The 130,055-nt window shown below is 45.4% G+C and overlaps 3 protein-coding genes, 1 long non-coding RNA gene, 2 other non-coding genes and 2 pseudogenes across 15 annotated transcripts; 5 read left to right on the top strand and 3 right to left on the bottom strand.

The window, feature by feature from the left end:
* Nucleotides 1–17,306: 17,306 nt before the first annotated feature.
* On the bottom strand, nucleotides 17,307–20,320 carry LOC143273518 (HUWE1-associated protein modifying stress responses pseudogene; annotated as a pseudogene).
* A 19,524-nt stretch (nucleotides 20,321–39,844) lies between these two features.
* On the top strand, nucleotides 39,845–40,339 carry LOC102908040 (peptidyl-prolyl cis-trans isomerase A pseudogene; annotated as a pseudogene).
* Nucleotides 40,340–56,406: 16,067 nt separating this feature from the next.
* On the top strand, nucleotides 56,407–61,959 carry LOC121829472 (uncharacterized). Of its 5 annotated transcripts, XR_013051412.1 has the most exons (4): nucleotides 56,407–57,291; nucleotides 59,584–59,663; nucleotides 59,799–59,960; nucleotides 60,750–61,124. It is a non-coding gene; the product is annotated as an uncharacterized LOC121829472 (long non-coding RNA). The 5 variants fall into 5 exon arrangements; XR_013051414.1 differs by lacking the exons at nucleotides 56,407–57,291; nucleotides 60,750–61,124 and adding an exon at nucleotides 61,728–61,959 and having other exon boundaries at nucleotides 59,475–59,663; nucleotides 59,799–59,953; XR_013051413.1 differs by lacking the exons at nucleotides 56,407–57,291; nucleotides 60,750–61,124 and adding an exon at nucleotides 61,728–61,959 and having other exon boundaries at nucleotides 59,475–59,663.
* Nucleotides 61,960–63,927: 1,968 nt separating this feature from the next.
* Nucleotides 63,928–91,689, top strand: Rbm34 (RNA binding motif protein 34). Its single transcript, XM_006982499.4, has 11 exons — nucleotides 63,928–65,038; nucleotides 65,119–65,290; nucleotides 65,932–66,068; nucleotides 75,069–75,300; nucleotides 77,274–77,333; nucleotides 81,534–81,577; nucleotides 86,874–86,957; nucleotides 87,343–87,406; nucleotides 89,362–89,401; nucleotides 89,924–90,042; nucleotides 91,203–91,689. Exons 1-11 carry the CDS (start codon nucleotides 64,989–64,991, stop codon nucleotides 91,479–91,481), a joined length of 1,281 nt encoding a protein of 426 aa, XP_006982561.1. The 5' UTR covers nucleotides 63,928–64,988; the 3' UTR covers nucleotides 91,482–91,689.
* On the bottom strand, nucleotides 69,258–72,430 carry LOC143273356 (uncharacterized). 5 transcript variants are annotated; one of them, XR_013051409.1, is made up of 3 exons: nucleotides 72,013–72,185; nucleotides 70,755–71,196; nucleotides 69,258–70,464 (listed from the first exon to the last, which is right to left on the bottom strand). XR_013051409.1 is itself a non-coding variant. In XM_076572352.1 (2 exons), the coding sequence occupies exons 1-2, from the start codon at nucleotides 72,352–72,354 to the stop codon at nucleotides 70,362–70,364; spliced, it is 264 nt and encodes an 87-aa protein (XP_076428467.1). In that variant the 5' UTR covers nucleotides 72,355–72,430; the 3' UTR covers nucleotides 69,258–70,361. The 5 variants fall into 5 exon arrangements, 3 of the variants coding, with proteins under 3 accessions (XP_076428467.1, XP_076428466.1, XP_076428468.1); XR_013051410.1 differs by having other exon boundaries at nucleotides 70,810–71,196; XM_076572352.1 differs by lacking the exons at nucleotides 70,755–71,196; nucleotides 72,013–72,185 and adding an exon at nucleotides 72,194–72,430.
* On the bottom strand, nucleotides 80,206–80,312 carry LOC121829947 (U6 spliceosomal RNA). Its single transcript, XR_006072986.1, has one exon. It is a non-coding gene; the product is annotated as a U6 spliceosomal RNA (small nuclear RNA).
* Nucleotides 91,690–95,930: 4,241 nt separating the features above from the next.
* Nucleotides 95,931–110,996, top strand: Tomm20 (translocase of outer mitochondrial membrane 20). 2 transcript variants are annotated; one of them, XM_076572350.1, is made up of 5 exons: nucleotides 95,931–96,277; nucleotides 100,239–100,285; nucleotides 102,103–102,184; nucleotides 104,676–104,818; nucleotides 106,640–110,996. In XM_076572350.1, exons 1-5 carry the CDS (start codon nucleotides 96,157–96,159, stop codon nucleotides 106,682–106,684), a joined length of 438 nt encoding a protein of 145 aa, XP_076428465.1. In that variant the 5' UTR covers nucleotides 95,931–96,156; the 3' UTR covers nucleotides 106,685–110,996. The 2 variants fall into 2 exon arrangements, with proteins under 2 accessions (XP_076428465.1, XP_076428464.1); XM_076572349.1 differs by having other exon boundaries at nucleotides 96,002–96,277; nucleotides 104,655–104,818.
* On the top strand, nucleotides 96,946–97,078 carry LOC121829899 (small nucleolar RNA SNORA14). The gene has a single exon (XR_006072952.1). It is a non-coding gene; the product is annotated as a small nucleolar RNA SNORA14 (small nucleolar RNA).
* Nucleotides 110,997–130,055: the final 19,059 nt, after the last annotated feature.

The raw sequence follows: 130,055 nt of genomic DNA, 5'->3' as shown, positions 1-130,055 counted from the left end.
CTAACAAGACAGAATTTTACAAACTCACATATCTTATATTCGTCTCTCTACTTCTTACTCTTAATTATTATCACCATCTCTATCAGAAAAATTCTCTTAACTAGACAGGAAGTACGTACATCATTTCTCAAGTTTAGAGTTTATAGTCAGCTTTGTTATAAAGCACTGGGATTTAGTGAGTGTTATTATAGAGTTGTGATACTTGTTGTTAGGGGATTGTAACATTCTCGGGACGAAGCCACACTCTAAAGTTGCCATTTCTGTCAGCCGTTCCAGACCGGCAGAGATGCACTGTCAGCGGTAAACGGTTTTTTAACTAGAGGCTGTCCCTTCACCCAAATTCATAATGGCTCCCCTAAGAACTTCAACTCAAACGTTTCTATCACAGCAGTACTTTTGGTTTGCTCTACTGAAAAACTTTACGCTGAGGGTGAAATTACCATATTTAGCTGCTGTAAAGCTCTTCGCCAAAAACTGTACAGTTATTAGGTGGTATTTTAAGGATTTTAAAGTGACTCGTTTGCTCTTATAGGTAGCTTTTTTGTCATCCAATTACCGTAAAAACTTTACACAGCTATTAGGGTAAATAAGGCACTTTACCAACAGAGCCCCAAACCGCGAAGCACCTAGTTCCGTATCCTTCAATTTTTCATTGGAACTGACACTTAAACCCTTAGCCGACTTTTCCCCTTTTTCTTTTAAAAGCTGTATTTTAATTTTAGAGCTGACAAAAGTGTTTCAGGGCAATGTCGCCATCTTTAGCGGAAAAACTACCTTTCCCAGAATGCATTTCCCTTATATCAGTCCATAATAATATCAGTTCCATATCAGTCCCTTATATCAGTCATTTCCCATAGTTCTTTTTGGGTCTGAGAGTCAACGGGTTCTCTTTTACTAGACTTGCTTACAAATTCTTGCCCGGGAGTTTTGAACAAAGTTTTTGCTTTTGCAACCAGAGATTTGAACAAGCATTTTACATTTTCAATTATGGCACATTGGGAGGTTTCTATTCTCCTCAGCTGGCTTTAACAGGTGTCTCTCCTTCATCAGACACTGGCCCCGGATCAGAACCGCACCTGCCTCGTTAGCACGCATTGAGGCTGGCATTTCTGATAGCAACTTTCCTCGGGGCTTGTGTTTGTTTTAGCCTGTCAGTGAAAAACAAGATCATGTACAACAGCTTTTCCATAGCTCCTTCAGAGAGATTTTCTCCCACTGATCGATCTCATTTTGCTTGCTCCTTCCTTCCCCAGATGCAGAGCTTCAGCTATCTGCGGCTCTGTACCTCTGCTAGCTGCCTTTGGAGGTAGGGGCTTTTTTTCTCCCCCCGAATCTGCCTCAAACTCTAGCAGCTTTTTCAGGTCATATTTTTTCTGGGGAGGAATCTGTCCCCTCTGTTGCTTCAGAGTCTTTCTCCCAGACAGTTCCCAGTTTGGTCTCAGTTTATCCCCTCTACCCCAGAAACAGTTTCCAACACTACAGTGGCGGCTTTCCCTGCTACTGAAGGTAGGAGCTTTTTGTCCGTTTTTTTTCGGGGTCTGTGTGGTTTGCGTACAGACTGAAAATCTAACAAGGGAGGTTTTTGCCATTTCTAAACTCCCATTAGGTCAGGTGTTTTGCCTTATCAGGCCTTCACCTGGCCCAGTCCCCCAGTGGGTTGCATTTGCTTGTCTGGGTGCTCAAGGACAGAGCTTATGCCAGAGGCAATCACCCCTCAGGGCTACACTCCCTCATTCTCATAGGGAGTCAGTTGAAACAAAGCTTTTCTCAAAGAGGTGCTTTCTCTGACAGAAAAGAGAGCTTTACTCCTGGATAGTTCTGTTCTGCCCTGGCTGGGCTCTTTCCCCAGACAGCGTTCTGACTCGGATGCACGACTACTTCAGACCCAGTTCAGCTTTACTGTTTTCCCAGAAAGGTCCTTTCTCTGATAGGAAAGCTTTTTCTCAGATTTCTTTTTGCAGCTGTGGACCTATCAACCCGGGACTTGTAGGAAAGTGGAAAACTGTGCCTTTCCCACCGGCTTTAGCTTTGTTTGTTCATTAGCAATCTTCCCCTGGGTCCTGCACCTTCCTGCCTCAACTCTGTGCTCCAGGAAGTTTACAACTGCAGGAACCCTAGTATCCCCGAAATGCACTCCAACTCAGAGACGCTGGCCAGTCGCCTCTGGGTTTTTGCTCAGAAGCGAGGATACAATGCTAACAGTTTCAGGGAATCTTTGCATAGGACGATTAGGAGCACCTTTTCATTCTGAAATGCTCACTCAAAACCTTTGCTGCCTCAGCTCAGCTGTAACTGTGAAGCTTGACTATTTTGCTTTTCTCAGGTAAAGTTTCCTGCCCTTTTGGGCTCTCTGTAGCTCGTCACCCACACTCTCCCAAGCGTTTCCCTCAGGGTACTCTGACCCACTGTCTTTTACTAGCTTGAAGAGACAGAGCTTAGAAGATGTTTTTAGAAACTTGTTCCAGCCTCCTGCATTGCAGAGAGGATTGTTAAAGCTTGACAGAGAATTTAGAGAGGTTTTGCTGTCTTAAGTTTGTTGTTTTCCCTTAGAGCTAATCACAGGTGGTCCCCATACTAATATCTTCAGGTGATTCTACTCTCGTCTTTCTGAGAGAAGGTTAGAGGCTTTAGTTTTTAAGTTTCTTAAGAGAGAAAGATTAAGGCTTTTTAGAGAGATTTTCCCCCAAAATTTTCCAAGAAAAGCTTTAGAGTTTAAGAGAAAGATTTTTTTCCCCCAGGAGAAAGACCAACTTTTCCCAAAACTTCCCAACTTTAAACTTTGACTTCTTACACCCCCATTTTTGCCTCAGGGAGAAATTACTTTCTCCTGCCGATTGGACTTAGCATTCAGCTGTCCCCAGGTCAAAAGCGTCCATAGGAAACTTTTTCTTCCCCATAAGCTCAAAGAGCTTTTTTTACTACCCGTAAAGCCCAAAGAAAGATTTTTTTCCCCAGTTTGCTTTCAAAGCCCCCAAAGTTAGAAAATTGAAGAGTTTTTCTGTCTAGTTGCCTTACTTATTTTTTCCTACACAATCTTATACTTCTAAGTTTTTCCTAAACTATATTACTACCCTATATCTTATCACAGATAGAAATTGAGAAAGGGATAGAAGATAGAAAATTTTGACAGAAGAGAATTTCGCTGCAGCATCGGACATCCTTCCAGTCCGCTTTCCTTTTCTCTCGAGGATAAAACGCCTGCCTTCCCAAAAATATATATATAAAAATATATATATTCCATAACACCGGCATGCCTTTCCACTGGCAGGGCTGACTCAGCACTTTCACCAAAAACTCTGTAATAAAACTATTATTTTCCTTTATCTTTAGTCCCTATTACTTTGTCTTAAGTCCCTGTTCATTTGTCTTTAGTCCCCCCTTTTTTTGTCCCTTTTTTCTTTAGTCCCTTTTTTCCCCTTTCTTTAGTCCCCTTTTTCCCCTTTCTTTAGTCCCTTTTTTTCCCCTTTCTTTAGTCCCTTTTTTTCTTTAGTCCCTGTTCACGGCGCCATTCTGTGGGGCATTTACCCACCACCCCCACAGCTTCCCAGAGTTTTCTTGAGTGCGAGCAGCAGGAAATATTAGATAGAAGGATTTATAGCGGAGAATCTTGTGGAGATAAACAGATAGAAAATAAAGGATAGCCTCGAGAGGGCCTGGAACCTATTCCAACGGGCCCGGACTGTCTCTGGTCCAGGGTTTTTATAGAGACGCCAAGGGGTGGAGCAAAAGACCTCCTCCCCCAGCACAGCCAAGTGCAGACCATCTCAGACACCTGCACTCAGGCCCGTGGTCCTGATCATCCTCTATTCGGACCTGCTGGGTAAAGCCACGAGGAACCCCAGAACGGGCTCCCACAGAAGAAAAAGAAAGAGAACGAGAAGAAGGTTTTTCGTGGTGTAGGGAGAAGTCAGTATGCACTGTTTCTTTCAATCCTCAGAAAGACCCTATGGGATCAAGAGGTAAAGAACAGATTTTCAGAGAAGAATTTGTCCTGGGCCATCACCCAGCATCTTCCTCAAACTGCACCCAGCTGGACCACCTGCCAGCCAGCACCTCCTGGGTCAGAACATGCCCTCGCTGCTCCTTCTCTGTAAGACTGACTTCCTCAGAACAGCCTGAGCTGGTTTTCCCTCTTCCCTGCCCACCAGCACTACTCATGATCCTCATAGTCACTGTCCCCGGTACTTCTCCCACATGGAGCCACTTGGCTGAGCTATCTAGACAGGACTCCACAGAACACCTCCAGAAATTTCTCACAGCCTGTGGGGACTGGTATCACTCTCTGAGAGACAAGGACAGCCAGTCTCACCCAGCTAGCAAGAGACAAAGAGAGAGACTTAAGAGATGCATCAGGGGCTGGCTGTACGTTGGCTACACCAGACCTCTCTCCTCCAGCTGGCCTGTTTCCTTCTTTCTGTTTACAAATACTTACTGAGTAGCTTCCATTGTTCTAGGAAGGACTGAGACAGTAGAGAAGAAAATAGACAAGGCCTGGTCCTCAAGGGGCTTATGATCTAATAGAGGTAAATAAACAAATCCTCCCTTTGTGTGTATATTGGCATCTACACACGGTATAAAGATGCATGACACATGTATGCTAAGAAAATACAGGATAGAAGCATGATGGCTATTGGATGCTTGTTTATTTATTTGTTCAGTTGTGTTTATTTTTATAAGACTCTGTGTTGTCCTTAGCTGACTCCCAAACTTCTGAGGTCAAATGTTTCCCATGCCTCAGCCTCTTGAGTAGTTGAGACTGTAGATGTGTGCCACAATATTTGAACAAAGTACTTTTTTTTCCCTTTTGTGTCTTACCTACCCCCACCCCTTATTCTTTCCTTCCTTCCAAGTCACACGCCAGCCTGATCCTGTTTGGACAGGGTGGCTAGAAAAGTTTACCGCCATGGCGATGTGTAAGCATGATCAATACTATTGAATGGAGGTAAGAGGACTCGGGTGGGGTGGGGGGTTTAGGGTCACCTAGCAACATGTCAAAGTCAAGAACAGCCTAGACTACTAAGACTCTGTCTCAAAAAGAAAAAGTAAAAAGAGATAAAGTGTAGGCAAAAGTTTGTGCAGTATGAACAGCTGAAGATCAATCAGAGACATCATAGCAGGGCTCCTACCTTGACTAGGAAGAAGGTGACCAAGGGTCCCTGTTTGCCTGGGACTTTCAATGATACAATGTACTAAGTGCCAGCAAACATAACCAAATGAGGAATCCTCATTGCAAGGTTGGATGAAAAGTTTGATCCAAATCTGGGACAAAGTCAGTGCCCAGTGAAAGAATGAATACTTCATATTCTATGATTTTAGGAACTTTATTTACATCTAGTAATGAGTGATTTTTTTTCTTTCTGAGAAAAGTTTATCTAAATGATGCTTTAGCTGATGTAATACAACAACTGATTCAAGCATGTAATGCAAACTAATTCAAGTTCAAGTGTACATCATGGAAAGGTCACATATCAACAGTCCAGCATGTGTGAGACTGAGAGAGGAAGATGAAGTTTAAGACCAGGCTGGGCTACTGTTGGAGACACAACTTCAAAGTGAATAAACAGAAATACAAAGGAAAGAATAAGCACGGCAATAGACTTTCACAAATCAAAAGCAGGAAGATGAGTTGGGCCGTAGTAGGCTGGAATGAGGAAGTGGGTAGATTTTGGAAATAATGTGAAAAATCAGGCTCTTTCTCTTCTACTTTATACCTCCCCTGCTCCCTGATCTGTTTCTCTTCCTTCCATCCTTTTTCTTTTCTCTGTGCACTTGTTCAGCTCTATCATGACTTCATCCTATCTACAGGGTTCCTCCACACAGGTCATGAGGGCCACACTCCAACTGTCTGAGGCCTAAAATTAATCTGACCTGTCTGTCAGCTGTACTCATCACAGCAACCTAGCCCAAGCACTCAATTCTCAGTCCCAGGAGGAACCTGATACTTTAGTCATGGAGGTGCTAATCGTGGTAACTTGAGGGGAATTGGCAAGACGAGGCACGTGATTCCTCTCCAGCATTGTGCACATCTGTATAGATAAGAAGATGGTTACCGGTGGTGGGAAGAAAATTGAGGAAGCGGCTCATGAGTAGCTCCGATTACTTGATTTCTGTTTTATTCTTAAACTTTATGGTGAGTTTCCTCATGTTTTTATATCACTTTCTTATACTATTTTGATGTCTGAGATTTCTCCAAAACTTCAAAATGAAAAGAAGGAGCTCTTTTCTAAATTGAAAAAAAAAAAAAAGTCTATGTATTTGCATGGATATAGACATGTACTCCTCCACCTACTGTAATGAGATGTTGACAGAATTAGTAGATCAGTCAATGTTAACCTCCTTGAACTCTTGTACACTGATACTTTTATATAGGAGTTGCTGACCCAGTCATCTATCCAATTAATATTTATTAAATAACACCCTCCATCAGCTCGTCAAACTGGAAAGCCCTAGCTTTACAGAGACTCAAACCAGGTAGGAAGATTGTAGCTGCTAAATACTACATAGACGGAAATAATTCTCTAAGTCTGAAGTGAGCTTCTGTGGAAATATTTTCTTGTAGTTAATGTTTTAAAGATTTCATTTATTATTATTTTAATTTCACGTGTTTGGAGGAGCGCCTGCAACTATGTATGTGCACCAAGTGCGTGCTTGGTGTCGGAGGAGGCCGGAAGAGGTTGTTGGATGCCCTGGAACTAGAGCTATCGGCAATTGTAAGCCTTCCAATGTGGGTGCTGGAAACTAAACCTGAGTCCTCTCTAAAAGCAGTGTGTGCTCTTCACCACTGAGCCATCTCTTTAGCCCCGTTCTTACAGTTTATAGCAAAGAAAGGCCTCAGTTATGTGGGGGCAATTGTAATTTTCTTCCAATTAAAAAGAACTTGTGGTGGGCTTGGTGGCACAGACCTTTAAACTCAGCACTTGGTAGTCAGAGGCAGGTAGGTCTCTGAGTTCAAGGCCAGCCTGGTCTGCAGAGTGAGGTCCAGGACAGCCAGGGCTACACAGAGAAACCAAAAATAAAATAGGGAAAAGAAAGAACTGCTAAACCACACACATGAATGTATGGATGTGTCTTTCTCTCCTTGCTGACCAGGTTGTTGTTCCACCCAAGAAGAACTAGGGACTTCACACTGAGCTCTGGAGCAACCCAAGGCCATGGGCAGGGGACCATGACCCATCTCCACGTACAGTGCCTATAACAACACAGGGCACGGGAGCAGTTTAAAAAACAGAGTGAAGATTGGATGTGGCCTGTGTTTGATCTCACTTTTGTCAAAAATATCAAGATGATGAGATGCCATCATGGGCTACATAGAGAGCTGGAGACCAGACTGGGCTCTAAGAGACCCTGTCTCAAACCAAACCAACAACAGACAGAGGACAGCTCCTCCCAGCTGAGTTAATGCCTCCAAGTACTTTGGCTCTTAGATAGGAGGAAGAGAGCCCAGGACAAGAAAGGAGGCCCCTAGAAACCTGGCAAGTGGAAACTGGAGCCAGTTCTGACTTGAAGGGTAAAGCATTCTGAATCAATCTTCACTCCAAACTGGTGAAGCAGGTCCTACCAGTTATACACAGAAATCAGAGGGTAGTTTCAAATTGCATAAAGGCTAAGGTTGTAAATCTCATGTTTCACTGAGAGAATAATAGGGAGATTTGTGTGGATTTGGGAGGGGTGGGAAGGGGAAGGGAATAAATGGTGCAAACCTGTCAGGCTGGAGTTAGGTTTGGAACTGTGGTTACCATCAATTTTAAGGGTAGGGTGAGGATCCTGGCTTAGCAAGTGTTATTGTAATTGCCTGGGCTGGGGTTAGGGATAGTGCTAGGGTTAGGGTCAGAGTTCCAGTTAGGTTTAGGGGTTAGGTCTGGGGCTAGGATTAGGGATAGAGCTAAAATTAAGGTTAAATTTATGGGTAGGGCTAGAGTTCGGTATGTGTCTATGGTTTCAGTTTGGGTTCATCTTGCGGCTACAGATGGGTTTAGAGTCAGGCTAGGGTTAATCGTAAGTTTTAAGGTAGGGCTTGGACTAGCATTAGGCTACAGTTAGGTTTAAATTCAAGGCCTGCGTTAATTAGTGCAAGACTTAGGGTCAGGGTTAGGATTAGGTTTAGGTTTAGAGTTAAGGTTAGGAATAATGCTAGGCTTAGGGTCAGGAATAGTTTTAGAGCTAGGGATGGTATCAGGATAGGGCTATAGTTCATGTTTGGACTTGGTCAAAGATTAGGATTATGATATGGTCTAGGTTTAGCTTTAGGGCTAAATTTTGTTTAGTGTTATGCTTAGGTACAGTATTAGAGTTGGCCATATATTAACCTTTAGGTCAACAGTAATATTTAGGGATAGAGGTAAGGATATGGTTGTTTTAAGGTTTGTGCTATGGTTAGGGTTTAGGCTAACATGAGGGTTATGGTAATGGGTAGGTATAGAATTATGTTGAAAATTAGGGCTAGAATTAGTTTAAGGCTTGTGTTGGGTTAGTGTTATCTTGGGCCTTTTATTAGATTAGGGCTTAAGTTAATGTTAAGGATGTAACTAGGATTAGAGACTGGAGTTAGGCTATGGGTGGGTTTAGGCCCCTAAAGGTGGGGTTAGGGTTAGAGTTAGTGCTAACGTCAGGGTTAGAGCAAGGGTTTGGGGTCATTCTAAGGCTACACTTAGAGTTAGGGCTAGTTTTAGGGTTAGGGCTCATGTTAGGATTAGGACAAGTTAGGTTTAAGGTTTGGCCTAAGGCTGGGGCTAGTGGTGGGGTTAAGTAAAATCACAGCTTATAGTCAGTGCTGGGGGCTCAGTTCAGACTTAGTGCTAGATCTATTGTTTATTGGCACTAGGGTTGGGGTGGGATTAAGGCTAGTACTAAGTCTTTATTTAGGGTTAGACTCAGGGTTAGGGTTAGAGCTAGAGTTATGGTTAAGGCTGGGTGTTCAGATATGGGTAGGGTTAGGAACAAAATAATGTTAGGGCTAGGGTTAGGACTAAGGCTCGTCACAGATAGGCTTAGTGTTAAGGTTAGGGTTAGGGCTAGATTTACTGTTTGTTTTAGGGATAGAAAAGGGTTAGGTGTAGGGCTTTTGTTAGGGTTAAGGCAGGAGTTAGTTTTAGGGTTAGAGATAGGGCTATGGCTTGGTTAGGTCTTGGGCTAATATTTGGTTTGGTTAAGTTTTGGTGTTAGAGCTATGTTTGGGCTTCAGCTGGACCTAATGTTAAATATCAGGACTAGCTGTAGGTTATGGTTATAATTACAGATACGGCTAAGGTTATGTTTATGGCTAGGGCTAGTGTTTTGGTCAGGGATTAGAATTGGCTGGTTGTAGGGTATGATTAGTATCTCTTGTAGGGTTATGTACTAGGTAGGGTTATGGTGAAGACTATGTATGGTATGGTTTAGGGTTATGGTTGGAGCTTATATAACCCTTAAGTGTAGGACTGGTGTAATGGTCTAAGGATAATGTTAGAGTTATAGTTGTAGTTTGACTTAACTTTAGGGTTCGTCCTTTGTTAGTGCTAAGAGCAGTATTTACATATTGTCTGAAGCTAGGAATGTGTCAGGACTAGGCCTAGGTGTGTGTTAGAGGAAAACTAATTATGGTTAGGGATAGCATTATGTTTAAAACATTTTATTCATTCTTTAATTTGTTTTGTTTTGTTGAGACAGGGTTTCTCTGTGTAGTCTTGGATGTTCTGGAACTTACTCTGTAGACGAGGCTGCCTTTGAACTCAGAGATTCACCTGCCTCTGCCTCCCAAATGCTGAGATTAAAGGCATGCACCACCACTGCCCAGTTTAAGGTTAGAATTTTGACTAGCTGGAGGGTTAAGGCTACTGGTAGTACTAGGTATAGGAATATGGCTAGGCTTCAGTTAATATTAGAGACCATGGGACTATATGGCACTAAGTAGTTTTGGAGTTATGGTTCGTCTAGTGTACATTTAAAATTAGGTTTAGGTTTAATGTTAGTGCTAGTTTGATTAGGGTTAAGGCTAGGATTTTCATGTCTAGTGCTAGGAAATGGATAAGGGATAGTGTTTGGGCTAAATTTAGGGTTAGGTCTGTTGCTACAGTAATCTTAGGGTTAATACTAGGTTAAGGGTTAAAGTCAGTGTGTTGGCTAGTGTGGGTCAACTTGACAGAAGCTAATCATCTGAGAGGAGGGAACTTGAGTTGAGAAAAGGCCTCCACAAATATGGCTGTTGGCAGGCCTGTAGGACATTTTTTTAATTAGTGATTGACAGGGGAAGGCCCAGCCTATTGTGGGTGGGGCCACCCCTGGGCTTTGGTTGTAAAAGTAGGCTGAGCCAGGTATAAATAAGCCAATAAGCAGTACCGCCTCCACGGCCTCTGTATCAACTTCTGCCTTCAGGTTCCTGCCCTGACTTCCTTCAGTGATCAACAATGTTATAGAAATGTAAGCCAAATAAACCCTGTCCTCCCTAAATTGCTTTTGGTCATAGTGTTTCATCACAGCAATAGTTACCCTCACCAGGACAGCCAGAGTTAATACTATGACAGAGCCAAGGTTAATGTTATGATTGGGATTCGGTTTAGCATCTGGGTTAGGGTCAGGGTTAGATTTAATGATAGCTTTAGAGTTAGGCCTGGAGCAATGCTGAGATTAGGGCTAGGTTTAGGGTCGGCGCTAGGCAAATGATTACTGGTGGAGTTTCATGTTGGGTTTGGCATAGGGGAGCTTATAAGGGTAGGTTTAGAGCTAGGGTTTTGTCTAGGGTTCTGGTTAGGGCAAAGTTTAAAGCTTGATTAGGCTGTGGCTTATGGCATGGACTGTGACTAGAGTTATGGGAAGGGTTACATTTAGGTTTAATTTTATGGTTACTGTTACATAGGATAACCCTACTCTTAGAGTCATGGTTAGTATTGGGTGTAGGTTTTAGGAGTAGGGCTAGGTTGGGTCTAAGCCTAGCATTAGGTTGGGGCTAGATTTAAAGGTAGGGTTATTAGAATGGCATGGTAGGTTTAGATTCAGAATTAGGGAGAGGGTTAAGATTGTCCTACAGCTGGTATTAGTATAAGAGTTATGACTAGGATTTTGGTACAACTAGGGGTAGGTTTAGAACTGGGCTTAGGGTTAAAGGTAGGTATATGGCTAATGTTAGTGTTCGTGTTTGGGTCAGGTCTTGCACAGGATTAAGTCTTGTTCCAGGGTTAGAGTTGGTTTTAGAATTAGGTTTAGGATTATATGTAGGGTTAGGAATAGGGTTAGAGTTAAGTTATGGCACACGATAGGGTTAGGAATAATGTTATGGTTAGGATTAGGGTTAAAGCTATTGTTAGTGTTAGAATTAGGTTTAGGAGTAGGGTTAGGGTTAGAGTTTCATCTTCTGTAAGAGTCAGGGTTAGTTTTCTAATTAGCTTTATGGATATGGGAAGGGTTAGTGTTTGATTATGGTTAAGGTGAGGGTTTGGTTTAGGTTTATAAGGTTTGCCTTTGGTCCGGGTTCAGTTAGGACTAGGGGTTACGGTTAGGTCTTGGTGTAAAATTAGGTCTCAGTGTTAGGAATAGGGTTAGCATTATGACTAGGTTAAACATTCAGTTTTGACTAGATGTAGGTTTAATTTGGGGGTATAGGATATGGATTAAGACTATTGGTAGAGTAAGGGTTGGGGTAATTTTAGGGTTAAATTTAATACTTGGGTAGGGTTACAGTTGGCGTAGTGGTAGGCATAGGTTTAGGGTTTAGATGCATTAGTAATAAGTTCTGCGTCATTGATAATGCTTAGGTGTCACATTGATGATTACTGAAATCAAAGCACTTCCCCTTGGTGTTTATTTCACCTGGAGTGAGTCCAGATTTGAATTCTCTACCTCACTCTCATGTCTTCTGCTGTCCCTGTCTGTTGTATGAGTCCGAATCTCTGTCTGCCTGCAGGCCATCTGATGACTTGCTTCCTGTGTCTGTCCATATGAATCCATACCAAAGAGCTTTACTCCCTCTTTATTAAACAGCACAGAAAGCAACATGGGGAAAGAATGAGAAATATTTTACAGAAATGTTTAACCGAGTTTTACAAGGAGTTACGTCACTGACTGAGTCATATTAACAGGAATCCAGGCATGGACTTGTCTAAGAATTAGCTCCAACTTTACCCCAATTGACCCAGTAACAGTATTACAAATGTTATTGTTTATCAGACAATATCAACACTTATGGATATTTGCTTTGTAATATTGCTTTCAGCCTATTTGCTGTTCCAGAAAATGGTTATCATCACACATGTACAAACACACACGCACAACTCGGGGTATGGAAAAGTACATAACTTAAGATTACAGCTAAGCAATAGTTTCAGCTGTAAATGTTGATTATGTGGGAAATCCAAGCAAGCAAAGTCGGTTGTTACAATTTCCTCTCATAAGCAGGTTAGACAAACAGGCTGAGTACAATAGGATAAGAGTGCTCAGTGTTAAGTCATCTCGGGGTGTATTAACTCTGGCTGTGAGGTCCAGCAAAAGTCCCAGTCTGTTAAAATGTAAGAGATGGTTTTTATCATAACACTTTGTCACAGTTCCTCCTTCCTTGTTTAATTAAAGAGGAAACATGTCACTGGATGTGGTCACTGGCAAACAAATGGTGTGCTGTAGGGACAGCCAGAATCTGCACCACTTTGTTCGAGTTGCTCCTTTTGAAAAGCTGACAAAGAGCCAGGTGTAGTGGAGCATGCCCTTGATCCCAGCACTTGAGAGGCAGAGGCAGGCAGGTCTTTGTGATGTCGAGGCCAGCCTGGGCATGATAGGACTGCATAGAAGAGACAGGCAAACAGAATGGCTATTCCTGTGAACAACCACATGTTAAGATTTAATCCTGAAAACTAATGAGAAAGGGTGAGCTAGCTAATTATCAAACACTGTTTGTCTCAGTTAGAGTTGCTATTGCCATGAAGAGACACATGACCACAGCCACTCTTACAAAGGAAAAACATTTAATTGGGGTGGATTACATTTTCAGAGGTTTAGTCCATTATCATCATGGTGAGACATGATGGCATACAGATAGATATGGTGCAGGAGAAGGAGCTGAGGGTCCCACATCTTGACCCATAAGCAACAAGAAGTGGTCTGAGACATTGAGCATACCTTGAGCATAGGAGACCTCAAAGCCTACCTCCACAGTAACACACTTCCTCCAACAAGGCCATACCTACTCCAACAAAGCCATAACTCCTAATAGTGACACTCCCTATGAATTTATGGGGACCCATTATTTTCAAACTACCACATTCCTGATCCCTATAAGCTTGTAACAATATCACAAGGCAAAATACATTTAATCCAACTTCAAAAGTCCCATAGTCTATCACAGTCTCAACAATGTTTTAAAACCCAAAGTTCAAAGTCTCTCCTGAGATTCATGCAATCTTATAACTGTAATCCCCTATAAAATAAAAAAAAAAAGCAGATCATATACTTCCAACATATAATGGAACAGGATATATATTACCATTCCAAAACATAGAGAAGGGAGCAGAGTGAGGAGATACTGGACCAAAGCAAGACTGAAAACCAGCTGGGCAAATTTCAAACTCTGCATCTCCAAGATGTCTGATGTCAAAATGCCCTTTAGATATCCACCTCCTTTTAGCTTTGTTGACTGCAACACACTTCTTTCTTTGGGGCTGGTTCCACTTCCTATTAGCAGCTTTCCTTGGCAGGGATTATCAATCCCACTGATTGAGAATAAGACCACTACCACAGTTTAAAGCCAGATTTGAAGCAAGGTTTTTTTTTGTTTGTTTTTTTTTTTTGTTGTTGTTGTTGTTGTTGTTGTTTGGTTTTGGTTTTGGTTTTTCAAGACAGGGTTTCTCCATGTAGTTTTGGTGCCTGTCCTGAATCTTGCTCTGTAGACCAGGCTGGCCTTGAACTCACAGAGATCTCCAGAGTGCTGGGATTAAGGGCATGTGCCACCAAAACAGCTTGATGTAAGCTTTAATTAAATACTGCCCAGGTGGATGGACTCTGGCCAGGTCCATACCCAGGTTCCTGGTAAATGGGCCAGAATCACAGTTTGCATGAGCTTAAGAAGGAAAACCCATAATTCGTTGTATTTCCCATCAGGTCCAATCAGGCACAAGCAGACATCCTGATGTCCCTCCAGCCTGTGACCCTCTACTCACATGTGATCAAGCACATCCGGTACAGAAGGGTCAAACAAACTTGTTTAGGGGAATGAAAACATGTGGCTTGTCATCTCCCATAAACAATAGCTTCCAGCATTTCAGGAACTATCTGTCCTTAGGCAAGGGGCTTGCAGATCAGAGGCATTTTTGTTTCATGGATCTCTTAGGCATAGTAATTAAAACTTATGTAACTTTGTCTCTCACAGTATCCCACAACTCTGGCATCTCTAACATCTTGGGGTCTCCAAAGTAATCCAGGCTTCTCCTTCACAGTTTCACACTCTCTGGCCTCTCTGGGCCTCCATTCATGGACACTCCTGACACATGCCTGGCCTCAGCAGCTTTCCTTAGTTGTTCCTTGACTCTAAAGCCAGAACCACATGGTCAAGGCTGCCAAGTTCTGCTATTTGCTCAGGCTGGAACATAGTTCCCTCCGCCAATTACATCTTCACTAGCTTTCTGTTTTCCATGGTTTTCTTCACTGCCTAAACTTGGTTGTCCTGAAACTGGATCTGTAGACCAGGCTGGCCTCAAACTCAGAGGTCTGCCTGCCTTTGCCTCTGGAATGCTAGAATTAAAGGCGTGCGCTACCACACTCAGCTGTAAGCTTTTCTTTAATTACTTTTCATAAGTTGGAAACTTAGCTGGTTGGGAATCTTGTCCTGAGATCATCACTCCCTTTCTTTTTTTTCTTTCTTTCTTTCTTTCTTTCTTTCTTTCTTTCTTTCTTTCTTTCTTTCTTTCTTTCTTTTTCTTTTTTTTTCAAGACAGGGTTTCTCTGTGTAGTTTTGGTGCCTGTCATGGATCTCACTCTATAGACCAGGCTGGCCTCAAACTCACAGAGATCCACCTGGCTCTGCCTCCAGAGTGCTGGGATTAAACGCATGCACCACCTCTGCTTGGCCCTTATTCCATTTCTTAATCTGTTTATCTCCCTGAACACAGGACTTAGCTCCATTTTACTTCCTGGTGCTCCTTTTCTCTTCAAATTGTTCATTCTATATTTTTCCTTGTTCAGCTTGCTCCTTTTCATTATAAATCTTTATTAGAGTTAGCACTATAACCACATGACAGAGTCTATACTAGACTGTTTTGAGGTTTCCTCTGCCAATAGAATTAATACAAAACTCTTTACTTCAGCCTTGGGGAGATTTTTCAGACAAGGACAAAAAGCAGCCACATTCTTTGCCAAAATATCACAAGAATGATCTCTAGGCAACATACTAAAATTCTTCTCCTCTGAAACCTCTTTAGCCAGGCCCCCACAGTCCATCAAATCACACTCAGCACCACTGTCTTCCATGATCCTGCTACTATGGACCATTAAGCAGTGCTTAAAGTATTCCACTGCTTTCCTAACCCAAAGTACCAAAGTCCAAATTCCTCCAAACAAAAGCATAGTCAGGCCTATCACAACAATACCTCACTCCTGGTAGCAACTTCTATCTTAGCTAGGATTTCTGTTGCTGTGAAGAGACACCATGACCACAGCAACTCTTATAATGGAAAAAAAAAAACACATTTAATTGGGGTGGGTTACATTTTCAGAGGTTTAATCCATTATCATCATAATGAAACATGGTATCATGCAGGTAGATATAGTGCTGGAGAAGGAGCTGAGAGTCCTACATCTTGACCTGCAGGCAACAGGAAGTGGTCTGAGACACTGGGTGTCTCAGAGCATAGGAGACCTCAAAGCCCGCCCCCACAGTGACACACTTCCTCCAACAAGGCCACACCTACTCCAAAAAGGCCATATATCATTTTTTTTTTTTTTTCGGTTTTTCAAGACAGGGTTTCTCTGTGTAGCTTTGTGCCTTTCCTGGAACTCACTCTGTAGACCAGGCTGGCCTTGATCTCACAGAGATCCACCTGGCTCTGCCTCCTGAGTGCTGGGATTAAAGGCCTTCGCCGCCGCTGCAGCCGGCTAAGGCCATATACGTTAATAGTACCACTCCCCATTAGCTTATGGGAGCCAATTAGATTCAAACTACCAAACCATTTAAAAGTGTTTATTTTGAAAATAGGAATTTATAGTTGCTGTAGTATAGGAGGCACAGAGGTTCTTGCGTTCACAGATAAGCACTCGGGAACCTGGAATGTTAACCCACAGGGTTGTCCTTCAAAGGAAGGGATGCGTAACCTGTTATCCACCCAGAAGGCTTGGAGCAAATGTGGTTAATAAACTGGTGAACTTTGTACCAGTCTATTATGTGAGGCAGAGACCACACTGGATCCTCCCCGAGGCCTTTATTGTAAGCTTGTTTTTCTAGGTTAGTCTATAGAACCCATCTTTATGGAAGGTGTCATATGTACTTTACAAAGAGTTTTGATGTAGTCACATCTGATCTTTATTTGGCTTATTTTGTGCTTTGTTGTGCACATGGGATTGAGTTGATGATGACCAGGAAAGTTTTGACCAAATTGTGCTGTACTTAAATATGCCTGAAATAAACTACTCAGGGTCAGACTCCCTGTGTTTGAACCAACACTGACTCCTTAGAGAATCATTACTCTGCTGGCCGTGGGGGTTGCATAGACGCCTCACACACGGTAATTTGAAGAGATGGAGTTAAGCTACGGCTGCATGGCAGTGATGACTGTGGCAGCCATGATAGCCACAATAGTGATTCCAATGCATTTTTGTGCACATATTCAAGAGCACAGTTGAGCTGTTTTTAAAGCATACCCTCCATGCCACTGCTGAATCATATTAACAGGAAGCCAGGCATGGACTTCTTGTCTGCGAACTAAAGCAGGAGATAGAATTACAGTAATTAGAGGAAGAATTACTGTAGTGAGGGAATGCGCCAACTGGGGTGAGAATACAAAATGACATGGGGCTGAAATTCAGAAAAAAAATCCTCTTTTGTTACCACGTTGTTTCTATGATGCCGAGTCATCATAGTACAGCTTTATCAGCCCTGTTGGAATCTGGGGGAAGCCTGTTGCTGGAAGCTCAGATGTGGAGCCTAGGCTCCAAGTTATGAGGGAACTAGACCCAGACATTGGGTAGACCCTTGAGGAGGATTAGACAAAACCATAAGTTTTTGCTAAAACTTCTTGCTCCTTCTGATACTTTTCTTTTTATAAGTTGCCAAAAGAGAAAATTTAAAGAAACATTTTTTTTTAAAGTTTTAAAGTAAAAGTTGCCTAGGCAAATTGCTCCTAAACAGTCTTGGTCCCTTTTTTTTTTTTTAAAGTTTTTAAAAAGTTTAATGGAGCCAATAATCGGCATATAAATTGTGTTCTGGCAGACATTAGACCTGCTTTCTCTTACCAAAGAAAATGGCACGTTTTATCAAAATTTGACAACTGAGAATAAAGGGCACTGAGATTCAGCTTCAGAGCACCAACTTAAACCAAACAACCAAGAACATCGTTATTCAACTTGGACAGAGGAAACAGAACCAAGGCAGGAAGAGATGAAACGTGTTCCTCGGTCTCAAGTCCCTTAGGAACAGGAGTTCTGGCTTCTTGTCAGCAGCCATCACACCATCAAACCCCAATTGCAGAATCTATATTCACAACCACAGAAAAGCAAAAGTGAACTCCGTGTCTTGGTTTATCCCAAGGGAAGCCTGGAAGTACGTGTGATGCACAGGCTTGTCCATTTAAGGTAAAACGCCAGATTGCTGTAATTCTTCCTGCTTTTTAAACGAACAAAAGAAAGTTCCACTTTTGCAAAAATTGAGAAATACCTTACTTTCATTCCTAGTTTGAATATGGATTTCAGTTTTAAATAAGGGCTATATCTATAATGAATACAGAACTTCAATTCACACAACATTCCTAACATTCCACTCACATCCCACTCAGTCAGTAATGGTTAACTTAGCAAGGTCTCTTCACAGAAAGGTATTATTAAATGGCTGACAAAATTGCAAACTTTTAACAAAGTGCTGTAATTATCAGAAAACCCCTTACACTGATTTGCAATGGTTATTAAGGATAAAAATAGAAGTAAATGAACTGGACTACAAGTTTGCACGGAAACATTTTCACTGTCCTACTTGATATATAATATAACAGGATAGAATGGATCACAGTGCCTGGCAGGCTGACATCAGTCTTCTAAATAGACTACCATTCAGTTCAGGTAGTAAAAATGCAGATGAAACATGCTCTAAAATGTTGTAGCTACAAGAGGTCTTATATTTACCCAAAGAGGACTCCAAGAACTTTTCTTTGGGTCTACCTAACGTCTAGAGAATCTCCATGCGATCTCATCTTTTCCAGAATGAAATTCCAAACTGCACTTCTGAGAGGAATGGAGGGACAGGAAAAGTTGGGTTTTGCTATTTAAATTACGTTCACATTAGTAGCAGATAAAACATATTTATCATCTTCCACCCACTATGACAACTACACACAGTAGGGCATCCATAAAAATGCAAAAGATAAGAAAAAAAAACCACTAAAAGATAAATACCTACTCCCACCATCCATTTCCTCTCACTACTACCAAACCAAAAAGGAAGCCCACTCTCCAAGATCATGACCTGTTTTTCAGGTCACTTTTGAATGCAGTTTGTGTTTAACCATAAGTAAAGTACCCGGCATAGGAAGTAGTACTTGTTTTAAAACTGAGTATCTGAAGCCTACAGGGTTATTCTGGGGACAGGTTAATAATATTGCTATTTTCAGAGCACTAACACACACAAAGTGAATCCAATAAAGTTCTGTGTATTGATTCAGTATTAAGTATTACTTGCATGACCATCATAGCACCTCTTTACATCTCACAATCACCAGAGTTAGAACTGTTTTGAAAACTGAAAACTGGGCATAATCTGATAATCAGAAATTGCACACTATCACTAAGGAAACCAGGTGCATGGTTCAATGTGGCTGCAAAAATGGAAGCCTGCAGATCTAGCTTACAAGCCAGATCAAGACAATTGTAGGAACCTGGCAATACTGTTTAAGCAAAAATACTCAACACAGCAGGAAATGGACCAAAAAATAAAAATAAGAAAGCATTCTATAACCAAATAAACATCTGATATTTCCTTTCCCTTTGAGAATAAATACAGTTAAGGTCACTTTTAGCCTTGGAACGGATATATGTTTGCCTATGATGATCTTGCTAATGACTACACAATTATCTCATGTCCTCTGCTAGGATTATAGTTTGAGAAAGCCATAATTACAGGAGGCATCTACTGTAAATACCTAAAACTTCCTTTTATGGCAACCAATAGAGAATTCACTTGTCTTAAACAGTGAACAAGGGAAGATGGCCTCATGTTTCCTTTGCAATAATAGTATATGTTGAGGATCGAGTGGCTTTCAAGCAGCATGGTGGGTGTGAAAATGTCTGCAGTTTAGAGCATTCTGTTGCGTTTATGAGTTGGTGAGTCTGTAATGACATCGCCACACTGGGCTGAGGTACGCTTTCTAGTTCCACCATTGTCCAAGTGGAGTGCCATTTCTTCTGTTATGAAAGTGTTCAAATCGACATCATGGAGTCCATTTCTCCTTCGACTAGCATTCGGTCCACTGCTTACATGTGTAGGAGAGCCTGGGGTACTCGAACGCACGCTTATACTAGCCATTGCACCACTAAGACCATGCAGAGCTATGGCTTCCCGGAAGGGTTGCAAATCAGTCTCTACAGATGAGCTAGTTTCCGTTGAAGTAGCTCGGTTAGGGGACACTACAGTCAGTCTTGGGGGAGCTCTAGAGTTTCGTGGTGGAGGAACCTTTCCACACAGGAAGCTGATCAAATCTTCTCTACGAATAGTTCTTCTGCGCTTTTTAACCCAGGCTAGCACATCCTTATTGCGTCGCTGATAGCCAATCTGAATTCCAATATCAAAACTTCGCTGATGGGTATCCACGCTTTCTTTGTAGAGGTTGGTGACGGCGGTGGCTGCGTTTTGGAAGGGGACCCAGAGAGAAAGTCCTGGCTGCTGACACACTCGGTCCCCTCGATCCGGCCGGGGACACCGGGCCGGTCCGTGGGGACCCCCCAGGGGTGCTCCAAGTCGGGGGTCTCCCCGTCCTCCACCGCAGCTCCCCCTCCCAGCGCCGCTCCTCCGTCGGCGTCGTGCGAGGCGGGTGACAGGGGGGTCCGCGGTGCGGCCGTCCCCTCCCCGCCGCCGAGCCGCCCCCGCCGGGCGCGGGGAGCGACCGGACCCCGGGGAGCGAGCCGGGCGCCGGGCGGAAGGGCCGCTCCGGAGGCCGGGGCGGCCCATGGTCCCTTTTTTATATGTTTAACTGTTTTGCTTGCTTGTTCATTTATTTGTTTGTTTGTTTTTTGAGACAGTGTTTCTCTGTGTATCCCTGACTGTCTTGGAACTCACTTTGCAGACCAGGCTGGCTTCAAACCCACAGAGATCTACCGCCTGCCTCTGCCTCCCAAGTGCTAGGATTAAAGGCGTGGGCCACAACACCCAGCTATGTGTTTGACTTACATGTGTTTGAGTAATAAATGAACTTGCTCAATGTAATAGTGAGCTTGAGTAATAATGTCAAGTAATAAATGACTTGCTCTTGGGGGTTATGGGCAATGCCATGAGAGACATGAATTTCCTAAAGTTGACAAAAAAGAAAAAGATAAAAGTTTTAGTTTCATTAGCAAGACACTTGTCTGTTTTATGAAAAGTTATCAATACAGCATTAACAAATTTAAAATGTCCAAAGGAGACATTTATTTTTAAAATATTAATATTTTCTATACTAATATTAACTTGTTTTTGTAATGCTTTAGTAGCCATCACTTATAACTGTTACCAAGAGTCAACTAACAACTTATTATAAGTATATTGAATTGTCACTGTATAGGGGCGTTGTGATTGGGTTTTCTCTGCCAGTTAAAGAATTAAAAGGCAGGAAAAAAATCTTGAATGCAAGAGGTAGCAGCAGAGGGTAACCTCTGCTTAGCAAACAGCAGCAGATAGAATCAATCGGTAAAGTGAGGCTTTTATTAGAGATGAGGAAATACACACAACGAGGCACAGAGAGAAAGATCCTCTGCAAAGTTGATGAGGGACCCAGGAAGCTAAGGCCCAGTCTCTCTTTGAGAACTGGGGGTCTGCAGAATCTTTGAGGGGGGTCATCCTCCCCTAATTTAGGATTGGTCAGTTTGAACACAGACAGGAAGGCTGACAGGTCCACAAGTTTGTGATAAACACAAGGTGTAGCCTTGAACTTGTCAAACAGGTCCAGAGGCAGGGAGCCTCCTGGTGGGAGAAAAAGCCCACAAGGCTTGTTTGAAGCTGCCGCGCTTTTGTCTCAGGTCAGGAGGGTGAAGAAGAAGCCAGCCATCTTGGAATTTCACCACCTTTATTATGTAGTCACGGCTCCTGTTCTTACTGTCTGCCTATCAGGGAATCCAACTCTTAGTTCCACACTGCCTCCTCTCAGAGGTCAACCTAACTGTTGGTCGGGGCTTGTGAATATAGCCCCTGCTAATTTCTTCCAAGCTAACAAAAGGGATGATGTTGAAGGTGCTATTTATTAAGCGGCGCAATGTTATTCATTAAGTGGTGCTGTTTTCTGTTCGAGAAAAGCTACAAGGTACAACAAAATCCTCTATAAGAGTTTATTAAGGGGAGGGAATAGGAAAGATGTGCATAGGCCTATGGAATGACTGTGCAGGAAGAGAGCGGAGGAATACATGGAATAGGATCCCCTGCACATGTGCATATGGGTTTACATAGCTATGCCACACATGAGCATAGATTATGTGATCATGCAGCGCCTGGATTACATAGGACATAAGGCCCTGGGATAACTAAGCATCTTGCCAGCACACGCATGGCCATGTAGCTGAGGGAGTGTCTAGGAATTCTAATAGAAGGAGCAGCCATTAGAGCTCCTCAGAAGAGGGTTGATGTGTTCGGGATTGTGCTGTGAAACCCGAGACTGTGTTAATAAAATCAGCCTTGAATCAGGGAGTGGAGCCAGAAACTAGTTGGCAGGAACTAGCCATATAGAGTATGGAGGAGCCAGGAAGATGGATAGAGAGATTCACAGGAAGGAGGAGGGAGGGATTTGGAGATTTGAGGTCTTTTTGGTTTGGGATAGCTGGAGAGACACTCTCTTGCTGAGTCTCTGGCCAAAAAGAAAAGTCAGCTGGTTGCTTCTCGGCCACTCGGAGCTAGCAGGTTTTCACCCCAACATCTGACTCCTGAGTCTTCATTGGTAAATAGAACGATAGAGACTTAGTGAAAAATTACTTTTGTCGGCAGCAGCAGAACCACTGCAGCTGAACCCGAAGTCCAGCCTGGTGGCAGAGTGGGCTGGGAGCAGAGGGTGGGGGGTGGGGGTGGGGGACAGGGACAGACAGACTGATTGGGGAGCTGCAGGGCTTCAGACAGTAATTACAATATCAGTAGATTCAGGTGCAGCCCATAAGCTGACAGAAAAACAACAGGTTGATGTAATAGACCACAATAAAACTTAACAGATGGTAAAGATCCAGAATATAAAACATTCATCTGAAGCCGGGCAGTGATGGCACACACCTCTAATCCCAGCACTCGGGAAGCAGAGGCAGGTGGATCTCTGAGAGTTCCAGGCCAGCCTGGGCTACAGAATGAGTTCCAGGAAAGGCTCCAAAGCTACACAGAGAAACCCTGTGTCAAAAAAACAAACAAACAAAACAAAACAAAAACCCAAAAGACAAAAACAAAAACAAACAAAAAAAACATTCATTTGATGATAATGTGCATCTTTGGAACATGCTATGCAAGTGGGGTAGCATCTGTAACATCATGTAACATAAAATATAACTTATCCTCATGTAGATGGACTAACTGGTAAAAGAAGGACTAGAGGATCCCGAGGTCCCTCTGAAGCCCAAGTGACCTCAGAGGACTGGATCCTCAAATGGCCTTAGCAGTTCAAAATCAAAAATTAATTTTGACTGCCTACATGGTCTTAAACATCCATTAGAAAAGTATAGCCAGGATTAAAATGATCAGTAAGTTTCTTCAACAATCCAAGGTGTCCTGTCGACTTTCATGTCAATTTGACACAAGCTAGAGGCATCAGAGAGGAGGAAGCCTCAACTGAGAAAATGCCTCCATAAGACTGGGTTGTAGGCAAGCCTGTAGGGCATTTTCTTAATTAGTGATTGCTGTGAGAGGGCTCATCCCATTGTGGGTGGGGCCATCCCTGGGCTGGTGGCCCTGGCTTCTATAAGATAGCAGACTGAGCAAGCCACAATGAATAAGCTCTGCATCAGCTCCTGTCTCCAGCTCCCTGCTCTGAGTTCCTGTCCTGACTTCCTTCGTGACCATCAGTAATATGGACATGTAAGCCAGATAAACTCTTCTCTCCCCAACCTGCTCTTTTGGTCAGGGTGTTTTGTCACAGCAATAGAAACCCTAACTGAGACAGATGGTGTCATCTATCACACTGAACACTTGGGCATTTGGGGAACCTGGATTCATTTATCTAGTATTGCTTCCAGCATTCAGAAGAAACAGCATGCAAGTGTGCTGACGCTCTGCCACACTGACCCATTAACACGGAGATCTTACACCGGGCTCTTGGCTCATGTCTGTCATCAAAGCACTCCAAAGGCTGAAGCAGAAGGGTTGCCACACATTTGGGACCAGCCTGACCTGTCCAATGTGATTCCAGCAAAAGCTACAGAGCAAGACACTGTCTAAGAAACAAACAAACAAAACAACAACAAAAAGAAACAAGAAACTATCTTTACAACTCTGTTCAGCCCAGGAAACTTCTAGAGTCAAGCTATGGGGCAGGTCACATCAGGCAAGAAGGTGTGGCTCACACCATTTCTTTTATTTGACAGTTGTATTTAGTTATGTGTGGCAAGCAGGCATGTGCAACTTTTTGACATAGTGACATGACACTAATAACCACATATTCAAGTTTAAAAAAAAAAAAAAGCTCAAGTTACTCTCACCCCAAAAGTGGGTAAGAGAATTTATTCTGAAACCAAATATGAGTGACTGTGGCCTGGGAACACAGACATAGACTACCCTAAATTCCATATTCCAATAAGCTTTGATGAAGTTTATACATTAACACAACGAAGAAAGTCATAAATCAAGGCACCTTTCAAATACGTTGGTGGAAACATTAAGTAGGTAGGTTAAAGCAAAAATGGAATCTTTGATAATCCTGAGATGTTGACAACGCTCTTAGCTTTTTGGTTGGTTGCAAAAACAGTGCATTCCAAATTACTTCCACCATGGTCACAAAGCTGTAAGGACGGGAACAGAAGAGGACACGAAATGGCTATTAAAAGATCTAAAGATGGCACTGAATAATCTGTCATTAGACTCTGGACCTGCAACATTCTAACCTCTCCACAAACATTGAAATTCCAATCAGTTATTCAGTCTTGCAGCATTATCAGCTGATGGTGCAAGTTCTTCCTGGGAAATTTTGTTCACAGGTTGCCCTCACAGCTATCCTGGACCATATGTCACTGCAGGGTAGACACGATAACGCTACCCGGTTCTTCATCGTAATCTGTTTAAAATATCTAAGGGCAATTTCAGTTCTAAGCCTGGGGCTTGATGGGTCCGCTCTTCTTAATTAAATGCCTTTTCATTGCCTCCTGTGAAAGCACCTGGCAGCTCTTGCTTATTCATTGCCCCCTTGGTGAGGTGGACTTGCTTACTGATTGGTTCTTGAGACACATTGGTTGCCCGCTCACTGATTGGTGCTCCATTGAGGTGGGCGGTTCCAGGAGATGCCCATTTTGGAGGCAACAAGTTACGGAAGTAGGACTCCCTGGCTAGTTGCGGCATCTGTACTTAGGTCACAGCTTCGGCTTCTGAAAATCCAGCAAGCCAGGAGAAGCCGGTTGCCAGGGCGATCCCGCAGGCCACTTGGGACTGCCAGGAGAGGTGATCGGAGAGCGCGCCAAGACCAAGAGCTCTGGGGACCGGCAGCTGGTGCTGTGGCTCAGCAGCGTTAGCCCAGCTCTGTTCTGCTTTGGGGACACCTGCCTGGGTGAACTGCAGAACATGGGAATGGCCTCTGGTCCTGCAAAACCCAAACGAAGAGGTGCTGTGCGTCGAGCTGTTGCTGTTCCGCCGCTGCAGACCATGGCTTCCGCGTGCCTCGGAGCCACAAAGAGCTGCAGGAGGCGAGTCCGTCCGCTGGCCTCCTGGGGACACAGAAGTGGTGCTGGGGAAGAACAAGATTCCCCAACAAAGTTAGCTCCCTGTCATGACTGTGGGCGGGCCTTGGCACATGGGCACAGTAATCCTCAGCTGAGGATATTTTTCTTGCTAATTCTTGTAGTGTATTTGTCTCCTTCAATACATTTGCTCTCTTATCATCAACTTATCTAATGACAGATAAACCTGTGGCATTTAGCTGCTTGAAAGAAAGTTGATCTTGCAGCTGAATTAATTTTCATTTCACTTGAGTTTATTTTGTCTGAGATATCCTTGTTATTTTTAACTTTTGACCCAAATACTATATACTTATGAACTACATCACTTCTAAAAAAACATTTTTAATTTTTATTAATCACTATTTATTACTAGTATTATGATATTAATATTAATCACTAGTAGTATGATTTCAGCTGAATTCTCTGCAAATATAAGTACTTAGAAGAAGCGCTGATAATCATGTAAAATGGCCTGGATCATTTTGGTATAAATAATTGCCCTGTCTCGAGTTTAGAACAGTCTCGGTTAGTGATTCTCAACCTGTGGGTAGTGACCTCCTATGACCCTTTCACGAGGTTTGCCCAAGACTATTGGAAAACACAGATATTACATTACGATTCATAATAGTAGCAAAATTACAGTTGTGATGTAGCAATGAAAATAATTTTATGGTGGGGTTCACCACAACATGAGGAACTGTATTAAAGGGTCGCAGCTGTATTAAAGGAAGGTTGAGAACCACTGGTCTAGGTTATTATATTCTTGGAGGTGTGCCTCAGTACATGGCCTATCCTGACCTTTGGTATGTGTTTTAATCTATTGACTGCCTTTTCTGTGTTTTAGAATAACAGTTTGATCTTTTCCATGGCTGTCTTCACGCACTGTGGCAGCTTCCATGCATACGGCACCCACCGCCAATCAGTAGCAATAATTGGCATGTGTAGCTAGCCTTTATGTGGAGCCCACCATTGCATGGTGGCATGATCCAGACAGCAACATAAAAGGTGGCCAGAAATACTTCACACTGTTTCTTTCCTCCAGGGGAAATCATTCACAGTCTAGTTTCTGACACAGGTTGGGTAAATGGCATGGCCAAATAATTAAAGGCCCAGACTACCAAGCAGATAGCCTGATCGAATCCTGTCCCTTGCCTGTAGACTGACAGAAGCTGTTTGTCTTCTGTACCTCAGTTAACTCAGATCATAAATGGTGCATCTGGGTTGGGGATTTAGCTCAGTGGTAGAGCGCTTGCCTAGCAAGCACAAGGTCCTGGGTTCGGTCCTCAGCTCCCCCCCACCAAAAAAAAAATAAAAGTGTTGAACCTTGTTCTTAGGAGGCTTGCATGATCATTTATGAAGTGTTAGATATAAAACAGTTATTAGACAGAGTGGTCATTTTCAGAAGTAATGCAAGTGGAGATGGTGTTCCCAGGACATGTGGCTCCTCCTGTATCACTCATGCCACTGGCCCTCAACATCGGTTCTCAAAACTGTGGGCCTGCTCCCTCTAGAGCTGTGGTGTAATGCTACATGTCTTCTGCAATGAAGGAAGAGGCGTATTGTTTCTCCTCCTCTGTATTCCCTACCCTTTCTAGCTCATGCATGGTTTCTGGAATTTCGTACACACAGCCTGCATTATTTGCTGTTTGCCACCCTTCAGGGGGTAGGTAGTTTTATGGGCTCCTACTTTTCTCTCCCCTCTTAATAGTGTTTACCATTTATACCCCCAGTCAGAACTCCCCGATAGTAGTCTGCAGGGAGTGTCCTAGTAGAGCATTCACCCCCCAAGAATGCTCTCCCACAGGGGCAAGATGCACACATTCTGGTCCCGAGGAGCATAATTACCTAGCCACAGAGTAAGTTTTCTCCCCATACCTGTCCACCACTACCCATTGGCCTGATGCTTTGGGGAAGGGGTACCATAACTCAATAGACATTCCACTCCATTATCCACTAGGGTCCAAGTATTTGCCTGCTGGTGACCAACCAGTAAGTCCTCACTCGTGGGCCACCTTGGCCAACCCAACAAAGGAAAGGCTGGGAATGCTCTCATCCTGAGATACTTTCCTCTGGATCAGAAGGAGTGGTGGGAATCTCCTGTACCTCCTGATCATTGATTCTGCTTACTCCAGGGGTGAATGGGCTGGCCTTAAGACCCTCCATAGGCTCACCCACCAGCATTGGGCTGCCCGTCCATTTTGTCTGTAGACACTTCTTTGCAGTGTCCAGCCACATCTGTGTTCAGTAGCAGGCCTCCTGCCTGCCTCTCTCCTCTCTCACTTGTTCCTTTCTGCTTTAACATATGTAACCCTGGTTTACCTGCCAGTCTAAGTCATTTAGGTAGACCTCCCCAGCTCCATGCAGGTAACACCCTCCCATGGGCTCAGCACTCTGTACCAGTCTCATGATCCTTGCTGAATCAATTTCTTTCTTAGTTCTGTAAACATGGTCCAGTCTGGGTCTAGGAACTGGACATCAAACACTGCTTCCCGCATCCTCAGTTCCCTTGGTAGGGCCTACCATGCTTTCCAGCCCCTAATATTCACAGGGACCGCAGCTGCTAATAACCAGGTGTCCCTAATGGTTCCTATGAGCCAAACCATCAAGGACTGATTCTGCTCATACTGCCTTCAGTTGTGAAGCCTTGGTCTGGAGGAGGGATGGGCGCTGTACTGCTCAGCCTCTCTGCTTCTATAGCATTCAGAGTCATCCACCTGTCCCAGCTTCACAGGCTCATGGGGGGCAAGGCTCCTTCATTGCTTGTTTGAGACTTCCCCAGATCCAACAGCACCGACATTCAGTATTCTTCAGCTATCAAAGTCCTCTGCACCAGACCATGGTTAAGACCTCTATCAGCAGGCTGGATAGCTGACTTTTCTTTTTTTTCTGTATCACAGGTCTAACCCAAGGGGTGTCTGAGGTCCCTTCTAGGTCACTTCCTTCCTCATCTCTACCAGATTCCTTTCAGGAGTTTCAGGCTTGGGGGTCCCATTCTTGGACCCATGGTCTAATCTGGGCCCTCTTCTTTGGGCCCTTAGCAAAAAAAAAAAAAAGAAAGGAAGGAAAAAAAGAAGAAAAATGGCAGACCAACACCTCAATTTCCCCTTTTATTTTATCCAATTTACTCCCTCAGTCGGAGGCCATTGCTGAAGCTCCCAACCTCATATCCTTTCTTGCTGCAATTCTCCCATTATCCCTGCAGTTTCCCTCAGGACTGCACCCTTGACCTCAGATTGCTTGTTACCCGTAGTGGTTGCTAGGTTGCCTCTGCAGTTACTCACTAAAAACTCCACCCCGATGTGCTACTCAGGGCTTATAATGTCTCCCCTCTAGACACCTGGCAATTCTCAAAACATGTCCAGACTTCCAGAGAAATCCCACTTGTGTAGGTTGGATATGGATAAGAATACCCCCCCATAGGCACATATATTTGAATGCTTGTTCAACAGTTGGAGGTACTGTTTGGGAAGAATTAGGAGGTGTGAACTTGTTGGGAGTGGTCAACTGGGGGTGGTCTTTGAGGTTTCAAAAGTCCACATCATTCCCAGTTCGTTCTCTCTCTCTCTCTCTCTCTCTCTCTCTCTCTCTCTCTCTCTCTCTCTCTCTCTCTCTCTCTCTCTCTTTCCCCTTCTGTTTTTGGATCAGGATGTAAGCACTTAGCCTCTGTTTCAGCACCATGCCTGCCTACCTGGTGCCATGCTTCTTACCACAATGGCCACGGACTCTACTACCCTCTGGAATAGTGAGACCCAAATTAAATGTTTTCCTTTATAAGTTGCCTTGGTCATGGTGTCTCTTCACAGCAACAGACAAATAATTAAGACACTACTCATCAAGTAGGTGTGCCACTCCATATCATCAGGAAGAAGACAGATATCCTGGGATTACCAACAGTTCCTGGTGAAAGGACAAAGGGAACATTAGTTCTGTGTCATTTCCCAAGGACAGACTTGGCAAGGTCTGGGGTGGGGCTGGTCCAGGTCTTTGAAGGAGTCAAGGTTGTAGTTTCTGGGAACCTGACTCTTCCCCCTAGACTGTGGTTATCAATCCTAAGGCAGTGTCTGGGATATCCTGCGTTTGCTTTACTAACATTGCTTAATTAGCTTTCTGCTGACTCTGTCCCATTTTTCCCCCTATAAGACCTATACTTCTTCCTTTTTTTTCCCCAGAGCTAAGGACTGAACCCAGGACCAAGCGCTTGCTAGGCAAGAGCTCTACCACTGAGCTAAATCCCCAGCCCTAACACTGTACTTCTTAATAAACTTGCTTGGCATAAGCCATCAGCTTATGCAAGATCTCCTGGTCCCAGCTTTTCTGTCCTCTTTTCTCATCCCCATCCTCTCCCTCTGGAATCTATCACTGAAGAATGACCTGCTGGTCCAGTTCATCAAGTGTTGCTAAAATTCTTCATGTAGGGACATGGAAGCATTGTTTACCCCTTCTCCTAAGTCCCAATCACAAACCAAGGCTCCATTCCACCCAAGTACACTCGGGAGGATCAATGAGTTTATTGGGCTGCCTTACAGAACATAGGTGGGAGGTTACTCACAGGGCTGTGGGTGTTCTTCCCCCAACATTTGAAAAGCCTTTACCTGTAAGGATGGGGGCTTCCCCTCAGCCTCATGGATGGAGAGTCCTCTCTTAGTGCTCCTGTGCCTGTATATTCTAGCCCTTCCCAAAGGCCACTTGCAAGGAAGGCAGAGTTACATACAACTGGTGGTAGACAGCTGGATAGTCTGGCAAGGAGCTTTAGACCCTTCCCACCTCTCCACGAGGACAAGTAAACAGTGAAAGAACCCAGCTGGAATAATCCTTTTGCAAGCATGTGCAGCTGAACTCCCCCAAACTCAGGTTGCTTGGCTCAGAGGACATCAACAATACCACCCTTACCCTGTAGTCATACATATCATATGATGCTAAGGCTTGCCCATCCTCACAATGGGGGCTGAGTTGGTGTGAGGGTCTTATTCTCTCCCAGTGCCTCCTCTACATCCCCAGAAAGACAGCGCAAGGACAAGCCCCTGGCACCCACCTGCAGCTCTCAGCATTGGGGAGAGCATCTGAAGTTTGGTCCACTGCTAACAGCAGCAACAACTCCACCCACAGCTCCTCCTAGTACGGGTTGAGTGAAGGCCAGAGAGAGGCCCCTCCCTCCACGCACCCGTGGAGCTTCTGAAAGCAGAGGAACCCAGCACCATAGAAATGCCTAAGTGACCAGCAGGGGACTTTGGGGCCACCGGATCGAAAGTGTGCACACAGCCTGCTCTCCTTGGGACTCTAGGGGTCATGCCACACTGGCCACAGCCCCTTGCTCCTAGCTGCCTCCCAATTATCTTAAGACAGGATTAGGACTAGTCAAGCCATCCTTGCTTCGCTCCTTATTTCTTGCCTCTACCAATGGGCATCTACCAAACTACCCAATCTCAACAGAACTTATCAGTGAACAAGAGACCACCCATACCCCAAAAGGGCCAAAGAGTGATCAAGAGTCCTCTGCCAATGAAATATCAGTGCCCTGTTTAAGAGTTGGTGCCATATGATGTAAGGGGAAGCCCCTAACTACAGCCAAACCAGCAAACTCGTGGTTCACAACTGAAATTGCTTAGAGAAATTTTAAACAGGTTATCTGTGATGTACACCTTTAATCTCGGCATTCTAGAGGCAGATGTGTGAAGATCTCTATGAGTTCAAGGACAGCCTGGTCCACATAGGGAGCTCCAGGACAACCAGGACTACATAGATAGACCCTGTCTCAAACAAACAAACAAAAACAGGTTCTGATGAAGGGAAGGGCAGCATCACTGTGTTCAAGGTGGGACTGCATGCCTACATATCCCCACCGCCTGTTGGATGCAACTCTGCCTTAATTGCATGTGACATCTGGGAGAGGCCAGAGGATATAGGCTGGAGTAGGAGGTCCATTTAGCTGGTACTGGGAACTCCTCATGCCTGATGGGTAAAGCCTTTCCAGGTGAGGCCTTTTGGGGAGGAGCACCCACACCCGCTAAGTAGCCCCATGCCTATGCTCTCTGTAAGGAAGCCCAATAGACTCATTGGCTCCTCAAACTGAACTTTGGTTCAGTTTGGTGAAATGGTGTCTTCGTTTATCACTGGGACCTTAGATGTTATTTATATCTCCGCCTGGGAAGGAATTTTAGCAACTCGGGTAAGAGATTGAAATGTGATTAACAATTTGAATTCCACCTCATGAATGGCTAAGCCAAAACCACTCACCTAAAGGGTTCCTAGACTGAAGGTGCTCAGAATGTGAAGTGAAACGCCTTGGTTGTTTTGAGGCATTAAGTTTAGTATGATTTGCTAGATGTCAGTGGATAACTAAGTACTGTACATATTACCTGTGATCAGAGGAATTATTTTGCAAAAATGCACTCATGGCCATAAAATTTACTGCTCTTCTAATGAATGAGAAGCAGCCATGATAAAAATAATGGCCCGTTGAGGGCTGTAATAAAGACAGAGCTGACAGTTTGCAGATTTGAGGTACTACCCTATAGCATAATTAACTCCTTACAGCAGTGCTTCTCAACCTCCCCAATCCTTTAATACAGTTCCTCATGTTGTGGTGACCCCTGCACCATAAAATTTTTCCATTGCTATTTTATAACTGTAATTTTGCTAGTGTTATGAATTACAATATGAATATTTGATATGCAGGATATCTGATATGTGACCCAGTGAAAGGGTCGTTGGACCCCCAGATGGGTCGTGACCTATAGGTTGAAAACCACTGTCCTAAAGCAAGCATTTCTTCCAAAACCAGAATCCATAGTTGCAAGAATAAGCAGAAGAGAGATAAAAGTGCCCAGTTTGGGTATTATGGAGGCTATCTTATTTCAGAAGTGAAATTTGGTGTATTTTAGACTTCTCCAAAAGCAATAAGACTGCTTCAAACAAAATAGTCCTTCTGGTACTTGAATTTATATAAAATACTTTAAAAATTAAAATCTAGTAGTTAACACATTTACTGTTTATTTTTAATAAGGTATAATTTATTATAGTTAAACGCTTTAAATATGTCCCCAGGATACCTAGTTTGTCATTTGTTTGTGGCTTCCACATTCAATTTTTTATAGAGGCATGTAGAATACTGTGTTCCTGTACTCTGAAAATGTAATTTTTGAAGAAAAAAATCTAGGTATGGTTTATTAAGACCAAAGAACTTTCTACTTATTTTATTTTTTTAAAGATTTCATTTATTTATTATGTATACAGTTCTCTGTCTGCATGTATGCCTGCAGGCGAGAAGAGGGCACCAGATCTCATTACAGATGGTTGTGAGCCACCATGTGGTTGCTGGGAATTGAACTCAGGACCTCTGGAAGAACAACCAGTGCTCTTAACCCCTGAGCCATCTGTCCAGCCCCCTCCACTTATTTTAAATATCAAAATAACACAAAGAACAAGTTCAGTATGCCAGACACCTCCTATTCTTCACAAATAATTGAATTTTTATATAAAAATATTTATACTTAAGAAACATAAATCAAATATCTCTTAAACTCAAGATATTTTCTATACAATAGACAATAATAGATTTTGAAATTTTAGATTTTCTTTTGTAATTGCTTTTACAACTGTCCTTAATTAAAAACAAAAATTCTCCTTTGAGACAGAAAACAAATCAAAACACATTTCTATTTTAATGTATGCCATCATTCTTAAACAGAACAGTTTGGGTACAATATTTAACAGCTAAATTTCCTGCTTGTGTCATGTTTTGGCAGTCATACACATCTTCTATAACACTGTCTTGCTTTTGGGGAGAGAAATTTAAGTGTCAGGAGAAATCAGGTTTTATAATTGCACTTCAGTACATTGTCCCACTTTATGCAGCAGGAATATCAGACAGAGGCACTGTGACAATGAGATGTGTACATTCACTTATGAGACTGAAATGACTTTTCTTTACCTAAGGATCGGAGAAAATTTTAAAAAAGATCTTCATCTTTGAGTAACATCTAGAGCAAAATCTCTAAATTCTCTTTAAGCAAATGGATTTGGAGACTAAGTGGTTTGGGCATGAGGCGGTAAAAGAAAGCTTTTATTGGGAGTATGGAAACACACACAGCAAGGAGAGAAAAGACTCTCCTCAGAGCCCAGCTTCTCCTTGAGAACTGGGGGTTTTAGGATCTTTGTCAGGGGTCTTCCTCCCCCAATTTAGGATTGGTCAGTTTGAACAAAGACAGGAAGGCTGACCGCTTCACAAAGTTTGGGATAAACACATCCTGGTGTGGCCTTGAACTTGTCATTCAGGCCCAAAGGCAGGGGAGCCTGCTGGTGGGAGAAAAAGCTTACAAGGCCTGTTTGAAGCTGCCAAGCTTTAGTCTCAAGTCAGGAGGGTGAAGAAGCAGCCATTTTGGCAGTTCACTGTCTCTATTACCCAACCCTGTGCTCTCTCCTTATCTGTCGAACCCCTAGTCCCTCACTGGGTCAGAAGGAACCTTACTGGGAAGACATATCTGAGGGGTTGATCACCCAGTGTCTTGGGCACCCTCACATTTCTGTAAACATGCAGAATAACCCTGAGAGCCAGTGGGAGATGATGTGAAAATTGAGAAAGTCCATTCCCAAAGCAGCGTGTAGACCCAACTCCAAACATATGCACACATAGGCAAGGTTTCAGGAAATGAGGGGAAAGTTTTCCAAGACGGAGGAAGTGTCTGGAGATAGGCTGCCAGCTGTTACTCCAGCCTGCTTTGTGGGTGACATTTCTGACTCTCTATTGCAAGTATTTGGGGAAACAAGGAGATCCAACTAAAATCAACCCTGCTTTAGCATTCCTTCAACTGGGAACATTTGCTGTCTCCACACAGGTGCATCCTTTGTGCTTAACAAAGCCCTAGGCAATACAATGTTTAAAGAAAAAAAAGTCAATTGTGAGTAGGCAGCCTGCTTTAATAAATGTAAAATGATCTTTTAAAAAAACTGATAAAGGCCGGGCGGTGGTGGCGCACGCCTTTAATTCCAGCACTCGGGAGGCAGAGCCAGGCAAATCTTTGTGAGTTCGAGTCCAGCCTGGTCTACAGAGTGAGCTCCAGGACAGGCACCAAAACTACACAGAGAAACCCTGTCTCAAAACAACAACAACAACAAAAAACCTGATAAAATTGGTAATTCATAATAATAAAATAAAAAACACATGTGAGTTAAAATGAGATGAAATAAGTAATTTAAAAGTTTTTAGTTTCTATCAAAACTGAAGATAGATGTTAAAATACATTCTTTCATCTTTTTCTGACCTTGCTTCTTTATTCTCATCTTATAGTTTTTCTTGGGACATCCCCCACACACACACTTTTTCACTATTCCGCTTACATTAAAATGTCTTTATTTATTTATTATACAAGCTAGTCCTGAAATTTCTTGGCCTTAAAGCCCCAAATCTCAGTTTGGCCTGAGTCAATACCCCTAAAGCGTAGGGGAATTCCTCAGGCTGTTACAGATGACCAAGTGAGGCTGGCTGCGTCCCCTTGCCAGCTCCCCTAGGAATTTTTTTTTTTTTTTGTTTGTTTGTTTTTCGAGACAGGGTTTCTCTGTGTAGCTTTGCGCCTTTCCTGGAACTCACTTGGTAGCCCAGGCTGGCCTCGAACTCACAGAGATCTGCCTGGCTCTGCCTCCGAGTGCTGGGATTAAAGGCGTGCGCCGCCGCCGCCGCCGCCGCCGCCGCCGCCGCCGCCGCCGCCGCCGCCGCCGCCGCCACCCGGCCCGCTGAGACTCATCTTCAAGCGTTGTTGGTGAGTTTCCCTGCCTGTCATTGGGTTGATCCATCTTGTTAAACATGGCTTCTGTGTTCCTTTGCTTCCCTTTTTCTCACCGTCAACTCACCAAATGTTTGAGTGCCACTGACACCAGAAACAGACCCTTCCTAGACCTGTCCACTCTCAATTCCTGGGTCATAATGTCATAGCACATGGTTTTCCCAGAAAATAGCATCATAAAACCCAATTCCTCACATACCCTAGGCCAGTCTTTTTCCCTTCTAGAAAGCAGCCTGAGACCCAGTGGGAAAGAACTACTTCTTCCTCAGCTGTTTAGTCAGAGAGAGTGGGGAGGCAGAGACATGACACACGGTGTCTGTTGTCAGATTTCACCCTGGGATCTTTCCCTCTAAGCCTTGCTCACATTTTAAAGAGATGCAGATACACAAACTCTCTCCCTCTTTTTTTCTGAACTGGGTATAGTTGATGTCATATAGTTGTGTCAGGTGTGTCTATGATAATTGCTCGTATATGTTTCGGCTGTTTTCACATGTTGCTTATGTCAAAACATCTTTTTAACCAACTGTGGCCACATGATTTCTCTCATTTTTAAAACCCATTACTGTTATGTGCTGAAAGTTTTTTGTCATACCCAGTTAAAATGCATGTGATTTATAAATTTAAATTTTGTGATCACACATTAAGAGGACTGATAGATACACACTACCATATAAATTTGAGTAGTTTAAACATCTTAAAACCTACTAAAAGGGTATATTTGAGTCTGTTAAATATTTCATAAAACCTAAAATGCTAATTGTTTACATAAAGCAACATTCATTAGAATCATAAGATTTTATTAAGCTTTAAAATTTAATGTAACATATATAAAGATTTTGGTAAGGATTTCCTTCCAAAGAAGATTCTGAATATAAATATTTATTATAATTGTTATGCCTTTTATATAATCGGTAACATAAAAGTCATATTTTTTCAAAAATTCTTAATATAAAACTATTAAATATAAGGTTTTTAAAATTAAGGCTGAACTATGTACAAATTAATAGATACATATAGTTACTAAAAATCTCTATGTTGTTTCCTGTTTGCAATGAGAGTTATAGGAAATATCTCAACAAACAATAATATTCAAAATCTTGGCTTATAAAAATATATCTTATGAATGATTATGCATGTAAAAACTGCCTACGTGTGCCAAATTGACTTATAAGTAAGTGTTCATATAAATTGAAGCTATTAACTTGGCCCAGCTTCCTTTCGGCTCATAATAAAACTAAAATTTTAAGGAACAAAACAATAACAAAATACAAAAAGAGTGTATTTAACCAATGTGACCAAATAGATAAACCAAATAGAGATAGCTAATGATCCTAAGTCTCTCTTTGGGACAATGAACATGAGTTTTTTATTTTAAAAAATTAAATCTGGGGCTGGAGAGATGGCTCAGAGGTTAAGAGCACCGACTGCTCTTCCAGAGGTCCTGAGTTCAATTCCCAGCAACCACATGGTGGCTCACAACCATCTGTAATGAGATCTGGTGCCCTCCTCTGTATACATAATAAATAAATAAATCTTAAAAAAAAAATTAAATCTATTTTTAAGCACAAGAATTCTGTTCCAGATGTTATTTCTTTGGTCCTCATCACAATTCTAGCTCTACAACATGGTCCCTATTGCTTTAAGAAATGAATACTCCTACTCCATGATCCATTTTTTTCCTATTGGCTAGACGCCATCCCTTGAGATACCAAAGTCTTTATTCCCAAAGATTAGCAGATGACTTATGTCTCAGAATAGCCGAGATCAACAAAAACAACCAACAACAAATGCCAGCAGAAATGTGGAGAAGAGAGAACCCTCATTCACTGTTAGTGGAACTGGTTCAGCTACTCTGGAAATCTAGGCAGAGAATTCTGAGAAAGCTAAAAAGAAGTGTACCTTATGACCCCGCTATTCCACTTTTCAGCCTGTGCCAGAGAACTCCACAACCTACTTCACAGATACTTGCTCAGCTATGTTCATCCCGGCTCTAGACACAACAGCTAGGAAATGGAAACAACCTTCATTTCTACAGAGACAGAAGAACATTAGGAGTGCTGGGCTGGTGGACTTGGGGTTTTTCCTGGTGTCCATAGAGGGGCATACAGAAAGGACAGTGGAAAGTGTATGCCTTCTGAGTCAGCAAGAGGGCAGGCTCAGCAGGTGTATAAGCAGCTGCATCGAGGGAGGGACCCCTGGGGTATATAAGTGCATCTCTCTTGAAGGGGATCATTTTCCCTGCTATTCCATCTTCAGGTATATCAAGTTTCCTTTAACTTTATGGCTCCCAGCTGTTCTCTTCAAGTTGCTACAGAGAATTTTTTTTCCTATCGCAAGAGGTCTTTGACCTTGCCTGGGCAAGTGAAGCTCCTGCTGTCTTCATCTAAAGAGAGTCAGAGGAGGTCACTGTATTTTTATTCCTGCCTCAGTGGGTCTACAGACTCTGGGTGCCCCCACAATCTGTATCAGAAAAGAACTTACTGGCCATGGACCATGCCATGTGTGCCAAAGGATGCTGACACTCATGTCCCACTGGTATCTGGGCAGGAGACTAATGTCCCTTTGTATTCCCTTTCTGCTCCTCATCTAGCATTACCCATTTCTGTGTTATGAAATTTTCATATAAGATGTCACTCATTAAAAATATCAGAACAGGTGATGGAGGGGAGGAGCGAATTGTCCAGACAGCCCATAACTATCACTCCTCCCCAGAACCGTTTTGAGCTCAGGTGCTCAAAACATATTTCAGGTTTTCAAGTCTATCATTTCCCAGGGCTTAACCTAGGTTTCTCATTTTCTTTATGGCCAGTTGTCATGGCCCCCCCCCACACACACACACACACACACATACACCATGCTCTGAGCCATGTCATTATTGAGCTGTCACATGTGAGAATTTCTGGGTCGAGCCAGTAAAAGAATGAAAAGACAGGAGAAAATCTGACTGTGACAGTTAGCATGCAGAAGACATCAAACACAGCAAACAGAATTAGACAGTGAAAAAAGGGTTTTATTAGAGGTAAGAACACACACACACACACACACACACACACACACACACACACAGCAGGACACAAAGACGGAAAGACCCTCCACAAAATGGAGTGAAGGTTTGGGGGCCCCAAGATCCAGACTCTTCTCTAGGGTTGGGTGTTGTTGTTGTTGTTTGTTTGTTTGTTTTTAAGTCTTTGAAGGATCGTCTCTCAAATTAGGGTTTGGACAAAGACAGTGGCTGATTGGCTTACACTGTGAGTCGTGTAAACATGCCCTGATTCTGTCCTGAACACCTCTGGTTAGCCCATGAGTCGGTGGGCCTTATGGTGGGAGAAAAGCCTGCCAGACCTTTTGTTTTCAAGTGCCAGGCTCCTGCTCAGGAGGAAGCAGCCAGCCATTGGAAGCTTTCCATCTTTACTACCTAGTCATGCCCCTCTCCCTATCTGTCTGCCTATCAGGGATTTGTCTAGCCCTGTTCCCTCACCACTCTCTAGCTGGAGAGCAGCCAAAGTCATCGGGGCGATGCTGGAGGCTGGAGTGTCCTTGGTGACAACGTGTGCTTCCCCAGGACTTGAGTATTGTCTTTTAACAGTAGGACTCTTTGAGTTAGGGTCACGATTGCTGTGATGAAACACCATGACCAAAAACAACTTGGGGAGGAAAGGGTTTATTTCACTCACAAAGTCGTGTAACAGTTCATCATCAAAAGGAAAGAGGGCGGGAACTCAAGCAGAGCAGGGACCTGGAGGCAGGAGCTGATGCAGAGGCAGTGGAGGGGTGCTGATTACTGACTTGCTCCCCATGGCTTGCTCAGCCCGCTTTCGTATAGAACCCAGGACTGCCAGACCAGGGGTAGCACCACCCACCATGAGCTGGGTCCTCACACGTCAACCACTAGTTGAGAAAATATCCTACAGGTTTGTCTACAGCCTAATCTCACAGAGGCATTTTCTCAGTTGAGGCTCCCTCTACTCCCTGATGACTCTAGCTTGTGTCAAGTTGATATGAAAGTAGCCAGTGTAAGAACTGTGCTCAGTGAGAAATTTCCTAAGGATATGCCTAGCATGAAGTGCACACTCTGTCCCTGACCCACATTGCTCCTCTTTAAAAGGTACTAACAGTCGTGTGGTGGATAGTACCATATGTCCTGGCAGGCAGGATTGAGGAGTAGAAGCTCCAAGGCAGGGGTAGCAGGGAAGAGGCAAGAACACTGCCTAGAGTTCTGGTCCCTGGCTGTCATATTGGACTCCCCAGGACCTTGAGGTTTACTGATGCTGCCCAACCTGCCTGAGACCCACACCACAAACCTCAGTCTGCCTCCATTTTCCTTCTGTTCTTGCATGTGTATCTGTCTTCTCCAAAGAAATTTTTTCCTGGCAGTATATCAGGTTTTCTTTCCCCTTGTGGGTTTTAAAAACATTGTACTCCAACAGCCTGTTAGAAAATAAAATATCTAGGAATAAACCTAACCCACCAGGTGAAAGACCTTTACGATAGAAAGGGATGAAAAAGACACTAGAAAATGAAAAGACATCCTATGAATTGGTAGAACTAATATTGTAAAACTGACTAGTCCACCAAAAGTCATTTACAGACTCAGTGCAATTCCCATCAAAATCCCCATCTCATCCTTCACAGAAATAGAAAAAAAAAACTTCCCTAAAATTCATATGGACCCAGAAAAGACCACAGATAGCCAAAAACAATCCTGAGCAAAAAGAACAATGCTGGAAGAATTATTATTCCAGACCTCAAAATATATTACAGAGCCATAGTAATTAAAACAGCATGGTGTGCTTTGCAGACACCGCTGTCCCCTGTCGCCGCTTGCTGCAGCCATGGTCAACCCCACTGTGTTTTTTGACATCACGGCTGATGGCGAGCCCTTGGGCCGCGTCTCCTTCAAGTTATTTGCAGACAAAGTTCCGAAGACAGCAGAAAACTTCCGCGCCCTGAGCACTGGAGAGAAAGGATTTGGATATAAGGGTTCCTGCTTTCACAGGATTATTCCAGGATTCATGTGCCAGGGCAGTGACTTCACATACCATAATGGCACTGGCGGCAGATCCATCTACGGAGAGAAATTTGAGGATGAGAACTTCGTCCCGAAGCATACAGGTCCTGGCATCTTGTCCATGGCAAATGCTGGACCAAACACAAATGGTTCTCAGTTTTTCATCTGCACCGCCAAGACTGAGTTGCTGGATGGCAAACATGAGGTCTTCGGGAAGGTGAAAGAAGGCATTAACATAGTGGAAGCCATGGAGCGCTTTGGGTCCAGGAATGGCAAGATCAGCAAGAAGATCCCCATTTCTGACTCTGGACAACTCTAATTCTTTCGACTTTCTGGCTTCTTATCCACCAGACTATTCCTTCTGCAGCTCAGGAGAGCACCCCCACCCCATCTGCTCACAGTACCCTGTAATCTCTGCTCTCACTGAAGTTCTCTGGGTTCCGTATCCTCCTCATTCCCCTCCCAAGTCTAGCTGGATTGCGGAGTTAAGTTTATGATTATGAATAAAAACTAAGTAAGAACTGTTTAAAAAAAAACAGCATGGTACTGGCACTAACATAGACATGTAGACCAATGGAACAAAATTGAGGAACCAAACACGTATAAATGTAACTACAACTATCTGATATTTGACAAAGATGCCAAAAACATGCACTGGAAAAGAGACACCATCTTTAACAAATGGTGCTAGGGAAACAGGACGCCCACACATGGCAGGATAAAATTAGACCTTCATCGACCGCCTCACACAAAACCTAACTCCAATTAGACCAAAGACTTCAATGCCAAACCTAAAACACTGAAACTGCTTTGAAGAAGCCCATAGAACAGGAGAGAATCTTTGCCAGCTACACATCTGATGGAGAATTAATCTCCAGAATATATAAAGAACTAAAAAACAAAGAGTTAGACAAACAAATAAAAATGACCCATTCAAAAAAATGGGCTTGAGGTCTAAATAGAGTTCTCAAAAGAAGATATAAAAAATGGCTAAGAAATATCTCAAAACTGCTCATTGTTACTAGCAACTAGGGAAATGGTAATAGAAACAACTCTGGGGTTTCATCTTCCCCTGGTCAGAATGGCCGATATCACAAAACAATGGCTACACAAGCTGTAGAGGATATGCAGAGAGCCCAACCCTCATTCGCTGTTGGCGGGATTGCCAAATGGTCCAGCCGCTCTGGAAATCAGTGTGGACAACCCTCAAAAGGCTTAAGGTAAGTCCACCATGTGACCCAGCCATACCATCTCTCAGCCTGTGCCCAAAGCATCCACATCCTTCTCCACAGATACTTGCTTGGCTGTGTCCATTCCCACTCTAGTCCCAATAGCTAAGACATGGAAACAACCTAAATGTCCTTCAACTGACAGATAGTGAAAATGTGGCACATATGTACTACATAATGTACTATATACTACATAATATACACACTACATCCTACATAATATTATTGGGCTGTAAAGAAAAATGAAATCGTGGGCTTTACAAGTAAAGGGATAGAATAGGAAAGACCTATTGAGTGAAGTAACCCTGACTCAGAAAGACAAACACGGCATGCTCTCTCTCTCATCTGAGGCTCCTAGCTCTAAGTCTTCAGATGTGAGTGTACAATCTAGAGTGACTTCAGGAACCAGGAAAGTAAAGGGGGGCCACGGTAGGGAGCAGTGGGGGTGGGGGTGGGGAAGAGGGTACATGTGATTTGAAGAGAGAAATGGGAAATGTGGACCTCTGATGAAGGAGAGAAAGGGAGATAAGTATAGACGGGATATACAAGCAAAGGAGCAGTAATACAAAAAGTGCCCAAACAAAACAATGTGAGACAAGAAGTCTCCAAAACACCACTGAGTCCGTTTGTGTTGCTCGTCTACTGCTAGGCATCGGGGATGCCCTTACGTGTGGATTGTATAACCAAGGGGACTCCATTGGTAAAAACTACTTTTTCCTTTTTTTTTTTTTTTTTTTTGTTTTGTTTTTCGAGACAGGGTTTTTCTGCGGTAGCTTTGCGCCTTTCCTGGAGCTCACTTGGTAGTCCAGGCTGGCCTCGAACTCACAGAGATCCGCCTGGCTCTGCCTCCCGAGTGCTGGGACTAAAGGCGTGCACCACCACCGCCCGGCCTACTTTTTCCTTTTTGAGCAGCTATGTATTGGAGATTGCATCTTACTTAGGGATGGGGGCTCATGTCCACTTCCCCCTCTCAGGGCTGGCACCCATCTGGCTTGGACCTGTGCAGGCTCTGCACATGCTGTCACAGTCTCTGTGAGCTCACATGTGCGTCAGTCCTGCTTTGTCTGGAGGACACTGCTCCCTTGGTGTCTTCCATCCCCTCTGGCTCTTACGATCTTTCTATCTCCTCTTCCACATAGCTCTCTGAGCCCCGGGAGGATGATTTGATGAAGACATCCCATTTAGGAATGACTGTTCCAAATCTCTTGCTCCCTGCAGGTTGTCCAGCTGTGAGTCTCCGTGTTAGTTCCCGTCTGCCGCAAGAGGAAGCTGCTCGGATGATGACTAAGCAAGACACAGATCTATGAGGATAGCGGAATGTGGTTTCGAGTCATTTCCTTGCTGCAGACCTTTAGCAGATCAGTAGTGTCTGGCTTTTCCCTGCGTCCATGGCCTGTCTAGTGTCAACTTCTTGGTCACCTGAGCAGTGTCGGCCATGGGTTCGATCCCACGGTGTAGGTTTTAAACTATATATAACTATATATAGTTTAAAGGCATGGAACATATACAATATATATATAGTTTAAACTCTATAACTAACCTGTGTGGTTATATGGAGTGTAGCATGCTTATAGAAAACTTAACAGTGTATGTCTTTGAGGTCTGGGATCCTCGTTCAGGATGATTCTTTTCTAGTTTCATCCATTTACCTGTAGACTTAATGGTAACTTTTTAAACAGCTGAGCAATATTCCATTGTGTAAATGTACCACATGTTCATTATCCATTTCTCCATTGATGCTTCCCATTTCTGGCTATTAAGAATAGCAGCAATTAGCCGGGCGTTGGTGGCACACGCCTTTAATCCCAGCACTCGGGAGGCAGAGGCTGGCGGATCTCTATGAGTTCAAGGCCAGCCTGGGCTACCAAGTGAGCTCCAGGAAAGGTGCAAAGCTACACAGAGAAACCCTGTCTCGAAAAACCAAAAAAAAAAAAAAAAAACCCCAAAAAAAAGAATAGCAGCAATGAATATGGATGGCCAAGTATCTCTGTAGGAGGATATAGAGTCCTTTAGGTATCTGCCCAAGACTGGTATGGCCGGATCTTGTAGTAGATCTATTCCCAGCTTCCCAGGGAGTTGCCACACTGGTTTCTACAGTAGCTATAATAGTTTTCACTCCCACTAGCAATGGACACTCTTATTTCTTTATCTCCATACAACCCCTGCTTCAAATCAAGGCTCTCAGGCATGGAACCAAGAGCTGTTCCTAGCTCAATGAAAACCCACTCTGGGGCACAGGACAGGGTAGTGTGGCATGCTAGTGTCAGGATGAAACCCCCATGTCTGGTGTCATCGGGCTAAGAAGCACGCTGGACAGAAACAGACTCACTGGACCTGGAAGAGTGTCTTCCTCTAAAAGCGATCCTCCTCTGCCCTCTCATGGCAAAGACCCACATCACACCCACTGTCAAAGCAGAGGCAGGTAAGGAGGGCTGTTCTGAGACAGTATCAGTGACCAAGCAAGGAGCCTGGCAGTGACCATAGGGTGCTGTCATTTGTGCAGAGAAGCTGGAATGCAGGCCATTGCATCTCTGCTTGGGTTTCTGTAATAACGGCAGGAGGTCCTAGGAAGAAACTGAGTGATCCACAGACCAGGGAAAGGTGCAAGGGGAAAGTATGGTGAGGGAAGGAGAATTTCCAAAGCATATATTTTCTGTGGTTTAAAAATTAGAATTGGGGAGTTGGGGAGATGGCTGGGTAGCTGAGAGCACTTGTTGCTCTTGCAGAGGACCTGGGTTCAGTTCCCAGCACCCACATGGTGGTTCACAGCCATCTGAACCTCCAATTCCAGGGGACCCAACACTTTCTTCTGACTTTCACAGGCACATCGTACACACAGTGCGCATATACACATGCAGGAAAACACTCATACACACAAGAGAAAGTGAATAATTTTTAAAATAGATTTAGAATTAGACACACACAAAACAAAAACAAAAAAACCCTGTGTCATCTGTAACACTGTCAACTTGAAGCAACTTCTCCTCATGGAAGTCAAATGGTTCATTGTACACTCCATATCAGAGCTACTGGGGACGCTGCCTGGGAAGGACAGAGTTCTGTGTGCAGTTATGTTTTGAGTCCCGGACCATGTGGCACTTGTGTGCACATGCACCTATGGGGAGGGGGGAGGGAGAATTAAATAAAATTTAAAAATAAAGCTATATACAGTCTTTTGTTTGATATTCATTAGGATATGTTTCTGCTTTTTTAAATTGTTAATTCATATATACTAATTAACGGTTACCTAGCTTGTAACTTTTCCTAAATGTTGATAGTGTTTTTTTCATTGATGACCTTGTGTTTTTCAGAAATGTTATCATACCATAAACAGATAAAAATGATTTGCCTTTCTATTTGTATTCCTCTCTATCAGCGAGAACTAGCTAAAACCTCCAATATAACTGCGTGGTAGACTAGGGCCACATGCCAAATTCTAATTCATGTAGAGTCACAGGGCTTAAAATATTACCTGCCTCCATCCCAACTACAGTTCTGGGCTGTGTATAAAGAGGGTCCCCGTCAACAGGTGAAGAAACGAAGGATGGGGTTTCTGCGACCTCTTCTGGTGAACGGTCTTCATGTGTTTGTCCTGAGGGAATGAGATGTGCCTTGCAGGCGTGGCGCGCCACCTTGTGGAAGTAAGGACTTACTGCACCTCAGCTGTGTCTTCTGCCATAGTTGCCTTGGTCATTCCAAAGCCTGCAGCCGGGCTGGACGTGGGTCACTGTCAGCACAAACACAGTTCCTCTCTACTCCACAGTGGAAGGCATCTGGGGAATCAGAAATCCAGAGTTGGTCAAGAAGGAAAGGCACACTCGGTTCTCCAGCGAGAGCTATGCTCACCCCTCCCTTTGGCAAAAGTTCAAAGGTCTTTTGGTCCCATGACATGGCTACAGAACCCCAGGGCACTGATGTCATTGGAAAACTCCGGCCAGTGTCTTCTGTCCAATCTGTCTTAGTTAGGGTTCCTGTTGCTGTGAAGAAACATCATAACGAGAGCGAGTTGGGGAGGAAAGCCTTCATTTGGCTTACATCTGCGTCACTGTTCATCATTGAAGGCAGTCAGGACAGGAACTCAAGCAGGGCAGGAACCTGGAGGGCGGAGCTGATGCAGAGGCCATGGAGGGGTGCTGCTTGCTGCTTTGTTCATCATGGCTTGCTCAGCCTGCTTTCTTACAGAACCCAGGACCACCAGCCCAGGGGTAGCACCACCCACGATGGGCTGGGCCTTCCCTGATCGATTACTAATTAAAGAAATTATCTGCAGGCTTGTCTGTTGGTAGCCTGGTCTTCTGGAGGTCTTTTCCCAGTTGAGTCTCCCTCTTCTCAGATGACTGTAGCTTAAGTCAAGTTGACAATAACCAGCCAGCAGCCGGGCGTTGGTGGCGCACGCCTTTAATCCCAGCACTCGGGAGGCAGAGGCAGGCGGATCTTTGTGAGTTCGAGGCCAGCCTGGGCTACCAAGTGAGTTCCAGGAAAGGCGCAAAGCTACACAGAGAAACCCTGTCTCGAAAAACCAAAAAAAAAAAAAAAAAAGAACCAGCCAGCACATAGTCCAATGGGACATTGGCCTCCAAATGCCCAGCTCAGAGTTCTCTCATTGGATGTCATGATGAATTCAATCATTGTCCTGATTCCCATAAAGGAATGGCATGTGTTGTGATCAGCTAGTAGGAACTTGCTCCTTTGTGGTTGGGAGACACTAAGCAACACTCTACCCGGTATGGTAGGGCACATCTTTAGTCTCAGCACTTGAGGAGGAGGGCAGAGGCAAGCAGATCTTTGGTTTACACAGAGTTCCCGGCTAGCCATCATAAGACCCTGTCTTCAAAACAGGAACACCAACAGAAACGAACTCCCTCTGTTCCGGAGTCTTCCTCAGTGAGTGGCACCACAGATGAATCTGTCGTTGCAGACATTATAAAGAGCACTGGGTGCAGGGTGTGAGGTCGAGCTTCCTCATGCCAAGAGAACGTTCATGACAAATTCAGGAACCTAGCAACCAGTGTGCTGCAGACAGAACCAGGAAATACCCCAGAAGTCAGTTATATCTACTTTAATGGGAAGTGAATAAAGCATTAATATAAAAATGTAAAGCCCGCCGGGCGGTGGTGGCACACACCTTTAATCCCAACACTTGGGAGGCAGAGGCAGGTGGATCTCTGTGAGCTCAAGGCCAGCCTGGTCTACAGAGTGAGTTCTAGGATGAGCTTCAAAGCTACACAGAGAAACCCTGTCTTGGAGAAAAAAAAAGTAAAGCCCACAAAACTAATAGTTTTAGATGCAACATTTTGTGAGCCACATTAGTAGGATTTATAATAATGTAACATTTATTTTTATAAGTATATATATTTATAATAATACAACATAATATTTATCCTTATTGGATAAATAAACAAATTAGAGAATTGTCCCATTTTGCTTAGAAACATAACTGCATACATACACCCCAATATTTTTCTACATGAAGACACTAACATGTTCTGATTATTGAAGGCACTGCCACATTTATTTTAAGACACCAGAAGTATAAGGGATCACTACATCATGGATTAGTCAGGCCTCAGACACCAGCCTACTGGTGTACTTTCATCATAATCAAGGATGACACCACCACAGGAGGAGGAAGGACGGACTTCAGTCTGGCTGGTTTCATGGTTATCTATCAGGAAGCGTCAGTCCTCTTAGGTCAGGGTGAATGACTACAAACCATTTCCCAAAAAGCAGTCCTTATTATGTAAATGAGGGCATTTCTGTGGTGTTGGGTTGTAAGTCATTCTTATTGGCTGCATGATTCTGCCATTCTGCGGCTCTAGTTGGGTAAACTCAGAGTTTTCTGTCGAAGGAATGCTTTTTGATTCTTGTTGGTACTGGGATCTGTATGTACCTTCTCTCTTTCGTGTGTGTGTGTGTGTGTGTGTGTGTGTGTGTGTGTGTGTTTCTCTCTTGATTTTATTTTATTATGTCATCTATGGGCATTCTGTTAGCATGTATGTCAGTACACCATGTGTGTACCAGGTGCCTGCAGAGACCAGAGGAAGGCGTTGGACCTCCGGAAACTGGAGTTATAGGTGGCCATTGGCCACCATGTGAGCACTGGGAACCAAACCAGGTCCTCTGGAAGAGCACCACACACATTAGCCACTGAGCCATCTCTCCAGCCTCCACCCAGACCCCAGTCCTGCCGCCTTGATCACAGCCCTTCCTCCACGCTTTGGTCTTTCCATAGCCTTTTTGACTCCACCTGCCTTTTTACAGCTGCTCTCCCCTGTGCAGAAGAATACAAGCAATGTTTGTGAAAACTAGAGCCCAACAAAGCGATTCCCAGGTTACACCATCTATATAAAAAATGGAATATCCCTGTAACCACAGACTCCCTGTGAATACAGCCGTACCCTTTCTTCATGGTCTTCTCACTCCAACTGGAGGGTGGCATGTGGACACAATGGGGTTTCTCAGGTTAGTAGACAGCTAGGAATCATTGGAGGGTTCTCTGTCTCTCTGTGTCTCTGTGTGTCTGCCCCCCCCCCCACCAAGCAACTAATGACATTTGATGAAAAGGACAGACAGTAGGTGGTATGCCAGCCTGCTATGTGTCTCCTCATTTCCTCAGGACACATGCAGGGAAGGCTCCTGCAGAGACATGCAGGGGAGGCTCCTGCAGAGACATGCAGGGAAGGTTCCTGCAGAGACATGCAGGGAAGACTTTGGAAACTTCCAAACTTCCATGCATGTAGCCTGAATTGGGGTGTTTTAAAAAATAATAACACTTTTTTTTTTTTTTTTTTTTTTTTGGTGTCATACAAAAGTCCTCAGGGACAGCCATGAAGCTCTGATCCTCAGATGAGCCTTGGAGAGCAGCAGGTGTTCACGGGGCACTGGCCGGGTCCCGCTGGGCTGCTTCTGGTTTTCTCAGGTTAGACGGTTGTTGTCCTTAGCTTTCTCTTCTGTAGCTTTCACTGTGCAGACTTACGTTCTCTCCAGTCCTGCTCTCTCGGGGACTTTTGTCACAAAGGCATGTTGCACTTCATCAAAGACTCTCTACGTCTATTAATTTCAGCTTTTATTTTTATTATTTCTTGCCATCCAGTGGTTTTGTGTTTGCTTTGTTCTTGTTTTTCCTTGAATTGTGTTGTGGGTCTCTTTAACCCACAGTGGCCTATAAACTACACTGATACAGGTATATTGATAAATGAGTTGTGTGGCATGTAATTCTAGTGTCTCAGACTGGGATGAGAGAAAATGGGATGTGAAACTGAGAGGTAGATGCAGAAGGATTAGAAATTCAAGGCCATTGTTTATTCAAAGCACCCTGACCCTGTGTCAGAGACTGGAGAGGAGAAACAATGTGGGTGGACCATACCATTACTGAGTACTTAGATACTGTCTTCTAGTTAAACTACCTTCTTGTTGGGAGGAGGGGAAGAGAGGCCTCCATTCATATTTCCAAACTCATTCTCTGTTTTTTGAGGAAACTCCATGCTCATGTATATTTTAGCTTATTTGATTTTATTTCACATTTTAATTTGATTTAATTTATCTCGTATCCAGCAGCCCTTTTGATTATCCTGCCTCCTTTACCCTCAGGGCTTGGGTTACATTGTATCACTGCCTGATGATGCCATGAAAGAAGTAAGGCGCTCAAAATTATGTTGAGTGTATGACTTAGTACTAATAATCAAGTAGTGTTATCTCTTTAACTGTCACCTTCCTATCAGGAGGTGGGGTGTGGGGGAAGGGGGGGCTGACAGATTCTCTTTGGCTCTCTCTCCTATGTAGCTGCATTGAATAAATCTCTTTATTCTGCTTTTTGCCAAACTTACAGCACCTTTTCTCCTTTTAAAACCCTGTATGCAATGTTCCTTTCAGCTTTTTATTTAATTGTTTATTAGGCATTTGTTTATTTAAGAGTAGCCATAAATTAAATTAATTTAATTTAGTTTTTATTTTGAGATAGAGTCTCACTGTGCAGATCAGGCTGACATTGAACTCACAAGATCCACCTGCTTCTGCTTCCCAAGTGCTGGGATTACAGCTGCACAGTAGTAAACCCAGTGGTTTTTGGTTTTCGTTTTTTAAATGAGAGTCCTTTAATTAAAAAACTAAAACACATGCACAGAATCACCCTTAGACACAGAGAGACAGGCAGACAGACAGGCATGTGTGCTCATGTGCGCGCGCGCGCGCGCACACACACACACACACACACACACACACACACACGCACACACACACACACACCTGTACATTCTATACATTTTAAGTTATAGGGAATAAAGTTTATTTTGGTAGGTAGTGTTGAAGAAAATTAAGTTACATACATTTGTAACAGAACTCAACATTCTTAATTTGGTGTAAGTCTGACAGACTTTCTTGCTTTCCTGTGCTCTGCTAAACGACTTTTAAAAAACTGATACGTTCAAGTTTAACTTTACTGTTTCACTAAGACTCTGATTTCAGGAGCTTCTTCCATCTAAGGATCCATCTCCTCGTCATCAACATGTAAATATGGATAACCAGATCCTTATAAATCTGTGTTCCATTTTCTTCAGAATCTGGGGTGTCGGGGGAGGAGTCCTGTCTTTAGAGTAACTATTTTTGTTGCTATTACCTGTTGCCCATCCCATTTGCCTCATTCAAGTGAACTCTATTAAAAAAAAAAAAAGGTTCCACTTATTCATGAATTTTTTATTGTTTTCCACTGAATTAAATTTGTATCCCTGGATGGCCCCAGAATTTGCTATGTACCTACATATAATATTTGCTTCCCCTTCTGGTTTGAACAATTTCTGGTGTTCATAGAATCTCAAGCTCACACATGGATGAGTGGCCCCACACTTCTCTTATCAAAACATTCCACTACACACAACACAAGACTGAGACTTGGTCTCTAAGTTCTGGGTCTCTGAATTTTTTTTAAGATTAATTATATATGATAGCATGTGTATGTACTTGCATGCATTAAGTGTTTGCATACTTAAATGTGTGTATGCGTGTGTGTGTGTGTGTGTGTGTGTGTGTGTGTGTGTGTGTGTGTGTGAGAGAGAGAGAGAGAGAGAGAGAGAGAGAGAGAGAGAGAGAGAGAGAGAGAGATTGGTGGCCAGAAGAAACTGTTGGATCCTCTGGAACTGGGATTGCAGTTGGCAGCTGCCTGTTGTGGGTGTGGAGAATTGAACTCAGAACCTCTGGAAGAGAAGCAAGGCACTTAACTGCTGCTCTGGATCTCCAGCCATTACTTTTTAGATCTCTGGAATTTTAGTTTATAAGATATATTTATTATTTCTGTGACCAAAGTGCCAGAACAAATAACTATGTATTCCAGAAAATAAACAACAGATGGGAATTTTAACCATTAGATTGCTGATTCTAGTTTATTCTAACTCTGTATTTAGTCTAAGAAACACAACACAAAACTGGTGAAGTGTTATGAAAACAAGAACTGAATGGTATTAAGCGTGGGAGAGTTCTATTACTAGAAACGTGACTAACATCCATTTAATGATGACTAGCCCTGTGACACAGAGCATAGGAACACAAGTCATTAGCTGTGACCCCTGCCCCACAGAATGTCAGAAGAAAGCAGAGTCCTGCCAGGCTCGGAATCCTTTGATCCCCAACCTAAATCTTGGAAGCAAAGACTGTGTGCTGTCATACAAGTTTGCACAAACTGTAATAACTCAATGCCTAAGTTTCCTTGTTCAGCGTTTGATAAACACTAGAACATCAATAGGAATCCATTCCTTGAGTATTTTTAACAGCTATCTTGGCAAGAACTGACTACACACAAAGTCCCTTTCAGTTTGGTCTACAAATTCACTTAAAGGTTGGAAGTTCAAAATGTGCAGCACAAGGAAGTACAAACCCCAAACCCTAACGCTTTGTGATGATGGAAGGAGTATACAAGCATTCTTTTTAAAAAAAATTGTTCACAGAAGCCATAGGCAATAAAAGGGATAGTTTTGTTGTCGCTGTTGTTTTTAATAAAAGCAAAGAACTAGCTGATGCTCTTCTTTGTTTTGTGAGCCCCATAATAACCAAGATGAAGTTAAAGCCGAGCTCACTGTGCGCTGTGGCCTACAATGTGTCTGGATCACAGCCAAGCCAACTCTCTCTCTTCCTCCCTCTCTATTTTTGCTTCCCTGTTCTTGCTGCTTTTCCTCTATATCTATCTCTCATACATAAACTTAATGAAATTAAATTAAATATACAAAAAACTACAAACAAAAAGAAACCCACATTGGATTAAAAATATAAAAAGAAAAGGAGAAAGAACCAGAGGAGGCAAGGGAAGAAGAAAAGCTGCTGCAACTGTTCAATAAAAAATTTCAAAGCCACGTGTGATGACACACACCTTGGATTCCAGCACTTGAGAGGAAGAGGCAGGTGGATCTCTGGGAGTTTGAGGCCAGCCTGAATTACAGAGTGAATTCCAGGCCAGTGAGGACTACACAGAGAGACCCTGTCTTTTTTTTTTTTTTTTTTTTTTTTTGGTTTTTTCGAGACAGGGTTTCTCTGTGTAGCTTTGTGCCTTTCCTGGAACTCACTCGGTAGCCCAGGCTGGCCTCGAACTCACAGAGATCCGCCTGGCTCTGCCTCCCGAGTGCTGGGATTAAAGGCGTGCGCCACCACCGCCCGGCTGAGACCCTGTCTTAAAAAACCGAAGGGGGAATTATTTCAGGGATCTGTGAGGTAGCTCATGGGTAAAGGCACTTGCCAGCCAGCCTGACGACCTGAGTCCTAAACCCGGAACCCGCATGGCGGAAGGAGAAAACTGACTCCCACAGGCTGTCTTCTGACCTTCACATGCTCACTCTGAGAGCATGCCCCCAGAGAAGGAAATAAATCAAGGGCTTTGCGTGCATGGCTCCCATCTCCGGGCACACACAGCGAGTTTTACAAAACTATTGCTGGCTTTGTGAAAGAAGGGAGGGGGAGTCATCGTGAGAACCTGAGAAGAGAAACTAGGGTGACAGGGTCAGTTTCACAGAGACAGAGTTAAATCTGCATCGCTCCAAACCCCTAATATTCCACAGACTGTATGTAGTACTGGCATAACTGTCTAGACAGACTGATGACATTTCCAACAGAAACATAAAGAAGTGTGCTTTGTTTTTATGGGGAGACAGGGTCTACGTAACCATGGCTGGCCTAGAACTTAATATATGGGCCAGGCTGGCCTTGAATTCATAGATCTGTCAGTATCTGTCTCCTGAATGCTGAGGTTAAAGGCATACTCCAATACACCCAGCTTGATATGACTTTCAATTTCAGAGTGTCTTTATCTCTATATGAAGAGATTTAACATTTGGGCAGGGATGCACACCTTTAATCCCCACACTTGGGAAGCAGAGGCAGGTAGATCTCTGTGAGTTCAAGGCCAGCCTGGTCTACAGAGTGAATTCCAGGACAGCCAGGACATTACACAGAGAAACTCTGTTTCAAAAAAACAGAAACAAACAAAGAAAAAAACAACCAAACAAAAAACCCCAAACCAACAGATTTAACATTTTTATTGTAGAGGCCCTTCAATTCCTTTCTTAGATTTATTCCTAGATGGTTTTTTCAAAGCTATTGTGACTAGCAATGTGTCCACGGTCTCTTTCTCTTTACGTTTGTTATTGCTACATAGAAAGACTATTGCTTTTTTGCAAGTTGCTTCTGTATCCTGCCACCTTGCCGACATTGTTGATTGGCCCTTGAAGTTTGGGGGCAGAATTTTTGGGATCTTCCATATAGATGATATTATCTGCAAATGGGGAATGTTCGATTTCTTCCTTTCCTATTTGTATAACTTTATTTTCCATGCCTTATTACTTCAGCTAGTCACTAGCTGCTAGTGCTTTGAACACAATCTGGAAATGGAGTGAGGACAGTGACTATTTATCTTTAAACTGGGAGAAATTTAAATATCAGTTCTATAAATCGTAGTAGCCATGTTTCAAGGGCTCAACAGACATGCTTGCCCAGTGGCCATGAAGGTGTGGACTGTATTCATCATTGCAGGTAATTCTGTCAGGCTGCATTGTTGGAGCTGGTTGAGAATTATTTTTAAAAATGTAAAGCCTGGAAGCTACAAGTTCCAGGATCACTACCTTGATAGGTGGCCAGGGCTGCTGCTTCTGCTGCAGTGGACAACAACCCTGGGCATGCTCCCTTTCCGCAGCAGTTGGCACCCAGGCTTTCCTGTACAAACAAAGTGAGCGACTGTGACACACTCACAACTTGGACTTAAGAAGTGGAACGTGGGGCTGGAGAGATGGCTCAGCAGTTAAGAGCACTGGCTGCTCTTCCAGAGGTCCTGAGTTCAATTCCCAGCAACCACATGGTGGCTCACAGCCATCCATAGTGGGATTTGATGCCCTCTTCTGGCATAAAGTCATACATTCAGACAGAACACTCATATACATTAAGAGGAGGAGGAGGAGAAGGAGGAGGAGGAAAGTTGTTGAATGTGGACTACAGAAGCAAGTACTTCTTTAAGCAGCTTTCTTCCAGTGCGCATCAACTCCACAACAGTAAATACAAGCTACCTTGCCATTTTTATTATTACTGCCATCATTATCTGATCGTATCAGACAAAAATCTCAAATGCTCTGTAATAAATACATTAATTATTTTATGGCTTTTGGTACGGACTCAAGTTGTTGGGCGAGTCTAATAATACCCAGATTGTATCTTGCCATTTTTTCTTTACAGAACATCTCAACGAGCTAGAGCCGTGCCGGGCGTTTCCTAACGGCGAACAGAGGACAGACAGTTGTGACGGTCTCTGAGCTTTCAGGAGGATTGCACATGCGAGTCTTCCATGTTTGTGCTGCAGTCGTTCGGCTGTCGGTGTCAGATTGTATGTCAGTGAATGCAGACCGGCTGAAGCCAGCCGATACACTGGTCACTAACTTTGAATGCCTGTCATCCTGACAGTCAGGAAGGTGTAGCAGATCTCAGAGCTCTGAGGTCAGAGAGGCGTCTGGTGTTAAGCTCTGATGCTTACTCGATTACTTGAGTGATTAACTTGGTCTTTTGGAACTTTTGTTTCTTCGTCTCTGAGTTAGAGATGGCAGCAGAACCTATATTAACTCTTTAAAATAATAACTATGAAGGGAACTCCTGCAGATCCAAGCATTGGAAACATGGTGCCGGCCAAGTCTGGCCCTTTCCTCTTCCCTAGGTTCCCTTGCTAAACCGTTAGATTCCATTCCTAAAGCTGGTCCCCAAAGTCTATTCCCTTATTAGCCCACTTCCTTATACCTAGCTAAAACTCCAAGGTCCAACTATCAAAACACCAAGGTCCAGCAATTAAAATTCACTATTTGGCTACAGTGACTATCATATCCAATCGGGATTTACCAGCTCATTCTAACACAGATTCCCTATTCTAACACAGATATCTATCTCTCATACACAAATAATGAAATTAAACTAAATATACAGATGCAGAGCTATCTGCTACTGTCTTTGATCAGTCCAGAGGCAGCATGGCACCGCCCCCCCCCCAAGATAATAAAATCCCCTTCGTGCTGAGAATTTGGTGTCTGGGGTGTGTTCGGTGCCAACTCTGATGCCCCCTCAGTGTACATTTTCTTCTCTGGGTATCCCATCTTGAAAATACTGCCTTGATTGAACTTCTGAAAATCCACTGCTAAGCTGCAAGTCATGAGCTGTTCAAGAGATCGTTATTTCTTAATTAGAAATTAATTTACCAAGGCAGGTGAAAAGAATCAAAAGTGCAGTTGTGTTTTGAGGATGGGGTTGGATAGCTCAGGGACAGGAAAGAAAGGCTTCATTTTTACTAAATTTCCATTTGCCTTCTTTAAACTTTATGCTATATGCATTTAATGCCCATTCAAAGCTCTCTGGAAAATTTGAAAGCTCCACAGAATGCTCATATTATAGCATTTCTGTGCTAAATGCAGTCAGGGAGTCTGAATGCTTTCTTTTCAGGGTTTCCCACTCGTATACAAACCACACTGACAAGGAACTAGTGGGGTTTTTGTTGTTGTTCATCATTTGGTAGATAGGACAATTCACAGCAGTGTTTTGTGTGTGTGTGTGTGTGTGTGTGTGTGTGTGTGTGTGTGTGTGTGTGTGTGTGTGTTCTCACTATGCAATCCAGGTTGTCTTTGAACTTGCACTGATCCTCCTGAGTACTGGGATTACAGGAGTATGCCACCATGCACGAGAGAGCATTTAGTACTTTTTTTTTTTTTTACATTTGTGTAAATTGAGTGAATTCTATGGAAAGGGGGAGACTTTTTTTCTCTTGTACAGCTTGTCTTTTCATGAAGCACCACTAGGTGGCAGCCATGCCTTCCTGGGCAATATGAGGCTTGGGAATTAGACATTTGGAAAACAAACCATTAGCTCAAAGAACTTGAGATCAAAATGGTTAAGCTAACCGGTTGAGAGCAGTAAAGTGTGAATTGTCAAATCAGCTGACATATAAGGTATATATGGATCATTTGCTTCTGTTGGCTTCTGCCACCTACAAAATTTAAGTCCAAAGTCTAGAGTCTGATTCCTCAGCTGCTCTTTCCCTCTACCTGCTTCTTAACTATTTGTCCATCATCTAAATGTCTCTCCGGGCTCTGGTGGGCTGTGCCCTCCATGTGGGTGGGCACCTATGTGTTTCTCCAGTTCCTGCAGCCTGCTACGCCTCTGACCTGCTAGACCCATGTGGACACTTCATTCCTGCTCTTTCTCCTCTGCTTCTCTGGCTACCTGCTCTATCTCTTTTTGTGCCTTTCTGGGCCCGTGAGTTTCTCCCCCTAGGAGCTGCCTGCTAAGTCCCCCAGCTTCCTTAAGTCCTTCTGACCTCTGCGACCCTGCCCCTCCTGTCTCTCAGCTCCCTCCCGGAAGTCAGGGCTTTATGTTATTGGGACCCTCCCTCGGTGGAGTTCCAGCGCGTTGTTCCTTGTCCGTTAACCACTCCTCTCCTATGTCTCTCTGGCTCCTGGGAGTCTGCTATGCCCTCAGGGCACCCACCACTTGGGCAACTTTCTACTTGCATTTTTCGGCTCTGACCTGCGGCACTCATCTGGGTCTCTCTACTAAAGACACTTACCAGTGTCGTCGTCGTCGTCGTCGTCGTCGTCGTCCCCCCCCCCCCCCCCCCCCCCCCCCGTCTCCTAGCTTTTCCTCACCTGTCCCTAGGAACTCAAGTCCCACTACACTAGCTCTCAGCTCCCCCCTGCTGTCCCTCCGTGTCTAGTCGCTCAGCTCCCTCTCAGAGCTTATAGAAATTCCCTCCAGCAGAATTTCGCTTTCCCACCCTCTCTCCTTGACTCAAACAGCTTGGCCTCGGTACAGATCAATGGCTAAAACTTGGCACACTTTATTTCCAGGTTCTCACAAATCCTAACAGCTGTGTGATTATCTTGTTTTGACCATCTGTTATGTTCTGTCCCGTAACCCTGCCTATTTTCCCCCGTTTGGGGAGCTGCCCACCCCTGAGCTATAAGTCTTGTCTCCCTCACATCCAATGCTGACCTCTCGAAACCTGCCCTAGGGGGTGGCAGCCTGTGTACTGAAGGAAAAAGCTTGCTTTAATGAATTTGGCCATGAGGATTTGGGCTGTGGTCTTTCTCCTCCCATCGTTGAGATTAACGTTTGGAGTTCCCCAGCAAGATCAAGACCCCCAACCCAAATTCAGAAATTCAGAAGCAGGAAGCCCTCCAGGACTGAGGAGCTGCTCTCTAGGGCATGCATACTTTAGAGATATTCCAGGGCCCTGAGACGTGACTTCCGTTTTTCAGACTGCCTGAGTGAATAGCTGCATCAAAAAAAGAAAAAAGAAAGAGAAAAACAGCTGGTTTAATGCCAGCACTTGGGAGGCAGAGGCAGGCAGATCTCCAGGTTCGAGGCCAGCCTGGTCTATAACGTAAGTTCCAGAACAGGCAGGAATCACAGAGAAACTCTGTTTTGAAAAACCAAAATCCAAAAAGAAAGAAAGAAAGAAAAAGAAAAAGAGAAGGATAGAAAGAGAAACAACAAGCACGCACGCACGCACCCTTTTTTTTCTTTTTCACAGAGGCCTCCTCTGGTAAGTCATAGAAGCTTGCTTGCATTTGTTTGTTTGTTTGTTTGTTTATGACATCTGGTTTCTGGTTTTCTGATTCTGTGGGATCCTGATCTGGGGATGGAAGGGGGGGGGGTGTTGGGGAGGGTCCTGAGAAGGCCAGGCATTCCCCTGTCCAGCTGCAGTAGCCACCAAGACAGCAGAACTGGGCTTTCTCCTGCATTCCCTTTGTCCAGAGACTCTGAACAGGTGGGGTTGGGAGAAAGGGAGAGAGGAATGGGGCTGCCCAGACTGCAGGAGCGAGCCAGAGGCTCCAGCTGGACACTCTGGGTGAACACAGGTGTGTTGTCACTTTGCTCTGTATCTTGTCTCGTGTGCTGCTCGCCTTTGTGCGTTCTAAACGGGGTGGTGAGTTCTATGTGTTGACTTTGTTTGTCCTCTCTCCATCTCTTGTGTGTCTCTCTTTCTTTCCTTCCTTCCTTCCTTCCTTCCTTCCTTCCTTCCTTCCTTCCTTCCTTCTTTCTTTCTTTCTTTCTTTCTTTCTTTCTTTCTTTCTTTCTTTCTTTCTTTCTTTTTGAGACAGGGTTTCCCTTTGTAGCCTTGGAACCTGTCTTGGAACTCGCTCTGAGCACCAGGCTGGCCTTGAACTCACAGAGATTGCCTGCCTCTGCCTCCCAACTGTTGGGGTTAAAGGTGTGAGCCACCACTGCCCAGTTTTGTGTGTATTTCTATGTCAGTTACAGGTAGACTTTGGAGCTGGACCAAGCTTTAACCACCACCGCTCCCACGCCCCTAGGCTGGGACAATTCAGGCACCGAGCCCAGAATGCTACCCCGTGTGCACCCTTTGTGCACTCTCCAGCCCAGCATGCCACCCCGTGTGCACCCTTTGTGCACCCCCCACCCCAGCATGCCACCCCGTGTGCACCCTTTGTGCACTCCCCAGCCCAGGCCCACATCCACCACTGCCGCTTGCCATAGCTGCTTTGAAAGCCAAGGCTCTGAATCCCTCATCTCGGAGCTTTCTGGTTACTGGATTAAGTTCAGCAGGGATTCAAATGTCTTTTGGGTATGGGCAGTGATGATGACTATTGTTTTAATTGCCTAAAATTTTTACTAAGATATAAACCTTATCTCTGTTATATGAGTCTTTCTGTGCCTCGGGATTTGTAAGTTTATTGGATGTAGTTAAAAATTTATAGAATCTGTAACAAAAGTTGATTTAAAACTTATAACACAAGGTTAATATTTAGAAGGCTACATCGGTAATCTTAAAACAAAGACCTAGTCCATGAATGTTGATAGTGCTGGCCTAATATTCAAATGTGCTAACCTTGTTTTTAAAACCCTGTAGCTCTGCTTCTGATGGTTTTTGTTAACTGAAATATGCCAACCCCAAACATGGTTTTTTAAGCTTAAAGGCCCACCCTGAGAAAGAGTCAAGGTTACACTAGAATCCCAAACACCCAGCATAGTCACCAGCCAACTAAATTTAGGGGCACAACTACTAAACACCAGACACTGGGATATCCCTATCTTATGATGCAGCAAGACAATGATCTAAGCAGTCTGGAAAAAAGAAACGTATAAAATGTCTCACCAGGTGGTGGCGGTGCACGCCTTTAATCCCAGCACTCGGGAGGCAGTGGCAGGCGGATCTCTGTGAGTTCGAGGCCAGCCTGGTCTCCAAAGTGAGTTCCAGGAAAGGCACAAAGCTACACAGAGAAACCCTGTCTCAAAAAAGCCAAAAACAAAAAAGTCTCTCCCCTACCTAAGGTCTCTTCAGGCTGACAGAGACTGATTTAAGAATGTGTATCCAGCCCTCGTGTCTTTGCTAACCTTGCTAAGCTTAGGTATTTTGATAAACGTGTCACACACAATATTCTGCAATGGTGTACTAAGAAAGGACCAGGAAAGTAAAGTTGTCAGTCTCCCTATGGACTGTAGTTAAGATTTAAAGTTTTATTTTGATACTAAAGAAGTTTCAGTTCAAGAATTATAATTTTTAAGGCTAAACTTAACATGGATAAAACTGTAGAATACTAATCTTATGAAAACTACTAACTTGTTGTAAACTGTTAAAGATAATTAAGACATGCAGATTAATAGTCACCTTATAAATGATCAAATTCTTTACAAATGTAATTCATTTGCAGGGGCAAGCGTTATTTAGCTTCCTATATATGTAGCACAAGTAACTAAAAACAAGTAAGGTTTATTTAAAATTAGGTATACTTAATAAACAGCTCTCAAACTTTTCAGAGATCCGCTGAATATGGCACTTGAGATGTCTAATGTCAAAAACTTACTGTGACAGACAAAGATTCCAGCTCCTGGAAGCAACCCTGAGGTATCCAAAGAAGATAACGGGGACACAACAACTCCACCTGGATTGTGGTAAGGCTAACCATTGGGGAAAACTGCCCCATGCCTCCCCTGCTGCCAGGGCTCTGCTCACACCACGAACACTGTTGGTTTGTTTTCCTGTGTCTGGTCAACATAAGGTCAGTCCCCCAGCTTCTTCCTTTACAGGAAAATCTCTCAGACCTGGGTCTGGCAGCCAAAAGCCAATGCTGTCCTGTATCATAGCTGAAGATTTAATGCCGTCCTGTATGACAGTCTAAGACCTACAACCATTGCCCTTAGTGAAGCCATCAAGGCCAGCAGAGCCCAAGGCAACCATCCAGGTAATGGGTAAGTCTCTGTCACTTTAATTGCTATGCAGGCTATTCAGATTAAACTTTCTGCTGTAACTTATCCTTCTCAGATCTCTGGTTGTGTTGATAGCTAACTATAACTTCATCAATTTAGCAGCAGCTGCTTGGTTAATGCATTTCACATATAAAAACCAGGCCTTCCTTTCAAGAGCTTTTAGGTCACTTGATTAAAAAAGGCAAACTCACAGGCAGCTTTGCCTTACTAACAGGCTCCATATTGAAGGATAAACAGGTTTCAGATGAAACTTTTATTATTTAAAGAACTTGCTTTGCAAATAATATTACAAACAATGGTATTGAAGCAGGGGATGGTGGCGCACACCTTTAATCTCAGCACTCCTGAAGCAGAGGCAGGTGAATCTCTGTGAGTTTGAGGCCAGCCTGGCCTACAAAGTGAGTTCCAGGACTCTGTTACACAGTGAAACCCTGTTTCAGAAAAAAAGAAAAAGAAAAAAAAAACAAAAAACAAAAAACAAACAAACAAACAAAAAAAAAACCACCTACCCCTCTGCACAAAACGAAAACAAAAAACCAAAAAAACAAAACAATGGTATTGTAAGCTTCAGGGAGTAAAAAAAAAAAAAAATAAAATCATAAGACTTAGATCCACCTCTCAGGTCAAATGGATGCCAGATAAGTACCCCTGTCAATCAACAGCCTAAGCTCCCTGCCGATTGCCTATTCCTCTGTGTGTGTGTGTGTGTGGGGGGGGGTTCCAAATATAAAAGTTTACTTTAAGTTCTTTTACTTTAACTTCTGTCCCTAGTGTGTATCTGTCTTGTCAGAGTTCCACTCAGCTGGTAAACCCCATCCAGAAATCAGCTGTGGTCTACAAACTGCTCCAAAGGTTATCTACACACTCAGGTAGTCCTATTAAACTGAAGCCCTGGACTTGCTGAAAGCTGATGTAAACCAGTCTAGTCAATGTGATTGCTCCCTGTCTCTTCAGCTGCCTCAGTAAACCAGATGCTTCTGATGAATACCCCATTGCCCAAATCCCGTCCTGTCTTTGTAGACGAATTTCTAATTAAATATCACCACATGTCTTGGCTGATATTCTAGCCTTCCTGTGTCCTGAAAACAGCATCCTAACTTCAGCAGGAGTTACAAAGGAGAATACATCACCCCTTGTCCTCAACAAAGGTCTAAGGAAATTCCCTGGCAAAGGGGACAAAATGGCTATGATTATATGGCTTAAAAATATTTGTTCTAGCTACGCCAACCAAACAGGTATAATTTATAAATGAGCAATGCATCTTTTGATGCATTACAAATTTTGTTTCCCCCAGATAAAGAATGCTAAGACCTTATCAAGGGTTTACCTGGGACACACATGACAAGGGGGAATGAAGAACCAGCCTGCTTCCATCTTAGGTTTAAGAGCCATCTTACAGTAAGGACAAACTAAGTTTATTCCTGTTTATATTAAGCCTCTGTTTCTCAAAGATTGGGTGATGTGCCCATCTGAACTTTTTTTTCTTCTAGTTTCTCACAACAGAAAAACTTTCTCTGTGTAATCGATATGGCTGTCCTGGAACTCGCTCATGTAGACCAGGCTGTCCTCAAACTCATTGAGATCTGCCTGTCTCTGCCTCCCAAGAACTGGGATTAAAGTCGTCTGCCCGGTCCCATCTGTAACGTAACTGCCAATGGTTCTGTACCGCCTGTTCCAGGAATAGCAATCATATCTTTCTTTCAAAAAGTTGTTTATAACCATGTTGTACCCCCATCTTTGCTTCAAAAGGTTGTATGACCACCTATGATGACCTTGTTATGATTGCCTGTTGTGATGATCTTTCTTGGACCACCTGCTTTGTTCTGATCCTGTAACACTGCCTATTTCCTCCCATTTGAAAACCCCCACCTCTGAGCTGTAAAAGCCTTGTCTCCCTCACGTCCAATGCTGATCTCCGGAACCCTGCCTTAGGGGGAGGCAGCCTGTGTACATGAATAAAAACGCTTGCTTTAATTAATGACATGCTGTAGTTAATTTGGCCATGATGATTTGGGTCAGTGGCCTTTCTCCTCCCATCTTTGGGATTAACACTTCCTCTTCATCTCTCACTACCTCCCCTCTCCCTCTCCCCTAATGGTCAAGTCTAGTCTGCTGGATATCTTCAATCTATTACTTTCTCTGCTCTGGACTCTTCCAGATACATCTGGATGTTTTCATTCTCATGTCTATAATAGAAAACCTTCTGCTTTAACTTGGAGCAGTTACACCATCAATTTATACAGTCTTAGTGCTGGAGATGGAGCCCAGGTCCCTGTACAAGCACCGTGCCACCGAACTATGTTTGGTGGTGGGGAACAACAGGTGTGCAAACAGGTGAAACCAGGCTTGACCGTGGCAATGCTGGGACACTGCATGTTTGTAAACAGGCAAGCCCAGGCCACCACATGGTGGTGCTGAGACATGGCATGAATGCAAAACAGGCACATCCAGGCCACCAGGTGGTGGTGCAGGAACGCAGAAAGCAAATGAACAGGCATGCTCTCAGAGCCACGTGGCAGCAGTGCTGGGACAATGTGTGAGTGTAAACAGGTGTGCCCAGGCCACCATCTGGTGTCATTGGGTTACAACAGACATGAGAAAATGCATGCCTATGTCGCCACTTGGCACAAATGAGCTGCTGCTGGGACCTGAGCCCAGGGGTGTTCAGATCGCCAGAGCTTACCCTATTCGTCTTAAACTGGTAAGAAACAAGGACCTACAAAGGGGAGTCTCATCTGGGTGCTGCATGGCCCTTGTTCTCCCTCTCTAGTACTCATTTTCCCAACTGCACAGAATGCTGGTGGCTGACAGAGCAGAGCTGGGTCCCTCACCAGGAATGTCCCTTGCCTGAAGACAGCCGGGGAAATCAGGACAGGAAACATGCAACTGATCAAGCCTGTTTGCACTCAACTGAGCCCCATACTTGACACCTCTTGAGCATCATCACATCTATCACATGAACTTGAGACCTGTGAAGATCACTTGGAACAGGCAAGGGGTAATGTACATACACCCCGGTGCACAGTATAGTGATTGGTATGTATATGTGTCAGCTTGCCCACAGCCTACTCACAAGGAGATGGCCAAGGGTTTGTGTGACTTCACCAGGGCAGGTAGCTGAACGTTGACTATAAAAAGCAGCAGTCTGGCCGGCCGGTGGTGGCACACGCCTTTAATCCCCCCACTTGGGAGACAGAGCCAGGTGGATCTCTGTGAGTTCAAGGCCAAGCCTGATCTACAGCCACAGAGCAAGATCTAGCACAGGCACCAAAACTACACAGAGAAACCCTGTCTCAAAAAACAAAAACAAACAAACAAAAAAAAAAAAAAAACAAAACAAAGCAGCAGTCTGCTTAGCATACTACTAAGACATAGTATGATCATTATAAAGATGGTTAGGACTTTCTGATTTTTCCTTTGTACTGCAAGAAGTTATCTTGTGATTTACTGACCTACAATTTCATACATGTATAAAAGATGTTTTGATCATATTCACCCATTACCCTCTCTCATTCCCCATCAGTCCCCCTCCTGTCATGTCTTCTTAAAAACTTTTTGCTTTGTTTGTTTTTGGAGATGTAACAGCCCTGGCTGTCCTGGAACTCACTTTGTAGACCAGGCTGGCCTTGAACTCACAGAGATCTGCCTGCCTATGTCTCCCAAGTGCTGGGATTAAAAGTGTATGCCACCACTGCCCGTCAAAATTAGAATTTTATTTTTCCCTTATAACTACAATAAAAACCTTCTCTATACTTTAGGAGCGGTCATATCCTCCTTTATTTCATTTTTTTCAGTGAGCAGCTGGAACTTGGGTCCTTTGGAAAAGCAGCAAGTACTTTTAACCATTGAGCCACACCTCCAGCCCCACAATGTCTTTTTGTTTTCTAATGACCCACTACGTTTAATTAGGGTTACTTGCACGAGCACCTTCCCAGTGGCTATAGTACTGAAGAACAATAATTTCCCCTCCCCTAGCAGTCATTGACTGCCCACAGCTCCCAAGTGACAATGTCTGTAAGTCAGAACGTGGGCTTGAAGGAGGGATACCTATTCTGAAGTGGAAAGAAGGAAGTCAGGGAGCAGGAGCCCTGAAGGGAAGGCTGATGATGGAGGTCGGAATGGGTGTGAACAGTTTGAGACTGAGGCTCACTGCAGTCCAGAGAGGCTTGGACTGTGTAGCCCAGACTGGCCTCAAACTCATGGCCATCCTCTGGCCCAAGTCGTGGAACACAGGGATTACAAGTATGAGCCATCATAAAAGATCTTAAGTACCAGATATTTACTGAGAGAATGGCAGGGCAGCTTTGAAACCGGAACAGTACATGGATGTGACAGGTTAGAGCTGGGCCCCAACTGCTTCCTTCTGCTTACTTTGAAATGTCAAACTTCGGAAAAGGTGTAAAGATCCTTCTACCTCTCAGAGACTTTTTTTACCCTGCACACCAACTTCCAGACGGCCAACACACACACCGTAGCCTCCTTTCTTTAAAATCATCTTCCTCAATGAACTGTGGAACAAACAACAAACACCCCACCCTAACCCGGGTGTTTTTTGTTTTGTTTGAGACAAGGTCTCACTCTGTAGCCAAAGCTATCCTAGAGCTGTTCAGTTTAGGCTGGCCTGGAACTCGTGGCAATCCAGCTGCCTCGGCCCCCAAATTCTGGGATTAAAAACATGAGCCGTCATGCCTGGCTCTGGCTGACCCTCATTCGCACTTGAGGCCTCAGCTACTCCTTAGAGCACCCCTAAGCCTTGGTTTCCACGACAACCTGAGTTAACAGGACCAGCTCGGTCCTAAACCCTCAGTTCCACAGAGCCTTAGTATTAAGCCCAGTGGGGCTCCTGCGCAGCCGCGGACTGTCTGGAGAGGAAGGGGCGTGGTCCTGAGCGGAAGAGCAAAGTCCCCAAATGGAAGTAGTCGGAACCCGGAACCAGTGAGAACGCAGGACTAGCCGGAGCCCGGAAGTGCGGACTAGCATTGCGGCTTTTCCGGAAGCTCAGGTTTAAGCATGGTTTTGGGAGGCAAGGAACCCAAGAGAAAGAAGGGCCGGGAGCGGAGGTGAGTGGCGCGCGGCGTTGGTGTGGGTAGGGGGTGGTGAGTGACGCGCGGCGTGGCTGAGAGTGTGCCTGTGTTTGCAGACAGAGCTCTGAAGATGGCGTGGGGAATGCGGCCGCCGACTACCTGGTGGGACAGGTCGCCGACAGCCTGCGGGGCGGCCAGCGCCCTCCTGGAGGCGGGACTGGACGGCTGGCCGCTCTCTTCAGCACCGCGGAGCCGCGGGCTCCACCTGTGTTTGTGCCTGTGCCCCAGGTGAGTCGCCGGGGCTGCGTCTTGAGTGTCCCTTTAGAACTAGGTCGAGGGGGTAACTCGCCTGACAGCCGTAGCTGTCGGGGCCCATGAGCTGGGCAAGCACTTCACCCTCAGCCCTATTTATTGATTGACAGGGTCTCTTGTAACTATTTAGGACTCAACTTCTATAATGTACCCAAGGATGATCTTAAACTCCCGATCCTCCACCAGCTTCTTGAGTGCTGAGATTACAGGGCTGCTCCATCATATCTGACTTTTTTATTTTAAGACAGGGTCTCACTAGTTGCCCAGGCTGATCTTTAGCACAAGCTGTGTACTCCTGCCCCAGCTTTCCACTGAATGGCTGGTATTACAGGCATGTGGACCAAGCCCACCAACTATGGTTTCATGACTAATGTCAAGAATTCTCGGCTTCTCTCTATAACAAATGAGGAAGAAGTATCAATTGAGAAAGACACCACAGTATTGCTCAGGGGTTTGGAGCCAGGGACTTTGCTATGTAGCCCTGGTTGGCCTGTCACAGCTCCTCCTGCCTCCACATCCTGAAAGCTGGAATCACAGGCAGAGGCCACGACACACAGCCTTGGGGTCAGAATTTTTAAGAGTTTGACATATTAAGTATGACTTGACACTTTTGAAAGGAAACCTCTAAAAAGAGAAAACCTGATGATGATGAAGAAGAAAGTACATCCCAGATGACAAAGCCAGCTTTGCAAAAACCTGCAAAAAAAGCGAAAGTGAAGAAACTCTCTGATGCAGACAAGAGGCTGGCAAACAGGTTGGTGAAATTCTCCCTTTGGTTGTGTTTAAATGCATCAGGCAGTTTTTAAAAATGAATGTTATCTTAATTTTTTCTCATTGCATATTTCTAAAATTAAAAAATACATTATATAAAATCTCATAGTAGACAGAGTTAAAAATGTAAGAAACCCATTTATCCAAAGTGATGAGTTACTGCTAGATCAGCCTTTCAGATCTTTAACTTTACTTCTGTCCCTGCCTGTTATTTCTGGGCCATCCTTGTTCCCTGCAGGTTGGAAGTAACCCTGTGGTTTATGTCAGTGTTTCAATATGTCTGTCAAACATGAGTTTGGTTTTTCATTTGGGAACCAAGTTTCCCTCATTAACTTAAATTCTTTCACAGAATAGAGTCAGTATCCAAATAGCTACACCATTATTACTTTTCCAGTTATTGTTCTGCACTGTCTTTTGGGAGATGAGGTAGGGCAGGAGTTTCTTATATCCCAGGTGGGCCTTGAACTCACTGTGTAACCTGAGCTGTACTTTAGCTTCTGACCCTCCCACCTCTATTTCCCAATTCTGGATTGTAGCCATGTGACACAAAGTCTTGGCTTTTAATTCCTTTCCACTCCTTCAAACCTATTTTCTTGGGCTGAAGAGATGGCTCCGTGGTTAAGAGCGCTGGCTGCTCTTCCGGAGAACCTGAGTTCAATTCCCAGCCACCACATGGTGGCTCATCACCGTCTATAATGAGATCTGATTGCCCTCCTCTGGTATACAGAGATATGTGCAGACAGAACACTCACATATATTTTATTATGTTTATTGTATGTGTGTGTGTTGGTGCGCCCATGCCATGGTGGCATGTGGAAGTCAGAGAACAACTCATAGGAGTCCATTTTCTGATTCTGCTATCTGGGTCACAGGGATCAGATTGGGCTCACCCAGCTTGGTGACAAATGCCATTACCTGCTGAGTGAGCCTTTGTGCTACCCCCACCTCCCATCACTCATGTTCTGAGGACTGGTTGTTGCTAACACTTGCTAACTGGTAGATTCTGTGAGTGATATTTCTGTTCTCTCTTGCTTCTGTTTTCTCTCCAAATTAAATTAAAGTGAACACCTTTTCTTCAGATTCCTCTTAGGAAACTATGTCTCCTCAGAGTTCATGTTAGTCGTCTTCTCATAATTGTTCTATGTAGGCACTGCCATGGATGTCTGTCTTGATCTCTCAACCTTTCCAGTCTTGACTGGCAGCATCTGCACCTGTGTGTTCCTTGTTCACCTTAAGATAATGCTTCATGAGGCTAGGGATGTAGCTCAGTTGGTAGAGTGTTTGCCTAACACACAAGGCCCTAGGTTCAGTCCCTAGCTCTTGCCTAAACCGTGTGTGGTAACACATACTTGCAGTCCCAGCATTTGAGAACTGGAAGCACTAGGATCAGAAATTCAGGGCTATCCTGGACTATACAGTGAGTCTGAGGCCAGCCTGGGCTGCAGAAAGTCCTTTCTTAAAACAAAAACCAAAAGCAAAATAATGCTTCAAACTGAAATCCTCCTACGTTAATGGCACTTCACATCTAGTTAGTTGTCTAAGTCAATGCTCTCCCAATTCCACGTAGAATTCCTAGTTGTTAAGCCCTGAAGCTGTTGTTGTTGTTGTTGTTGTCGTCGTCGTCGTCGTCGTCGTCATCTTCTTCTTCTTCTTTTTTTTTTTTTTTTTTTTGGTTTTTCGAGACTAGGTTTCTCTGTGTAGCTTTGGAGCCTGTCCTGGAACTCACTCTGTAGCCCAAGTTGGCCTCAAACTCACAGAGGTCCGCCTGCCTCTGACTCCTGAGTACTGGGATTAAAGGTGTGTGCCACCACCGCCCCAGTATCTTTTCTTTTTTTTTTTTTTTTAAATAAAAAGAATAGTCTAACTACTATGTTTTTGTAAGCCAGTCTGTTATTCCTGAGCTGAATATCCTCCTGCCGTAGCTTCGAGTCATTGAAATAGTACTGTTCTTTAATTCTCTTTAGTTTGTCCTCCTTCCTTCTCCATCCTTGCTCTGGCTGGCCTGCTTTTTCTTGTGCGTTCGTGACTGTATCTTTCCTGTTCACTCTTAAACACCTTGTTCCCTTTCCATCTTCTGTGTGCCTGCCTTCCTGCCTGCCCTCCCACCCTCTTTCCTTCCTTCCTTCCTTCCTTCCTTCCTTCCTTCCTTCCTTCCTTCCTTCCTTCCTTCCTTTCTTCCTTCCTTCCTTCCTTCCTTCTTCCCTCCTTTCCTTTCTGTAGTGCAAAGCTAGGGGGTGGGGGGTGGTAGCAGCTCATGCCTTTAATCCCAGCACTTGGCACTTGGGAGGTAGAGACAGGTGGATCTCTGTGAGTTCAAGGCCAGCCTGGTCTACAAAGTGAGTTCCAGGACAGACTCCAAAAGCTACACAGAGAAACCCTGTCTCAAAAAACCAAGAAAACACACATGCGCGCGCAAAAAAAAAAAAAAAAAAAAAAAAACACACACAAAAAAACCAAAAAAACAAAAACCTTTCTGTAGTGCAGGACATTGAACAAACCAAAATACAAGTTGGGCAAAGTGCTTCGCTGAGCTGTGTCCCTGGACTCAAGTGCAGCCCTACTGTGTAGTCCAAGCTGGCTTCCAGAGCCAGGTATGTGTCACTCTACCCAGTGATCTCTTCAGGTAGTTAGTCATGGGTAGTTTACAGTCAAGTGCTTTTGCATAGCATGTTATTCTCAGCTGAACCCCATCATACCTTTTTTCTTGCCAGATGCACTAGACATGAAGTGAGCATAACACTTCTTAATGGAGCTTTTGATCTGATGGAGGAGTAATAGTAGTTGTATTTATTAAAGACCAGAAGTGGCACAAACTGCTTTCTTCTTTGAGAAGCCTTTCTTGGTCTTCGTGCTTCTCTATGGTTTCTGTACCATGTGTTCTAGCTATTGCCTGCCATGTGATCATTGCCTGCCCCATTAGTGCACTGCTGAAAAGCTGTGAGGAGCTCACTGGGAAGCCAGCGTGCGATTGATTGCATGGCTCCTGCTGCCCACTCTGACAAGAGTCAGTGTAACATCAGACCTCAGTGTCCACGTGCACTGGTGCCGTCTGTTATGTTACCATCTCAGCTCACTGTAGTGGGCAGCCCTTCAACTAGACACTGAAAGACCCCCGGCTGAGATCTTTCTCCGGGAGAGACCCCAAACCCAAGGAACACACCGAAACCACAGATCAGATGCAAAAGCAAGAGGGTTTATTTAGACCAGGTACCTGGGGCGAAGTCTCTTGGAGGACTTGCGCCCTTTCCTAGGGCAAGGGGGACTTTTTATGGGATCCCAGGGGCAGAGGCGCGGTTACAGAAGCGAGAAGCATAGTTACAGGGTCCCTATTGGTTGTTTCAAAGAAGGCCAGGGTGAACTTGGGGTCATATGTGTGTGGCTGATTTGGCCTTGTCCAGGCCAGCTGCTTATTCCTCAAGGCCAGGGGCCCGCCATAAAATATCAACTGTCTTACTCCCAAGGCTGCTGACCACAGTTATCTCTCTCAAGGCTGGCCATAGCTATCTCTGTCAAGGCCGGGTAGCTGGCTATGGCTGTGAACTCCTGTTTTTCTGATTCCTGCAGAATGGCGTTTCTAAGGCCAAGTTATTGGGGGGGCATAACATCGGCCCAACGCCCCATATCCTCATAATGGAGCGGGGGTCTTTCATTCCCCCATTTTCTTTTGTACCAAATGAAATCTTTCATTTTAGGATGGAGAATAAGGGGTTAGCTCTATCTCTGACTGTCTGAGCCTCTGATATTGTTTGGTTAGGATCAAAGCCTGGGCAACAGAAACCTTATCCTTGATGAATTGCACCAATCTGTTGAGGATGTATGACCCAAACAATAAAATGAGCAGGAGGACGATTAGGGGGCCCATAATGGTGGAGACAAGGGTCATAAACCACGGTGACCTTTGGAACTATCTTTTAAATCATTTTTGTTGAGCATGGCTACTTGGAGCTGTCTGAATTGGCCGGTCTCCATAAGGGCTGCAGTCCCTGTATCTACCCCAGCAGCTATTTTGTTTATGGTAATTTTTTCCAGTAACAGGGCCAGCGTCAGGGAAACAGGCTCTCTGGTGATGTCCCTCCTTATGTCAGGAGGACTATTAGGGGGATCAAGGGGACCCCCGGGTGAGTCTTATCTTTAGTGGGTTTGGAGAGCGTTGAACTAGATGTCTCGGTGCCCTCAGCTTCGTCGGGTTCCTTGGCAGTCTTTACATGTGACGTGTGGACCCAAGCCGCTGTCCCGTCAACCTCGGCTCTAGGTTCCTGGATTGATGGCGTCGGACCTAGACAGAGTCCCCAATCTTGAATGGGTGAGGCATCACCGGGCGGTTCAGTTGCTCCCGGCAGGCAGGGGTTTTTGCACCGTCTTTTGCATCAATTGGAGGGCTAGTGGCAAAAGAGGAGATATCAGAGTAAAGGAAATTTACAATTGGTGGGGGAGCCCCATACATGATCTCGAACGGGGTTAGGCCATGAGGCCCAGGAGTGTTCCGGGCTCGGTAAAGGGCTAGGGGGAGTAGGAGCACCCAATCTCTAGTGCCAGTTGCAAGCGTTAATTTGGTTAAAGTCTCCTTAATGGTTTTATTTGCACGTTCTACCTGTCCTGAGCTCTGGGGGCTGTATGCACAATGAAGTTTCCAATCGATCCCCCGTAGCCTGGCCACCTCCTGACTTACCTGGGAGACGAAGGCGGGCCCATTGTCTGACCCCAATATCTGGGGTATTCCATACCTGGGAAAGATGTCATCTAGGAGTTTTTTGGTTACCACGTTAGCGGTCTTTTTTTCTTGGTAGGCAAGGCCTCTGTCCATCTATGATGTAAGCGTGTCGCTCGGGGCTTTATTTCGCCCCCATTTTCTTTGTTAGTTCCTGGTCCTCCGGGCTTCCGCCATCCGGAGGGCCTGGGTCAGCGCGATCAGCTCTGCCTTTTGGGCCGATGTTCCAGGTGGCAGTGGTGAGGTCCAAACTATCTCCGATTCGGTGGTGACGGCTGCTCCAGTCCTCCGTTCTCTTTCTTGGAGGAAGCTGTTCCCATCCATGAACCAGGCAGCAGGGTTGCGGGGTTGAGGGAGACAACTGGTCTGCACACCATTCGATCTGAGGGCTGCTGGACCAGAGCTTTTACCGCATGGGAGGATAACACAGTTAATGGCTGTCCCAAAGTCAGTTTCCCTGCATCCTTGAGCAAAACAGCAATGGCTACCACATGTAGACAGGGGGGCGGGCCATCCTGCAGCTACCGGGCTTTCATGGCCCCAGTCTCTGTATCAACATTTCTTTTGCAAAGCCTGAGTTCTCGTCCACGAACAGTTTAAAGGGCTAGGACTTGTAGGGGGCTCCCTTTGGGTCCTGTCCAGATGTCAGCTGAACCTTTTTTTTTTTCTCGGTGGTCCTTTGATACCTCCTGTTACCTGTGGCCCCCTGGACCAAAGCTGTGCGGTCATTGAGAGAGCCTCCGGTATGGGTCAGGACTGAATGTTGAGCCCCGGTGTCCACTAGGAAGGTCACTGGCTGCCCCCTAATCTTGAGAGTTATCCTAGGTCGGGGGGAGGGGGTCTCCTGGCCTTGACCTCCCCAATCTTCCAGATTGAGGACCCTTGGCTTAGGTCTCCGAGACCCTTGAGGCTTTTTTTGATCAGTCACGAGCCCAATGTCCTCTCTGTTTACAGTAAGCACTTTGTCTTTGTCAAGCAGTGTTCTTTTTTTTGATCTCCCGTCCTAACTTCCTAACTCCCTCTCTGACCTGTCCCTGAGACATTACAGTGGCCAGGACTTTTTTGTTTGTTTTTCCTCTCCCTCCGTGTCTCTCTAAGTTCTTTTTTTAAAAACGCGCTGCCGGCGTCTCTTTCTGGTAACCTGAGCCCAATCGGTAGGGGGTTAGAGCCCCTGGAGACCCGCTAAGAGCAACTGGCCAGAGATGTAGGTGTTCCCTACCTTCGCTGCTTTGTCCCGCCTTCCTCGTAGGCGACCGGCAATTGGGGAGGAAGCAGGAACTCATCCTCCGCTGTTTGGGGGCCGCTGCAGGAGCCGCCGGTCCCTCCGGCGCTGTCGGGGGGGTTGTAACACTCGGGGCGGGGTGACTCGGCGTCCATGGGTGACGCCACCCCCTAGTCACCTTCCCCATATTGGGCCGGAGCCGGTCGTGGCACATCGCTGTGGGTCGCCGGCCAGGGGGCGGTCCCTCGCCGACCCCATCCCCGGCCCCGCCTGCGTGTCCCTGCCACATCCCGTGTCCGCCTGCGCCGCCGCTGCCGACTGTGCCGCTCGGCCGCCCATCGCGCTATCCACCGCCCCTCCGAGCGAGCGGCTGTGGGGCGTTGCCGGGACCGAGGCCGCCTGCGCCGCCGCTGGCCTCCGCCGCCCGGGTCCGGCTGGTCGCCGGCCCCGCCCCTGGCCCCGCCTGTGTCGCCGCGGGCCTCCGCCGCCCGGGTCCGGCTGGTCGCCGGCCCCGCCCCTGGCCCCGCCTGTGCCGCCGCGGGCCTCCGCCGCCCGGGTCCGGCTGGTCGCCGGCCCCGCCCCTGGCCCCGCCTGTGCCGCCGCGGGCCTCCGCCGCCCGGGTCCCGGCCAGCCGCGCCGGGGGCCGCCGCGCGCGCGCGCGCGCCGCCGGAGGGCAGGTCCGAGCCCGAGTAGGCGCGGGTGCGGCCGTTGGCGGCGGGGCCACTCTGCTTGGTGCCCATGTCCGCGCCGCCCCGGGCCTCCGCGATCAGATTCCCCTGGTCTGCACCAGCTCCAAGTCCGCTGTTAGGCGCCACGCGGAAAACCACGGCCCGGCGGGGCGGACTCCTCCGCCCGCACGGGAGACATGGACAGCCGGGGAGAGCGGGGAGTGAGGGGAGCCCCCCCCAGCGCCGTCCCGGACCCCCGCGACCGCGCCGCGGCCGCGCGGACGGGAGGAGGCGCGGGGAGCTCCGGCACCCGCCGCCGCCACCGCCATCACCGCTGACGGCCTGCGGGGACTGGGCAGGGGGCGTCCCGGCGCCCTAGCTTCCCGGCAGCCCCGCCTGCGCGTTTCCTTTTCCCGCACCCGCCTGCAAGCCTGCCCGCGCGCCCGCCTGCGCCGGAGCAGCGGCCCGCGGGGAGAGGAAAAGACTTGCTGGTGTGGGGTTAGGGAGGAACAGGGAGTGGGAGGGATCCGCCGATCTGGCTTCCTCGGCTCCGGGATTCGGCGAGCGCTGCTGCCGCCGGGGGGCTGAGGGGAAGAGAAACGGCTTAACCCATGGGGGAGGTTCTGTTGTCAGGAGTCTCCACATGGCAATGTATGGGACCTGGTCCGGGTGGCCATGGGGACTGGAAGCAAAAACTTTTTTTTTCCACCTGTGAAATAAGACTGAGGTTAAAGGTTTCCTGACGAGGCCATCCTACATCCATTTTAACCCAATCGGCCTCGCAAAGAGTGATCTATTTTTTTTTTTCTTGATTACGACTCCTTTGTTGTTGGCTCGTGTCTTTCTTTACGTCTGACCAGTGTTTAAGCATGAGGCTCAAGGGGGTGATGACAGTCTGTCCTATGGCTGTTTTTAAGAGGAGAACGGTTAAACAGAAAACAAAAAAAAAACGACAGACCAATATAAATAAGACTAAAACTCGCTGCGCGGCTTCGGTTCCAAACCGAAAGCAAAACCAGAAAAACCGTGCCCCCAGAGGGGTCTTCAGACCGTGCCACAGAGGGCACTTCAGATGAACCGTGGAACGTCTTCCAGGTTCCCAGATTCCCCTAGGACGTCTCCCAGGGTTCAGTGGCGAAGTCCAGACCCGTCGGTCCCCCCTTTCAGATCCACTGACACAGACAGATTATCAGACGCAGGCGCGGAGACAAACAAACAACATTTAACACTCAGACAAACAGACAACCCTCAGACTGGACAGGGATGACATAAATCAAGGCCGGCCGGCTTACCTCCTGATGGTGGGTCGGTGGTCCCAGGGAGGGGTCTCAATCCCCGTACGGGCCACCAAATGAAAGACCCCCGGCTGAGATCTTTCTCCGGGAGAGACCCCAAACCCAAGGAACACACCGAAACCACAGATCAGATGCAAAAGCAAGAGGGTTTATTTAGACCAGGTACCTGGGGCGAAGTCTCTTGGAGGACTTGCGCCCTTTCCTAGGGCAAGGGGGACTTTTTATGGGATCCCAGGGGCAGAGGCGCGGTTACAGAAGCGAGAAGCATAGTTACAGGGTCCCTATTGGTTGTTTCAAAGAAGGCCAGGGTGAACTTGGGGTCATATGTGTGTGGCTGATTTGGCCTTGTCCAGGCCAGCTGCTTATTCCTCAAGGCCAGGGGCCCGCCATAAAATATCAACTGTCTTACTCCCAAGGCTGCTGACCACAGTTATCTCTCTCAAGGCTGGCCATAGCTATCTCTGTCAAGGCCGGGTAGCTGGCTATGGCTGTGAACTCCTGTTTTTCTGATTCCTGCAGAATGGCGTTTCTAAGGCCAAGTTATTGGGGGGGCATAACATCGGCCCAACGCCCCATATCCTCATAATGGAGCGGGGGTCTTTCAACACAACTCTTAGAAGGAGGGACTCTGGTTCGCTCAGTGGACCAGATCCTCTTCAGAGTGTTGGGTGGGCATCTCAGCCTTTTTAGATTCTTAGAGAACGTTGCAGTGTCTAGGTCCTAGGGCAGAGAATGATAATACATTAGTGTCAGTGGAATGTAAACTAAACCTTGAAGAGCTTTAAGTGGATGGCTTTTCTTTAGAATGTTTGTGCTGCTGCTGCTGTTGCATGGTTTTTTAGTATATCTTCAAATACTAGACTTTACTTAAATTCTTGAAATCTAGAATTTGTTTTCTAAGGTATCAGTCACCTTTTTAAAGAGAATGCTGCTTTGACAGTTCTGATAAATTTCTGAGTGCTAAGCTTTATTTTGGGAAGCAGAAGCCAGGGGAAGGTTTTTGTACTGAGGAGGCAGGACTGGCTTTTCTTGTGCTGTTTTTTTGTTTGTTTTGTTTTTGACTCTTCTTTGATTGCTCCTTAAAAACTAGGGAAAGTGCTCTAGCAAGTGCTGATCTAGAAGAAGAGATTCATCAGGAGCAGGGGCAAGAAAGGAGAAAGTCTCAGTCTCGTGGTAAAGCAGCAGGTGGAGAAGCGCTTGGTGTTGCCCTCAGCCTCGATGGGGACCAAAGAACGAAAATCCCACTCAACCCAGAAGAAGAGCGGTTGAAAAACGAGAGGACCGTGTTTGTTGGCAATTTGCCTGTCACATGTAAGAAGAAGGTGAGTGGGAGGGATAGTATAAACCCAGGGAAGTTATCGACTAAGATTGCTTTTTTATTGAGCCAGTAGTTAACTCATTGCTATAGCTTCCTTGTGCTTCCTAATCACCACACCATAGATGTGTTCTGGTGCCGACACTTCCTTGATTCTGTAGTCACAGGCTTAATCTGGGCTGTGTGTTTGTGTATGTGTGTGATGTGTGCGTGTGGTGCTGGGGCTTGGCTCCCAGCCCTAATTCCGGCTTCTCAATGTCATGTTTATAATGGCAGTGGCTTTTTCTGGCTTTTTTTCTCTTCAGATTCCTTCCTGTTAATGCCACTATAATGTAAATTAGATTTCTCTCTCTTCACTGTTCTGTCCAAAATACATGGGAGGGTGCCTGACACACAGCACGGGATCAATGAATGTTGCCTGTGTGTGAGAAAGCACTTAGGTGCCTTTCTTCTGCTGGTTCACTAAAGCCCTACCTCTGCCTTCTGTGAACAGAAGTTCTGTTGGTAGTCACTGCGTGAACAATCCTCAGGCCCATATCCTGCTCATCTTTGGAAGGATGTTTATTCTCCTTCCTTAAAAACAAAACAACCTAGGAAACACTGACTTTTATTCTCTCCCCTACTGTTTGATTTATAAAGATATCATGTGCTATCCTTTAAAATATATCTTCTTTTTAGATGTTTTATGTGTATGAATATTTTGTCTGCATGTATGTATGTATATTACATTTATGTTTAGTGCCTGTAGAGATCAGAAGAAGGCATCAGATCCCCTGGAAGTGGAGTAACAGATGATTGTGAGCTACCATTTGGGTGCTGGGAACCAAACCCAGGTCCTCTGAAGGAATAACAAGTGGCCGGGCGGTGGTGGCACATACCTTTAGTTCCAGCACTCGGGAGGCAGAGGCAGGCGGATCTCTGTGAGTTTGAGGCCAGCTTGGTCTACATAGCGAGATCCAGAATAGGCACCAAAACTACACAGAGAAACCCTGTCTCGAAAAACCAAAAAAAAAAAAAAAAAAAAGAGGAACCAGTGTTCTTAACTGCTGAGCCATCCCTCAAGTCCTCCTCTTTGAGACAAGATCTCCTTATGTCTTTACTCTGGTCTCTAACTCATGGCAGTCCTTCTGCCTCTCCCTCCCAAGTGCTAGGATGAGAGACCATGCTCAGGTGTCTTGTCAGTTTGGTATGGATCGCCCTATGAATCACTCTGTTCACCCTAGGCTAGCCTTGAAATCTCAATCCTCCTGCTTCAGCCTCCTGTATATATTTGGCTGTTGGTTATGATCTTCCTTTTAGATCATAAGAACTCAGAGGAGAGGAGTGTGATACAGTTGCTCTGCAAAAATATTCATACAGTAAATGGCTTTTTAATTAGAATTAGTCATAGAAATTACTGTCCTACTCCTTAACAATGTATGTTCTTCACATCTTGAAATAGTCAAAGACTAGTGCCCAAAAATGACTGACTAGGACTCTCCTTACATTGGTGTTCTGAATTAAACAGCTGGAGAATTTCCCTGTGGAGCAGCATCATAAAAGGCACTTTGGTTTCAGCCAGTGTAAAGAGATCAGAGAATATGTGCAGGATACAAGTCTAACCTCAATTTAAGTGTCTCACAGATTGTAAGCATTGAAACACACAACTAGCATGCAGGTCATGAATGGATGCTAATGTGAACCTGAATTGTGTTTTTCTTCTTCCCAAGTTTCTGTAAAATCTTTGTCCATCCAGCTGAATAGTCACCTGTTTTTCTGACATGCTCCTTGATTTTTAGACACTGGATGTGAACACTAATCTTGCTTCCACTTTGTGTTTATAATGCTGGGATAACAGGTGTATGCTACTACAGTTGGTTCTGGAATGTTCTGAAAATAAAGTATAGCAGTAAAGGGTGCTTAGACCATTCACATTATTCCTTTTGTGACACAGACATTCAAAGTGTTAACTAACATGTATGTGTATATTGTTTATTTTAGAAGCTGAAGTCATTTTTCAAAGAGTATGGACAGATAGAATCTGTACGATTTCGTTCTGTGGTAAGTGTACTCTCCCCTTGAAAAATGCATCTCACTGTGCTTTATCTGTAAATCAAAGTTGCTGGCCTCTTGGTGTCCAGTGTCCACTGCTGAGCCTACACTTGGTGGGTAACTGCATGAGTTCACACAGTAAGGTGACATCTGTCACCAAGGCTAGCCCTGGGGTTTGGTGGGCAGTCAGATGATTGTATCTGCTGTCAGTCGAGTGGGCAGAAGCGTTGCTCCTCACCAGGCAGCCTCCCTCAAGCTGCAGGCAGCCTGACTTGTGTTGTGTAGGTGGAACTTTTCATCAGGACTGCCAGCTTCCCAATAACCACACTGAGACTTATTACTAACTATAAATGTTCTGCTGGTAGCTTAGGCTTGTTACTAACTAGCTCTGACAACTTAACCCATATTTCTTATCTATGCTCTGCCATGTGGTAGTACCTTTTTTTTCAGAATGGTGTGTTCCTCTTGCTTCTCTCCACATCTCCTGTTAACTCCCTTGACTGCCCTTCTTCCCATTGTCCTTTCCATTTGGCCTAACCTCTTTTTGCCTGGCTATTGGCCAGTCAGCTCTTTATTAATCCAATCAGAAGGCACCTTGGCAAAGACGTATCTTCACAGTCTACAAAAAGATTATTCCATAGCAGTGTTGTATGCAGGAGCTGAGTGTGACTGTTGCCGGCAGTCTTAGGCACTTGTAGAAGTGATTCGTATCTACTTTCACCCTCAACCAGTTATGCCAGTGTTCTCAGAGGATGAAATACATAGTAAAGTATATGCTTCTGTTTGTTTTGAGACAGCGTCTTACTACATGGCCCCTACTGTCCTGGAACTCACTGAATAGACCAGGCTGGTCTAGAATTCACAGAAATCCATCTGCTTCTGCCTCCTGAGTGCTGGAATTAAAGGTGTGTATCATCACACCCAGCTGTATGTTTTTGAGCATTTTCAGTTTTTGAGCATTTTCAGTGTACTTGGCATGCACAGGTTAGTGCTTACCTTGTTTCTAATTGCCCTTTCTTACATGATTCTCCAAGGGCTTCTCAGGGCTGAAAGCATAGATCAGCAGTGGAATGCTTACTTGGCATGTGTAGTTTCTCAGTCTCCACACTATTATTAATTGTGAGCTGGATGATTTTGTGGCTGTTGCTGTATGTGTTCCAGGATGTTCCACTCCATCCCTGGGATTACTCACTAATTGCCTGCAGTCTTTCCCCATCCAACAAGGCATCCCTGAAGGTTGCCAAGTGTCCTGTGGAAGAAACTGACTTCTTTAAAAGTAGACGTTCTCACTGGGCGGTGGTAGCGCATGCTTTTAATCCTAGCATTCAGGAGGCAGAGGTAGGCGGATTTCTGTGAGTTTGAGGCCAATCTGGTCTACAGAGTGAGAGTGAGTTCCAGGACAGTCAATACACAGAGAAACCCCATCTTGAAAAAACAACAAAAGGGCTGGAGAGATGGCTCAGGGGTTAAGAGCACTGACTGCTCTTCCAGAGGTCCTGAGTTCAATTCCCAGTAACCATATGGTGGCTTACAACCATCTGTAATGATATCTGGTGCCCTCTTCTGGCCTGCAGTCATATATGCTGTATACCTAATAAATAAATCTTTAAAGAAAAGAAAAGAAAAGAAAAGAAAAGAAAAGAAAAGGAAAGAAAGAACAACAACAAAAAAGACATTTTCTAATATTTTAATGGTCCTCATCATTTCTGTTGATGTGTGTTTTCCCAACTATTAATTACTTTTTCTTTCTTCTGAGCTCTTTATTTCCTAATATGAAGCTCTTACCTGACCCACTAACTGGGGTGGGTGTCTTGGCCCACACCCTAGTTACAGGATGCCTGTGTTTACCCCCTGCAAGATGTGGCATTGCCTTAACTCCTTTGGACCACCTTATCTGTTACTTGCTCGGCTTGCTTTTCACATGTGTATAGGCAGAGTTTTTCTATCCAGGCAGCCACTTCCAGACTTAGTACCACACAGACTTAGTATTATTTATAAATGCTCAGCCAATAGCTCAGGCTTGTCACTAGCTAACTCTTACATTTAAATTAACTCATTTCTACTAATCTATGTATTGCCACATGGCTTGTGGCTTTAACTGCCCTCTAGCATCTCTTGCTCCCTTGGCAACTGGCTGGCGACTCTCTCTGACTCCGCACTTCTTTCTCCCTGTATTCTCAATTTGATAACCCCACCTATATATTTTGCCTGACTATTGGCCAATCAGCTTTTATTAGCCAGTGAGAGTAATACATATGCATACTGTAGAAAAGGATTGTTCCACAGCACATGGGGTTTTCCCTAATTGGCTCACTCCTTTTCTCGTTGGCCTATGTCTATTCATGGCCTTTTTAAGTCTTTTATTTTTATTGAGAATCTCTTTTTAAGATTTATTTTACTTTATGTGTATAGGTGGGTGTTTTGCCTTCAGTTATGACTGTACGTCATCATATTCATGCATTGCTCTTAGAGGCTAGAAGAGGGCATCAGATCCCCTGGACTTGACTGGAGTTCCAGGCAGTTGTGAGCTCTCATGTTGGTGTTGGGAGACCAGTCTAGGTCCTCTGGAAAAGTAGTGAGTGTTCTTTACTGCTGAGCTGTCTCTGCAGCCATTTTATTTATAAAAAAAAGAAAACCCACTTTTTTATTGATCAGAATTGATAGTTTGATATAAAAACCAGGCCTGTGGAATGTGAGGGGGTGTGAGTCCACCCCCTCAGATGGAAGCATTGGGGCCGAGTGGCATGGGGCCTGTGACTGGCTACCTTCACCCCTGGGGGGTTGGTAATGGGACCTGCAGTACAGCCACTTGGAGGGATGGGGTCCCTGAGACTCTACTCCTTGGCAATGGCAAAGGGCTTCTCCACTTCGATCTTGCCACAAAAATATGGAACGCTTCACATATTTGCGTGTCATCCTTGCGCAGAGGCCATGCTAATCTTCTCTGTATCGTTCCAGTTTTAGTATATGTGCTGTCGAAGCGAGCACCATTTTATTTCCTCTTGTTAGAACAGCTGACCATGCTGTGGTTCCCCCCTTCAATCCCCTTTCACTTATACAGCCCCCACGGGCTACTGGCATGTGGTGGCCCTGTGGGTTCTCCAGCCTCGTCTTTCAGTGCAGCACTTACTGCCCTGAAGCCGCTTGTTTCCTGGCCTCAGTGACCCTTTCCACAGCTGCTCCTCTGTCACTTTGCTTTCCCTGTGCTGCTGGTGTAGTGTGCCCTTGGTTCTCCTGGAGTGTGTTCCTCAGGACCAAGATCAAGGTCATCCTCAACTGCACACTGAGTCCACGGCTAGCCTGGGCTACAAACAAATAAATAAAGACTCCACTAGTTTGGGGGCCCACTTGATATATGATCCCTTAGATGCAAAGGAAATCAAGTTTCCTTATTGCCAGTTTAGACATTTTTAATTTACATGGAATGAAGAGTAAGGTGTATTTATTAATGTTGCCCCCCTACATACACATTTACTTTGCAAAACTGTTTTCGTCATGTTTGTCCTGACTACTATCTTGGAGTTATCCTGTTGTTTGAGCGCCCATTGTCTGTACTTGTGCCTGTGTTGTTCAAGAGTGATTGTCGAGTGTGATGTCGTTATGGAATTCCTTGTATCTTTTTTTTTTTTTTTCCCGAGACAGGGTTTCCTTGTGTAGCTTTGCACCTTTCCTGGAACTCACTTGGTAGCCCAGGCTGGCCTTGAAATCATGGAGTTTCGCCTGGCTCTGCCTCCCAGAGTGCTGGGATTAACGGCTTGCGCCACCCCCGCCCGGCAACTCCTTGTATCTTAATCCTCGTGGTCTTCCCCCTCCCCCTTTCAGTTATTTTGAGATAGGGCTTCCTGTAGCCTTGAACTCAAACCCATTATGTAGCTGAGGATAACTTTACATTCTTCATCTTCTTGTCTAGAGTGCTGAGATTATAGGATTACAGATGTGTGCCACAACTCCTGACTCACAAGCCTTAGGATAGCTGTTTAGATTCGATTTCCCTAAAGCCTTTTGAGTTATATGTGGTTAGAATATTTTAAACGAAAATGTAACTTACATGGCTGGAGGTGTAGCAGAGGTGGACCATGTGTTGGCATGCATGAGGCCCTGAAGTCAGTCTCCAGCACTGAAAAAAGGGGAGGAATAAAAAGGTTAACCACTTTGAAAAAAGACTCCAAACTCAAATTTTTAAATGTTTTTTTTTCTTCTTCTTAAAAGATGCCAGCAGAGGGAACACTAACCAAAAAGTTGGCCGCAATAAAGTAAGTTTATAATTAGATTATTTTCTTTTTTTAGACCATCCTTCTGTTCTGTAAGGTCTACCTTATATCTTATTTAAGTATACCTGCTGATGGCTAATTAGTGGATTTTTATAGTTTTTTTTTTTTTTTCAGTCTTGTGATCATAAATAACTGGAATTAATGATCTTATATCTGGGTGGTTGTGTGTATGTGCTGATTTTTCTGCAGAATGAACTTGAAGTAGTAAGGATACTTTGCATTTATAATTTTGACTGCTGTCCCTCAGCGTTGGTCACCTGTTTATAGTCACACATTTTATAAAAATTGTGCTTTGGGCTTTTTTGGTCAAGGGCAGCCCGGAAGGAGAAAGTGGTCTTTGTGGTTCAAGGTGACTGAGCATCCGCTGGTGCACAGGGGCATTCCTGCGCCTTTTATCTCAGAGGTTGCTGTCTTTTACTCCTTTTGGCTGTTGAGTTATTGGTTTTTTAGTTGTTTGATAGGGATGAAATCAGCCAGCCATTTGTGGTAGAAGTTACGGATGTTTCATTTACTTTTGGAGGCGGGTAATGAGGAATCTTGCCATGGGAAACTTTATGCTTAGGTTTGTTTTTGTTTCTTCTTTGATTAAAAGTGAAATTTACCTTCAGTAAAATTGTACATTAGAGATGTAGGGCTCTAGGATTCTTTTCTTTTTTGCTATTTTGGGGGTTGAACTCTGACTTTGCACATGCTAGGTGACTATTCTGCCAGTGGACTACACTCAACCCTGGTTTGTTTGGTTTGGTTTGGTTTTTTGAGCCAAGGTCTCATTATATAGGCCTGGATGGCAGGCTGTCCTTGTACTCACAGAGATCTGCATGTCTGTTCCTTCCAAGTGCTGAGTTTAAAGGTGTGCACTACTACACCTACCCAGCCCTTACGTTTTGAGACAGTATCTTGCTGTGTAGTTCAGTAGGCATGGAACTCCTGATCCTTCTGCCTTTGTTTCCTGAGTGTGAGCACATAGGGGAATACCACCACATCTGGCCGCCGTTAGGAGCGTGACTCCTAACTCACCGTTTGGGCTCTGGTGAAAGCATTGCCACAGTCTTCCTCCTGAATGCCTCCTTAGCCTAGTCTACTTCTGTGCCCTTGCAGTGTGTCCCTCATGTCTATCCGTAGGCAGCTGCTCACTCATCTACTTTCTGTCTCTGAGTTACATGTGCTAGTGTGTTATGTAAGCAGACTCCCCACACTTCATGAATGCTTTGTTTCCTTGATTCTGGGGAGGGGACGTGGGACCTGGTTTATGCTAAGCACACACACTACCTCTGAGCACACTCTAGCCCACTATATCTTCTGGTCTGACTTTCCTCAGCATGGTTTTGAGATTGTTCTGTGTGCATCAGTGTTCTGCTCCCTGTCTATACTGGTTCCTTATGTGGAAAATTAGCATTAAAGTTTGGTTATTCACTAGCCCTTTGACATTTAGGTGATTTCAGTTTTTACCTTTCATGCATAAAGGACTAAAACCATTTGTGTGCAGGTTACTTCTGACAAAGTCCCTGAGGTAGAATGGCTGAGCCTTATAGTCAGTGTGTTTTAGCTTCCTAAAAAATAGCCACCCACCATCCCATCATTTTTGCATGGTTTTCCATCCCACCAGCAGTAGGTGAGAACACCAGATGTTCATGTCTTCCCCAGCACTAGGTGCTGCCAGTCACTCAGTGTTAGCCTTTCTACAGGCTTCTTGCTATGCTTTTGTGTTTTTCTCAGTTTAAGATGACAAACATCTTTTTATGTGCTTACTGGGTATTTCCATGTTTGGTCAATTACTGTAAAAGCTTCACCTGTTTACTACATTCTTTTTCTCTTGTTTCTGAGGGAGAGACAGACAGACAAGGTGTGGGAGAGTTATATATTCCACATACTTTTAAGAGCTTTGGTGTCTTTGAAAGGATCAGAAGGATAAGAAGTTTCACATCTTATTGAGGATCAGTACAGAGTGCTGCCGTTTGTTAGTGAGCCTGTAGTGTAGTGGGAATGAGGGCGCAAAGCTCTGTTGGCCTGGCCTAGTCTCAGAGCCAGGCAGGCCCAGGGCTCTGTCAAGGAGCTGTGGTCAGCTACTCCTTGCTGTGGTCCCCAGGTCCCTTGCTTTAGTGCTTGTTTATTTATAATGTGTGTGTGTGGGCATGCATGTGCCACAGTGTGCTTGTGGAAGTTGGCTCTCTACTACCAAGTGGTACTAGAGGATCATTGTCAGTCTTGGTGGCAGGCATCTTTACCCACTGAGCCGTCTTTTAGGCTAGTCTCAGCCTTTTGCCTTTGATGGGTCTTAACATTCTATACCATCTCTCTGACAAGAGGTTCCCTTTCCTCTTCTAGCCCTGGAGTCTTAGCTCTGCCCTGAGTGGCAGGCTTGCTGTCCCTCCCTGCAGCATCTTTGGCTTTTCCTTTATCTGGAGGAGAATCCAGGTGGGGCTTGGCCACTCTTCTCTAGCCTGTTGTTAGCATGGATATTCTCTGGGCCCATGCTCCATCTTCTGTGGATACCAGCTTAGATCAGAGTACACCCTGGAGATGGTCCCCTTGCAGCATCAATGACCTTTAGGGTTCTGGCTAAGACTGAACCATGCTGTTATTGTTTCTCTTTGGAAGGAGGAGCCTGGCCTTAGTGTTCAGGCTGCTTTCCTCCAAGACTCCTGCTCTCTGATGGCTTCCACCAAAGTTTTGATGTTGTTAAAGGCTGGAGAGATGCTTTCTCTGGCTTCTGTGTTATAGGAGAAGCAGAGCGCTGCCTGTCATTAGCACTTCATATTTCCCCTTGAGTCTGATGTAAGCCAGTTCTTACAGTCCGTTGAAATAGACCCACCTGCTTGCCACTGGTATTCATGTGACAGAATAGCAAAGCCGCATCTGTTCTGTGTCACTGGGCTGTTGTCAGCTTAGGGTTTGTTAACAGCTGTGTATTGTGGGGAGAGTTAGGTGATGGAGACCCCTAGACTGAGTTTCTGTCCTGAGATAGCTTGTTCGCTTTCTGATCACCACCACACACTTCTCTAGACCTCTGTTTCTTCATTCGTAAAATCAGAAAAATAACATCCATGTCAGGTGTGAGGTTAAGGAAGGGATGTGAAATGTCTGGTTCAATGCTTGGCAGTACTTTGTATCTAGTAAGTCATAGCTGTTTTCCTCAATAGAAAACTGTCAGATTGTACATAGGATATCAGTGCTGAGATGGGAAGTGGACACGAGCCCCCACCTCTAACCCAGAAGCTGTCTACAGGTGTCAGTGGTTCACAAAGGAAAAATTAGTTTTCTCCAGTGGAGTCTCACTTGGTATACCACATTTAAGTGAGATCTTATGGCCAGCACAAAACAAACTCAGTGCTATTTTTGAAGATTTGATGGGTTTTCTTTTGTCTCATATTGTTTTGTTTGGGCATTTTTTGACCTTACTGGTGTTTTGCTTATATATTATAGTTTTTGCACATTTCTCATGCTTTATTATTTTTTTCTGTTAGTTTGGTTGTTTTTATTTATTTGTTTGTTTGTTTGTTTTTGTTTTCTAAAGAGAAAGAGAGCAAAGGCATGGAATTGGATGGGGGGGAGGATCTGGGAGAAGATAAAGGAGAGAAAACTGATCAGAATACATTGTATAAAAAATTATTTTTTTGTTTGTTTTTTTAAGACAGGGTTTCTCTGTGTAACAGTCCTGGCTGTCCTGAAACTTGGCTGTGTAGACCAGGCTGGCTTTGAACTCACAGAGATATGTCTGTCTCTACCTCCTGAGTGCTAGAATTAAAGGTGTATGCCACCATACCTGGCTTGAAAAATTACTTTTTTTCAGCAAAAAAAGAAAAGACTTAAGGTGGTATAGTGTGCTGCCCTGTGGATGCGGGGAACTGACCAGGATCCTCTTCAAGAGCAACAAGTGCTCTTAACCACTCAGCCATCTCTCCAGCCCCAGTCTGTCTCACCGTTAATATTAATTACTATTTTCTACAGAATCACATCCATATTATATTGCCCTTTTGCAAATGTAGGTCTTGAGCAGCAGCATTGGCCATAATCGTTAAAGGTGAAGAGCTAGCCTGGGGAGATGCTCAGTTGGTTAAGTGGTTGCCAGGCAAGCGTGAGGACTAAGCTTGATCCCTAGGTCCCTTGTGAAAAAGCCAAGCATAGTGGTTGGTACACTGGTAATCCCAGTGCTGGAGAGGTGAGACAGGTAGATCCCTGGCACCCAGTGGCCAGGCAGTCAAGCCTGGATGGTGAGACCTAGGCCAGTGAGAGACCCTGTCTCAAAAATGTAAGTAGTGCCTGCAAGATGGCCCAGCAAGGAAAAGTCCTTGCTTCCAAGCTGGATGACCTTGGTTCAGTCTCTGGAACCCACATAATGGAAGGAAAGGAATAATTCCTGTGAGTTGTCCCCTGCCTCCACATGAGTGTGCATGTTCCCTTACCTACAACCAACTAAACAAATGTTTTAAAAATATACACAGAAATGTAGACAGCACCTGAGGGATGACACATGAGGTTGACTCTGGCCTCCACACATACATGCACATATGTGTAAGCACACTCACACGAAAGTGAAGAGCAGCTATAACGTGCCTTGCTAAGAAAGATTATAACACTTAACTGTGGTCCTGACCAAGGGGCCTCGTCGGAGCCAGATTAAACCTTTGGATCCAGTAGCAAGTTTGCAACGTACAGAAGATAAAGATGCATGTTGAACTGTTTTCTCACAGCCAGCAAATTCAGGCTGTTGGAAATAATGCAGGTCAAACAGAGAGACAGATGAAAGGAAAATGGACAAGTCAGAGTGCAATGTATGGGAGTAGATAGGGCCCTAGGGCAATATTGTAAGAGGGTAGCGGAAGTTAGGGATGGTGATGACCATCAGAAGGAAGGATGGGCTCCTGGGTGGGTGGTGGCTGCCAGGGCTTTAGCTCCTGTGTGCTGATCTGTTTGTGGATGTGCACTTTCTAGGTGTGTGTCGTGCAGTGAAAAAGAACAGTTTTGCTAGGTACAGAGTTGAAGCCAGGATGACATTTCTAATCCTTCTATTGTTCCAGGTGACACATGTGGGTGTCCTGTTCTTACCATTCCCTCACAGTGATGACTCCCAAGAAAGTGTAGGCTTCGTGTTTCTTTTGCTACCTTTATAGATCCGTGTTCCTTTTTAAATTACTGCATCTTGACTTGAAAATGTGGAACTTCCACTCTGGAAGTCTTATCATGTATTGATTGTAGAAAGTGAAACTAGATTTTTCTCTTGAGTAGCTTGAGGTTAGCAAGTTTTACATGATCGTTTTCCCTTCTGTTTTCTCTGTAGACGTAAATTTCATCCTGACCAGAAAAGCATCAACGCATATGTAGTGTTTAAGGATGAGAGTTCTGCTGCAAAAGCCCTGCAGAGGTAATCCTGCCGGGGTGGTGCATTACTGTCCTCTGTCCTGTAGGGGTGGGCTTACTGTTGGCTTCACTACTTCCGGGGTGGTGCATTACTGTCCTCTGTCCTGTAGGGATGGGCTTACTGTTGGCTTCACTCCTGCTAGGGTGGTGCATTACTGTCCTCTGTCCTGTAGGGGTGGGCTTACTGTTGGCTTCACTCTTGCTGGGGTGGTGCATTACTGTCCTCTGTCCTGTAGGGGTGGGCTTATTATTGGCTTCACTACTTCTGGGGTGATGCATTACTGTCCTCTGTCCTGTAGAGATGGGCTTATTATTGGCTTTACGACAGCAAGTGTTTCCATAACTGAGTGCTCATTTTCAGCAGCCATTCCCCTTGTCTTTATAATTAGAAATGGGGCCCAGATTGCAGAAGGATTTCGTATTCGAGTTGATATTGCATCTGAAACCACCTCTGTAAGTAGAATGATTTGTTTAACATTCTTAACAAGACAGCTAGAGATGGTAGCTCACGCCTGTAATCCCTGCATCAGGAGGGTGAGACAAGCAGCGACAGGAATGACAGGCTTACCTGGTGACAGTGTTAGACTGTGTCCTGAAGAAGTAAAAAAGAAAACAAGACAACAACAAAAAGATCTTAACACGAGCCTTGTGGAAAAGTAGAACCAATCGTGTGGGCAGGAGGGAAATGGGAGAAAGAAACCTTTGTTCTTTAGGGACACAGTATCAGTGTCCACAGGGTCACAGGACTCAGGTGAACATTACCTTCACAAACAGGTCACTTTGCATTTGAAGATACTCTCCATTCGTAGAGAAAGTAAGATGTGCAGCACCTTTTTAACAGACTGAAGTCGGGAATATTGTTATTCCTGTTAGGCTGTTAGCTCATGCCTGTGGCAGTGCTGGGGAGGCAGAGACAAGAGAAGCACACGTTTTGGGCCACACTGGGCTATACAGTGAGACCCTGTCTCCGAAACCAAAAGCAAAGTTGTTATTTGTTAGATGTAAGGAGCAGTCTGAAGATTGTGTGCTTGAAACATGCTGGAGACACAGAGGGACAGGCTGTGGGTCTACTTTATGTAAATATTGTCATAAGCACAGGATGCTTTGTCTACTCAGAATGGTGTACCTGGGAAGAGGCCAACAAGAAAGGAGGACAGTTTGTAGAACAGATCTCATAGAAGTCTTGAAAGATTTACCTGGGGAGGAAAGTGTTTTCAAAGTACTGTGGCAATATCTGTGAGGTGTAGGCACTGGGGACAGAAACCTAACTTGCTCAGGGAATGGCAAGAGCTTTGTGTGGCTAATGGGTGTGTGGGGCTAAGAGTGCTGCTGGGTAGACAGGTTAGCAGGCAAACCATGAAACCCCGCTTTGCCTCATCTCATGCAAAGTCTGGGTCTTGTTCAGGAGCAGTGTGACCAGATTGCATATGGCAGCCGTGTCTTCAGACAGTGAAGAAGGATTGTAGAGTTAGCCTGCAGAAGTGTGCTTCTCGCCGGGCGGTGGTGGCGCACGCCTTTAATCCCAGGACTCGGGAGGCAGAGCCAGTCGGGTCTCTGTGTGTTCGAGGGCAGCCTGGTTTCCAAAGCGAGTTCCAGGAAAGGCGCAAAGCTACACAGAGAAACCCTGTCTTGAAAAACCAAAAAAAAAAAAAAAAAAAAAAAAAAGTCCCACAGAAGTGTGCTTCTCTTGGTGTCAAGGTTACTTAGCTGAAAGAGAACAGCGCAAAACCTCCAACTGGACTGAGGATAGATACCACAGAGGGTCTAACAAACTGTGGTGTTGGCCGTCTCTGTTACTAAGATTAACTGCACACACCACAGGTTTGTTTCTATGTCTTAAGCAGTTCTAAAGCTTCTATAGCAGGATGAGGAATTCAGTGGAGATCATGTGGTCATTAGACTAAGTGGTTCTCAACCTTCCTAATGCTGCGGCCCTTTAACACACTTCCTCATGTTGTGCTGCCCCCAACCATGAGATTGTTTTCACTGCTACTTCATAACTGCACTTTTGCTACTGTTATGAATTGTAATGTAAATATCTGTGTTTTCCAGTGACCTTAGGTGATCCCTGTGAAAGGATCATTCCATTACCTGAGGGGTCATGACCCATAGGTTGAGAACCACTGCCTTAGAGCCTAAAGTGTTTGCTGATTGGCCTCTCATGGGTAAAACTTTTGAATAGCAGGCCTTCCCTAAGCACTGCCTGTGAGTGATGCTATGAATAAAGTCTCTTTGGTGCTCTCGTGTTATGCAGAGTGAAGATAAGAACAGACATGGGCAGGTATATGATCAAGTCAGGAAGTGGATGAATACAGCCATTGGAGGGAGATGTGGGGTGGGGGTGGGGTGTAGGATAGTTTGTGTTTTCTAATACACTGACTGGTTTTTATTCATCATTGTTGTTTCAGAGGGACAAGAGATCGGTATTTGTTGGGAATCTTCCTTACAGTAAGTTTATTTAAGCAAATAAAAGTCTAACTGTTGTTATTACATGATAGGGAAGGAACAGGGCATAGTTCAGTGGCCAGGGGCCTGAATATACCTACATGGTAATTCATGAGTACAGTAGCCAGCACAGTAAAAAACAACAAAAGGAAACTGAGGAGATCTGGGTGTGGTAACTTAGTGCATATCTTTTATCCCAGCTACTTGAGGCCAAGGCAGAAAGATTGAAAAGTGAAGGCCAACTTTTAGGTGCCCCAGGAAACTGTAGAAAGAGCTGGAATTGTTGCTCAGTGGCAGAGTACCTCTTTGGCATTTGTGAGGCTTTGAGTTCAGTTCCCTTACTACCAGAACCCACACAGACAAACCTTGAGTAATTTAATGATTGGCTTATGACCACCTTTGAAAGGCATGCTGGATAATGCTGTGTTTTTATGGGGCTTTGCTTAACTCAAAGTATTATCAAACCCCTCTAGCTTTCTAAGGAGGTTCACATGTTCACCTCATTTGTGCTTGGATTTGTTGTAGAAGTTGAAGAGGCTGCTTTGGAGGATCACTTTCTGGACTGTGGAGGCATTGTGGCAGTGAGGATCTTGAGAAACCCACTCACAGGAGTCGGCAGAGGGTTCGGCTATGTGCTCTTTGAGGTATGGGAGACTAATGTACTGATGCTCCTTGAAATACCTGTGTGTGTGTGTGTGGGGGGGTGTCAGTACTGTGTTGTCTTTCAGATAATGCTGTTATTTGAATTCTCAGGTTCTTACTTAGGGACGCTAAATTCATAACCACCATGACAAAGTGCTGTGGCTACAGCTGTCCCAAGCAAAACATGTTGTAGTTCCTTGTTTGTGCATGCTAACAGTACTAAGTAATACTCCAGATGTTGGGTGTTAGAGGAACTAAAACCTCTGAATTTTACCTTCTGTAAGATGGAGCAAACACTTGACCATTAGAAGGAAATTTCAGTGTTTCCCAATATTCTTAAGCAGTAGAAGAATATACCTACTACTTGATGGCATTTAGATTTATTTTTATTATTTTTAATGTGTATGAGTGTAGGTACTCATGCCAGAGGTGTGGGGTCCCCTTGAGCTGGAGTTACAGGTGGTTGTGAGCCACTTGGCATGGGTGCCGGGAACTGAACTCCAGTTCTCCTTAAGAGCAGCATGTCCTCTTAACTACTGGGTGAGATACCTGTCCAGCACCAAGGCTCTTTGACTCTTGATAGGTATTGCCTGGGAGATTCTCGAAGAGTCTTGTGTGTGTGTGAAGTCTGTGTTGTTCTATTGCACTGATAAGTGTTTGTCTAGATGTAACTTGCCTCTTTGAGAACATCTCAACATTCAGATATTAATCGTTCTGTGTTGGAATAGGAATTTGACTTGTAGAACCTTCTAGGATCTCTAGTCCCACATCTTAGAGACTGTAGGAGAGTTTCCTGCCTTCCACTTACAACAGAAATTTTACAGAAAGTTGGCTTGTGGGCTGTTTTCCGTTTTTTAAAGAAAGCTCATGTGATGATAAAAGTGAACCGGTGGTTGTGACTGAGCATTTGGTGAGGTAACTTGAGTGCTGCCAGGAACAACAGGGGCTCAGGCAGGCTGCCAGAACTCTGAGGGTTTGACCTCCAGAGCACAGAGGGTTGAGAAGAGGCCTTGCCTTCTGTGAGCAAGCTTTCAGACGGACATAGACCACTGAATTCTGACTTCACTGGTCTCATTACATATGAGGAGTTTCTGGTGGAGATTAATGTGTATTATTATTATTATTATTATTATTATTATTATTATTATTATTATTATTACAGAATACAGATGCTGTTCATCTTGCTTTGAAGTTAAATAACTCTGAGCTAATGGGAAGAAAACTGAGAGTCATGCGTTCTGTCAATAAAGAAAAACTAAAACAACAAAGTTCAAATCCAAGCTTGAAGAATGCCAGTAAACCGAAGCAAAAACTTAATTTTACTTCCAAAGATGCAGGACATTCCAAAAGTGCATTCATTGGAGAAAAGGCAGTTCTCATGAAAAAGAAGAAAGGACAAAAGAAAAAAGTCAGAACAAAGAAACCAAAAGACCAGCAGTAATGACAGAAGCTGCCTCCTTCCTTCTGTGGTGAACCCTTGCAATGAGCGTCTGGGCTTTTATGGATTATGTGGAAAGTGTGGAGACTTCCAAGTGGTGTTGTGGTTTTTTTGTTTTGTATTCATATTGTATATAAGGCTTCTTTGAAGCATTGTTCTTAGAAATGGATTTACAGAAAAATAATAAACATTAATACTGGTTGTACTTAGACCAGGTGTTCAAGTGGTTACTGTGGGAATACTGATTCCGAATGTAGTCATGGTCCCTAAGAAAGACTGAGCTGTCTATAATATACACCCATTCTTCACCTCTCATTTTTCTCTCTTGCTCCTGTAGTAGAAATCTGCATTTCTATCTTAGTCCGTCCATCTAATTAATTGCTAACCAATAAGAACACCAGGAGAAGTGTGATTGACTTCTAGCACATAGCCAGCATGGAGAGTGGTCAGTAATGTCCTTGACAGGTTGGCAGGCGGATCTCTGTGGGTTCGAGGCTAGTCTGGTCTACAGAGCGAGATCCAGGAAAGGCGCAAAGCTACACAGAGAAACCCTGTCTCGAAAAACCAAAAAAAAAAAAAAAACAAAAGACCCAAAAAACTGGTTTCATAGGAAAAATTCTCTCTCAGGTAAATGTGATCTTTAAATTAGTGTTACTCAGAATGAAATAGCTGCCCCAGAAAGTTTAAAGACAACATTTTCTAATGAATTATGGTAATTAAATCACAAACTTTAAAGATGAATGACAGAACAGCATACTGCTGTGTCCCCTAGGGATTTGGCCTGGTTATAGCTAATGATCTCACCAAGCTGAGGCTGGGTCCAGGATAGAGAATTATGGAAAGGGGTAAGCCAAGGTGGCTGATTTAGAGTCTGTAGTAAAAGCACATCCTATCACTTAGGTAGTCAAGAGCATAGGATGAGTTTTCATTTAGTTTTGAAATTTCTGTCTTTAGGAAATACCATGTAGAAAATCTAACAGGGTGTTTAAAACGTAGTTCTAGAGGCTGGAGAGATGGCTTCCTGGTTAAGAGCATGTACTGCTCTTCCAGAACCCAAGTCAATTCCTAGCACCCCGTATCAAGTAGTTTACAACTTCCTATAACTTAAGCTCCTGGGTCCAACTCCTCTGGCCTCAGGCACCTACACTCATGCATATAACTACACACAGGCATATACATACAATTAAAAATGAAAGTGTAGCTCTTGGAGAGCAGAGAAAGCTCCATTTCCTGTATCCAAGTCTGGATATTTTATGCTTTGTTTCCCTTACAGTATTTAGAATCTTTTAAGTCTCAGCAATGTTACTTGATCATTCTTGAGCATTTTTGCCTAAATTATATAAAAGATGCAACATTAGGTTGTGTGTTCTGATGTGATCTGTGTGCATACTTAGAACTCCTGTGAGTGAGCAGCTTAAAGCATGCAGATAATACTGTATACATACACACATACACACACACATTTAACTTATTGTGTGTGTGTGCATATGTGGATGCAAGTGCATGCATTCCACAATTTGCATGTGGAGGTCAGAGAACTCGAGTTCTCTCCACTGCATGCACTTTTATTCACTGAGCTATCCTACTGGCCCAGATGTTTTAGAATTTATTACTGTGTAATTATTGAGATTTCTACTTTCATAAGTAGAATATGTGTGTACTATTTCATGTTTAAAATATAAAAAAGTATTTTGTAGAACATTTTCCTAAGATGCTCTGTATATTTTTTTTTAACTTGGAAAAATACTTGTCTTATGTTATATCTGATTAAATACTTAAAGCCCCAAGACTATGTATGAGTGGTCAACAGTGATTAGAAGTTGGCTTTTTTTTTTTTTTTTTTTTTTTTTTTTTTTTTTTTTTTTTTTGGTTTTTCGAGACAGGGTTTCTCTGTGTAGCTTTGCGCCTTTCCTGGAACTCACTTGGTAGCCCAGGCTGGCCTCGAACTCACAGAGATCCGCCTGGCTCTGCCTCCCAAGTGCTGGGATTAAAGGCGTGCGCCACCACCGCCCGGCTAGAAGTTGGCTTTTAATTGTAATAAAAATACTGGGTATGTGTTTTCTAATCATGATAATTAGTCTTTTTTTTTTTCCTCATGAACAGTTTTTTCCCTTACTTGGCCTCAAATATTTTCTGCTAGGGTTACAAGTAGTTAGAGAATTCTTACAGTGAGAGGCATTGGGAAGCTTTAATTGCCTACCCTTTACCTTGTCGCAGTAGAGTGACTGCAGCATAGCTTGTTCCTGTCCCAGACTTTCATGTAACAGCCCCTTGCGTGGATTTAAAGGGTGTTTAAGTTGCTGACCCAAGTCAGTGACTGTAATTAAGCACGTCTCCCAACTTCCTTGTGAATACCTCCGTAGATGAAGTAAGAGGTTGGAATTGAGTCTGATGGAATTACTTTCAATTTTGCATTATTAACTAATAATTATGGATACATTTGACGAACATGAACATTTCACATGGCTGTATGTGCTGCTGACAATTAAAAATATCACTGATGAGGCAGAGCACTACCTAGCATGCGTGACACTCTTGATTTAATCCATAGTACCACAACAAATTAAAGTAAAAATACTGGTTATCACTTAAGTCATCCCAGAACCCATTGATGGTTCCATTCCCAAACACTTGTGTATACCCACCCCCCAGGCTGCTTCCCTTGCAGGAGTTTGTGGGTGTGTTTTTGTGTTAACATGTTGCTATCTCAACAATCATTGTATTTATTATACATAAGAAAAGGGTACCCTGTTCTGACTTATCCCTAAGTCATGGCTACAAAGACCACCCACTGTTAGGTGTTCAAGGTCTCTCATGTCAACTCTGTTGCTTTGAGTAACTATTTTCTGTTCTGTGTACCCAAGGCTCAGGAAGTTGAAGTTCACAGGTAGCTTTTGGGGATGAGGAAGATCACAATGTATGCAGGGTATAAGAAAGCAGCTCTGTGTGCTGCTCTGTTGTATGGGCCTTGTCTGAATCCTTGGTTCTGCTCTATCTGCCCTCCCTCTCCTTCCTTTCTTTCTTGCTGCTACTGCCACAGAAGGGGGGTGCTGTGGCATGGCTGCAGCTGTTGACACTTGACTGCCACCCCTCCAGTTGCTAGTTTAAAAGAATCACTTGGGAGTGTCTGGTGCAGACATGTAACCACAGCTGCCAGGCGAGTGCAGACTTATGGGGGTGCTGGCTTAGTAGAGAAAACACCAGCTCCAGTTCAGGGGGTGGCTGTCCCTGCCTCAAAAGAATAGTGACAGGCCAGCTGACCTGTTCTGGTTTCTCTGCACATACATGTTAAAAATTGAGCTGAACAACCTGGGTGTGGGGGAGGAAGAGGGAGTGAAGTGAGTGTTTGCACACTCATGACAACTCCCCGTGCAAATGAAGCCTCGTGTTTTGCACTAATTCTGGAACACTAAGGGAAGTGCTTCTCACCCTAGCTTTGGTGCAAAGCCATCCAGAGTCCCGCTATGGCTTTTGATGGCAAGAGGATCAGCACAAGCGTTTGAAGACAGTGCCTTCTGGAGCTGGAGTAAGTCTTGGCCAACAAGCAGCTCGAGCATGTCCTACAGGTAGCAGGGGGTGTTAAAGCATGCGGGTTGCTTCACTTCCTTCACAGAAAGCACCAAAAGGTGTAGACGACAAAGATTCAGGGAAAGCTCCACACAAACAGCCATTCTAACAGCATTTAATAGTGCTCTATTCAGTAATGCCCAGCTCTGCTTCAGCTCCCCAGGAAGAGGTGGGTCCCTTCAGTACAGAGAGGTGGCCGAAGTGTTTGGGGCTCTCTCCATTACTAATTAATTTCACTTAAAATGCCAGAGAATTGCTACACTTAAGGTTAGTTTAATGACAGCCTACGGGCACAAATAGGAACCACCCCTAGACTTTTTTTTTTTTTTGCCTTTCTACATCCCTCGCAGGTTTTTTATTTTATTTTTTTAAAGAATTACACCAATTTTCTCCCCCACAACATAAGATGAGGCCACATCATACAATTATTTTGGAATCAATTACTGTGTCCAAGTTCAGTCACAACTCAAAAAGCAGATGCCGCCAGGCCTGCAATACCATCATCATTACTTAGGAGCATGAAGCTGGAAGATTGCAGGTTTGAGGCCAGGGTAGGGTAGACTACCCAGCAAGTTCCAGGCCCGACTGAGACACCAAGGGAGAGCCCGTCTCCAAAACGTAAAAAGCAAAGGCTCGCGCTTTAAGTCACAGGATTCCTCAAGGGCACAGTGAGGTGAGGCGCTGTCCTAGCGGGCTGTCACCTTTGTCTTTCTCCAGAAAGGATGGCGGCTGTGGGACTCTGACTCAGCGTGCCACAAACCACGCGCTGCCACCACGCCGCAGACCTTGGGGGGGGGGGGGGATAAGGAGGGGGGGGGATGCGCGCGTGGTGACGCAGAAACCCTTCCGCAGTGCACGCCCTCCCCCCCTCCCCCCCAGCACGGCGCCCCAGCCGCGCGGCCCAGGCCGTGCGCGCGCGCGTGCGCACCAGGCGCTCCCGCGCAGGCACCGCCGCGGACGCTCCGGGGGTCCTCGCGCGCCGGAAGTGCTGGTGCTCGGCCTTTTCCGTCTGCGCTGGAGGCGGCGGTCGGGCGGCGTGCTCCGGTCGCTCGGAGCTTAACCGCTGCTTGGCGGGCCTCGGCGGCCCGGCGCACGCCCCAGCCGAGCGAAGATGGTGGGCCGGAACAGTGCCATCGCCGCGGGCGTGTGCGGTGCCCTCTTCATCGGGTACTGCATCTACTTTGACCGCAAAAGGCGGAGTGACCCCAACTTCAAGAACAGGCTTCGAGAACGTGAGTGGGCCCGCGCGCCTCCTGCCCCTCCTCGGGCCCGCGCGCCCCCCGAGGGGCCTCCCTGGCGTCGCGCGCTGCGGCCAGGGTCCCGCCTGGGCCCGCGGGGCCTCCATCTTGGAGGCGGGCTTGGCTCCATCTTGCTGGCGGCGGAATGCACGCTGGGCTCCCGGGAGGGGTAGCACTTTTTACCTTCCACCTCTCCATATTTTTTTTTTTTTTCCAAGACGAATGATTGGTCCCGGGTAGGCTGGAAGTCACGGCAGTCCTCCTGCCTTAGCCTTTCAGGTCTATTGTGGCGACGGGCATGAGCCCTCCCCCCCCCCCCCCCCCGCCCAGCCACTAAACTTCTGTGGGGTGTGTGCGTGTTTACGATGGGGTCCTTCGGTGTGGCCCGCGCTAGCCTCGACCTTGTGGCAGCCCCCTTGCTTCAGCACTCTCGAGTGCCGTGATGACAGGCAGGAACCGTCTCTGCCTACTTCACTGTTAAAAAAAAAAATGCGACACGGTCTTGCTGTATTTTGTAGGATGGCTTCGAACTCGTGGTGCCTCCTCTCATGACTGGCTTTACAGATGGGCGCCTACACATGGTTAAAGCCAATCCTTGACCCCGAAAGTGTTGACGCGGTTTAGCTAGAGCCTGAATCTGCAGACTCAGTGCGGTGTCACCCTTGCATTCTTAAACCCTCTTGGTGGCTTCGCTCTGGTGCTTCCAAGATATGAGTGAATGCTAGAGAAATGCGGGGGAGTCCAAAGGGCTGCGCTCCTCACGTGGCTCAGTCTTATTTCATACCTGCGACATCTTTTAAGAGGTTTACCAGGGAAGTCGTGGCTCTCCTTTAACCGGCGTGTTTTCCCCCCTGAATTTCAAGGGACCTTTCAACAGTCCGAAAGAACATTTGTTGGAATAGCAAGCGTTTTTGCGCCTTGTGTAGGGCGGTCAGCCAGTGGCTTAAGAGTCACCATCCATTCTACCGAACTTCTCTAGTTAAGCCATCCTAGATCATTTTTAACTTTTCGGGTAGTTACAGGTGATCGGACATTGCACTTCCTTTACCGCCTCCTGTAGGAGGTCCATCCCTTCCTGAGCCTGTGTGCTCCAGTAGCCCATTATTTTCATCATGTAGGGAGATACAGAGAATTCGTTTTTGTCCGTGGCGAGGTAGAGTAATGGAAAGAATGCTGCCTGGCTTCAGACTGCATTTCCGGGACCAGATTGTTTGCTGACCGCAGCATCAACTCCAAATCCTAATCTGTCTTAACTGTGAAGTAAGGTAGTACAAGTTGCCTCTTGAACAAGACCCCTCCATAAATGCTGGCTGCGAAGTGTGACTGAGTACACAAGTACAGTCTGTCCCCAGAGGGCTGTGTGTCTCACACATGGAGATAGCTAAGCAGGTTCATTCCTTTGGAAGGCCTTGTTGGAAATCGTGAGAAAATGGTTTTTGGTTGAAGAAATTGTAAGTTGTCATTTCAGGAAAATTAGGGTCGTTGGGGTTTTGTGGTTTTTGTTTTGAGACTGGGACTCAGTATGTAGACCAGGCTGGCCTTGGGACTCAGATCAACCTGCCTCTTGAGCGGTGGGATTAAAGGCTTGGGGCATAACGCCCTGCTAGCGGTGTTCTTTTCAAAATAACCTTTCCAGCATTTCCTTTGTGCCCTTCTGGCGATGGACTCCATGGCCTTTTTCTTCAGGCTAGGTCTTCTACCACTGCCCCCCCCCCCATCATGTTCTGTTGTAGTCGGTTTGTGTTGGTGGTGGGGTGGTTTTCCTCCTAGCTTTAGCCGGACTCTAATGGCCTAAGTGAGTTACTAACTGCAACTGTGACAAACACGAATCTACACTTTAGGGGTCCTTAGTACCGTTGCAGACCATGGTATTAATGAATGCTAGATTTTGTTTAATTTTTGCTAGCAAGTAATGAATAATTTCAGTTTCTTTAAAGCTATATAGTTGATTCTTAAGGATTTGAGTCATTTGAATTAAGTAGTTTGACTCAAATCATTTACATCTGCAGTAAAAGGATAGTTTCTCAATTCATTTTTGTTGTTTTGTTATTTAATGAAAAGGGGCTTAAATTGAGGGTTTGAGATTAAATTAGATATTTTAATTCAGACTTTTGGCTTCTGTAAGCAGATGATCATCACTTTTCCCCAGTGGCTTGATCTCAGGTATCTAAATAGTTGCTGTACCCACTTGAGGTTCATTTCATTTATGTAACTGCTCTGTGAAAGATACTCCACTTAGGGATACATTAAATCAGTTTATTTAAATGTTTAAATAATGGCTTGGATTTGGGGTGGTTCTGAACTTAGGCCTTGCATGGTTTTTTGTTTGGTTGGTTTTGAGACCAGGTCTCTAAGCCTGGCTGTCCTTGAACTCAGATATCCCTCTGCCTCGAATACTGGGATTAAAGGTGTGTGCCACAACGCCTGGTTTACATGGGCTTTTGGTTTTTTGAGACAGGATTTCACTGTGTAGCCTTGGTTGTCCTAGAGCTCCAACTGTAGACCAGGCTGGCCTTGAACTCAAAGAGATCTGAATGCTTCTGCCTTCCAAGCACAGGGATTAAAGGCTGCCCACCACTTTTTTTTTTTAAAGTGCTCATAGTTGTTTAAACATCGAAGGTTTGCAAATGTCATTTGAGATTAATATCAACAAATAAAAAACAAGGCCTTATTTTGCTGATTGAATGTATACCTTGTTCCATTGTGTGTTTTTTTTCTATCCGTCCTTTCATTACAGAGACACTTTTATGAACTAAGCCCTTGCACTGTTAATAAGTTAGATGGTTATTGAAAACTAATGGGATTCATTTTGTTATTTTCTCAAAATTATGGTTTAGTATATTGTATTTTTTCTTGTGTATTACACAGTTTTGCTTTGTTTTAAGGGGCGCTTTTCATCTGAACACTGTACACTGAGGACAGGAGTTCTGAAGTTAGGATGCTTGAGTAGCTGTTCTTACATTTTAAGGATTAACCAACAGGTCCTTTAGTCATGTGGTGAGACTTGGATTCGTAGAGTACTTTAAGGTTTTCAGAGACTTTTTGAAGTTAGATTTTCTTGCTTAAAATTTACTCTAGAGAGAGCCCTTCACTTGGGCCACCTTGTTATTGTCCTAAGTCATAGTATTAAGTGATTGTTACTTTCTAGGTATTGAATATTTAACTGTGGGATGCCAAAATGGCAGAATATGAACCTAAGTACTCTTGCCAGATGTTTGCATCTGTTAACCCACAAGCCTGCTAGAAGCCCCATAATTATATAAATACTATTATTAGATCAGTTTTAATAGGGCCAGGTACTGTACCTTACTCTATTGTAAGTCGATGGTCCACATACACTAATGCTCTTTCTTATGGGGCATACCAGAGAGAGCTGTGAGGCCATTTTTAACTAGCCAGCTGTTTGTAACAATGCATTTTGGAGTACGACCTCTTCCCCTTTTCTTTTTTGGTCAAACATAAATAATACTGGGACCTTGTTGCATGCCTGTAATCCCTGAGCTTGGGAGCTGGAGCAGGAGCCTTGGCTATGTAACAGATGCAGGCCAGCCTGGATACACAGAACTTGTCTAAAAAAAAAAAAAAACCTCCACCAAAGTCACATATTTTGTTTTTACAAAACCTTGTTGCTTAAGAATGCTGGATAATTCTTCATAGTAAAGCTAGAATCTGGTATAATTCAGCAACAAACACTTAATTCTTTTACCTTGGAAAGGGAACTTTGTTCTGCTGGGGTGCAGCTATTGGAACAGTCTATCTTGTGAATTGCTAGACCTGATGATATAGAGGAAAAGTGAAAGCTGCTATCCAGAAATGCCGGTTCACTCACCACGGACCAGGGAGACAGGGATGCTGGGGTTAGGAATGGTTTGTAGAATTAATGATTGCTGAAACAGTTAGACGTGTTGATTCTTTTGATGATAGCCAAGTGAATTTTACTTTATTTTTCTTGTAGGAAGAAAGAAACAGAAGCTTGCTAAGGAGAGAGCTGGGCTTTCCAAGGTAATAAAATGGTCTGTGTTTTTGTAAGAGAGTAACTTAGACTGTAGGTTATCCAGGCCTGCTATATTTTCCTTTGGTGGTAACAACAAACGTCTTACTGGGTTAGCAGCAGAGTGAGGGTCTCTAGAGATGTGGACACCAAGAGGTTAAAAGTGTTCTCAGCTACTTCAGAATGGTTTAAAATGCATTTGATTGGATTTTCCTTCCTCCCTCTAGTGTCCTTTAAAAGATCCACACCTGTAATCCTAGTATTTGAGACACTCAGGCAGAGGCAGCCTGGGCAACATAATGGGCTTGTCTTAAATAACAAAAGGAACCCTGTGTATTCAATTCAAAGTTCTTTAAAAGTTTTTAAACCTATGGATCAGAATTGTCTAGATTCTGATGGATTTTAAGAAACAAACCATAACTTGTAGAATGTCAGTTATTTCATTTCTTTTCATAGGTCCTGTGTTCATAATTTTTAATGACTAGGCTTTTTTAGCTACTCGATTAAAACTAAACTGTGATATGTAAGTAAACTAGGCAAGTGCTAGTCACTGTACGTGTCACTTTCCCCTTGCTGACGTTCCTTTGGATTTGCAGAACAATTATTAAATCATTAATTGTTCCCCTTTTTTATTTAAATCTTTTAATTTTTTTATTTTTCAAGACAGAGTTTCTCTGTGTAATAGTTCTGGCTGTCTTGGAACTTGCTTTGTAGACCAGACTGGCCTTGAACTCGCTGAGGTTCACCTGCCTCTGTCTCCCAAGTGCTGGCATTAAAGCCCAGTGCCACCACTGCCTGGCTCTTAATTGTTCTTTTAAAAGCTCATTCAGGCAAGGGAAAATGGGACTGATAAATGTTACACTTTTATTATTATTTTGATCCAGTGGAGTGCTCAGCATAGCTGACAAGTTCTAGTGAATTGAAGCTGGGAACTGCTGTGTTTTTCTAATATGTCCAGACTACCTTTCCAAGATGTGGGATATAGATAGATAACTTCAGACCTGTGTGTAAGTGTGAGAGTCTGACGGGAGGTATATTATTTAAAATTCAACAGGTAGAACTGGGCATTGTGAGCTGTACCCTTTTCCCTGTCAATTGCTTATGGTTGTTTATCATAAAAAATTAGAAGTAACTGATCTGACCAACAAATGCACAATGAGTATGCTGTCATCCCTCAGTGGTATGTTCTGCTATTTGAAACTCAGTCTGGCAGACCCGTTGACAAGGACCTGTGATCCCTCTGAGGTCAGAGGTTTGAAGGTTTATGGCCAGCCTGTTAAGATCTTGTCAATAAGAAGAGGACTGGGAATATAGCTCAGTAGTAGAGTGCTTTTCTAGTATGTAGGGGGCCCTAGGTTCAACCTCTAGTCCTACCAGCAAGAAAATTTACATCTCTGAAAATATCTATGTATATCCAGGTGTAACAAATACAGAGAAGTCCTCTGGGTGCACATGAAAATGTGTATGAAGTATTAGAAGAGTGAATGGATGACAGTTGTTTATCTATAATGGCTACAACAGCACTGTATAGATGATACATGTTTAGGTAATGAAGATTCTTATAGATGTATAGACAATAGATATTTGTACTCTTTAGCTTTTTTGACTCTGGTTTTCTTAGAATGAGCGCCCCCCCTTTGGTGTTTGTTTTGTTTGGGGGAGGATATTTTGAGACAGGGTCTCTGTAGCCCTGGCTGTCCTAGAACACTGAAGACCAGGCTGGCTTTGAACTCTGATTCACCTGTCTCTGCCTCCATTTTTAAATTGTAATTGGTTTTCTGTGTGTTGATTATATTCTTGGTTTAATTTCTTCTTATTCCTTTTCCAGTTACCTGACTTAAAAGATGCTGAAGCTGTTCAGAAATTCTTCCTTGAAGAGATACAGCTTGGTGAAGAGTTATTAGCACAAGGTAATAGTCATTTCAGGATTCAGAAAGAAGTAGAATGAATTATTCATATTGATAAGAATTTATAATGACAGGACTTTCTTGCATAATTGTCGTTAGAAAAAAGATTTCAAGCATTTCCAGGTGAGTTAGGTGCTTCATACTAAGGCTGGCTCTAGAAAGACAGGCTCATGGGGCCATTGCTGGCCCTGTGTTCTAAGTGAGTTTTACTGCTCTGTCACAGGATATGGAAGATAAGATCAGAGATGACTCTAAAGTCACTTAGAGTGTGTGTGTGTGTGTGTGTGTGTGTGTATCCATAGTGCAGTATAAATAGTAACTTAAGTGACGTGAGCCGGGTTTGCCAACACTCACCTGCTAATCAGGTTTTTTTCCTCAGTGTTGGTCCAAAAGAAAGTTAATTTACCTAACCAGGGTCACGGGAATATTTATTAGTCAGGATTCTGTAAAGAACAGAACCAGTAGAATGAACATATACACCTGAGTGGTTTATGGGCTGTGGTCAACAATGGCATCTCCTCACAGAAAGGCCAAGTTCACAAGACTGTCTCAGCAGTCCTGATCTGATGTTAGAGTCCCAGGGATGTCCTAGAGAGCTGCCAGTTTTCAGTCTACGTTGGAATCATGAAATGTGTTCTAACACCACTGAAAGGGAGTGGCTTGGGGTAGATGAACTTGCTGGTGAGTGAGGGCAAGCAGACAGAAAAGCAAAGCCTTCTTTCGTGTCTGTGCGCTGCCTCCAGATGTGCGGCCAGGGCTGGAGAGATGGCTCAGCGCTTCAGAGCACTGACTGCTCTTCCAGAGGACCCACATGGCAGTTCACAGCTGTCTGTCCCTCCAGTTCTAGGGTACCCGACACCCTCACACAGACATACATACACTAATGCACATAAAATAAAAATAAATAAATAATTAAAAAAAAACCTCAGATGTGCCTAGCTGCTAGGGTTTCCGTTGACTTTTACATGGAGTCAAGTTGACAGGCAGAGTAGCCATCACACCAGTGTTTTTAGCATCTTGTTTCAAATCTGATCAGTTATGTGGTCCAGAATTTAGATACTTAATTACTTTGGGTCTTAGTTTTTTACTTACCTGTATTAAAAGATGGTTTTGGTTTTGTTTTGTTTTGTTTTTTCCTTATATATCTTTTTTGAATTTTTTGAGACAGGGTTTTTCTGTGTAATAACCCTGGCTGTCCTGGAACTCAGTTTGTAGACCAGCCTATCTCTGCCTCCCTAGTGCTAGGATTAAAGGCATTCACCACCACACCCAGCTATTAAACATCTTAATAACGTATATTTTGTTCTAGAGTTGGGTAACATTTTGTACTATACAATAAAAATGGTTCCTAGGGAGATTGTTTTTTAGCTTTTATTGCAAAAGTATTTTTGAAGTTGTTGCTATCATTGATAAAATTGGTGTCATGTTTCACATTTTATATTGGATTCAGATAGAGTTCAACTTCATGCATAATGTATATTTATTTGTGTTCCATTTGTTTTATGAGGAAAGTTTATGGTAGTGATCCACTTTACACTTCTTAAAGTTTTAAAATGTGGGATGTGTACATGAATTCCATGTGTGGGTGTGGCGGTTAGAGGAAAACTTGGAAACAGTTATCTTCCACCCTTATGTGAGTCTGGGGATTGAACTAAGGTATATCCAGGCAGAGCCACCTCACTGGGCCCAAAAAGAAGAAATGTTTCTTTCCGAAGAGAAGTAGTTTTGTGTTTTAGTTTGTGCAGTCAGTTTCACCAAGAGTCAGGTAGCCTAGTTCTTGTACTCAAATAACTAGCAAACTTAACTTGTTTCCAAACTTTACCTAGATTAAGAACAATGTGAGTAATCAAATCTTAAGTACAGAAGAACAGATTTTCCGAGGTGCCCGAGAGGCCCAGGCACTGTGTGTTCTTAGCACCAGGGTGGTGCTTCAGCCTGGAATGAGTAAGTTCCTCTGGTCTGGCCAGCTGCAGCATGAGCACTGCTGGTTAAACAGAAAAGATTATTGCCAGTGTTGGCTCAGAGGAGGCCTGGTGTCTACTAGAGTAGGGACTGAGTAAGCGAGCCAGTCATTCTGTCAACTGCAGCTCTGCATCACACGGTCTCAGGGCCTGTCCCGGGGCAGGGTCTCCTGGTGGCCATCATTACATCTCAGTACCCTAGGAAAGGAACTGGCCGTGCAGAGTCCGAGTGATGGCTGCACATACCCAGATGACAGCGGGCAACACAGTCAGGTGGTGTCCTGATTTGTATAGGTGGGATACCCATAATTCCCACAAGAGCTGAGATTTAGCTATTTCTGACCACGCTTGGGAGGCTCTGAAAGCACTAGATGCTGGTGCCTCAGTCCATCCACAGCAGTCAGTTGGTAAAATATGTTCATTCCATGGGTGCAAGGAAGTTCAGTATCAATTTTTTACTTGCTAGTGATTTAGGTTAGGATCGGTTGATGACTAAATTTTGATGGCTTCAGATACTATGTACAATCTTGCAGGTGAATACGAGAAGGGTGTGGACCACCTGACAAATGCAATCGCTGTGTGTGGACAGCCTCAGCAGCTGCTGCAAGTGTTACAGCAAACTCTTCCACCACCAGTGTTCCAGATGCTTCTGACCAAGCTTCCCACCATTAGTCAGGTAAGGAGTTGAAGTGTTGGAGAGAGTAACACATGAATTGACCTGAGAACTATATGCTCAGGGGCAAGTCTACTGAGCGTATAATACTGAATGTGCCAGACCTGGGAGTGGTTTTCCTAATGATACATTGTGCAGGTGACTAGCATAAGGTCCAGGCATCTGTTAGGTAAGAATCATAAGTGTACATGCTTGGTGTTGAGTGTACGGCCTTTGTTTACATTTGAGTCCCTAAATTAGGCCACTTGGCTACCCCTGCTAAGGATGCAGTACGTTTTGGAGCCCTTGTCCATTGTGCTCAAGGCTCTGGACATGCTTGTAGGACATCATATCAAAGTTTCAGTTTAGTTAACTTAGCAGGGGATATACAGAAGTCAAGACTGCATAGTCTGGACCATCCTGGTGTCCCTGTGTCCATTCTTGGTACTGTCTGTACCTCTTTGGGCTGCTGTTGTGTGCTTTGAAATTTCTTCTCAGAAGTGCAAAGTGCACGTATTCATGGTTAATATAGTTGAGTGTGGTGGTGCATGCCTGTAATCCCAGTACTCTGGGGGGCTGAGCCATGGCTTTTAGTGAGATTTTGTCTCAAAACATTAGGTACAAATTGGGTAAATATGCAATATAGTGGATTCTGTTCATACAAATCCTTTCTAAGGAGTCCAAAATGAATCTCAGAACAGGTACTGCATGTGCTGATTTTCAGTTTGATATGGTTAAGAATTAGTCAAGTGGTAAGGGAAAGGAAATTTTCATAAATTTTTTAGTAACTCAGCTAGAGGCATGGGGAAAAATTAAATTCCCCCAAAGATTTGAGGAAGATTTAGAAAACCAAGAACTTGAGCTAAGTCTTTTAAAGTTAGAGGAATATGTTCCATTCTGTCCACACCTCAGTTACTGTTAGGTGCTGTTGGAGGAGTAGCTCTCTAGTCTGTTTGTGTTGCAGTGATCACAGCCAGTTCTGAGAATGGAGAAGACGAAGCAGTTGGCTGTTGTGGCTGTATCTGTCCAGGAGCCACCCGACTGTCACATGGTGACACAGAATTGAAAGGGGAACCAGACCTGTGTGGTGGGCAATGAAGGCTGGGAGGAGTCAGTGTTTAGCTGCTCGTTCAGGAACTGATCCAGTTGGAGAGTGGAACCTTACAGATCTCATCACTGTCATCTAGGCCTTAAGAGCCCAGATTCTCAATACTGCCACACTGGTACCTAAGCGTCCAGTACAGGGACTGTTGGGAACAAAGCAAGGCCAGGCCGAAGCAGCACTGTAAGAACGTCATAGATTTGCCTGGTTGGCATCTAAATTCTTCAACAGCTGGTATTACTCTGTTACCTTGTCTTTCATAAGTTATATATGCAGGGTTTTTTTTGGGGGGGGGTTAATTTTGTAATGTAGTGTTGCTTCCTGTAATGGCTGTGAGCTGGAAAGGGAAATTATGAAGCATAGAAGAAGGCTTGGTAAGAATTTTCATTGCTGTTCTTGGTTTGTGTGGAGGTGAAAAGTCTTTAGTATATTATATAATTGACAAACAGCATTGTGTCGTGTACTTCATTTATTCATTTGAATTTTGGTAAGGAACTGGAGCTTGTATGATCATACCCTCAACATCATCACCAACACTCCCCCTTCCCTCCTCAGCATCCCTAGTGTTGATTTCAGGTATATGTCACCATTCCCAGCTGACCTTTGTCTTCTCCGACGATAGTGTGTGAAGTGTGGAACCCGTGTCAGAATCCTAGAATTTTAGCAAGTTGGTTCTTTGAATGTGAAGAGCAATTTAAGTTGAAATGAGACACTTCTCAAAATTAATTTTCTTTTTCTTTCAGAGAATTGTAAGTGCTCAGAGCTTGGCTGAAGATGATGTGGAGTGAGCCAGATATCAACACGATAAAATCTCAGTTAAAAATGATTTAACCATTAGCTTGGAAGCTGATCGGCTCTGGGGAATAAGGGCAAATATGCTTGTCATGAACTGTCCTACACTGAAGTCTACCAAAGTGAATGTGTACTTTGAGTAGATCCATTGTCTGTTCTATTTATTTTTTCCAGTGAAAAGTATTTTGATAGAACTTTTCATTTTATAAATACACTGAGTTAACCAAAATATCATGGATTTCGTTTATTCTTAAGACATGCAATTCAAATGTAAATACAGTAGAGTCTTAGGTAAAAACTCACAGTGATGAATTTTAAAACATTGGAAGAGACTACGGAGGATAGTTGAATAATGCCCATTTTTTAAAGGCTCTAGTACATTTTACTGTAAGTCATCAAATTGGATAGAAACTTGTGTTTGTGAAAACTGAGCATTAAAATCTTGCAGAGACTGTTTCTTTCTGTTTACTTTTGGACATGTGAAGTGTGCTGTTGTGTTGTTAGCGATCCCGTTCCCTCCCCGTGTTTCCTAAAAGCTTCAGTCTGCATCAGTGGCTTAATGTCCTCTGCGGACTAACCCCTAGTATTTCAGGCACCTGGCCGAGGAAAGCACCAGGATTAGTCCTGGGTGAGCCTCGCCTGCTGTCCGCTCACTCTGCTCTTTCTAGACTGAGAGATCCAGCCTGCTCTTCTCTTGGGTGGCTCTGTTCAGCGTGGAGTTTAATTGGTTCTGTTGAGAGTCTTTAGGTCTGTCTCCAGCTGATGGCTGATGATTATTTCAGAACAACCAGGCATTGCACTTGTTTATATTCTGAATTTGCATGTTTATCTGACTTAGTATTTCTCAATTAAACCTCTAAGTGAAATAACTTCTTTGTCAGTTATTACTGATGTGAAGTGATTTTGTTACTCTTGTGTCAGTTAACCAGAAACTTGTCTTTAAGGCAGTTGTGATGGTCTGCTTGTGAAAGTGTTGATTCCCTTTTTGCTTTTAACAGTGTATCTCTTTCAATCTTCCTGTGGATTAACTAATTTATCTTTCACGGTGACAGTAGAGTGTCATCTTGACTGGAGACTTGGCTGAAGCAGTGGGATCTCTTCTCAGATAGCAGCCTTTCACCTGGTGACATGGGCTGTCCTGATTCAAGTGTGAAGACCTTGTTTGTGGTCTATGCTGGTATCTGTTCACCGAGCAGCATTCTCGTGGGCAGCTTGTCTGCCTCCATGCCCTGGAATTGTTTTGATTTGCCTCACCGTGGGCTTGTTCTGATGGTAGTTTAGTAGGAAGAATCTGGAATGAGGCTTTAACTAGCTTCTGCCTCTGGTTAGTGTATGGATAACAGCTGTGAACAACTCACCTGTAGTATTTTCTGGTGGAATGCCAGACCTGGAGGCACACATTTGAGGCATCTATAGGTCCTTTCCAGGCCTTTGGTGGTGAACCCTTGCCAGTGCTTTCTAGATAGGTGTGTGTTTAGGGGTGTGATGCTACAAATAGGCTGGCTGAGTTTTGCTGGTAGGACTCCAGTCCCGAGTATCATAATGGTGACCAGAGATTGACTGCACTGCCAACAAAGTCCTGCATCAGCCCAGGTGTGGCTAAGAGAGCCACGGGGGGAGTGGAGGTTGGGGAATTGAGGGGTAGGGCGCTCTTGGAGAGGGTTCTACAGTGTGCACCTGGTGGCCTGGCTCCTGGCAGTGGAGAGGCTAGAGATGCTGTCTTTACTTTGAGACTGATTAAGTCAAGACTTTTCTTAAGTGACTGATGGAGGGAGCTTCATCATTTCCGCTTTTGAACACTAGCTGTGTTATGGAGGGACTACTTTCCTCCATATAAACAAGTGCTGAACACTATTTCTTCTCACCCCAAGTTAAATAGATGGAACCAGGTGCTGGTAAGTGCTGCCAGAAGGCAAGACTAACACTAAAGTAGTATAAAAAAAACAGCTTGAAGGTTGCCAGGAGCATTCGAGAATGTGCATGTTACAACATGTTGGTATGCTGCCTCAGGCAAAGGTGTATTGCTGGGTGCTACTGTTTTTTCTAACTGAAAACATTTTAAATGGAGCTTCCTGGAAAGGTGGTATAAATGCCCTAATATAGTGAGCATACTTAGGCAAAGTCCAGGTGTTGTGTTCCTTTCATCTCCAGCAGGTTTGATATTTATTCCATTTCCACCTGCCTTTATGACTTGCCTTTATGACCTTGAATCAACCTATGGACCAGAGTATTGATAATGGAATTGCTGCTGAAGAAATGGTGGGGAATTTGGTGTATGATCCTGACAACAAATCTTTCTTCTAATATATATTAAAAAAAGTGTTATTGTTTGTGCCTCAGCTGTATTAAAGGGTTTGGAGAACATTTGGCTTGGTGTATATTTGCAGAACTGAATGTTGATTTTTGGTGACTAACTAGAAAGCATACCAACCTTTTAGGTTAATATCCCTTTGAGAAAGAGCTTTGTGGCCCTCGCCCATACCTCACCCCACAAAAGCAAGCCTGTTTACTACCTGACTTCCAGCATGGAAAGGATCTCAGATTCCAGGTTAAGAACCCCTGCCTTAATGACAGTAGGTGAGGGATCCTGTGTAGTAGTGTCTGGCTGCTAGTGTGATGGTAGACATAGACTGGAATCTCTGTAAAAGTGACCATGTTTAGTGATGTGGGAACCACCAGTAGGAAAGCTTGACTACGGAGTGACAATCATTAGTCATTGAAAGTCTGGAGCATAACTCAGTAGCACTTCTGAAATGTTCAAGATTTTAAATATACTAAAATTTCTCTATAGTACAACTAGATAGATTTATTCACAAAATTACACTAAGCAGTTTCTTTTTCTGTTTTGGAAGGCAAGAATCCTGTAATCTTACCTTTATCCAAGTCAGGTACTATTTATTTGTCTACTCTGTGTGTGGGGGTAGTGGGGGGAGTCACTGCAGACAACTAAAAACTACAGTTGAAGGCATTGTGAAATGAACCTTTAAAGCCCATTAGTACATTAGGAACTTGGTACCATGGTGAGGCTTCATGCAAAAGCCTCAGAGTTTGCCAAGAAGCAAGGGGCCTGGGAGGTGAGTTGACCCTAGAGAGTGGTTCAACAGGCCGGGGTGGGGGTGGGGGGGTGGCCCTGGCCTCCGTGTGCAAACGTGAAGTGAACATGGTGAAGACAGTGCCCTGCTGGGCTTCCCTGAGGTATACCCCCTGCAGGCTCTGAGTTGACTATAGCAGTCCTCTGTGCTTAGGGTGTGACTTTGAAGTTCTAAGGCTGAGCTTGTGTATTCTAGTGACCCGAGACAGTTAACACCTGAGTGATAAAGCCTTGCAGAGACTAGGCACAGCCTGTGCTGGTGATGCTGTCTGTGTTACAATCCTAAAGGCCTAATGTTTCCTGTGTTAATTAGGGCTCCACTGACAGAGTAACCCTCTTCCTAACACCCCATTTCAGTCTCCATTGTGTGACTCTTGCCTCAGCCTCCCAAGCGCTGGGGGTTCTGGAATGTATCACTATGCCCGCTTTAGGACCTGGCTTTGGAATTAAGACTATACCAGCACTTGTTAGAACATGATCATGGTAGAAGAGCTCCCTCGCAATTATCTGTCACTAATAGATAAGGAAGGGTCTGGAGTGGGGGCACACCACTGGGTGGCTGGGGCAGGACTGAGTTTGAGGCCAGCTTTGGACCCTGTGGAGGCTAGAGGGTTGAGGGTTTGAATTAGGAAAGGTAAATTGACAAGATTAAACTCACTGGGAGGGAGCTGGGGTTTTGTTTTGCTTCATTTTTTAGAGTATTTTCATGTAGCTTAGGCTGGCCTTGATCCTCTTGTCTTCGTCTATGGAGTACTGGGTTTACAGGTGTGGGCTTCCATGCCTGGCTGTTTATTTACAACAGGATCTCACTGCTGGCCTGGAACACAGATCTAGCTGCCTCTGTGTTCTCCCCCATGAAGATCCTGTAACTTCCAACTGCTATGATTATGGGCATTTGCCTCCATGGCTTTGCTTTTCAAGAGTTTTTGAGTTTCATAAAAATGGTTTGAAAATTTGAGTTGGTGGTAACAGAAGAATTCCCAGCACTTTTTGAAATGACCCTAAAAACACTTCTTCCATGTTATGCCATGTTTGTGTAAAGTGTTCTCTGAATCAGTGATTATAAAGTTGAAATATTGAGACCAGCTCTGAAATGCTGAAGGCACTCTGCATCCTGCAGGATCAAATGCTCACCCAAAATTATGTAATGTAAAAGCATATTCATCTCATTTGTAGGCACCTCGTTTCAAAATAAATACTCTTATGATTTATTACCAGTAATGTTTAATTTGTCTGTTTCGTAGACCCAGTACCTGGGATCATGTAGAAATTAACTGGGTTAACAGGTTGGCCAGTGGGAAGTGTTGAAGCCCCAATTTTAACCGCTAGTTTGACTCCTACCAGCAGATTTGCTTAGCTATTTCCTGTCAGCAACTACACCTCTGTTTTGCTGGGAGAGTGGAATGCAGTCTTGACACCTACTTCTCACCTCCAATTAAACTCCTTACCTTCATTCACAAACCTTGAGCTATTTTTAAAATGTTGAAAGTCTGCAGAGTACAGAATCTTCACAGGTCAGGATAGCACCCTTTGTAATTCTGCTTAACAAGTGTGATGGTATGCAGCTATAATTCCTGGCTGAAACTGAGGCAGGAGAATTGTCCTAAGTTTGGGGCCAGCCTGGGCTATACAGTGAGACTGTCTCAATAAAATAAGAAAGGTTCACTTTAGACTTGGGTCTCTGCATTGCCTTACAAGTGATTTGTGAGGAAAGGGGAAAGAGATCTGCCACTAATCTGCTGGGAGGATGGGAAGTGCTTACACCAAGGCTTTTGCACACCTGACCTCATGCTACCGGGAGAGGGAACGGCGGAGACGTGGGTCTCCATGCAAGACATGGCTTCTCAGCTCCAGTGTGGATGTGAAAGTTGTGTTACCTTGGGGTATGGCCTTGCATAAGCTGCTCATTGGGTTGACCAATGCTAAGTGAAGCAGGTTGCTGCATAGTGTAGGTGGATGACATCCAACCCAGTGAAGGCCTGCATAGAGAAAAAAAGATAGGGCTCCCTAAGCAAGGCTGTATTATGCTGAAGGCCTTGCCATACTTTTGGACACTTCAGATCTGGACCTGCATGAGCGTATGTCCCACAGGGTCTGTCTTGAAAACGTAGTGGTTACAGTGTGTCCTGCCATTCTTAGACCCTCCACTGAAAACAAGCCCTCCCTGCCAGTCTGCAGCAAATTCTTTGGGTGCTTTTGTGCCATCTAGTGTTGCATGTAGGTCTTGCAGGGTGCTGGCCTTCCCACCACCTACTATCCCTAGGGACACCTAAACACATAGTAGATGTCCATATTTAGGTGTATCTTGCTTTTTTATTCATTCAGCCAATACTTCACAGAGCTTTCTATGCCCAGGACATTGCAGCAGACACACAATTGGTCTGTCTCCCCACTCGGAGACAGAATAAAAGCCAATTCCAGCTGAGCAAGAACAGGGCCAGTACAGAAATATGATGGGGAGCTAAGGGGCTGAGCCAGGCTGGGGGACTGAAGGGTGGTTACTGATGGTGCGTGTTTGCTGGGTTCCAGGCTACGAGTGAACTCTGAAAGGCTGAAGATAGATTTTTCCATCTTGGGACTGGGTGCAGGTCATACTACTGGCAAGCCATTGTCAAAGTGTGTCAGTGTCTGGCTAAGGAGCAGGGCCCTGTACTGAGAAGCTTCAGACAAGGGACAAAGGGCTGGAGTTTTAGAAGGGGATGGAGTGATTTGCCGAAGGGTAGGCAGGGTGTTGGGGGGAGTGAGCAGACCCTGCTGTACCGGGCAGGATACACCCTTTGTAATTCTGCTTAACAAGTGTGATGGTATGCAGCTATAATTCCTGGCTAGAACTGAGGCAGGAGAATTGTCTTAAGTTTGAGGCCAGCCTGGGCTATACAGTGAGACTGTCTCAATAAAATAAGAAAGGTTCACTGTAGACTTGGGTCTCTGTATTGCCTTACAAATGATTTGTGAGGAAAGGGGAAAGAGATCTGCCACTAATTTGCTGGGAGGATGAGAAGCGCTTACACCAAGGCTTTTGCACACCTGACCTCATGCTACCGGGAGAGGAGGGCCAGGAAGAAGAGAGCAGGGACTGGCCTGGTTTGTGGATGATGCAGGAGTGGAGTAGGTAGGCGCCTCAAGGTGTCTTCTGCAAGTTCCCTGTCCTGCAGTTACCCAGGCAGGCTGGGATGGGGGTAGCCTAGGAAGCAATCAAGGATGTTTGAGGAGACAGCCTCATCCGCATGGGGTGGAGCTGTCCAGCTCTGGGTCCCCAGAAGGGCTGAGCTAGGGCAGATAGAAGTGCAGGAACACAGATGGAGGGTGGGGGTAGCGTGTGAAGCAGAGCCAGCTCCAGGATCTCCCTCGTGAGGCATCAGGCACTGGGCAGATCCACTCCTTTTCCTGGTGGTACTTGAAGGTACAAGGAGCTGGAAACAGTGCTGTCACAGGCTACAGAGGTCATAAAGGGGGTGGGGGTGGGGGTGAAGGGGCAGGCAGAGTGGCTCTCCATCCTGGTAGACTACTCTTTCACCCATCCCCCTGCCAAGCTGGCCATTCCCACGGTCAGCTAAACTCATTGAAAATGCTTGGTATCTGCCTCTTGGACAGTTTCCTCACCCACAAAATGGAGCTTCCTATATTATCTATTTTTTGAGACAAGGTCTTCTGTAGCTCAGGCTGGTCTTGAACTTGCTACGTGGAAGAGGATGGCCATGGACTTTGGTCCTCTTGTCTCTCCTTGACTACTCTGGGCTCATTAACCAAGCCTTGTGTGTCCTAGGCAGATGCTCTCCTACTGACCTGCATCCCCAGCCTGGGTGCTGCCTTCTTGCCATCCAAGGGAATGGGACTGTATCTGGTCCCTGGTCCATTGCAGATGAGACATCAGAGTTAGGCAGATGGAAGGCAGGGAGGGTCTGGGGCCAAGCCACAACGTCCTGAATCCAGCACAATGCAAGTAACGAGAGCATAGCACCACAGAGGGATCAACAGACACCCAGGGCACTCACAACGGGCCTGGCCTTCAGTGTGGGGTCTTGGTTTCTAGGGACTCCTCTCTGTGAGACTGGAGCTTATGTATCTTCTGATGCCATTTCAACCAGCGCACATCCTCCAGCCACTGATAGGGAGCGCCTGAATAAAACCAACAGTCCACAACCAGCCTTCCCTGCCGACTTCCTGAGTCTGCACATTCTTAACACATCTCAGTTTCTGACAGATCTTGACATTTGTGCTCTTGGGAGTAACCCTTTATTAAAGGACGTCGGAGCCCCAGATGGCTGCCCTTACCCTGCTTCTGCCTCTTGGCTTTGGCTTCTCTCCTCATCTTTCCACATCATTCATTTGGACGTTTAAGTTTCCCAGCATGCTCTGAGTTGCCACAAACACTGCCATTGTGTGCAGCGCTCTGGAATGCTGAGAATCCCAGGGCACCAGGGACATGGGTCATGACCTTTGTGGTAGTTGGTGGCTGAGCAGGGCGTGAAGACTGGCTGGCCAGGCCCAGAAACTGCTGGCTTGTGTGTGTGTGTGTGTGTGTGTGTGTGTGTGTGTGTGTGTGTGTGTGTGTGTGTGTGTGTGTGTGTGTCCCAGCCTCAAACTGAAGGCAAATCTTGCATCATGAGTGCTGGGATTGGTACCACTACTCCTTGTCCTTGGAAGCTGGGTGTGGTGGTTCAAACCTGTCATCTCAGCTGCTCCAGAGGCTGAGGCAGGAGGATTTGCAAACTCAAAGGCCAGCCTAGGCCATTCAGTAAGAGACCCCATCTGAATGTGGAGATAGCTCACTTGGTAAAATGTTTGCCTTTCGAGCATAAGAATATGAGTTGAACCCCTTCACCCTCCCCAAAGCCAGAAAGGTGGCTCTCTGGGGCTGGCTGGCCAGCCTGTGTGATCCCCTGTAGCTCCAGGGCAGTGGGAGACCTTGTCAAATGAACAAAGTATTTTCAGGACCATACTGAGGTGATCCTTTGGCCTACACCTGCATGTACACCTCTGCACATGAATACACATACAAACACACACAACACACACGTGGGCTAGAGATGTAGCTCAGTGGTAGAACACTTGCTTAATGTGCTCAAGACCCCGGCTGATCTCCATAGAAGATAACAGAAGAGGTCCTTGTGAACAAGTCACAGGAAAGAGCTGCCAGGGGTGGGTGCTGGGAGACGGAATGGGTGTGCACAGTGGCAGCTGGCTGCCTCGGCTACCTCGGTCTTGGGTTAAAATGCACAGCTCTAGACTCTAGCAAAGACTGACTCTGATCAAATTTGACTCAGTTTTGGTTTGTAGGAGGGAGATTTGAATGGGCTCTTGTAGGGGTGTCCACTTCCTGACCAACCAACAGTGGCTGAGGTCTAGAGTTACAAAGTAGAAACATGAGTTGCTGGCTGTGACTGCAGGCGTGACAGGTGTCTAAAGCAATGGACCTCACTCCAGACGTGACTGTCCATCATAGAACCTTTTGTTCAAAAGCCAAATGTGGCCAGTGGTGGTGGTGGTGGTGGTGGTGGTGCATGCCTTTAATCCAACACTTGGGAGGCAGAGCCAGGCGGATCTCTGTGAGTTCGAGGCCAGCCTGGTTTACAAAGCGAGATCCAGGACAGACACCAAAACTACACGGAGAAACCCTGTCTCAAAAAAACCAAAGAAAAACAAAAGCAAAAGCCAAACGTGAAGGTAGACAGGTGTCTCGAAAAGAAGTATCACAGTGTCTGTTGCTGGGAGGAGGAAGTTTTCAGATCCCAGGACAGCCCATCATGGGAGAGAAATCAAGGCAGGAACTTCAAACAGCCAGTCACGCAGCATCCGAAGTCAAGAGCAGAAAGAAATAACTGTATATACTCTTGCTTGCTTGTTTGGACTCAGCTGAATTTCAATATTAGTATAGCGTTTAGGACCCTCTGCCTAGGAATGGTGCTACCCACAGTGGCCTGGGTCTTCCTGCATCAGCTTACTTGAGACAGTCTCCCACTGACAGGCCAACCCAGTGTACACAGTCCCTCATAGAGGGGCTGGGGAGATGGCTCAATGGTTAAGAGCACTGGCTCCTCTTCCTGAGGACCGAGGTTTGATTCCCAGCACCTACATGGCAGCTCACAGTCCCTCACTGAGACTTTCCAGGTGATTCTAGGTTGTGTCAAATTGACAATTAAAGCTACCCACCATAGGGAATGAGGCTTGAAGTCCTACTCATTTGGTGTCACATAGTTAGGCCGTACAGCTGACTTTGGATCTCCTGGATCTTGCCCTGTTCTGTTTCCTCAGGGGAGGCTATCTCCTTAGAGATAAAGTGACAGAGAACACCGGGGCTTGAATCTTTAGGCATCCTCTCTCTTCTCATTCCTATCCCCAGTTACCCAAATGTAGGACGGCTGGATTCTAAATTGCTCTTGTGTGTGTGTGTGTGTGTGTGTGTGTGTGTTGTGTGCGTTAGGTATACATGTATGTGTGTACTTGTGGATACAAAGGTCAGAGCTCTGAGTTGGGTATCTTGTATTGCTTTCCACCTTAGGTTTTGAGATAGGGTCCATCACTAAACCTGGAGATCACTGATTCAGTTACACTGGTGTCCCAGGGAGCCCCTCTTGTCTCTCCCTCCTCAGCACTGGGATTAGAGTTCAAGTCATGCCATGTCCAGCTCCCTCTCCTCTCTCCCCCACTCCCTTAACATGGGTGCTGGGGACCTGAACTCAGGTACTCATGCTTGTGCAGCAGGACATTTACCTGCTGAGCCATCTTCTGGTCCCTTCCCTTTCATTACTGAGACAGGGTTGTTACATAGTTTGTGCTGGCCTTGAACTTGTGATTGAGATCTTCCTGCCTGTGGGGTTGGAGAGATAGATGGCTCAGCAGTTAAAAGTGCTGGCTGCTCTTCCAGAGGACCTGATTCCTTCTCTATGTTGTCATGAGCACCAGGCACATACATGGTGCACAGACATACATGCAGGCAAAATACTCAAAAAATACCCTTAAAATACAAATTAAAGATTCCTCTGCATACTGAGATCATCAGTGTTTGTCACCATGCCCAGTCGAGACAGGGACTTTTGTACTGATGCTTCCACAGATGTCTCCACATATGGCAAGAAGTCCACAGGATGTGCCCAACTTGCACGGGGCAAGTTGCTTATAGACACTCTGCACATGCCCAGAAAGATCTTGTATACATCCGTGCAGATGCTGCTAGGGGTTGGCATTTACCACACAGCCCAATGCTCTAGGCTGCTCCCTCTGTTCCTGAGGGGTGCCTTTGAGTCTCTAGGTAAAGCCCCACCTCCTTTCTCCCTCCGGGTACCTTAGGCTGTCACAGGCATCCTGCACTGGCTCACTGAGCCACTTGATGGCAGTGTGGGAATTGGGAAAAGAGGCTTCTCTTGACAGTCCTGGCGGCTGTCTCCAAGCTGCTACTTCCGCCTCCGCAGCCACCCAAAGCAAACAGAAGGCTTCTCAGCTTAGTCTACTGCTGTGCCCGCCCCTTGGCCTGATACAAGCCTTCAGTCACCCCCCTCTGTCCCCTTTCCTGCCATCAAGCTCCTACCAGTCCCTCCTGGTTTATTGTGGATTTCTGTTTTAATTTTAATTTAATTTAATTTGGGGGCAGAATCTCACTATGTGGCCCTGGAACTCACTGTGTAGACCAGGCTGACCTTGAACCAACAGAGATCCACATGCCCCTGCCTCCTGAGTGCTGGGATTAAAAGCGTGCACCACCACATCCAGCTGTTTGTTTTTAAAGCTTTGTCATTCTGTATGTTTCAGAGTCTCAGGGCTCCCAAGCATTTGGCATGACGGAAGATGGGCAGAAAAGGTTAAAGACCTTGTGGCTTTAGAAGGGAAAAGGGAAGTTCCTGAAATCCTTCAGGCCCTGGAGGTTGTTTTTGGGAAGAAGGGAATGCCAGGGGGAGAGCGCAGAGGAAAGGTGGGGGAGGGGTGCAGAGAGGAGGAGAGGACTCTGCAGGAATGTGCAGGAGGGCAGGATGTGGGGCCTGCTGCTCCATGACTGTGGAATCTGACCCTGGGTTGCATCTTAAAGGCAGTCTGTTCTTACCTTCCAGATGTGGTGTCAAAATCCTCTTGGAAGGGGCAAGGGTGGGTGTAGGGCATGGTCACAAGGGCCCTTCCCTCCTTCGGTTCTCCATTGTGACCTCTGTTTTCTAAACAGGCCTACTGGCCTGCTTTCTCGCCTTCCCTCCCCTGCCCTCCCGTGTCCTGTCCTCCCCTCCCTTCCCCTCCCCTCCCCTTCCGTTTCTTTTTTTGAGACAGGGTTTCATGTAGCCTAGGCTATCCTTGAACTCCTGATTTTTCTGCCTCCACCTCCTGAATGCAGGGATGATCACCATCCACCACCATGCTTGGCTAGTATCTAATTCTCCCGTAGACAGATAGGATGGCCAGGCATCCCAGGGGGCTGAAACAAGCGAATTGTGAAAGATTAGCCTGGGCTACACAGTGAGTTCAAGGGCCAGGCTGGTTTTAATAGTGGGACCCTGTTTCAGGCATCGCCTCGGCCTGCATAAAGAGCTTGTGGGAAGGCCAAGGAAATCCACCAGCTGCCCACCTCTTTTCGCCAGCCTTAGGCTGGCAGCGCTCTCCTTCCAGTTCACCAGCCATGGCCTAAGGATGTAGGGGAGGGAGAGAGATGGGCTGTGGCTCATGAGGAATTTGCTGTGGGAAAACTGTTTTTCCCAAACAATGACCAGGAAATACTGTTTTGACCAAGATTTGCCGCATGCGCTGTCCTCTTGGCGGTGTGATCCGAGGGTTTCTGCTCCACATGAACTTCAGTAGCGCCCAGTTCTCAGGCTCAGAACAGCCCACCCCACACAGGCCACCAAGACTTCTCTCTCCATCCCCCTTGGTTGGTACTGCTATGCTCTCCTGTGAGACAGCCTTGACCTTGAGCAGGACCCAGGCTGGCTGGCCCAGCCTGTATGCAGGTGGGAAGCCATTCTCTGCTGACTCAGGCCTGGCCTAGGGCAGGTGCATGCCTTCAGCCTATGAGTAACACTGGTGTTTCATCTTCAAAGGGCCTGCCTTCCCAGGATTAACCAATTAGTCACCCCAGGAGAGCCACAGCACAGGTTACTACTGTCTTCATTAGGCTAGAGCTGGGGGAGGGGAGAGAGGAGGATCCTGCTGCAGGCCAGGAGGAGAATCAGTGCGTACATTCGGTGTAGGATGCCCCATGATATGGAATGGACAGGATGAGACAAGACCCCCCCTTTATGGAGCTGGAGCTGATCCCTGGATGGGAATGAGAGACACCTGGGGGATGTTACGGACTGGGGAGTCCTGGTTCCATGCAGAGTGTCCTTCTTGTGACTAGGGAGATGGCCCAGCAGGTAAAGTGCTTGCTGAGCTGGTGTAAGGGCCTGAGTTCAGACCTGTATAAAAAGCTGGACTCAGTGGGTCACATGCCTATGACCCCATAGCTGGGGTGGGGCATGGAAACAGGGAGAGCTTTAGAACGCTCTGGCCAGCTAGCTTAGCCGCAGCAGTGAAGTCTAGGTTCAGTGAGAGACCCTATCTCAAAAACAAACAAACAAATAAAAAACAAACAAACAAACAAACAAACAAACCCAAAGTGGTGAGCAATAGAGGGGGACCCCTGAAGTCAGTGTCTGGCTTCCACCCATATGCACACACAGATGAGCTCTCTCTCTCTCTCTCTCTCTCTCATACACACACACACACACACACACACACACACACACACACGAGGCGGGAAGGGAGAAGTTGGTAGGGGAACTGACCCATGGGGACCACCATGTGTTCTCACCATTGCATTCTAACCTCACTCTGCCCCTCTGAGCCTTCCAGGCATCTGTAGCATGAGTCCTTCAACAGTTTCTGGTGTGTGTGTGTGTGTGTGTGTGTGTGTGTGTGTGTGTGTGTGTGTGTGTGATTCTTGGGGGCATGGTAGGGAGGAACTTTTGAGACAGGATTTCCCATATCCTAGGCTGGTTTTGAACTTGCTCTGTAGCTGGGAATGATTTTGAACTCTTGACCCTCCCAAGTGCTGGGATTGCAGGCCTGCGCCATCACATCCAGTTGAGTCGGGGCATTCAGGGGACTTCAGGGATGATAAGGACCTGCCACGCAGATGCCTGGCACATAAGCCATTACGATGTGAAAACTGAGAAGAGTAAGAGGCGGACATGGCACCCCGGCCACACACGTGTCCCTCTGAGGTACATGATGAAGAAAGCGAGGGTTGTAAAGGTAAGTTTGCAGCTTGGAAGCGCGATAGGGACAAGTCTTTCCATCAAGCCTCTCCGCAGCTGCTTTTTATAACCTTGGCATCAACATGTGCTTGGCAGTGCCAGCACAGTGTATCTGGAAAATATTTTCTGCCATTTGAAAACACACGCACGTACACACACACACACACACACACACACACACATACACACGCGTGCGCACGCACATGCCCGGAAAGGGGAAGAAGGAAAAAAAAACAAAACCAGCCAACAACAAACAGAAAATGTGAAGGATACAGAATGTCTTCACAGAGTGGTTCCCGCCCATGACTTCTCCAGTTCATTTCCCCCGCTGCCAATTTTAGAAGGCCAGAAGTCACTGTTGTTAAACTTTGCCAGTAAGAATGTAACTCCAAGGGAAGAGTCATATGATAGACTGGTCAGAAAGCCTTTGGAGAGCTGCCCCCTGTGGAAGCTACACCTTCACCTCTGAACTGGCCCCATGGATTTTCTGGTATGTGTGGGACATGTTGCTCCACAGTGGGCCTGCCTCTCGGGAGCTCTGGCCTAGGAAACCTCCAAAGAGCCTCCCGAACAGGAAAGAGAGGTCTGATGCACCAAGCTGTCATCATTTGTCCCGTGTGACCCAGAAACAGAGTGGGTGTCATTAAGGGCAACCTCCTGCAAGATCTTCTAGATATGGCTGTATCAGCTGTCTCACACCCCCACCCGGCAGAATCAGGAAGCAAGGAGCCGAAAGGGAGTGACTGGATTTGTGGAGGCCCCGTTTTCCTCTCTCATTTGGAAGCACTGAAAAGCCAGGAAGAACAGCCAGGTCAGTGGTCTGGGCTTTGAGACTATCAGGCCTCTTCTGTTGGCCTGGAAGGCTAGAGGCAGGTAAGCCCTGTGATCTCCTCTAGCAATTTCAATGACAGTCAACTGGAAGAGCACAGCAGACAGACGGACATTTCAAATGCCTGTGCTTAGGACCAACTGTGAAAATCCAAAGCCCAGCAAGGTGCCTGGAGCATAGTCAACCCTCAGTATGGAAGACCGCCCCACCCTCTTTCCAGTCTCTCCTGCTTCTCGTCCGTTATTTCCCTGGATGGCCGTTCCCAGCAGGCGGGGGGTGGGGGTGGGGGGTGGGGGGGTACTGAGGATTGCAGGGGAAGGCAGGGAGGAAGGAGGGTTGTCTTGGTGGCCGGGTCCCCAAGCCCTTGGCCCTGTGTAATCTCTGTCAGCAGAGCCAGAACTGGGATGGCTGCTCTGGAAGCTAGATTGTTGTGTCGGATCCGGGAATTAAGGTCAGCACTGGTAAATAAATCCAGTCCCAAATTCTGCCCCTGAGTTGCTGAGCTGCCAGCGTAAGACCACCCTCCTGGGCACTGCTTGCTCTTCCAGAGGTCCTGAGTTCAATTCCAAGCAACCACATGGTGGCTCACAACCACCTGTAATGAGATCTGGTGCCCTCTTCTGGCCTGCAGACATACATGCAGGCATAACACTGTATACATAATAAATAAATAAATCTTAAAAACAAAACAAACAAACAAACCCACCCTCTTTGTTTCAGATGTTCTCTGTCCAAAGAGGCTCATACTCCCCACACTCGGTGGTGTTGGTTGTTTTTTACTCTTTTTGGGGTCCTGCCACCCAGCTCCCAAATAAATTACACTCAGAGGCTTATTCTTAATTATATGCCTGGCTTTGACTTGGCTTGTTGCTATCCAGTTTTTTTTTTTTTTTAAACTTATCCCATCTACCTTTGGCCTCAAGGCTTTTCCTGTTCTCTTACTTCTGTAAATCTTACTCTTTCTTTGTGGCTTGCTGTGTAGTTGGGTGGCTGGTCCCTGGAGTCCTTCTCCTTCTCTGGCTCTTTCTTTCCTCCCAGAGTCCTCCTATATATTCTCTCTGCCTGCCAGCCCCACCTGTCCTTTCTCCTGCTTTGCTATTGGCTGTTCAGTTCTTTATTAGACCATCAGGTGTTTCAGACAGGCACGGTAACACAGCTTCACAGAGTTAAACTAGTGCAACATAAACAAAAGTAGCACACTGTAAAATAATATTCTACAACAACTTGGTGCATGACAAGATCAACTTCCTGACCACCCACACTGTGCCTTAGTGGAAAATGTGAAGATGGCTGCCCTGTCCAAGAGCCAGACTCTGCGTGGAGCCATGTGGTGTTGGTTTAAAAATGAATCATGTGTCATGTGGTGGTACATGACTGTAATCGTAGTATCCAAGAGGAGGTTGAGGCAGAAGATCAAGAATTTGAGGCCAGCCTGGGAGAGGTGTCTGTCAGGAAAATGCCACTCTACAAGTGTGACGACCTGAGTTCGGTCCCCAGCTGTAAAAGCTGGGCACTGTGTGCATTTATAATCCCAGCATGGAGGCAGAGAAACGAGGCTACCTGGGGCTGGATGGCTATCCTAGCTGGATTGGAAAGCTCCAGGTTCAGTGAGAGACCCTGCCTCAAAAAAACAAACAAATAAACAAATAAAAAACAAAAGCAAAAGCATGGGAAGTGATAGAGGAAGACACTTGGCACCAACTTCTGGCCTCCACATGCATGTATATGTGCACATGTCCATGTACACCACACACACATATGAAACAACAAAAAGATTACCAAGTGTGTGCTACATCGTATAGGCTTTTGGAGACAGATTCTTTCCAAGGAGCAGGCAGTAGTGGGCAGGCGATGGGCAGGGGTCAAATGATTCCAGCCGTGGTGCATGGGCGACACAGACTGTGAGAGCTAGAGTTGAGAGCTTGGATCCATGGATCCTTGGTGTCCCTTCTGAGAGCTGGGATGCTGTGAACAGTGGGCAAAACAATGTACCTGAAAAGCACCGTGGCAAGCGTGACGACCCTCGTGATTCTGGGCTGTGTCTGTTCATCCCACCCCTGGGTCTGATTCTGCCTTCTCTCTTTGATAAACTGATTTATTTGTTCATGGGTTGATTTTTAAATTAAAAAAATTTCACTGGGTACATGGTGTAGTGTCACACGAGAGCATGGCTATACACATGCATATTGCATATTGAGCGTGTTTCTCACGTAATCCCATCCTGCCTCAGTTATGTTTCTGTATACATCTAGAAACTGTGTATAAGCCAAAACATATATTTGCTTAATATGATTATCTCCAGTTGCATCTATTTTCCTGCAGATGATGTAACTTTTCCTCTTCCTTATGAACTGTATGTACATAATGTCCAGGGAGAATTCTGTCATGTGTGTTAGCCAAGTTTTCTTTATCTGTTCCTCTGCTGTTGGATATCTGCATGGGTTCTGGAACTTACCAATTGTGCCTAGTGCACAGCAAATGTTGATGGGGTGTGCTGGCTTGGAGCGCTTTGGGCAGATCATCTGGGAATGGAAGAGCTGGGTCACGTGGCAGATCTATTTTAGCTTTTTGAAGAACCTCTGTACTGAATACTGATTTCTATACTGAGAAAGGGGGGTCTTGCTATGAAGCCCAGGCTGGTCTCAAACTCATGGCAGTCCTCCTGCCTCAGTTCCCTGAGCTCTGGTGTGTGGCATCACACTCGGCTTGATTAACTTGATTTAATTAGTAATCCAGTCCAAAAACAAACACCCAGGGAAACCCATATTCCAAACTGGCCTTAAAAATATATTTTTGAGACAGGAGGTGGTGGTGCACACCTTTAATCCCAGCACTTGGGAGGCAGAGACAGGCAGATCTCTGTGAATTCGAGGCCAGCCTGGTCTACAGAGCGAGTTCCAAGACAGTCAGAGCTACACAGAGAAACCCTGTCTCAAAGAACAAACAAACAATTTGTACTGGGTGTGATGGTTCACATCTGGACTCCGAGCACCCTCGAGACTGAGGCAACAGGCTAGAGCCTGAATTTGAGGCCAACCTGGGCCACAGTGGAAGTTCAAGGTCTGCCTGGGCTATATATAACAAGACTCTGCCTTGAAAAACAATAACATTTTTTTTAAAGGATGGGGTGGGGTTGGGTGAGAAGGGACAGACACTGCCATCTGAGTCCCTCAGTACTGCCTGATTGCTAAGTCAGCTTTCCTGCAGATGGCTTGCACAGAGCAGGCGTGGGGGGACAAACGCTTATTTCCACTTGGCACACAGTTTCTGTCCGAGACCTCTCTGTCCTCCGGCCACAGCTTCTGATTATTTGAAAGCACTCAGGAAATGAACTAGAATTTAAAAAATTCCCTCCTCTTCCTTTTCCAAGTCAGTGATGCCTTCCTAGAAAAGAATAAACAAGGGAAGTGTGACTGCCTTCAACCAGACTGAAAAGCCCGCTCTGAATGCTGGCCTGTTCTGGATGCTGGGCTCAGGATGCCCCTCCTGGGGGGATGTGTGGAGAGGCAGTGTGGCCATGGGTCTCAGAGGAAGAGGCAGTGGAGGTCCTGAGAGAGCTGTGTGGACCAAACACACAGAGAGGAAGCTATGCATCCTCACGTGTGTGAGAGCCCCGTCCACCTGCAAGTGGACAGCAGCTCTCCATGGCCCAGACACGTTTGTCTGCGTGTGGATGACTATCTGGGGCTTCTAGGTGTTTGTGTGTGATTTGTGACATTTTGAAGGGTTGTTATTAATAACATGTCTGGCAGTACAGAGGCTGGGGGTGAAGTCTTTTTAGTTCATTTATCTGGGCGGAGAACATTTCCTTTGATGAGGGAAAAAATCTCCCCTGTGTTGCTGCCCCTCCCGTTAAGGTGACAGCAGATGCTGGTCACCATTCCTGTGCAGGACATAGGACTCAGCTGGGCTCCGAGGCCAGAGGCTGTTCCCTCTGTTGGGGAATACACTTCCTATTGATTGTGGCTTACTTGCAATTCAGGCATCAACGTGAAGGGAAGGGACATCGGGCCAGCATTTACCAGTGGCTGCCTGCACCTCAGGTCTCGCACTGGCAGGTGGTGATCGTGCCACAGACTCCATGAGGAGACGTTCTTTCACTGTTGTAACAATAAAGGATGTGTTCCTGACTCGCCATCAGAGGACCCTCTGCCCTTTTCATTTGACAGTAGATATAATCAGTAACAGTCTGAGCTGACCGTCAGCCTTTCCTACCCTGGAGTTCAGAGGATTGCTGACCGTGTGTCAGCACCTGCAGGAGTGACTTTTATTTAGAAGCAGTTCCAAGGACCAAAGGGCAGATTGCTTATCTGCCCTTCTGCTGCCCGAGCCTCGATTCTCCTGTCTTCTTGACTTGGACGTGTGCCAGGTATCCCTGGGATATGTGTGGTTCATGCTGGGGCCAGCTCCTCTTGGGGCCGGAGTATGGTTGACGTAGTAATGAGGCGGCCAGTGCCATTACTGCTGGCCCTGAGCCTTGGGGCTGTGAGGGGCACCTGTGTACCTGTGGGTCAGATCTGTCTGTCCCAGGCTGGCCGCCAAGAGCAAGTGCCTTTATGGCCAGATCCCTGCTGGAGAGCCTGGCGTGGAAGCGTAGGTCCTCACGCATGTCAGGAGCATGGACGGGTCATTCAGGCAGCTTGAAGCGCGCCTCCCTGATGAAAGAGAAGGCTGGCGATCTGGGGATCACTGTCCCGCTGTGGAGAGCATGCCTTCTGTTGACAGCATGAATGCATGCATAGCTCATGGGCAGATTCTGGCATGAGAGCCGGGCCAATGGGCTTGGTGACTCAGGAGAAGCTGAGCGCACCTCCCTGGGGCCGGCAGTGGTAACCGTATGGCTGGTTGGCCTGGCCTTCTCTGGCCTGAATCAAATGCAGCAGGCGTCATCCAAGCCGTAAGCACCTTTCCCCAAGTTGCTCAAAGTGTTTTCCGAGCAAACAGTTGTTTCTTCACACCGTGAGAAGTAGGTGGGGTGACAAGGCTGTCTTTGTCCCTGACTTTCAGATGGGGAAATTGGAAAGCTTGCCTGGCCTGGTGGGGAGGCCAAGGGAGGGAGAAGGCACTGTCCCGCCCTAGGCTCTGGAGTGCCGAGGGCTGGGGCCAACTGTGCCCAGTCACCAGTCCCAGCAGGGAGGGGTAGGGTGTATGGGAAGGAGGCTAGAGGTGGAAAAGGCTCCTCTCTCTGCACCAGGAGGCTTTGGAAAGCAGCGGCAGAAGCTCTTGCTGGGCGCTGTGGCCCTTGGTGTTGACATTGGCTATTGGTGACGATGGAGGATGTCACGGTACCCTGGCCTACTTGGTCTGCTTGAAGCTCCTGGTGGTTAACAGTGACCTTCTGGGGGCCTCATCCTGTCTCAGGAGTTATTCCAAGCATAGAGAACACAATGATGAATGGGTCATGTGTGACCTTGCCACTACAGCGCTCACTGGAGTCCCAGTTGATGTAAAATTATGGCGCAATCATTTTGGAGAGTAGCCATGTGTCATAAGGATGATACAAAGGAATAAGACTGGGCCGGGGAGATGGCTCAGTGGTGAGAGCCTTTGCCGTAGAAGAAGGCCTGAGTTCAAATCCCGTGTACCCATGTAGAAAGCCATGGGTGACTCTGTGTGTCTATAACCCTATTGCTGTGGAGGGCTGGGACAGAAGGATTACTGGAGCTTGTCCGCAGGCTGCCTGTCTACTTCTAGTGAGAGACCCTGTCTCAAGAGAGGAAAGTGCGGATAGAGCAGGACACCCAGTGTCCTGTGGTTCCTGCATGAACGAATGAACACAGGCACCCTATACACAAGTGCGCATATATACCATACTTACACACACGCACTATACTTACACCCACCATATATCACACACACACACACACAGAGTCTCTTTTACAACAGGGAGCAGAGGGGAAGAGTAAAGGGAATAACTTCAGATACAGGCTTAGAGAAGGCTGAGGTGGGCAGACCTGGGGAGCAAGCTTCCGGGGGAGGAACAGTAGGTGCAGAAGTTCTGAGAAAATGGGGTAGCAGGTCCAAAGGCCAGGGTAGTCTCTGTTCTTAGATGGTGGTGAGAGGTGACCCGAGGGCTCTGAGCAGGGCCCTGGGAAGGCAGAGAGAACCTGGTGGCACGGCCATGTATGATTGTGACCGCAGGGACAGGGGAGGATTGGGGGTATGGGATATGGGTTAATCAGTACAGTGCTTACCTTGCAAGTAAAAGGACCCGAGTTCAATTTCCTAGAACCCATTTAATAAAATCTGGGTGTGGTGATGTGTAGTTATAATCCCAGCAGTGAGGAAGGTAGAGTCAGGAGGATCCCTGGTGCTCACCAGCCAGCCTCATCTACTTGGTGAGTTCCAGACCAGTGAGAGACCCTGTCTCAAAAAACAAAACCAAAAAAGGTAGGTAGGTGGCTTTTGAGGACTGATAATCAAAATTGTATTTTGGCCTTCCTATATGCATATATATATATATGTATATATATTTATATTTATATACATATACATGTATATCTCCATGTGTGCATGTGCATGCGCGCGCGCGCGCGCACACACACACACACACACACACACACACACACACACACACACAAAACCTGGAACAAGAATGTGTGCCTGTGGGTGAGTATAAACAACCACTGATCCAAGAGGCTCTTTTTGACCACACAAGTGGCATTCTGCATTGGGTAGATTTTGGAAAAAGCAGGAAGTGGTACTGGTACAGCACACCTGTAATTGTAGCAATTGGGAGGCTGAGGCAGGAGGATCACACATTTGAGGCCATTCTGAGCTACAAGTGAAGCTGTCTCAAGAAAGAACCTCATCAGAAAAGTTGATATGCCCCCCCCCCCCCCCAGGCACTGACCTGCTGCTGGAGGGCCAGGTCAGAGTCCCCTGCAGGGTGCATTCCAATTCTCCTCTAGGTCAGAGCCTCCTGCAGGGTGCATTCCAATTCTCCTCCAGGTCAGAAACCCCTGCAGGGTGCATTCCAATTCTCCTCCAGGCCAGGTTTGGGGGCAGGAGATGAACAATGATGTGTGTACATGTGTGGTGATTACCCGGTGTCCCAGTAGAAAACTGTACAATTTGAAGCAGAGGTTTGCTTGCCGATAGACTGAAAATGCTGTTAGGAGGTGGGTGTTGGGGATAAAGCCTCGGAGGTTCCTCCTTTATGACCAGTTTGTCCTCGAGGCAGATCCATGTCTGGGTGTATGGCACTTTGTAGCTTCCATGACCATATTCTCATTTGATTTAATCTGCACTTCAGAAGACTTGGGATGTTGCTCAGTGGCAGAGTGCTTGCCTGGCATGTGCAGGGGTCGATGACCCCCAAGACCAGAGGGAGACAGAGAGACTGAGAGATTCTCCTAGCACCTTCTCTTATCATAGGCACTGTTTGGTTGTAGGAGTGAACAGAGGGTAAGTCCGGAGTCCCACAGCACTGGGACACCTGGGATTGAGTCCCACTTCTCAGCTTTTGCCTTCAGGCTTTCCCAGGCCTCAGTTGTCAAGCCTTTGGTGGCAGTGGGCCAGAGTGGTTCCGGGCACCTGGACAGATTGTGTGACCAGGAGTTTGGTAAGCTGGGAGGTGCTGCAACTCTCCGAGCTCCTGGGAACCAGTTCTCCGCTCACAGAGCTGTGTTGCGACGTGACTAATGGGTGAGAGGGTTGAGACCCAAAGCCATTACTTCACCAGCGTGAATCAAGGTCATCTGTCAACTTAGGAGGCATGGGGAGCTGTGACACTCAGGAGGGAGGTGCCTACTTCTGAGTCCAGCCCTCAGTGTGGTCTGGCACTTGTCCCATGTGAGGGAGCAGGGACATTTCTAGAAAGAAGAATGTGCAAGGTGGCCAGGTCAGGAGCCAGAGCTAGGGGACCTGACTGTGCCTGCTGCAACTTTCAGAGAAAAGACCCAGTCCACAGGGGTATTGTCAGGAGCTGGCCGGTGACCATCGTGGCCTGAAGGCTCTTGGGCACTGTGACAGGGGTTGGGAAGGCTACCCGAGGAGAACAGGTTCATACCGAGCTTCTGGAGTCTCCTCAGACATGGCCTCTCTCCCTAGCTTGGCAGGTTTGCTGTCACAGTTTGGGTGTGAAATGTCCCCCAGGTTCATGAATTTGCACACTTGGTCCCTCCCTGCAAGTGCTGTTTTTTCGGGACCTTTGGGACACAAGGACTAGCAGATGTAGGCAGCCAGAGGTTCTCCACTTCCTGATTTCCCAAGATGTGAACAAGCTGCCTCATGCTCCTGTCACCACATATGGGAGCCGTACATCAAGAGGGTTGGGGCTCAGAGGAAGAGCCCTCGTAGGCCACTCCTAGAGGATACAGTTGCCCACACTTGGGTCAGTGGGCAAGTGTTCAGTGAGCTAGAACGGCGCTTCCCACCAGCAACCCAGGCTATCTATCATGGCTGCCCTATAGGCTCTCAGCATAGCCCTGAGCTCTTCCGGTCGTCCTCACATCATCCGTATCCGCCAGCTTCTCCCGCCCCCATTCTTGCTGATATCCACAGTGCTTCCAACTAACATGATCTGCTGTGTTGGTTTGGTTGTTCTCTTCTAGTGTTTCTTCTTTGCAAGTTCCAAGAGGGACAGAATCTTGCCTGATTTAGGTCATAGGATTACATCTTGGGGACAGAGAACATCTGTGTCTCTCCTTTGGAAGAATGGGTCAATCTGTGGATGTTAGGAAGCAGCTGGGGTGGAGATGGGACCAGGAGGCGTAGACCACACCAGTGGATGCCATATGAGGGCCCTCTGGAAGAGGGGTGCCTGAAGCCCCTGGAGGGCGGACTTCCTAGGGTCCTACAGACTCCTCCTGAGGTACTTCTTGAGGGCCACAATGTTGTCTGGTAAAGGAGTGGGATTTGCGGGTGAGTAAATGGGGCCGGCCAAGAGGTCAGGAGTAACCCAGTCTCGGAAACTGCACGTGTCATAGGAACGGAGGAGCCAGGAATGTGTTTTGCACTGATGTCAACCTGCCCCCACTGGACCACACCTGCTTCCCGACCCAGGAGCGTGGGAATGAGAAGAGCGTGGCTTGTTTGGGTAGAGGTGGAGCACCGGTAAAAGTGGAGGATGCTCGGTCCCTGACTCAGAGCGGGGAGGTACTCTGGGCCGCGCCACAGCCTGAGGACTGTGGTAAGTCGGCCTGGGTTCCTGGCCCTTCCCCATCAGGTGCTCCAGTGAGGGGCTTGTTCAAACAGGTGTGCTCTCTGCATGGGACAGCTTGCTTCCCTTT

Source organism: Peromyscus maniculatus, chromosome 5 (assembly GCF_049852395.1).
Source record: "Peromyscus maniculatus bairdii isolate BWxNUB_F1_BW_parent chromosome 5, HU_Pman_BW_mat_3.1, whole genome shotgun sequence".
NCBI classification, from domain to species: Eukaryota; Metazoa; Chordata; class Mammalia; order Rodentia; family Cricetidae; genus Peromyscus; species Peromyscus maniculatus.
The sequence above is the reverse complement of the archived record's forward strand: the minus strand, read 5'-3'. Positions and strand labels throughout refer to the sequence as shown.

What these genes read in the sequence shown, in the direction of transcription:
- Tomm20 (XM_076572349.1), top strand. Translation starts at nt 96,157, where the DNA reads ATGGTGGGCCGGAACAGTGCCATCGCCGCGGGCGTGTGCGGTGCCCTC. An exon ending in CAAGAACAGGCTTCGAGAAC is followed by an intron (nt 96,278 to 100,238) that starts GTGAGTGGGCCC and finishes TTTTTCTTGTAG; the next exon opens with GAAGAAAGAAACAGAAGCTT. An exon ending in TGAAGAGTTATTAGCACAAG is followed by an intron (nt 102,185 to 104,654) that starts GTAATAGTCATT and finishes TGATGGCTTCAG; the next exon opens with ATACTATGTACAATCTTGCA.
- LOC143273356 (XM_076572351.1), bottom strand. Translation starts at nt 72,170, where the DNA reads ATGGACGCCGAGTCACCCCGCCCCGAGTGTTACAACCCCCCCGACAGC. An exon ending in GGCGGGACAAAGCAGCGAAG is followed by an intron (nt 71,197 to 72,012) that starts GTAGGGAACACC and finishes ATGCGGTAAAAG; the next exon opens with CTCTGGTCCAGCAGCCCTCA.
- Rbm34 (XM_006982499.4), top strand. Translation starts at nt 64,989, where the DNA reads ATGGTTTTGGGAGGCAAGGAACCCAAGAGAAAGAAGGGCCGGGAGCGG. An exon ending in TGTTTGTGCCTGTGCCCCAG is followed by an intron (nt 65,291 to 65,931) that starts GTGAGTCGCCGG and finishes CACTTTTGAAAG; the next exon opens with GAAACCTCTAAAAAGAGAAA. An exon ending in AAAAAGTTGGCCGCAATAAA is followed by an intron (nt 81,578 to 86,873) that starts GTAAGTTTATAA and finishes TTTTCTCTGTAG; the next exon opens with ACGTAAATTTCATCCTGACC.